This window comes from Panthera onca, chromosome B3 (assembly GCF_046562875.1).
Source record: "Panthera onca isolate mPanOnc1 chromosome B3, mPanOnc1 haplotype 2, whole genome shotgun sequence".
Taxonomy (NCBI): Eukaryota; Metazoa; Chordata; class Mammalia; order Carnivora; family Felidae; genus Panthera; species Panthera onca.
The window spans coordinates 29,788,552-29,910,447 of record NC_138344.1 but is presented as its reverse complement, the minus strand read 5'-3'; the positions used below and the strand labels follow the sequence as shown (position 1 = coordinate 29,910,447).

Here is a 121,896-nt window from a genome sequence, read left to right as displayed (position 1 = left end):
TTGGGAGCTTGGAAAGAACAGGATTGGAGGTTGGTGACAAGGTGGTCTCGGGAGAATGTGAGTGGATCTCTCAGAATTGACCCAGAAGCAGAGACTGCTTGTGTCCCATGTTGACGCTCTCCAAAATGTGCCCACTGTGAAGGAAGTTCTCAATGATCAGGTGGACAAGATTCCTACCCAGTGGATGAGTAGATATCTATCAGCTTCTTCCCTCAGCTACCCCCGGGCCCACTCAAAAGTGGTTTTGGAGGCAGGAACAGAGACCACCTATCCAAGTAAGGAGTTGACAACCTCTCCAAAGCTGAAGCAGCCACTGCCACTAACAAGACTCTAATTTCCAGTAGTGGAGGCCAATTCCACAAATCCAATGTATTGCAGTAGAGATGACCTGTCAGCATTTGATAGCAAGTTGGTTACACTGGACTCCTTCCATCAGAGAAGGCCCATGGTTTGTCCTCATTGGGATAAATATTTGTATTGGAGTTAAATATGCATTTCCTCTCCTTCATGCTTCTGTCAGGACCACCATTAGTGCACTTAATAAATGCCATCAGAACAACCCACTCAATACTGTTTCTGCCCAAGGAACTCACTTTACAGTAAAAACAGAAGTGAAGCAATGGGCTGATGGACATGGGATTCATGGGGCTTACCACACCCCAGGAGAGTTGGACTGATAGAAAATAGAATGGGCTGTTGAAGATCAGTTAGAGCATCTTGGTAGACAACCTCTTGCGAGTTTGGGATATTGTCCTCCAAGACATGGTATGTGGGCTCAACCAGCAACAAATTTATAGTGATAAAATTTTCGTATTTGTCACTATTGAACCAAATAACCCCCCTTTCAAAAAAAATTTTTGTTCTTATATCTGCTCTATATCTGCTGGTTTAGAGGTTTTGATACCCAAGGGAGGAAAGCTTCAATCTGGGGACATATAGGAAGTTAATAGTGCCAACCAGCCAGTATGGGCTCTCTATGCCACTGGATGAACAGGCCCAAAGGGAGGTCATGGTGTTGGCTGGAATGATTGATTAAGATCTGTGCTGTACAATTTACGGCCAATGTGGCCATTATAAATTAATTTAAATTAAGCAAAATGAGAAATTCCGTTCCTCAGTCACAATAGCCACACGTTGGCTGGTCAGTATCTACACATGGCTATTGGCTACCATATTGGGCTATAGCATATAGCTATTGTCTACAGAATTAGGCAGAGCAGATGTGGAACATTTCTATCACTGCAGAAAGTTGCATTAGACAGTGCCGATTTAGACTATCAAAGGGTAATAGGGAGGTTATTACAACAAGACCTGAAGAAATGAGGTTGACTCTCGGGGAACCCTCTGCTTTACCTGCTAGTACTGGTATGAGTGGTGGTCAAAATGGAAGAAAATCTACACAAACATATTATTTATTATTTACTTATTAATTTTTTAAGAGAGAGAGCATGGGGGAGAGGGGCAGAGAGAGAGAATCTTAAGCAGGCTCCATAGTTAGTGAGCCCAACACGGGGCTCCATCCCATGACTCTGGGATGAAATCAAGAGTTGGGCGCTCAACTGACTGGTGCCACCCAGGTGCCCCACAACAAACAAATTTAGGCAGGACCACCAGGTCTCAGACCCCTCAAGAATAATGGTCCAGGCAACCTTACCAGATAAAGAACCCCTGCCAACTGAGGTGTTGGCTGAAGGCAAAGTCAACCTAGAGTAAATGGTAGAGGAGGGAGGTCACACCTTAGCCAAGGCATAGAGCCCCATATTCCCTACCCGCAGTTTCTTCCTTGCTCAGCCATGTGTATATTCATATATTTTAATGAATTTATCTTATATTTCCCTTTAATCCACTATTGTATATATTGTTTGCAGAATATTGGGACAGGATTGGGACAGAATTAGAGAAGGAATGGACCTTACCCCAGAAATCTTGGACTTGGAGTTGTATAGAGTAACAATAAAAGAATGAAAACATCGTCAGTTTGGCAGGCTGGAACTTTGGTGGTGGTGGGGGGGGGGGGCACTATAAGCATGAAAAGCAGGCAGAACTGTAATAGGACTTTATTGGTTATTTTGGCTGCTCCGAGTTTGACTCTCCCAATAACCTTCCCATGTTAGTTTAAGTAGAGCTGGTTTCTGTTGTTTGCAAACAGAACTTCTGACTGGTACAGAAGGATAAATATTGGCAAGGAATTGACCACAAGGCTATTTGCAGATGACGTGCTTGTCTTCCTAGAAATTCCTGGAGAATCAATAGGGAAAAAAAATAGAAAACATTAAACAATTAATGTGGTGACCAGATATAAAATTGCTTTCCTGTTTATCAGCCTTCTTCTGCAAGGAAATTTAATTTTTAAAATCCCATTTCAAAAAACATAAAATAAAACCCCATTTTCCATGTAAAATAAAACTAGACCCACAAGGGCCTTGAATGCCAGACTCTTTTGTCTTGATGGTGCTGAAGAGCAAAAGAGAAGGTGTGAGATCATCTAGACCCATCAGAAAGCTGAACAGGGGAGTGTGCAGGAGGGTGAGGGCTCCGGAGACTTATTCCCCCTGGGACATGCCCGTGGCTGCTGCCCGCTGGGCCCAGGAGGGGCGCTGCGGCTTGAGAGCAGTGACAGAGGTAGTGAATGCTGTGCTGGTGGGGCGTGCAAGGGCTCACCCACGGGAGGGCAGGAGGGACAGGAGTTCTGGTGTGGTCTCCAGGGTGTGAGTCAGTGCCGCTCCTCGGGCCACAGCAGATCCACCTTTTGTGGGCCCTTAGGCTTGTGTACATTGGAGGACTTCTGTAAGGAAAATAATAAAAATTATAAATATAAAATCAGGTATGAACATGAATAATTACTGGGAATAAGAAACCAAAACAACCAACAAAACAATGTATAAGAAAAGCTGACATAGTACAAATATGACAAAATCCCCCCAAATAACACAGAATTCCCCCAAAAGTTTCTTTTGGCTTCACGACTTATTGATAAAGTTGGAAATTTTCAGGATTGTTGCCAAATTGGGGGAAACCTCTATCAAATATCTTTGATAAGTGAGCTGTAAGATTGCAGGGGGAGGACCAGTCTTAAATATTTGGAATTGATGGCTCATTAACCAGAGCAATTCAGATGCATTCTTAAATTGCTGCTACATTGTTTTTAGCTACATAATTGTGTAAGAAAATTACTCTTGCGCTATGTACGCTGTAGTTATTGACGAGTATGTGTAGGAGTTTTGTCACTGGAACACTTGTTTCTCTGGGCCGTCTTGTTCTGTTGGGGATTTCATGTGCCATTTCATCTGGAAATACCAGACCACATCAGGACAAGATGCATCAGTTACACTGAGATGTGATTCCATATAATGAGATGCATAAAACATACAACTTCACCCAGAAGTACTTGCTACTTGTAGGACTCCTGCAGTACACAAGCCCTACTAACGATGGAATTCTGACATTCTTTGAGAGGAGAGAATTTCCGTTTTGACTGGGCATCCATGAGAAATGAGTCCTATGTTCTGATGGTGGAAGCATTTTTTACCGACCAGCTCTGGTTCTGTACATTTCAAACCTTGTTTCTCCTCCACAACCTGCCAGTACTGGGTGCTGACACATTCATATTTCATATAAATTCATATTTCACTATGACCTCTGGTCTGCACCCTTTTGTCATGATAATGGGTGAGTTGGCATGGTGGGTATTGCTGGGTAGGAGTATTATTGCCAAACGGCTAGCAATAATTTAGCTATACATCAGAGTGATTGTAAAGTACATAACTATATCCCACTAAACCAAATCTTCAATTCAACTTCCCCTTGGTCAGGTCCCAAAGATGTCCACAGCTATCCAACACCATCCAACATGGTGGAAATATGACATGGGAGTTACAGTGGAAGAGGCAGTGATCTTAATGGAAACATTTCACTTCTGTAAGTTTTACAGAAACATTGTGACCATGTAAATGCATCGCTAAGATCCTTCACAGGGCTTTGGAGAAGATCTGTGTGAGTTTAATTGACATCACAGTATACCCACCTTTGGCTTTCGCTTTCAAACCAGGGGTTGGGGAACCAGGGAATAGTCCCATTAATCATTCCTCTCACTGAAAATCACAACACAGTCCACACCACATACCTCATGCTCACCCTCTCATCTATTCTCACTACAACCTATGAGGCAGGAAATAGCATTCCCGGGCCACAGGTGAAAAAGGGAGGCCCAGAAAGGAAGGACTCTTGGCCAGGGTCACACAATCAACAAGCAATACAGCCCAGCTCTTGTGTCCAGTCCAGGGCGCAGTGCCTACACAAGGCCTACACTGTCACATTTGCACCCACAGTCATCCTGACAGAGAGACAAGGAAGGTGTTATGCTTCTATTTTATAGAGGCAGTAGCTATTATAATTACCTCTCATACCTGCACCCACAGGACGGTTGACAAGCCACTTGTACATCCATGAGTTTATTTAACTGTAACAGCAATCTGCAGGGAGTGCTATCCTCTTTTCTGATAGAGGAAACTGAGGTTCATGGAGGTCATGTGACCTAATTAAAGTCCAACAGCAAGGCACTCCAAGGAGGCACTCCAAACCAGGTCTCCTCACTCTTGGTTCAATGCTCTTTTCACTGCACTTTGCTTTCTTCCCCATTAGAGATCAAAGGAACCCCAGAGTATCATCTAGTCCCATTCCCTTTTGCCACAAATGAGAAACTAAAGCCCAGAGAAGGGAAAGGACTTGCCCAGGTAACACAGATTCTTAACCTAACTGTCAAGTCTGTGTCTCTGCCTCATTTCTCCAGGAGACTTCATCTGCTCCCCCATGTCTAGGGGACCACAATGCTGGCTGGATCTTTGCCCTGACCTCTGACTGACCCATCCAGAAACAGCATATACTAAGTAAGCCTATCACTGTCTTACTGCCCAAACCCCTCTTTTTGGAAATAGTCTCTAACCACAGCTCCCACTGAAGAGGGAGGGGTATCTTAGTCAGCCCTGTTTGTGCTGCGTAGCCCTGCTCCATGGCCACAGCTCATTGGATGATACCTATGAGGGAGGCCAATCCTATATGAGCAAGGCTAGACTTAGGCACTCTGGTGCAGGGCCAGAGTAGGTGGGCAGTCTGAGCACTGGAAGGAGCCCAGACAGACTCAAATTCGGAGCCGCTTGGCGGAAAGGCAGAAGCACAGAAAAGAGACTAGGGGACCCCAGAAAGAGCCTCCACTCTGTTCCTTTACCAATCCCATGATTCCTAGCAGTAACTTCCAGGTTATTTTTCTCACACTCCCCACATTGAATGGGTTCCCATGAGTGGTTTTTTGTACCATGCAACTTAGACACTATAGAATTAATTTATTTTTATTTTTTAACTAGTCTAATGGGTGGTACAATCATATGGTTCACAAATCTAAACAAAAAGGATACATTTGGAAGTCTCACTCCCACCCCTGTTTCCAAACTCTATTCCTTAGTCCCCAGAAGGGACTTTTCCCACTTTTATTTATTTCTGGTGTATCTTTCTCAGCATTTCTTTATGCAATTATATGCAAATGTGAATATATATATTCTTACTACCTTCCCCTTCCCATGCTTAAACAAAAGTAGCATACTGGTGATTTGGGACTTTCTGTGGTTCCATACAAATTTTAGGATTGTTTGTTCTAGCTCTGTGAAAAATAATGGTGATATTTTGATAGGGATTGCATTAAATGTATGGATTGCTTTAGGTAGTGCAGACATTTTAACAATATTTGTTCTTCTAATGCATGAGCATGGAATGTCCTTCCATTTCTTTGTGTCTTCTTCAATTTCTCTCATCAATGTTTTATAGTTTTCAGAGTACAGGTCTTTCATTTCCTTCATTAAGTTTATTCCTAAGTATCTTATTCCTTTTTTATACAACTGTAAATGGGATTGATTCTTTAAATTCTCTTTCTACTGTTTCATTACTGGTGTATAGATATGGAACAATTTCTGTATATTGATTTTGAATCCTGCAACTTTACTGAATTCATGTATCAATTCTGGTAGCTTTTTTGTGGAGTCTTTCTTTTTCTATATAGAGTATCATATCATCTGCAAATAGTGAAAGTTTTGACTTGTTCCTTGCCAATTTGGATGCCTTTTATTTCTTTGTGTTTGATTGCTGAGGCTAGGACTTCCAGTATTATGTTACATAAAAGTGGCAAAAGTGGTAAGACATTCCTGTCTTATTCCTGAGAGAGGAAAAGCTCTCAGTTGTTCCCCATTGAAGATGACATTAGCTGTGGGTTTTTCAGATATGGCCTTTATCATGTTGAGGCACGTTCCCTCTAAACCTACTTTGTTGAAGGTTTTTATCATGAATGGATGATATACTTTGTCACATGCTTTTTCTTCATCTATTGAGAGGATTATATGGTTTTTATCCTTTCTTTTATTAATTTAGAGTACCACATTGATTGATTTGCAAATATTGAACCACCCTTGCAACCCAGGAATAAATTCCACTTAATTGTGGTGAATGATTTTTTAATGTTTTCTTGGATTTGGATTGCCATTATTTTATTGAGAATTTTTGTATCCATGTTCATCAGGGATATTGGCCTGTAGTTCCCTTTTTTAGTTGAGTCTTTATCTGTCTTGGTGTCAGGGTAATGCTGGCCTCATGGAATGAATTTGCAAGTTTTCCTTCATTTTCTACTTTGTGGAATAGTTCGAGAAGAATAGGTATTAACTCTTCTTTAAATGTTTGGTAGAATTCACCTGTGAAGCTATCCTGCCCTGGACTTCTGTTTGTTGGGAGATTTTTGATTACTGAACCAGTTTCTTTGCTGGTTATCAGTCTGACCCCGAATAGTCAAAGCAACCTTGAAAAAGAAAAGCAGGGCGCCTGGGTGATCTGACTTCAGCTCAGGTCATGATCTCATAGTTCATGAGTTTGAGTTCTACATCAGGTGAGCCTGAGCCCCGTTTTAGGTTAGCATGAGCCCCACTTTGGTTAAAACACAAGCCCTGGGTGAGCCCCATTTCTCTCTCTCTCTCTCTCTCTCTCTCTCTCTCTCTGCCCCTCGTGGGATTCTTTTTCTCTTTGTCTGCCCCTTGCTCACTTGTTCTCTCTCTCTCTCTCTCTCTCTCTCTCTCTCAAAAAAGAAAAAAAAAGAAAAGCTGGAGACATCACATTTCGGAACTTCACATTATATTACAAAGCTGCAGTGATCAAAACAGTACAGTACTGGCACAAAAATAGACACATAGATCAATAGAACAGAATAGAAACCCCAGAAATGAACCCACAACTATCTGGTCAATCTTTGACAAAGCAGGAAAGAATATCCAATGGAAAAAAGACAACAAGTGGTCTCTCCAACAAATGGTGCTGGGAAAACTGGACAGCAACATGCAAAAGAATGAATCTGGACCACTTTCTTATGCCATACACAAACATAAATTCAAAATGGATTAAAGACCTAAATGTGAGATGGGAAATTATAAAAATCCTAGAGGAGAATACAAGCAGTAATTTCTTTGACATTGGCCGTGGCAACTTATTTCTAGATATGTCTCCTCAGGCAAGGGAAACAAAAGCAAAAATAAACTATTGGGTCTTCATCAAAATAAAAAGCAGCTGCACAACAAAGGAAACAATAAAATGAAAAGGCAACCTATGGAATGGGAGAAGATATTTGCAAAATGATGCATCTTTACATATTTAGTATGCAAAATATATAAAGAACTTACAAAACTCAACACCCAAAAAACCAAAAATGGGCAGAAGACATGAACAGACATTTTCCCAAAGAAGACATCCAGATGGCCAACAGACACATGAAAAGATGCTCAACAACATTCATCATCAGGGAAATACAAATCAAAACTACAATGAGATATCACCTCACACCTGTCAGAATGGCTAAAATCAACAATACAAGAAACAACAGGTGTTGGCAAGGATGTGGAGAAAGGGGAACCCTCTTGTACTGTTGGTGGCAATGTAAACTGGTGCAGCCACTCTGGCGAACAGTATGGAGGCTCCTCAAAAAGTTAAAAATAGAACCACCCTATGACCCAGCAATTGCACTACTAGGTATTCACCCAAAGAATACAAAAACACTAATCAAAAGGGATACATGCACCCCAGTATTTATAGCAGCATTATCTACAATGGACAAATTAGGGAAACAACCCAAATGTCCACTGACTGATGAATGGACAAAGAAGATGTGGTATTTATATATAATGGAATATTACTCAGACATAAAAAAGAATGAAATCTTGCCATTTGCAATGATGTGGATGGAGCCAGACAGTATTATACAAAGCAAAATAAATCAGTCAGAGAAGGACAAATGCCATATGACTTCACTCATGTGAAATTTAAGAAACAAAACAAATGAGCAAAGAGGAAAAAAAGAGAGAGAGAGAGACAGGCAAACCAAGAAAGTGGCTCTTAACTATAGAGAACAAACTGATGGTTATCAGAGGAGAGCTGATAAGCTCAAGGAGAGCACTTGTGATGAGCACTTGATGTTGTATGAAAGTGATGAATCACTATATTGTACCCTTGAAACTAATATTACACTGTATGTTAACTAACTGGAATTTAAATAAAAACTTAAAGACATTTTAAAAAAAAGTAGCAGCGGCACCTGGGTGGCTCAGTTGGTTAAGTGTCCAACTATTGGTTTCAGCTCAGATCATGATCTCACTGTCCATTAGTTTGAGCCCCACATTGGGCTCTGCACTGACAGTGCAGAGCCTGCTTGGGATTCTCTCTCCTCCCTCTCCCTCTGCCTCACTCTTTTCTCTGCCCTTCTCTCTCTCTCTCTCTCTCTCTCTCTCTCTCAAAATAAGTAAATAAACTTTTAAAATAAGTAGCACACTATATACATTGCTCTGTATCTTCCTATTTTCATGAACAGTCCTGGAAATCATTCCATGCCATAAAGTGATGCAATTTTCTTTACAATCAAAGTCCATGGTTCATGTTTGGTGCAGTTCCCCACCCCCCCATCCCCTGCCGAGGCCTGTCATTTCATGTAAAACAAAAGAGAGGCAATATCAGGAAATATTCCCGGTCTCTCAGCTGGTGGGGAGAATGGCAGAGGTGAGGCTTTGAGGGGTGCCTGGGTGGCTCAGTCGAAGCATCCGACTTCAGCTCAGGTCATGATCTCCTGCTTTGTGAGTTCAAACTGGGTCAGGCTTTGTGCTGACAGCTCAGAGCCTGGAACCTGCTTCAGAGTCTATTGTCTCCCTCTCTCTTCCCCTCCCCTGCTTGCTCTCTCTCTCTTTCTCTCTCTCTCAAAAGTAAATAAAAATTAAAAGAAGAAGAAGAAGAAGAAGAAGAAGAAGAAGAAGAAGAAGAAGAAGAAGAAGGAGGAGGAGGAGGAGGAGGAGGAGGAGGAAGAGGAGGAGAAGGGGAATGAGAAGAAGAACAAGTGAGGCTTTGACCAGTGTCTGCCGGAGACTGAGGCGCCCGACCTAGGGATCTAGGGCTTGGCCATGGCAGGGATAAAAGCCCATCATCATCTTACCACAAGACTTGCTGGCCTCTGCCCCTCTTCAGCTTCCTCTGGTTTCTTCCCTGTGGAGTTTAGAAATAGGTCTCTCAACTACTTCAGACCATTCTCCCCATATTTCTCTTGCACAGAACTGCTCCACCCACTGAGTCGGTGACTGTAGAAACCGGAAAGCTGCTAAGGCCTCCCTTGCACGTCCCCCCTCTCCACCTGTCTCGGCACTGCTACGCTCACCTCTGCCCCTGGAGGGTCCTCCCTCCCCCATGGCAGCAAGGACTGCGGGCCCAGAACAGGCAGCTTCCCTTGCCCTCTGCCTTGTATCCATGGCCTTGGGGAGGCTGTGTTTGACTCCCCCGCCTGAGCTCCCCTGCCTTTACCCTCTGCCTCCCTCGGGCTTCCCTGGCCCCTGGCCCCTGCTTCTCCACACCCCTTATTCCTGCCCTCTGCCTAGTGCCCCACCGGAGGCACTGGGGCTGCCCTGGGTGCCTGCCTCAGAATCACTCTTCCCATTTACTCTTTCTCCTTCTCCCCCACTTCTTTATTCCATTCTTCTGCAAATTGCTTTTGAAATTCTATTCCTGCTCCAATACTCACTTCCACTGAAATGCCTTTCTTGACTTTCCAGCCTGCTCCAACACCCCACCAACAATTTACTGCTGGTCACCTCCTCTTGTAGTGAACTGTAGTGCATTTGTCTTTCATTCTTCTCTCTCCTTGCCATCTCTCTCTCTCTCTCTCTTTTTTTTTTTTTTTTTTTTGCTTTTGGCTTTGGTAGGGCCATTGCACCAAGTTGGTGTCAAGTGCGTCTCTATACCTGAAAGGAGTGATTATTTTATTTTATTTTATTTTATTTTATTTTATTTTATATGTTTATTTATTTTTGAAAAGAGAGAGATAAAGCAGGTGAGGGGCAGAGAGAGAAGGGGACAGAGGAGCTGAAGTAGGCTTCTATGCTGACAGCAGAGAGCCTAATGTGGGGCTCAAACTCACGAACTGGGAGTTCACGACCTGAGCTCAAGTTGGACACTTAACCAACTGAGCCACCAGGTGCCCCAGGAGTGATTATTTTATATGACTGCACATGCACTGTCGTCCCCAGCAGGGCCTGAGAGCCCCTGCTCCAGCTACTCCTTCAGTTGGGAAAACTCCCTGAACTCTAGGGGGACACGCAGAAGAATAGGACGTCCTTGCTGCCCTGCAGGATCCCCCAGTGTGTTGTAGAAGACAAGTCCTGTGTAAGGATAACTGGGGACTACAGGTTGTATTTGTGGTGGAACTTCATCCCCTTTAGTAGTTGTTAAGCATTTTTTGAGCATCTATTATGTGTCAGGCATCGTGCTGTTACTTCACTTATGTTGCCTCATTTCATTTTAACAACCACTGCAAGTTTGGTATTGTTAACTTCACTGTACAGATGAGAAAACTGAAGTGAGAAACTTGAGTAACTTACATGAGGTGACATAGGAGGTTCAGAGTCAGGATTTGATTCCAGGATAGTTTGACCCCAACGCTAGGTTCCTTCACTGGCTAGAGCAGCCCTCTCTCAGCTCTGATAGCAAAAAGGAGCAGCTTTCACGCTGGTTCCTTACCTTGTCTCTTTTCTACCCTCAGTGTAACAGGCTGGGGACAGAGCTGGCCCCGGAGGATGGAAGAGGACAATTGGCCTGCACGGGGCTGGAGGGTGGGAAGCAGTGCTTGTCTGTTTGTGTGCACACATGCACAAGGACACAGCTAGTAGGGACAGTAGATCTTACGGGAGTAAATGAGGCTATCCTTGCCTTTTAATGCACTAGCATCTTCACTTGTGTGGAAGCCTTAATACCACCAGAATCACAACTGATAGGAACCCCTAGTTCAAAAAGAGCTACACCCTTCGATCAACAAACCATTACTGAGGTCTTCCCATAAGTGGGGCATGGAATAAAGAGATGCATGAGAAACAGACCTTTCTCCTAAGAGCTCATAACACTGTCCATCACCATGTGGCAAGTAGCTTGACAGAAGAATGCCTGGGGGCTGGGGGGCTGTCAGAGCACAGGGAAGAGGATTTCACTCAGCTTGAGGAGGTAGGTCAGGAATCCTTCTTGGAGGTGATGCCTGAGCTGAATTTTAAAGGATGAGCAGTCTTTCAAGTAAAGGCAGGTGAGAGAGGGCATGCCAGCCCATGTGTGTAATGTGTCCAAAGGCTGGGAGAGGAGAGGGGGCAAGGCAGTTTTGGAGAACAGTAAATAGTTGAGTATGACCAGAGCCTCCGCCAGGGGCTTTGTTACAAAGGGTCATTTGCCAAGGTAGGAGTTTGGTCCCTGTTCAGTAGATAAAGAGAATTAATAAAATCCTTTAAGTGAGGGTAAGGCATGGTCAGAGTTGCATTTTAGAGAGATCATTCCAGGAGCTGTCTTATTCTAAATGGTGCCTGGAGAGCAGCCCCTATTATAGCCTCCAGTACTTCTTGCACAAACACACACAAAAAAACACAAAAATGCAAAACAATTCTGAAAATCAAAACTGACAGATAATCAATTACGAGATTCTGAAAGACAAAACAATTGCTTGTCCATGCTTCAACTAGGAAACAAAGCAATCCACTGACATACATAAAGATAGAAATACACTTAATTCTCTTTGTCATCCAGAGACCCCAAATATTTAACAACTAGAAAATTGCACAACTGCCCTTTTGCTGTCATGGGCTGCTTTTTTGAGGTAGCCAGTGCAGTGTTCTCAACTTCCTGTCCTTTTTCTTCTTTTGTAAAGATTGTATTTTGAAGTAATTGCTACACCTAACATGGGGCTTGAACTCACAACCCTAAGATCAATAGGGAGGAAGAAGTTAGAAAAATAAAACAGAGGGCACTTGAGTGGCTCAGTTGGTTGAGTGTCCGACTTCGGCTCAGGTCATGATCTCACGGTTTGTGAGTTCGAGTCCCACATCAGGCTCTGTGATGACAGCTCGGAGCCTGGAGCCTGCCTCAGATTCTGTCTCCTTCTCTCTCTGCCCCTCCCCACTTGTGCTCTATCTCTCTGTCTCTCAAAAATAAATACATGTAAAACAATTTTTTTTTGAAAAATAAGAAAACTAAGCCCAAGTAAAGTAGAAGAAAGGAAATAATAACAAAAATGAGTCAAATAGGAAGGCAATTAATTTATTAATTAAATTTAGCAATGTTGCTGGATCCATCCTCTGTATACCAAAATCAGTAGTACTTCTAACCACCTACAGTTAGTGAAATTCAACAATGAGACCATTTCCAGTAACATTAAAAAAGCAACAAATTTATAGGAACACATCTAGTGAAAGGTGTACAAGACCACATACTATATTACTGAGAAAAATCAAAGAAAACCGAAATCAAGGGAGGAGGGGATGTACCATGTTCATAGATTAAAGGACTAAGAACATTCATACCAGCACCATTCTAAATACCCTAAACTAGAAACAACCCAAATGGTCCTCAACAATAGAATGCACAAATTCAGCATGATGTAATCCTACAACTGAATACATTCAGCAATGAGAATGAACAAACTTCTGCTGCATGCAGCAACCCAGATGAATTCCATAAACATCATGTGGAACGGTACACATTTATTTCATTTATAAAAAGTTCAAAAACAGACAAAATGACTCTATGGTGTTAGAAGTCTGGATAGCAGGAGATAAAGACAAAGGAGGGGCTAGGAGAGATTTCTGATGTTAGTCATCTGTTTCCTGACCTCGTGGTGGCTTCACAAGGGTGTATGGCACAAGCCATACATTTATGGTTTGTGCACTTTTCTGAATATGTTTCAATTCAAAAACTCAATAAAAAAAGAATATTCAGGAAATGGAAAATTGTAATATAAAGGACTTACAAGGTTTCTCAAATCTATAATCCAGATGAATTCTGTGTCATATGTGGATACTGCAGCTCAGCAAAAGAGCTGAGCACTTTATAGTTATTCATTTATTTAGCCCTCTCTGATTAAATAGTGTTCTATGAAATAGGCAATACTCTTATCATCCACCTACCCACTCTCAATTTGAAGATAGTTGCAAAAGTCTGGAAAAAAAAAATTAGTGAATATCATTTCTCATTTTCCAGGTGAGAAAACAGGCCCAGAGAGTTTAAAAAAAATTTTTTTAACACTTATTCATTTTTGAGATTGAGAGAGACAGAGCATGGGTAGGGAGGGGCAGAGAGAGTGGGAGATACAGAATCAGAAGCAGGCTTCTGATGCTGAGCTCGAACTCATGGACCGTGAGATCATTTCCTGAGCCAAAGTCAGAAGCCCAACCAACTGAGCCACCCAGGCACCCCAGGCCCAGAGAGGTTAAAGTAACTTCCGCAAAGTCAAAAGATAACTAAGGAGTAAGAACCAAGAGTCAAACCTTGGCAGTTTAGTCCCAGGACTCATGCCCTATGCCACTCTGCAGAGTCAGCTTGTCAGCTGTTTCTCTTCCATTCCACTCCTTCCCCAGTTCCTGGAACAGTGTTTCTCAAGCTACGTAATTCATTCCACAGTCCATGTGGTGTCTTTGCCCATGTTTGATGACACTAAAAACAATAGCGCTTCCTATTGTATTGCAGCACTTGCCAATAATGGACAAACTTTTTAAGAGCTTGGAACCCTGTGCCAGGAAAATCACTGAACAAAAAGTCTTCTGTATTTTTGTCACTAGAAGCAGAGTTGGGAAGGGCACATAATACACATGTTCACTGCCAAGAAACTTGCATAATGATTTTCTGCATCTTTAAAGCCCTGAATCCATTAAGGCTTTTTAACTGGTATTTACCACACAAAGGGCAGATATTATCCATATCCATCCCCAAGCTCCTCTTCATGCCATCTTTTATCTAGAACTGTTAAAATTGCTCAGTTAACTATGCATAAACATGTGGAATAATCAGTATTCTCAGCTATGTAAAAATGCAGAAAAAATTTTTAGGAAATATACCAATTATGAACAGTAGTTATCTTTGGGTTGTAGCTTTTTGCGTTGGTTTTTATTTTTTATTTTTTGGTATCCTCAAATTTTCTACAATGATTATATGTCACCTTTTAAATAATACAATTTTTAAAATCAGCTCAGAGTACATAAATTTTTATATAATCATGTAATCATAATTATGTCAAAATGTGTATATAGTAAAAGACTGGAAGAATTGTTAATAATAATTTTTTCTGGATGTAGGGCAATGAGTTTTTTTCTCATTCTACTTTTTAGAACTTTCCAATTTTTCTGTAACAATCATATCAGTCAAGATTCTTGATTGCAGGGGTGCCTGGGTGGCTCAGTCAGTTAAATGTCAGACTTCGGCTCAGGTCATGATCTCACTGCTCGTGAGTTTGAGCCCCATGTCAGGCTCTGTGCCTGCTTCAGATTCTGTTTCTGTCTCTTAGCCCCTCCCCTGCTCATGCTCTGTCTCTCTCTTTCTCAAATATAAATAAAAAATGAACATTTAAAAAAAGATAAAAAAGATAAAAAAAGATTCTTGATTATCAAGAGTGGAAATTGAGTCCAGCTACCTTAAGCAGAAAAGGCTTTATTATAAGATCATAAGGTGTTTCTCACTATCTTTTGGAAGCAAAGGAAGGCTTAGTAGGACAGAACCCAACCAAGGTCAAACCAAGGTCAACGATTTGGTTAGGAGACTGTCACTGGAACTGCTACCCAGGCACTCGTAGCCATCGCTGCTGCTGGACTCCCGATGCCTGCATTGCTATAACAAATATACTAACTGTCCCTCTATCTTTGTGTCACTCTTTCATGGTCCAGATTTCTGGGCAGGATCCCCTGATTCACTAACAACAATCATGTGCCCATGTTCTAGCTGCCTGAGCTCAGGGAGGACTGTCTGGCTCTTGACTGGGCTTCCCACAAGGTTCATACAATGGGGATCCTTCCAAATAGACAGGGAGTTCAAATGTGGGATAGCTCAAAAAAAAAGACAAATGTCTACTACACTCAGATATTGTTACTATTATTATTATTGTTTTTTGCAATGTCTCAAATCAGGCTTCAGAGCTGGTCTAATAAAGACACCAATCACCATAAGTAGGCATTGCTTTTATAATGGGAATAATAATTTTTTTTTTTTTATAAAACACAAACACTTTGTGTCTGTCACACAACATGGATCAGAGTGCATTTTACTTTACACAGTGTGGATTAAAAAACGGGGTTTTATTGGGAGAAGTTATAAGCCAAGGATCAGTGAAAAAAGGGCACGAGGACTCCATCTTCCCCTTGTTCCCCAGACAGGTGTGCCATGGTCAAGTGCCGCAGGACACAGACTGGGTCTGTGTTTCTGGGAATGGACCTCACACCCTTATTTGCTCCTTTTTTTCTAAGTACAACTTTGCCAGTGAAGGTAAAATCAGATTGCCTGAGCACTGGGCAGGAGGAATTTATAGAGTGCCAGGAGTTACCCGAGAAGGCTACTTTTCTAGAAAGGAGAAGTCTCCCGGTGAGTGGAAGGAGTCAGCAAGGGATAGTATGGGTATTGACACCCAGGTCTTGGCCTGGATGGGACGATGGGTGTGCTGTTCATTGAGCGAAACAACACAAGCAGAAGAGGGATAGGGTAGGCTTGGGGGAAATGATGAGTTTGGTTTGGGACGTGTTGAGTCTGGAGTACGTATCAGTCACTCCTGGACAAGGTCAGGGTTCCCATTATACACCCCCCACAGCAGCCTGCACCTCTCTTTTGTATTGCTAATCCTGAATGCACTTTAATCAATAACTGCAGAATTAGTATTGAATCTTTATTCCAGATCATGAGTTCCCAGAGGTCTTGGCTCAGGTCTAACCACTTCACTGTTATATCCCCAGCACCTGGCATTCGGTCAGGCACAGAGTAGGTAACCAATACATATGTGTTGAGTGAATTAATGAATCTCTGTGGAGACCTAGAGCAGGCAGTGGGATATGTGGATAGGAAACTGAAAGACCTGGGATGAAGATCTAGATTCAGAAGAGTTCCACACTTAGATAACTGAATCCAAGGCACTGGGTAAGCTGGGTTACCCACTGAGCCCAGGTGCATTGAGAAAACCAAAGAGCCTAAGCCAGAACCCTGGGAAACACCATCATACCAGGGAGGCAAGGAGGGGAGCAGCCAGAGGTAGGTAGAGAACTAAGAGAGAGGGTGGTGTTCCAGAAGCTAAGGCAGAAGAGAGTTTTCAGCATGGTGGAGTGAATGGAGTCAAATGCTGTCAGTTAGGAGTTCTTGTAAAATGAAAAACACCAGTACTTGTGAAGTTCTTGTGTGCCAGGCACTGTTCTAACAGCTCTCAATGTATTAACTCCCTTAATTTTCAAGACCACCAAGTGAGATGGGTGTTATCATTATTGTTCCCTCCCTAAAATGAGGATACTGAGGCACAGAGAGGCCACCCACCTAGGAAGTGGGAGGGCTGTATTCTGAACCTAGGTTATCTGTTTCCCAGGTCTGTGCTCTTCACCATTATATCTGCTGCCTCAGAGAAGAGGTAGCCGGTGGGTCACAAGTAACATCAGGGGGAACAAATTTCAGCGGGGCTGTGGGGTGAAGCTACATGGCAATGAGAAAAACGGTGAGTTGGAAGCAAGAGAGTCAAGACCAGAAGTCCAGCCCTTCGCTACAAAGAGTGGTCCAGCTACACTGACCCCACCTGGGAGTCCATGAGACATGCAGAACCTTGAGCCGCAGCCAGCTCTTCTGAATCAGGCTTTGCAGTTTAACAAGCTTCTTGGGTGATTCATGTGCCTGGTGAAGTCTAGTTGGACTAGATGATCTTTCAGGAACTTAGGCTGTGAAGAGAGAGAGACAGAAGAACACAGTGTTCAGTGAAAGGTTTTTTTAGGTTGGAGAGCCTTGAGCAGGTTTATAGACTGAGACCAGTAGTTTGCAACTCCTGTAACATCCTAGAAGCATCTGGGTGCTATTAAAAAATACTAGTTTCCTAAGGCCTACCCTCAGAAAGTCTGTGGCCCAGGTGATTCTAATGAATCTACATGGCCTACCCAAGGGGAAGGCACAAGTAAGGAAGGACAGGATGGAGGTGGAGACGCCAGGGAATAAAAAAATGGATGAAGGTCTCCTCAGGGAAATGGGAAGGGATGGGGTAAGGATGAAGAAATGCAAAGATGTTTTGTGGAAGGAGGGAAAGCAGTAACAATAAAGCAGAGAGAAATGTGTAGAGGGTGGGGACCCGCAGGCCTGAGAGCCATGATTGGTTGATTCTTTAAATGCTAACTAGGACATGCATGGTGTGAGAAGAGGGTACTTTAAGTCAGATGGTGTTACTGGCCTGCTCAGGGCCTTGCAGTATGTTTCCATCACACATGGCTTACTAGGCCCTTGGTGACTTCATTCTCTGCTCTCCACTGACCTCCAGCACACCAACCTCTTCAGTATTCCTTTTCCCACTGACCATGTTCCTGCCTCAGGGCCTTTGCACTTGCTACTCCCACCTATGGGCTGTTGTTCCTCCAGATACTCACATGGCCTGTTCCCTTACTTCAGTCCGGTCTCCTCCAATGCCCTCTTCTCAGAGAAGACTTCCCACATCACTCTCTATTCCCTTTCTCTGAATTGTTTTCTGTTACTGCCCAACATCAGGTCATAAAGCTACTTGCCTATTTGTTTAGGTCTGCCTTCTCTACCAGAACACAAATTCCATTGTCTTGTTCACTGTGGAAAACCCACCACCTAGAACAGTGAGGCACAGAGGTGTGCTTGTAAAAAGTTTGATGAATGAATAAATGACAGGTGCTGCTTGGTGCAAATAAATAGGATACTGAAATGAACAGGTATTGTTGAGAGTGCCTGGGGAAGGTGACTAGGTAGGGAGATTGAGGAAGAATAAGATGAGTAAGGACAAGTAAACAGGCAACTTAAAGGCCTGATCGAGGAGGAAGCAAAGGGTTGTAGCAGCAAGAAAGACTATGGTTTCTGCACTACACCAGCAACTCTGTGTTGGTCTGGGAAAGTCTGTTAATCTTCTAAACCTCAATCTCCCCATCAGTAAAATGAGGTTGATGACCATAGTACCCTCCACGTAAGTGTATGATGGGGGTTAAGTGAGCTAGTAGTTCTGGGTGGCTCAGTTGATTAAGCATCGGATTTAGGCTCAGGTCAGGATTTCATGGTTGGTGGGTTCGAGCCCTGCATCTGGCTCAGTGTTAGTAGTGCAGAGCCTGCTTCGGATTCTCTCTCACTCTCTCTCTCTCTCTCTCTCTGTCCCTCTTCTACTCGCACTCTTTCTCTCTCAAGAGATAAATAAACTTTTTAAAAAAATGTAAAGAAACTATAAGCTCTCAATACGTGCTAATTACTGTGATCAATCCCAGATCGTGGGAAGAGTGTGAAATGTTGTCACCTAAAAAAAAGTTTCTGTAATCATTCCAAGTGTTGACCCAAAATGTCCCATCCTGATATAGCCTTGACTTGTTACCTTGCCACCACCCACCATCCACACAAACATGTCTCTGCTTTGCCAAAGCCATCAGCAGCCTTTTCTCCTTTCTTTTTCTTCTTTTTTAAGTGTTTATTTATTTTTGACAGAGACAGAGCGCGAGCAGGGGAGAAACAGAGAGAGAGGGAGACACAGAATCCGAAGCAGGCTCCAGGCTCTGAGCTGTCAGCACAGAGCCCGACATGGGGCTTGAACCAACAAACCACGAGATCATGACCTGAGCCGCAGTTGGACCCTTAACCTATTTGAGTCACCCAGGCGCCCCGCCTTTTCTCCTTTCTGATGACTCTTCTGAGAACTACCCTATCGCCTGGCACAATAAGTTCTCCATAAATTGTTGGAGTTCACTACAATTCTCCCAAACAGTGCTGCTTAAGTGTTATCTTGTCAGGAAAACCTTGATGTGAATATGTGGCTCTGGCCTTTTTAAGGAAGATGGGCTACGTACAAAGACAGCATTCCACGGGCTCGGAATCATCTATAAGTCTGGCATAGTAAACATACCTCAATAGGACGGGAGTGGGTTTGTTCCTCTGGAACTTCCCTGATATGCCTTAGGCGTCCAAGGGCGGCCAGAGGCCAAGAGCTGGCGTGGAACCGTCGACTCCTTTAAAAGGCGTGGCCTCGCTGTAGCCGCCGCGGGAGTGATTGGCTCAAACTGCCGGGGGCGGGACTCGGTTGCCAGGGAGCGGCGCGGGGAGCTCGGGGAGCTCGGGGATCTGCGGAGGCTGCGCGAAGAAGCGAGGTGCTTGCTGGGGCCGGGGCTGCGCGACGGCACTGGGGGCTGCGGTGAGCGCCGCGCAGGCCGTGCAGTTCCCAGCGGAGAGGCGCCGCCGCCATTGCCGCCTCGCTCGGTGAGCGCATCCCGCTCGCCGAGCAGGGCCCCAGCGGGGCGCCGGTACCATGGGCCAGTGCGGCATCACCTCCTCCAAGACCGTGCTGGTGTTTCTTAACCTCATCTTCTGGGTGAGCGGGGTCGCCGGGCGGGAAGGGCGAGGGGCCGGCGGCGCGGGTGAGGGGAGGCCTCGTCTGAGGCGCCCCAGGGCCCGGCGGCGACGGGGCCCTGCGGCGAGGCCCCTCGCGGGCTGGGACGGAGGCCCCGGGCGTAGAGGGCGGTGAAGGGAAGCCCTCGGGCGGCCTTCGCGGTTGAGCTTCTTGAGTCCCCGACCGGCTGGCTCCGCGCAGTGAGGCTGGGCCGACCCCCCCCCCCCCCACCTCCCCCCCTCCGGCCCTTCCCCTGGAACAGCCTGCTCGTCCGAGAGCTCTCAATGAAGATTCTTTCAGGACACCAGGCTTGAAATAGGATATTCCCCAAAGGGTCAGGCTCCTCTTTCTTTGTCAGGGCCCGGAGCCCCCGCAGCTCCAGTGGCAGTCCTGAAGCGTGTGAGCAAACGGTGCAGCGACGCGGGGACGCTAGCGGCACAGGGCTGAGGGATTTTGACTTCCAGTTCTTTGTGTATCTAGAACTTGTTATTTGGTTACCAGCCCAGAAAACTGAAAGGTTTCAATTTATTAAGCCAAATAATTCTTTGCCCAGGAAAATCATTATATTTGTTTGGTCATTGGGCGTGAGTAACCTGAGATTATAAACCTTGGTGAAATAGGATTCGGATGTCAAAAGATTTTGAAAGCGATGAGTTCACTTTCAATAAAAGGTGGCTTGTGAATTTTTTTGGACACGCCCCCGAAGAAAGGAGTGTTTATAACCACTTAGTTCATCTTAGTTCGGTTTCTTATCTCACCAGGGACTTGTAATAACCGGTGTTGTTCCTATCATTCTCCACCCTCTAGTCCATCTGGACCTTGCACCCGGATGAATAGTAAGCATTTCCCTTACATCGTTTTAAGAAACAAAATCCAGCCCGAAATCTTCAGCAGTAGAATAAGGTTCAGCCTCCTCTTGGTGTTGCAGCTGAAGTCCTCAGTCACCTTTCCTTCCTCATGACTGGCCAGGTTCTTGCTGTCCAGTCCCCAGACATTCCTTGAGTGTTCATACTTACTTTGCTTTTGTGTGTCCCCATTCAACTGCTCCTTCTCACGCACACCTAATTTGGAAGGAATCCTTGCCTCCTTACCACCGCGCCCCGCCCCCCCCCCCAACAAAGGATGAAGCGTTTCATATCCCAACCCCTGTAGCATAAAAGGATAATTCTATGTAATAAGGCATTTACTACACACTTACTGCCATAGAGTCTTTTAGGGTATTTCTGGTGTGATGGAAAGAGTCCCAATAATACCTGTTCAAAATCACACATGTGACATTGGGATTTCTATGATCTTTTCTAATTAGAACAGTATTTCTCATACTTTAGTTTGAGTTACCAGCCTTTTTAAAAGGTAAAAGAATATTTCAGTGATCCTCAAATGAGAAACACTCAATTAGATAATAAGGTACTTAGGTAGAGACTTGGCTTTGTATCCTTTACAGTTTCTTGGGATTTTTGTGGGCATAGCTATTTGACTTTGAAGAGTAAACTATCAAATGAATTCTATGCTATTCAGTCTCAGGGACTGGAATCATTAATGTAACAAAATATTAAACATATAGGAGCCATTTTCTTTAATTAATTTTTCATTTACTGTAAAATATCAGTTAATTCTAAGTGCTCATGAATCTTTGGAAATTGTGTATCTACTACTGGTACCTCTGTGGAGAAAGGTCATACCGAACTTCACTTGTGCTTGTCATAGTGGGTTATTGCCAAGACTAAAATCATACTGTGTAGTAAAAATACCCTTTTTCTAGGTTAGTAGGATAGTAAAGCTTTTGTGAGCAGTAATAAGTTAAACAGATATGCAGGGTCAGGGGTGGGAAATGTGGCTTAGAGCAGGATTAGTGGAACATAACTAATGAGGAAACAGTATTAGACATGTCTCCCACCTAACAGTTTAGGGACAAACTGTTGGAATCTGATGATGCTAGTAATGATAACTAAGATTTCAGTATTTATACCCAGGTAGTGTGCTGAGCACTTTACAGTCTGTGTCCTCACAGCAACCCTATCTGGCAGTAAATATTCTTATGCATATTTTACAGATGCAGACTTTATGGTTTACTGAGGCGAAGTTGCACACCCAAGGTGTGGCAGAGCCTGTGTTCAATCCCAGGTTGTCTTATTATCTAGAGCCTGTGATGTTAGAGCAAAATGTGATTTTAAAAGATTTGGAAAGGGGAAGGAACTCCTTAGCCAAGTTAAAGTCACTTTCTCTAAACCATACTAATTTTAACCTTGGTTAGAGCCAGTTCTTTCATGTAAACTACACTGACTTGTCAGTTTAAAAAATTAGGTCATTATGAGGAAGTACATAAAACAGATGTTAACTGGTTCTTCCTGAGAATGTAATGCATTCTTCAGTTCTAATAAGTGTATTCTTATATAATGGCCCCTCCCTCCTTTTAATGCCGCATACGTGGAAGAATAAACATTCCCTGCATAGAGCATATCAAAAGTTTATCTAGGTTCCCTGGAGCAACTTTGTGAAGACTATATTAGCTGTGTTGCACTAGTTCCTCACTATCAGATGGTAATGGCTGCTTGTGATAATGGCTGACTGGATTAATTGCTTTGGCAAGATCTTTATACCTTTTAATATCTTGATATCCTGTTTTAGTTGGCAGTTTGTTCAATGAGCTGTGGAAATAGATATGTACCTGAAATACTTAGCCTTGGCACTACATGACCTGCCAGTCAAAATTGTTAATGTGGACTTGACCTGGATTCTTTTGGATGGTGTGGTCTAAGAATATTAACTGTGAAAAGGCACAAACGGTCATTTCTAAAGTCCTAAAGGTTGCCTTATTGGAACTAGAGAGTTCCTTACCAAATTCCAGAATGTTAAGGCTTGAAAGATAATTTGGGACAAGTGAAATCACATGTACAACTTGAATCTCTACTTTTTGGAGTGGCATAGCTTTAAATGTAAGTTTATTAGTGCTAGACCATGATAATTTATGGAAGACAGGGGTGTTTGAGGTACATTACTAAATTTTGAAGACTGTTGGAATAGTCATTAGCCTCTTCTATTAACTGCACCCTTGTACCAAGATCAGAAAGGATTCTTAATTTGGTGGGTCATTTGCTGTGACCCAGAGGCCTCATCTAAAACTTTAAATCAGTACTTTTTAATTTTCAGGTTTTATTCTCGTAAGTTAATTGAGTACTCAGTCAAGTTCCATATTACACAAATTGCCTTTACTTTTTCTACCCTATAAGAAAAAACCAACTGGCTAGTATTTATTTTGCTGATGTGTCTTAGGTATTATATTGACTGCAAGAGAAAACTTTGTCCATGCTTATAGAATTTATAATGTGGCATATCTATTTAGACTTTTGTTTTTCATCCATATGAGAGGTGATAGTAACACTAAAATACCTATGGGGGTAGGAAATACTACATGAAAGTCAGATAACTTTTTAAGTGTCTTTAGAAAGAACTCCAGAATGTGGCACCTTCACTAATCATCGTTCACTTATATGAAGTACCGTATACATACAAATCATATTTGAAAGCCACATATAACCTTTAATATTTATCTTTAAAAAAATCTTTTCATACCACACTTCTATCTGAATATATGTAGTTAAAGAAAATTGCTTTGTTAAACAAATACAGCACAAATACTTGAGCACCTAGTTTATGCTTCTATTATTGATAAACCAATGGAAAAGACAGGGAAGGTCTTGTTCTTACAGAACTGACTTTCTAGTGGAGCAAGCAAAAGTAAGCAAGAAAAATATCAGATAGTGTTGCATTATGCAGACAGTTAAAACAAGGTCATATCATAGAGTGAGTGAATGAATGGCTGCCTTAGGTTGGCAAAGAAGGCTTCTCCAAAGATGTGAACTCTGGAATACAAGGAGGCACCGATTTGGGCATGATTTGGAGAAGATGAGGGCATTCAATACAGGGAATAGCCTGTAGACCTTGTGGCAAAAATATACTTGGTATCTTCAGATTACCAAAAGAAGCTTCAACTATAGTTTTCATGCTTTTGTTTAAAAAAAAATAGAGGCAACGGGGCACCTGGGTGGCTCAGTCGGTTAAGTGGCCGACTTCGCTCAGGTCATGATCTCACAGTCAGTGAGTTTGAGCCCCGAGTCAGGCTCTGTGCTGACAGCTCAGAGCCTGGAGCCTGTTTCCGATTCTGTGTCTCTCTCTCTCTCTCTCTCTGACCCTCCCCCGTTCATGCTCTGTCTCTCTCTGTCTCAAAAATAAATAAACGTTAAAAAAAATTAAAAAAAAAAAAATAGAGGCACCTGGGTGGCTCATTTGGTTAAGCATCTGACTTTGGCTCAGATCATGATCTCTCAATTCATGGGTTCGAGCCCCGAGTTGGGCTCTGTGCTGACAGCTCAGAGCCTGGAGCCTGCTTTGGATTCTGTGTCTCCCTCTTTTTCTGCCCCTCCCCTACTCGTGCTCTGTCTCTGTCTCTCTGTCTCTCTCTCTTTCAAAAATAAACATTTAAAGGGTGCCTGGGTGGCTCAGTCAGTAGAGCATCCAGCTTTGGCCCAGGGCATGAACTCGTGGTTTGTGAATTCAAGCCCCACGTTGGGCTCTGTGCTGACAGCTCAGCGCCTGGAGCCTGCTTCAGATTCTGTGTCTCCCGCTCTCTCTGTTCCTCCCCTGTTTGCTCTCTCTCAAAAATGAATATTTAAAAAAATGTATTTTTAAAAAATTTTTTTAAACATTTATTTATTTTTGAGAGAGAGATAGAGGCAGAGCATGAGCAGGGGAGGAATGGAGAGAGAGGGAGACACAGAATCCAAAGCAGCCTCCAGGCTCTGAGCTGTCAGCACAGAGCCTGATGCCGGGCTCAAACTCATGAACCACGAGATCATGACCTGAGCCGAAATCGAGTTGGACGCTTAACTGACTGAGCCACCCAGGCGCCCCAAAATAATTAAAAAAAATAAACATTTAAAAAATAATAATAAATTAAGAAAAATAAAAAAAAATGTATAATGAAATATTTCAAGGAACACTTCCTGTCAGAAATCTCCTTATACATATTTTGTGTTTTCCAGCACATCTTACACGTTTGAGTTAGGAATGTGATTCTTTTAAACTGGAACTTTCATCAGACATCCCGGAATTTGCTTCTCTGTTTCCTGTATTTCTGTCATCATGAATGACTGCTCTAACAAAGACTATGTCATTGGAACACACCTTCAGCTAACAGATTTTTTTCCCCATAATTGTTTTTAGTTCACTATAGAAGAAAAGCTGACTTTGTCAGTAAGCAAGTCATGGTACATAATAGATCTGTTTCTTACCTTGTCTTTGGCAGTTATGAAATTGAATGTTTCCAGTTATATTATTTCATTTTCAGTCATCTGTCCACTGATCAAGTGCCTTGTGACTCTGAGTAATCATTGACTGAAAGAACTCAGCATTGGGAACTTGGAATCAGCCAGGTGACCATATGCAGGAAAGCTCTCTTTAGTTGGATACTTATTTGCTTTTTAGAATATTTATCATGCATTGAAATATTTTCATGAATTTTATTCCATAAGACCCAGTTCGGGTTGGGATTTTTGCAGAAAATTTATTCCATAAAATTTATACTTGCACCAGACAGGTATACCGTAAGAATCATTCATTCACAAATGCTTGTTGAATATCTGTGCTTTACTTCACTCATAAATGCTTGTTGAATGTCTATACTTTACTTGTTTCTGAGAAATATAAAAGGCAAAAAAGGCATAGTCCCTATTCTGTAACAGCCCATGGGGAGAGGGAGCAGACAGGCAAAATCATCTAATACTTTATTGAATTTAATTTCTAGGCGCACTTTCCCCGTCTCCCCCTCAGATAACTCATGGATAGTCTCAAGTCTTTCTTTATTTCTTCTCCTTCCCCAGCTTAATAGTTTGGTAGAATTGGTAGAGGAGAAAAATTACTTGTGTTTATATATTTGTTTTTAATTTTCTAAAGGCGGTTTGTAGTAAATGCCAGCATATTGTATCTTACATTGTTGCTGCTGCTGATTAAGATGGACAAACTATAAAGTTTATGCATCCCAGGCTCCTATAGTAATAACTGACACTTTTTATAGTCAGAGGAGGTTATGGGGACAGAAGGTCTTAGGAAAAAAGTGCATGTTTAAATTCCATGCTTCTCAGATGACCCTTAGAGCCCTATAATCTGAAAACAGCGTTTCCATGCTGTTAAAATAATTTGGTTTTGGCAATTGGTTGATCTCCAATTACATTGCCACCCAAACTTTTGGGTCTTTTTAACTGGTAGGTATAATTGGATTAAGTGAATAACTTTGTTAAACTAGATAAACAGTGACATAAAAAACTGAATACAGAAAAAGTAAAAATAAGGCAGAATTGAGGAACATGACCTCTGGAATATCATCAAAGTTATAGCGGCATAAAAGGATTAAAATATTTTTTCTTTAAGAATAAATGACAGGGCTCTAGTAGCTCAGTAGGTTAAGCATCTGACTCTTGATTTTGGCTCAAGTTATGATCTCATGGTTCATGAGTTTGAGTCCCACATCTGGGGGACTCAAGTGCGGAGCTTGCTTGGGATTCTTGCTCTTCCTCTCTGCCCTCTCCTGCTCTCTCTCCCTCTCCTCTGTCTCCCTCTCCTTCTCTCAAAAAATAAATAAACTAAAAAAAAAAAATTTTTTTTTAAATAATAGTGACAGTGACATAGATAATGATGACAGGAGTGGCTTATTGCCAAAACTTTGCGACCCTAAGTAGGAATATTTTCTTTTTTTTACTTGGTCTCCTTGAAAGGTGATATTTATGGGGCGAAAAAAGAATAATGTGTTAGATAATCAGAAAACATCTGAAAATGAGTCAAAGCCAGGAGACCAGAGAAAAGTGATAAACAGGGGAGATTGGCAGAAGTGCCTAAAGTATTTGGGGTTGAAGAGATTCGTGTTTAATGTTGGTGGAATTCATTTGTGAGGGAACAACAGTCTCAATTTCAGATATAATTTTAAATATTTTACTTTTTTTATTATAAATAATATATTTGCTTTTTAAAGAAGACCCTAAAAAGTATTTTAAAACAAACTAACATCACCATAATTTCACATGCAGAGACAAACAATATTTTAGTGTGTTTTTTAAATGTCTGTATGTGATACATGTTTTCCCCCCTACCACAACACAAGTATATTATTAAATTATGCTTTAACAAAATATGTAAAGGCTATAATGCCAAGTATGCCTCTAGATGCCAGGGTTTTTTCTTTTTCTTTTGTTTTTGCTATAATTTTGTTACAGTATTATAACATTTTGATGAACATTTACCTTCTTCCATACAAATCTTTGTTTCTATCTGACTTATTTTCTTCAGGATAGGTTCCTAGAAGTGGAATTAAGTGGTATGAAAGCAGGGTGCCTGGTGGCTCAGTCAGTTAAGCGTCTGACTTTGGTTCAGGTCATTATCTCAGGGTTTGTGAGTTCAAGCCCTGCATTGGGCACCGTGCTGTTAGTGCTTGGGATTCTGTGTCTCTGCCCCTCTCCCACCCACTGGTTCTCTCTCTCTCTCTCTCTGTCTCTCTAAATAAAACCTTTAGAAAAAAAAAAAAAATAGGTATGAAAGCATAAATACTGAGGTTGGTATGTGTTGCCAGATTGCTTTCTAAAAAGATTATTCTGTATTAATTTTTACTCCAGTTCTTTTCTCTGTACCCTCACACTTCTTTGAATACTGCTTGGCTTAGGGCACCTGAGTGGCTCAGTTGGTTAAGCATCTGACTTGAGCATGGGTCGTGATCCCACAGTTTGTGAGTTTGGGCCCCACATAGGGCTCTCTGCTGTAGGTGCGAAGCCCACTTCTGGTCCTCTGTCTGTCTGTCTGTCTCTCTCTGCCCCTCCCTCACTTGTGCATTCATTAAAAAATTACGTTTGTGGGGCGCCTGGGTGGCGCAGTCGGTTAAGCGTCCGACTTCAGCCAGGTCACGATCTCGCGGTCCGTGAGTTTGAGCCCCACGTCAGGCTCTGGGCTGATGGCTCGGAGCCTGGAGCCTGTTTCCGATTCTGTGTCTCCCTCTCTCTCTGCCCCTCCCCCGTTCATGCTCTGTCTCTCTCTGTCCCAAAAATAAATAAAAAACGTTGAAAAAAAATTAAAAAAAAAAAAATTACGTTTGAATACTGCTTGGCTTTATTATTGACCAGTTTGTTAGACAATGATGTAATTATTTTCATAGCTTCAGAAAGTCTTGGTAAGAGTAGATGTAATTTCTGAAACAGGATTTGAAATCTTTGGAGTAGTCTTTTTTTTCTTGAAAGTTGATAAGAAAGTAAACGACATATACAGGCATTGGAGTTAGTAAAGGAGTAATTGTGTTTAATGCTATGAAGTATTTTATCAGAGTAAGAGTTGAAACAAAACATGTCTGGACTAGAGAATATTATGGTATGTAGAATGTTAAAAGATTTAAGGTGATTTTAAGACACTTGTAATGGCACAAAACTGGAGTTTGGGGAAGCTTTCAGAAATACCCTGTGCAGAATTACCAGTAGATTCCTTGCAAGAGAGAAGTATGGTACATAAAAATTAGTATGACTGTACAGGAAACTGAATTAAATGTTAAAAGATGTACATAAGATGGATTTCTGCTGGTATTTTCACCCTCTGCTTCTTTTTTGAAATCTGTTCTCTTACAAAGTCTGGAGAACACAGTGGTTTACCCCTTTCCTTTTCTTGACTGTTTTCTCCCAACATTCCAATCACTTTTACTTTAACAGTTGATTCTTTGAGGCAAAAATTAGTCTGAAGGAGGAGTTGACGAAGACAGACAAGAACTTGTCAGACATTGTGATTTTAACTGAGAGATCTCACATGGTCCCTCATCTTTACACCATCTTGATTCCTGCCACTTCTAGACATGAATCCATGACTTACAGCACTATAAGAAAATCACTTCTATTCTTCTTTGCTTTATCCTCCCCCAAATGTTCTATGGGATGCTTTCACCTTCACGCTTCTGAACTTCCATACAGGTACACTTTTCACAGCAGAGCTGTTATCTCCTAGCTTGTAACAAGTCTGTTTGGTTTTTAATAGTGCCCACATTCCAGTGTCAAGCTTCCCTGTGGTTGATGTGCCTCCTTTTGTTTCATATTCCTTCTTCCTTAGGAAATTAAAGAATTTTGTAGTTTTGTGTATTTCAGCATTTCATCAGCTGTTTCTTTCACAGAGGATTTGAAAAGTACAAAAAAAAAAAAAAAAAAAAAAAACCCAAAACAACTATAAACTATAGACAACTATAGTTTATGTAGTGTCTAAACTATAGAAAAAACAATCTTGTATAAGAATGAAATTTTTTTACTTTAGAAGATATTTTACATTTGTGTGTATGTAGTGGAAGGGTTAAAGGATAAAATGAATACCATATTTTTGGAACCCCCCAAAATTTTATAGCAAGATAGCTTTATTTTTTAGAGGAACAGCTTGGTGTGGAAAAACACTGGCTCTCCTAAAATTTTAAAATTCTGTGACTTAATTTAGGGCATCCGTTTTTTAAAAGGTAAAAAATTATTCTTTTGGTAGTTTCAACCCTCAGCCTTTTCTTTAAATTTCCCTTCACTTCTTTGTAAAAAGGATGAATATTTTTAGTATACTGTCCTGGCACAAATCCTCCTTATAAGCTCAGATTTTTTTCAGCGGTGACTAAAGCAGTGCAGTGCAGTTGCTTCCAAGTTCTACATTTCATCTCCTTTTCTATTGTACCTCCTCCCCCTCTGCAGCTGCTTTGCTGGCAAAGTCCTGATCCTTTGATAGATCCCAATCCCATCCTGACCCTTCAAAAGCAGGATTTAACCCAGCTCACCTTTTAACCTTTCTAATAGCCATAACTCCTATATTAAACATGTGTGACAACAAAGTCCCTATGCATACTAGTTCAGAATTATTTATTGCTTCCCCTCCATTTACCATACAACTCTACCTATGTCTTTCATACTGATGGTTAGATGTCATTAAAGAAGTTTCTTATTGTTGTTTTTAGGTCTTCATCTATTGTTAGGACACCTACCCTATATTTTTAAAGAAACTTGTCATTTCATAAGTTTATTTTTGCTTTGAATTTTCTCCATTTTATTTTTTTAAGTTTTATTTTTGAGAGAGTGAAAGAGTGTGAGTGGGGGAGGGACAGAGGGAGAGAGAGAATCTCAAGCAGCTCCACGTTCAGTGTAAGCCTGACACAGGGCTCAATCTCATGATTGCAAGATCATGACCTGAGCTGAAATCAGAAGTTGCACACTTAAACTAACTGAGCCACCCGGGCACCCCTCATAAAGTTGTTTATTATGCAACTTAAGATATAGACCCTATACAGATGTCATTAAAAGAAAATTTTGAAGTTGTCTTCTATTTAGGAAATAAGCCTGTGTTTCCAAGTCATGTGATTTATATACTCTCATATCAGCAATCAGCACAGTTTCTGCTCTGGTGTGTAACTAGTAAGTTGTTTCCCACTATGTGTTCAAAATAGAGTTCTGTTATGTTCTCAGCTCTGCTGTGTGAATTGGATGTTGACTGGTTTGCAGCTTGGGAAAAGATACTGCTCTCAAGTCTATTGGGAAAAAAAACAGGCAGCCTTACAAATGGCATCTCCTGCTAGCCTTCCATTGCATTTGTTACATGTCTGGTTGTATCTGCTGTTGGTTTGTTTTTCTGCTTCCTCAGAGTGTCACTTGCAGTTGAGTGCTTCAGTCTGGGTGAAAGGTAGCAGCACAGGAAGCATTTCCCTTGGCCCATTCCCAGGCAGCACCAAGTGTGAGTCTCTTCAGGTGGAAAACTCATCATTTTGTATTTAAAATGCAAGTATTTCAGTGTCTGTGCTTCAGATTAATTGCTGAGTATATGTATTTTCCAGTTTTATCTTGTTTTCACTCATATTTCTGTAGACTAAAATTTCATTTATTGGAAGCTCAAAATGGAGTTTTTTTTTTTTACTTATTTTTTACTTTTTAAGTTTTATTTATTTTGAGATGAAGGAAGGGAAAGAGAGAGAGAGCATGCACACAAGCAGGGCAGGGGCAAAGAGAGAGGGGGAGAAGGAGAATCCTAAGCAGGTCAGTGTGGAACCCAATGTGGGGCTTGAACTCAGGAACCTTTGAGATCATGACCTGAGCCAAAATCAAGAGTAGCTTAATTGACTGAGCCACCCAGGAGCCCCATTGTGTTTATTTTAATTAAGCCTTTTAAGAAATAAATATTGCCTTTTAGTGTAAGAAAAGCTAAGAACCCAAAGGATGGAAAGATGACTAGTGAAGACAAACTGCACACAATTTGATTAATTTGTATTTAGGATTTCTTCTAAATCAGTTGAACACTGAAAGTATTTAGCAAAGTATGTGTATACATACATGTGTGTGTTTCTATATTGCAGATATATAGTTTCTTTATACCAAAGAAAAAGTAGTATTTGGTAAGAATGTTCAGTAGTCCATGTACTTCTGTCATTAGTTAAGCTACTTTTCTTCTTTTCCCTTTCCTATACCTGCCTTCATCCCATAATAATATACCCCCAGATTAAGTATGTCAGTGAACTCTGAGAACTTTTGAACAGGCATGGTTGCTCTAAGTGCAGCATTTATAAACTAATCTATTCCAGATGTGATGGCCATCAGGAATTTAGTAAAATAGATTAAGTTGCCAAATCATGTTTGAATAGTGAACTGAACACTATACATATTAGACTGAAGAGAAAAAAAAAACACCAAAGCTAATGATAAAAATGGGGCAGGGGTGTGATTTCAAGGGAAAGGATGAGATGAATTGTACTCAATAAATGTTGACTGATTGTGCCAAACACCGTTTTAGGTGCTGGGTGGTGTTACAGGGCTAAAAGACAGGTGAGCAAAGTTTGTGCCCTAAAGGTATACTGAGACCTGTAGTTATAATAAGGGGGTGTGTGTGTGTGTGTGTGTGTGTGTGTGTGTGTGTGTGTGTGTGTGTATGTGTGTGTGCGTGCGCGCGTGCGCCTGCGTGCATGCGCTGAGATAAATGTAGTTGCAACAGTTGTAACAAATGCTGTTAGAGCCATGTAGGGGGTGAGTGGATAAAGGGCACCTAATCCAGCCTGAAAAACTGAAAAGGTCAAGAATTTGCATTTTAATGGGGACAAGGAGTTCTCAGGCAGATGTGGAGAGGGCATTCCAAAGAGAGCCGCATAGAGGTACAGAAGTGAGAATATGTGGTACATTTGGGTACAACTTTTCTCTCAGGGTGTTTGAAAGGTAATGGAATCTGAGGTGAGTAGCAAGGAAGAGCAGCTTTGTTCATCAGGGGCTTTATTTTATTTGCCTCATCCTGATTTTAAACAAGCTAATGTCTTGATCTGGTTTGCCCAAGCTAAATGGGTCCCCTAGACATAAATAAACTCTCTCATGTGAGAGAGTTCATGATATTTCTAGTATCATTGTAGAAGGCTATTTTCTAGTTTGGAGGTTAATGATTTATATGTTAATTTTTTTTTTTAAGTTTATTTCTTTGAGGGGGGCGGAGAGGCAGAGAGAGGGAGAGAGAATCCCAAGCAGGCTCCACGCTCAGTGCAGAGTCCAACGTGAGGCTCAGACTCACAAAACAGTGAGATCATGACCTGAGCCAAAACCAAGAGTCGGATGCCTAACTGATTGAGCCACCAGGCACCCCTATGTGTTAAATTTTAAAAAGGATAGTGAAATAATTCTTTTGTTGTGAAAGTCTCAAAGTGCTCTACAAATAGTAGCTCGTTACGCCAAATATTTTAACACTTAGCCTCACACTGCATTTGATCATTCCCATATAAGCAAGTGGCATTAGGCATTGAGCAGGTACACAATGATAGCAAAATGGACAACAATAGAGAGGAGAATGCATGTAAAACTCTGCAATTGGAGAATGGTATCTGGAGCAGAGCTGAAATAAGGCATATCTCTGTTCCATGACTTTCTACATTCACTTTCCCTTTAGGTGCTCTAAAACCTTACTATTCAAAGTGTAGTCCAAGAACCAGCAGCATCACCTGGGAACTTGGAAATGCAGAGTCCCATGCCCAGCCCCAGCCCTACTGAATCAGAGTCTGCAGTTTAATAAGATCCTTAGGTGATTCCTGTTCATCTTAGAGTTTGAGAAGCACCATTCTAAAGAACAAATCTAAGGGTTTGCAAAGTTCTTGAGTTGTTTCACAGTCTTGACTTGGGACAGTAAGCATTTTGAAAATGGATATCAAGGTTACTAGCAATTATTATATTTTATTTTTCCCAGTGGGTGGATAGAGGTTAGAAATGCAGATTCTGGAGTCAGATTGCCTGGGTTCAAATCCTGGCTCTGCCACTTCTGCATAATTTCTTCATTCGTTGAGGGCAACTACAATGAGCAAAGGGGTATCCCACCACCCCGCTGATCTGTGGTGGAGGTTTAGTTGAGTTACAAATAAGCCTTTGTTGTGTGTTTGGGGGTAATTTTTGTCAGTATTATTTATTGTATTCATGATTTCTTGGTCTTAACTGAGCCATCAATTATTGAAAAGAAGGTAGTGTTTGGGAAACTTTTCAACTTTAGTAAAGAAATGTTCTTACTAATGAATAATAGACCTTTTGGCTTCACTGTAAAAAGGTGTATAAGTAGATTTAAAAGTGATGGCAAATCTCATTAAATTATAACCTACTAAGAAATAGTAGGAACATTTTACTATCAGAGCTTAGAGACTTTTACCAGTGCTCTGATCTTGTTTTCTACAGGGGGCAGCTGGCATTTTATGCTATGTGGGAGCCTATGTCTTTATCACTTACGATGACTATGACCACTTCTTTGAAGATGTGTACACTCTCATCCCTGCTGTAGTGATCATAGCTGTAGGAGCCCTGCTTTTTATCATTGGGCTAATTGGCTGCTGTGCCACAATCCGAGAAAGCCGCTGCGGACTTGCCACAGTAAGTTAGCACTTTATTGACTGCATGTGTCATCATAATATGTGGGAATATTTCATTTGTGTTACTGGCTTGAATTGAACATAAAATTCCATAGACTCTTTGGCTCTTATAATTGGAACAGAATTAGCACTTGTCTTCTAGCAGTTACCTCTGGTAACTGTTTTTTATCAGTTTTTTAAATTTGTATTTAATTTTTGACAATGTTTTCTTCCTTACAGTTTGTCATCATCCTCCTCTTGGTTTTTGTCACAGAAGTTGTTGTAGTGGTTTTGGGATACGTTTACAGAGCAAAGGTATGTTGTCTACTCTAGTTCATGTTTTAAAAGGCAGTTTAAGTGTTTCGGGTGAAATAGAACAAACTCATTTTATCAAAGTAAACATTTTCTTATGCCTTAACTCCAGTTTAGTCACTGCTTTAAAAACCTAAAGTTGGGGCACCTGGGTGACTCAGTCAGTTAAGTGTCTAACTCTTGATTTATGCTCAGGTCATCATCTCACAATTTGTGGGATCAAGCCCTGTGTTGGGATTCTCTCTCCTGCTCTCTCTACCCCTCCCCCTCTCACTCTCTCACTCCAAATAAATAAATAAACTTAAAAAAAATCTAAAGTTAATTAGAAATTGCACAGAGAGAAGGCCCTGGGTGACTCAGTCACTTGAGCATCTGACTTCAGCGCAGTCATGATCTCACAGTTTGTGAGTTCGAGTCCCACATCAGATTGGCTGCTGTCAGCACAGAGCCCGCTTCAGCTCTTTTGTCCACATCTCCTTTATCTGCCCCTCCCTCAGAAATAAATAAACATTAAAAAAAAGAAAGAAAGAAATTGCATACAGAACAGATTGGTGGTTGCCAGATGTGGGGGCTTTGGCGAAATGGGTGAAGGGAGTCAAAAGGTATAAACTTCCAGTTATAAAGTAAGTCAGTCATGGGGATGTAATGTACAGCATGGCAACTAAGTTAATAATACTGTAATGCATATATGAAAGTTGATAAGGGAGTAACTTTTAAAAGTTCTCTCATCACGATAAAAATTTTTTATAATTATGTATGGTAAAGGAGTTAATTAGACTTATTGTGATCATTTTGCCATATAAAAAGATTGAATCATGCTGAAACTAATGTTAGATGTCAATTATACCTCAATTTAAAAAAAAGAAAAGAAAAAATACATGTAGTGAACACACAAGTCCAGTTTCCTGGCTTAATAAAGAGTACATACTAGAGAACTGAGCTTTTGTTTTATGTTTAAGAATACTGCAACGTTTCAGGCTCTTTTTTCTGAATAGTTCTTTCCATTGAAGTTACCTATATAGGTGTCAAAAGGTTGTGTTTAATGTGGATTCTGATCTCAGGAAGTCTCCTGTAAGCTTACTTGATTATTTATTTCAGTTTTAAAGTATTTTTCTGCTACAGTAATTTTTTTCTACAATGTATCCTGTGCTGTGTCAGTTGGGGTCTTGTGAGAAGCATATGCAAAGATGGAATTCAGTATGCGTGGATTCTGTTAGAGGAAAGGTCTGTGAGAGAACATGGGGAAGGAACCAGGTCTGACTGAGAACTGTTAGGCCTGATGCAAGTGTAATCCCAAGTACTTGTTAGTGTAATTGTGTGGTTAATTAAATATTGATGAAGTCTAAGAAAATGAGTACATGAAAAAAAGAAAATTGAATAATTTGAAGAGACTTGGTAAAAACAAGTCACTACAACTTTTTTTTTCAGTTTCATTACTTAGAGAGAGTGTGTGTAGTGGGAGAGGGGCAGAGAAAGAGGGACAGAATCCCCAGGAGGCTCTGTGCTGTCAGTGCCGAGTCAGACTCGAGCTCTGTCTCACAAACTGTTAGATTGTGACCTGAGCCAGAATCAAGAGTCGGACGCTTAACCAACTGGGCCACCCAGGCACCTCAATCACTAAAACATTTTTGATCAAATCAGCTATGAGTACAATTACTGTAAAAGTTTAGGGGAAATTTATTAATAATTAGTAGAATTCGACACTTTGATTGTGTTGCAATGTCTCTGCAGTGTAAAGAAACCCAAACTGGAAGTCGCTGTCAATGTACTAAGGATGTGATTTGTGCAGAACAAATGATAAAGAGCTCTAATCAGTGGATCCTATGCAAAGAAAAGACAGGCTTGCATTTTAAGATTGGTGTGAAATACACATTTCTGTGCTTTAAGCTAAATGAAAATGTTCATTTTTTTAAAGTTTTATTTATTTATTTTTGAGGGAGAAACAGAGAGGGCACAAGCAGGGGAGGAGCAGAGAGGGAGGGAGAGAAAGAATCCTAAGCAGTCTCTGCACTGTCAGCACAGAGCCTGACGCGAGTCTCGAAGTCACAACTGTGAGATCATGACCTGAGCTGAAATCAAGAGTTGGACACTTAATTGACTGAACCACCCAGGTGCCCCGAAAATGTGTACTTTTTCTAAAAGACTGTGATTTTCTAAAAGCCTGTACTTTTTCTAAAAGCCTCAGTTAACCAACCAACTACTCCTGACCATGCATGGGAGGCTTCTCCATTTGTTAACTACAGTACAACTGCATTTACCACTAATTTTTACATGTAGGATAATAATGAAAACAACAACAACAATATGTTCCTGGGATGGAGAGAGTATGTGAAAGTCAGTTTAGGGTCATGGTTAGGTCCTTTCATTCCACAAATATTCGAGAGGAATGGTTTTAGAACCTTGTCAAAATCATAGATGGCCTACTTGGATTTCACATCTATATTTGACAAACATATGTATATGGGTACCCATATATATACATACACCCAGTTAACCTTTGAACAACACGGGTTTTATATGTATAAATTAATGAATTATATGACATAAATTTCTGGACTCAGGGTAGAGATCAGCCAAAGGGTTTTCTTACTATTTCATATAGTCTCTACCCAAGACATGCTAGGGAATATTCAGCTATCATCTATATTACATTTCAGCTCTCTGTTGAAGGAAGGATTCATTTTAAAATTTGATTCATCCAGGCCTACCTCTAACCCCAGACTATTACATTTGATTGATTTGTTCATACAGAATTTCCAGCTAATCCTTAACTGAACTTTATAGGCATACCCTAGTGACTGTTCCACATGAGGGAGATGTTGTAGCCCTTTGTAAAATCCTTCTGGAACTTAAATTAGAGGCTGTTGTAATATCTGATCATAATTCACTTTCCTCATTTGAGGCAGGATAATAGAAACATTAAATCAACAAGCAAGTAATAACTTTTGGACAAGATAGTTTTCTGTTTCCCCCTTATTGAATTCTGTTACAGTGTATCTTTTAAAGATCTAGCCTGGGGACTCCAAACTTCTTAAGGGCAAGGCAGTCATCTTTGACTGTCCAGCAGTGGCAAGACACCTGGCATAATAAATGTTAATGAATTTATGGATCTGTTGAATGAAAAAAAAATTACAGGTCAAGACTTCTAATCTTATTTAATATAGCAAAGTGTTCTATTATTCTAACTTGTAAGTATTTAACTTTCTTTAAATTACCTCAGAATGAGAAGTTTGTTCAGATTTCCTCAGCCCATAAATTCCTGGTATGGAAAGGGGGAAATACACATTTTCTGATTTCTTTTTTAGAGCGAAATTGAGGACTTCATTTTCCATTGCCACTTTAAAAAAAAAAAAAAAAAAAAGCCTTTGTTCTGGACATAGAAAAAGGTGATTATGAGTTGAGATCCTACCTTCTGTGCTCATCCTGATGAATGAGGGTCCTGCCAACTTGAACACCGAGGCAGCTGTTGCCAGCCATTCCCGTCTGGCCCCTCTTTCCTCTTTCTTAGTCATTTCCTTTTCTTTTGCCTTTCTATTTGCCTGCTTTTCCTTTCCACCTAAGTACCATTTAAGGCTAAACAGGCTGCCTTAAAGTAATTAATTGGGGTATAACTTTAGGGCTATGATAAAGACGTAATAGAGGTGCTGGCTTGGTTTCGGCTCAGGTCATGGTCTCATGGTTTGGGAGTTCAAGTCCTGTGTTGGACTCTCCTGGGATTCTCTCTCTTTCTCTCTCTCTCAAAAATAAATAAACTTAAGAAAAAAAAGAGAAGTATTGTTACTGTAATTTATAATTTTAAATCAAAGGCATAATATGCCAATCTAATTTTCAAACCATTGATACATAAGGTACCAGGTAACTGTGCCCCAAAAAAGAATGTATTGGGTTTGCCCCTACTGGTTATCACCTTGTAGTTAAATCACATAACTGGTATAATTACTAAGTAGGTCTAATCATCTTAGAAGGGTAAGGAGAATCTGGTACAAACACATTTTACTAAATGGTACTTTTCTTGCCATTTAGTGGTTGACAGAAATAAGTTATGAAGTTTATTTCCTGTCGCCTAATTCATATAACATCAAACTGCACCTTTTTCATAAAATGCTACTTGTAAGGACTGATTTTTTTCACCTGCTGATTACTTTTGTGTATTTGGCTAAATCGAAACATTGAATAAATAAAATGGAAAGTATGTTGGTATTTGTTCCAAAAGTATCTTGTGGGAGGTCTTTATTTTTAATCTACTTTTGGAAAGGAAAATGAGTAAATCCAACCCACTGAAAGCTTATTTGAAAAGAAAAGCAGTTCATTTATAATTTAGGACATCTGTCTCAGGGTTCAGCTGCTTTCTCTCTCTTGAATAGATTGTTAATCTGCTGTCTTGCACACAGTCTTCTCTTTGAATGCTTATAGTGTGTGATGTAATGTGTCTGCATTTTTACCTGAATCTCTGTGGAGACAAGGAGAAAAATTTTTTTCTTAAAAGAAATTCACAAAGATATCTGACAACTCTGCATACATGTCAGTTAGGTTTCTTAGCTGGAGCCTTGACAAATGTTAATTTTACCAGTATTTTTAAGGGACCGAATTCTTTGTTTTGATTCAGGTGGAAAATGAGGTTGACCGCAGCATTCAGAAAGTGTATAAGACCTACAATGGAACGAACCCTGATGCCGCTAGCCGGGCTATTGATTATGTTCAGAGACAGGTGAGCTCTCTTCAGGTGAATTCGATTTTGAGGGCCAGTCACTGTTGGGTCAACCTTAAACTCAGCTATTACTGTGTAAATTAAACATGTATTTTTGTAGCCATGGATAGCTTCATGGTGTGTCTGATATTTTCACCTTCACTCTTGAAAAGTTTTTTCCACTGTCACCTAGTGACTTTTTACCAAAAAAGTAATTAGTCAGAAAGGTGATAACGGAAGAGAGGTATGTGTCACAGGAAAGATGGGATCCTCAAGGGACTTCAAGGAGGTAAGAGGTCTTCATATACCTTTAGAAAGCAAGACCAGAAAAGATAATAGACAAAACTGTTAAAAAAAATTATGGATAATTGGAAATGTGTGAAGGTAGAGAGACTGGTATAGTAGATCCTTATATCCATAAACCTACCTCAAAATTTTCAATTTTTTGTTAATCTTTTTTTTCCTTTTTTTTTTTTTTTTTTTTTTGTTTTTTTTTTTAATTTTTTTTCAACGTTTTTTATTTATTTTTGGGACAGAGAGAGACAGAGCATGAACGGGGGAGGGTCAGAGAGAGAGGGAGACACAGAATCGGAAACAGGCTCCAGGCTCCGAGCCATCAACTCAGAGCCTGACGCGGGGCTCGAACTCACGGACCGCGAGATCGTGACCTGGCTGAAGTCGGACGCTTAACCGACTGCGCCACCCAGGCGCCCCAATCTTTTTTCATCTTTTACCCCACATATCTTTTGCTAGATTATCTTAAAGCAAATCCCAGACATTTCGGAGAAAATATTTGAAATATATTATCATTGGAAATAATATTTAACATGTAAGATATGAAGATTTTTCTTAGCTATAAATTAGCCCTTGTGGGTAATATGCTTTTCATGTAGAATTTCTGAAGTTACTAGTCATGTGGCTAATTAAAATTTAACATCCAGTTCTTTAGTCATCCTAGCCACGTTGTAAGTGCTCAGTAACCTCAGGTGCTTAGTGGCTACTATGTTGAACAAGCAGACACCGAACATTCTTATCATTGCAGAAAGTTTTATTGAACTTAACTGGTCTAGAGTAGCTTAAAGCTCTGCAGTGCACAGAATTTTAAAGTTCAACACAGATCTGTGTGTCTTGGGAGGACTAATATTTCTGTTCTCTTTCCCACTAGCTGCACTGTTGTGGAATTCACAACTATTCAGACTGGGAAAATACAGACTGGTTCAAAGAAACCAAAAACCAGAGTGTCCCTCTTAGCTGCTGCAGAGAGACCGCCAGCAGCTGTAATGGCAGTCTGGCCCACCCCTCCGACCTCTATGCCGAGGTAAGTTTGGCTTCTTGGCCAAGACTTGAATCTAGCTTGGTAACCTGGTTGTCTCTGTGAACTATCTTTACCTAGAACTTCTTTTCTACACTCTTTTGTTTGTCTTTATGCTGTTTTATGTTACTGTAAATTATTTTTAAAAACATTGTCTTTCCTTCTTTGGGTTTCTGTTATTCCATTTCTGCCACTGAGTAGTGATATGTGACCTTATAGCTTTCACTTTAAAAAAAGACTTTTATTGAGGATGACTTTGTGTGTTTCAGGGATGTGAAGCTCTAGTTGTGAAGAAGCTACAAGAAATCATGATGCATGTTATCTGGGCAGCACTGGCATTTGCAGCTATTCAGGTAAGCACAGGGGTTGTTATCAGAATGTGCTCATTCTCTGATGTCAACCATGAATGGTTTTAATCATTAAGTGCATTTAATCCTTGTGTATATAGATAACTTGGAAGTCATTGAGGTACTGGCCGTCAGTTTCCAACGTCTTCCATTTCCTGTGTCTAGTCCTAGACCCATAATGGTTCCAAGAAACCAGAGATCTGGATGCAGGGACTAGGTTTGAGGAGACTTTGCTTTACTTTCTTGACTTGACTAGTGAGTGGCCTGTTCAAAAATACATACTGTCGCCCGGGGCACCTGGGTGGCTCAGTCGGTTAAGTGTCCGACTTCAGCTCAGGTCATGATCTCACGGTCCGTGGGTTCGAGCCCCGCGTCGGGCTCTGGGTTGATGGCTCAGAGCCTGGAGCCTGCTTCGGATTCTGTGTCTCCCTCTCCGTCTGCCCCTCCCCGTTCATGCTCTGTCTCTCTCTGTCTCAAAAATAAAAACGTTAAAAAAAAATTAAAAATACATACTGTTGCCCTAATGTATTCTTGGGAGGTATTTTAATAGAACTTCACAGAATTTTTAAAAATTGTACTGCTTTATTTCACTATGGAAATGGAAAGCTTCATTTCAATCTTTTTGTACTGTTTCTTCTTCTGGTTCTTATTTTTCTGTCCTCAGGGTTTTATATGTCCATATATGTACATCAGGAACTCCTACTACAACACTAGACTCTTATGCTGATAGGAGCAATTGAGTTGCTTTACAGAAAAGACGAAGTAAAAATGAGGTTCTAACCTCTTCTGTATTTCTGGGCTTAGTTTTATCAGACTAATAGCCATCAAGGAGTCTGTGACATCACTTGGCACATCCAAAAGTATACCATATCATTGTTGGTAGCTGAGAGAACTTGTCTTCCCAACTTCTACCAGTGAAAACAATCTTTTTCCCACCTAATAATGGCGTATGCATAGGAGCTGGTAATTGTTTAATTACCTCTCACTTTATCTACTCCTTCCTCCCTCCCTCACCAAAATATCCCTTCCACCCACATCCTTAGCCCTCACCTGAAAACAAATAAAGATAGCTATTTTTCTGCTCTGTACAACTACCTACGTTGCTAGTTTCATATACAATGTATCTTAGGGATTCTGTTAGAGGAACATCTTAGAGGAATCTTACAACTGAGAATAACCAACTGTTTAAAATGATTGAGAATCCGGGGCACCTGGGTGGCTGAGTCAGTCTGACTTTGTCTCAGAGCATGATCTCACAGTTCGTGGGTTCGAGCCCCACATGTGCTGACAGCTCAGAGCCTGGAGCCTGCTTCAGATTCTGTCTCCATCTCTCTCTGCCCCTCCCCTGCTCATGCACTGTTTCTCTCTCAAATATAAATAAATATTTTTTAAAAATTAAAATGATTGAGAATCCTTTGTGTCAGATCTAGTTCTCAGAGTGTTCTTTGGTTGTTTTTGAAATATGCTTCAGGCCTAGAATCTATTTTAAGAAAGTGTAGTTATCTTTTAATTGTTAGATAAAACCAACGTAATTGCTAGTTTAAAGGTAAGTTGCTTAGATTGCCTGCTGTCTGTGTATTTGAAGAAAAGCTAGTGTATTTAATGAGAAATGCGTTAAAGGTGATTGTTTACTTTGCTGGTACTCAAACAGCTTTGAAATGATTCATTTAAAAGCCTAGCTCTTTATTTGCTATGGTCTCTGCCCTTCTAAGCATTTACTTTGTGGCTCAGCATAGCAGTAATATGTTGATCAGCAGGGATGATATTTTGATTGTCCAAACATATTCATTTAGCTAAAAATAATGAAACATGAAGGAAGTCTCTTCCCAAGTGAAATCCTGGTCTGTGCATTCTTAATTATCTTATTTGTGTTAATAAATCAGCACATACTAGCATGCAGCAAAAAAAAGCTTTGAAACTGTAAGGTGCTTGTGGTCATGAAATATACAGCATGTATAAGGAAGACTGATGCACATCATTACTTTAGCTTCATCCCTCATTTTGTTAAGCTTATTAACCAGGCAGATATTTTTTCATTAAATATTTTTCATTGGGGGCTAATAAATATTTTAGCTAGTCTTTTAATTTTTAAGTATGCCTTCTTCTATTCATTTTATACTTAAATTACCCTTATTTAAGTAATGGCTGATAAAGATTTGATGTGTTCAGTTCAGCAAAACTAAGTCAAGGATTCAGAGCTTTCACAGATTCAAATGCTAATGGTTTAAAAATTTTTAAACTTTGGTTTTAAGGGAAAAAACATACATTAGAAATAACGAAAGAATTTTCCCTAATATGTTTTCTTTTTTTAAAGAGTACCTATAAACCTATAAAGAGTACCTAAACATTTGATACTCAAAATCTGATGTAGATTGGTGCCCTGGGTTTGGAAAACCAGAGCAAAGGTAAAAACAATCCAAAGTGTACTTTTATGCTCATCCTGATAGAGTTAGAGCTAAAAGCACACTTGGAGAGTCTCCAGTCCCTGTTTCCTTCGTAATTGCATTATGTTTTTAATTTCTTTTTTAACATTTATTTATTTTTGAGAGACAGAATATGAGCTGGTGGCAGGGGAGTGGGGGGGTGGCAGAGACAGAGGGAGACACAGAATCCGAAGCAGGCTCCAGGCCCGAGCTGTCAGCACAGAGCCTGATGTGGGTCTTGAACTCACAAGCTGCGAGATCATGACCTGAGCCGAAGTCAGACACTTAACCAACTGAGCCACCCAGGCACCTCTCCTTTGTTTTAAAGGCCATGAAAATGAGGGGGAGCAAGGATAGTATGACTAATGACCATCACTGAAGCTTGAACCCTGGCCCATTGTACTCTGCCTCGAATTAGAAAGTGAAGAATTAAGGTTTTCAAAAGATTAAATTCCTCAATTCTGTTATGCAACCTAACAGTTAATTGACACTTCAGCTTAATAAAATACACAATGTAATAACATTGAAATATCATTAGCACTTTCCTTCAGGTTCTAAAGTGAGAAAGCTAAGAGCTATCATAGGAAATATAGTTCTAAATAATGTTAGGAGTACCTGGCTGGCTCAGTCAGAAAGCATGCAATTCTTGATCTTGGGGTTGTGATTTCGAGCCCCATGTTGGGTGAGGGATTACTTTCTTTTTCTTATTTTTTTTGAGAGGAAGGGGCAGAGGGAGAGAAAGATTCTGAAGCAGGCTCCATGCCCACTGGGGTAAACCCCATGACTCTGAGATTACTTAAGTAAATAAAACTTTGAAAAATAATGTTAAAGATCGAAAGATGCTTTTTGGTAGTATTGTATCAAAACTGTTGGAAGCATTGTTTCCTTTGAATTTGAGAGTACTTTGTGGTACCGTTAAGTACCATGTTCTGTTGAATGAAGTACTGCATTCTGTTGAAGTTCTAAGGCGTAAAAGTGAATTTAAGAAGAAATGTTTTCATGAACCTGATTTACCAATAAAAGCCTGTAGTTCACGTGTTGGCCATCAGTAGGCCCCGTGGACCAGTCTAGCCCACTACCTCTTTTTGTGTTAGCCACACTCATTTATGCATTATCTGTGACTGCTTTTGTATTATAGTGGCAGGGTTGCATGGTTGTGACAGAGACCCAGTTTTGTCTCTTGGTTTACAAAGCCTAAAATATTCATTATATTGCCCTTTCAGAAAACATGTGCTAGGGGTGCCTGAGTGGTTCAGTCGGTTAAGCGTCTGACTTCGGCTCATGTCATGATCTCACAGTTCGTGAGTTGGAGTCCCGCATTGGGCTCTGGGCTGACAGCTCAGAGCCTGGAGCCCGCTTCAGGTTCTGTGTCTCCTGTCTGCCCCTCCGCTGCTTGCACTCTGTCTCTCGCATTGTCTCAAAAGTAAATAAACATTAAAAAAATTTTTTTTTAATAAAAAAAAAAAACAAAACAGAAAACATGTGCTAACTCTTGCTCTAGTCTAGTTAAATGATCTAGGTTTGAATAGGACCAAAATGATAAAAACAAAAAAACAAAAAACAGGGGCACCGGGGTGGCTCAGTCAGTTAAACGTCTGACTTTGGCTCAGGTCATGATCTCATGCTTTGTGGGTTTGACCCCTGCATTGGGCTCTGTACTGACAGCTCAGAGCCTGGAGTCTGCTTCAGATTCTGTCTGTCTCTCTCTCTCTCTCTCTCTGCCCCTCCCCTGCTCATACTCTGTCTCTCTCTCAATAAATAAACATTAAAAAAATAATTAAAAAAAAAAAAAACCCTGAAAAATACTAGTTAGTTGTTAAACAGGATTTTTTAATGTCGGAGAAAGATTTTTAGGATTTTGCTGCACTTCTTATTTTGTTAGCCTTTTTTTTTTTTTTTTTTAAGTTTTTATTTTTAAGTAATCTCCCCTGGACCCAATGTGGGGTGCCAACCCACAATCCTGAGATCAAGAGTCACACACTCAACCAATGAGCCAGTCAGGTGTCCCTTTATTTTGTTGTCTTTTTAATCAGCAAGCTATTTCACTTCGTTGAGTGTCACCAGCCTCTTAAATTAACAATTAATCAATTAGGAATTTTATATTTAAAAGATCTGGTCATAATAATAGACAAAAATCTATGTTTTGATTTGACGATATCAAGTATTTGCTAGGGTAAGGCTTTCTGCAAAGTAAATATGGGAAAAATGGGAATTGTCTGTCTTTGGAGTCTTACAAAGTTGGCATGTCCTCAAGATGGATCACCAAGAGCAAACTTTCACAGAGAACTGTTTCCCAAAGCCATGTTGGTTTTTTCTGGTCTATATTGCCAAGTGTGAAGGAGGTTGAGACTGCTATTTCCTCCTGCTGCTTCTTGACTGTCAGTTACTCATTAATGTGAGTTAAAAACATAAGTGAATAACACTTCACATTGGGCCCCCACATAGGTAAAATCTAGTGGGCTGATTCTGATACACTCTTAAATATTTCAAGTAACTCTTCTTTAAGGCTTGGGAAGCTAATTCTTGAGTGGCTAGGTTTTGTTTTGGTTTAGAGGAAATGAAATCTTGTTAACTTTCTGAAAGTTTTGAAAGTTTTACCCATTTGATAGAATTTTTTTCAGATTATTTAAATTTAGTAAAATGTAGGTCTCCCTCTCAGTTTTACCTTAGTTCTTGAGACCCATTCTCCCCATCCCTCATCAAGTGTTAACCACTGATACCAGTTTTCTGTATATCTTCCCAGAAGTAGTTGTGGTTAGACAGCACATAAATATTTTTTATGCAAATAGAAGCTTATGGTATACAGTTTTCTACCTTGCTGTTTTATAAAATTGTTATAATTGTATGTTCACATGTATTTTTTTTAAGGAAACTAGCCCCATTGTGGGGCTCAAACTCATGACCCCGAGATCAGGAGTCGCATGCTCCACCAACTGAGCCAACCAGGCACCCCTATACATGCGCATTTTTAAGAAGTAATACAGACAAATCTTTGTATGCCTTGCCCAGTCCCCCCCGCCCCTGGGGTAATATTTTGCAAAACTGTAGTATATCACAACGAAGGTATGGGCACTGATACAATTCACCAATTTTATTCAGATTTTTCATTTCTACCTGTGTATGTTCAGTTCTGTACAGTTTTATGACCTGGTGGGTTTACTGAACAGTTCTAACACCATAGGGATTCTTCCTGGTACCTGTTTATAACTAACTGCACCCACCTCCATCCTGTGCCTCCTCCCCCCATACCTTGGGCAACCATTAATCTGTTCTCCATTTCTAAAATTTTGTCTTTTCAAAATATATGAATGGAACCATATGGTATGTAACCTTTGGTTCCTTTTTTTTTTTTTTTTTTAAGTTTATTTATTTTAGAGGGGGGTGGGAGAAACACAAGTGGGAGAGAGAGGGAGACATAGAATATAAAGCAGGCTCCAGACTCTGAGCTGTCAGTACAGAGCCCAATGCAGGGCTTGAACCCATGGAACCAGGAGATCATGACCAGAGCTGAAGTCAGATGCTTAACCTACTGAGCCACTCAGGCACCCCTATAAGTGACTTTTTGATACAGAGTTCCACATTTTTCTCAGAAAAGGGTGTTTCCAGTGTGCAGTTCCAAAACCTTATATAACAAACAATACCTATTTTCCCATAATGTCCCCTACATAGTATATTCTAGAACATTTTAATCCTTGGCAGTTTTTTTAATTACCACTTGCCTCTGTATTTAGCAGTTATTTTTTGCAGTTGCTTGGTATTATATTTAGACTAAGTGCAGATTAGTTCTCATGGCTTGAATGTTGCAGGGCAAATTTTTATTGCAAGAAATAACTCTAAAGCTAAAATATTTCCAAGTCTATTGTTGGAAAATTTTAATCAGTGAAATTTCAGTATAGCAGAGCTTTGGAAGTGGGCCTGTAGCACTTAGTGATGAGGTTTGGAATATAAGAAGTTAATGTGTAGAGTTTAATGTTCATAAACAGACTCATTCCCAAGCATGAGTAGGGTTTTATCAAGTTTATTTAATTGTTTTAAAATCAGGTCAAGTTGACTTAATTGAAATAAAACTCAGGAACAGAAATGATACTTATTTCAGATCCCATTTGAGAGTGCTGACTCCTTCACTAGAAGTTAACCAACTGAAAGGAATGTGAGGGAAGTGGGTTGGGAAGAGAGATTTTTTTCCAGAAAATCAGTAATTTCTGAGCTTAGCGTTTTTATTGCTTAATTTAACATTGCCTGGGAACATAATTCTGTTTGATTTTATAACTATTTTGAGGATGTACAGTAAGTAGAAATGTATTTCTTTAGGAATTAGATACTAAACATGTCTAGACTGGCTATAGATATTTACTCAATTTTCAACAATATCCACTTTTAAAATGTCTTCAAGGTGTTTTGTGCTATTACTGCACTCAGCAAATATTGATGTAATGAAACTGATGGATTTAAGCAGCAAATATATATCTTGAATGGGTAGAATGTGAGCTAATTGAGGCTGGAAATTGGAATGTGTGACTTTATACCATGGGGATTCAGATTGAGGACATCGTTATTCTCTGTATATGTATCTCATTAGCAATCTTCCACTTCAAACATTCAGAGCCTGTTTATAGATCTGGTACATTTTGTTGAAATTGATTGACCCCATATGTACAGAAAGCCCTGCCTTTTAAAATCAAATAACTGAAACCATTATGAAAAGTTAGAACAGCAAATTAAGTTACTCTCATTTAGCTCTTTGGTTACTATTTATATTTTGTAAGAAGCCAGGTCAAAAATTCTAGAATCATTTTCTCTTTAATCCAGTTTAATCCTCTTGCTTATTCAAAATAACATGGCATGACTTTATTACAATTCCAGCTTGCTGCCACAGAGGGATTAGGGCTTATTAAAATAAAATCATGAAGGAAGAGTGACCTTTAAAAAGTAATATGTATGTAATACCACAGAGCCAAATCTGGATTTCAAAAATAGTAAATAATTATGAAAGAAACAAAAACCTTCAGACCAATTGATTGGTTTCCACCATAAGGCTTTTGGGCTGTTCATGCGTGTAGTGAATTTTGTGGTTGTTAATAAAACTTATGTCCCCAAATCCAGATGTCTGAAAAGACCACCAGTAAATTTCCTAAATTCACAAAGTCTTGGTCATTCTACTCCCTAGACCTTTGCTATCAGATACAGAATGTTTCCATCATTGCAGAAAGTTATTTTTTTTTAGAGCACTGCTATTGATCAAGAGTGGGAATGGCAGGAGAGCCTTCCATTTCTCCTCTTCGTGTATTGTTCTTAGGTGTTCTTAGGCAGGGAAACTAAAAGTTGGTATTTAAACAGCTCCTAAAAAGATAATATAGTCATTAGAAATTGCCTCTATTACTGTTGTTATTGCTTTTTTGATGATTTGAGATCACTGAACTTTGAAACAGCTCCATTGCCAACAAAGAAATTACACACTTGCTATGAGAGGGTCTTCAGCCTTCTTTTTTCTCTGTTGTTTTCTTCCCACAGCTGCTGGGCATGCTGTGTGCATGCATCGTATTGTGCAGAAGGAGTAGAGATCCTGCTTATGAGCTCCTCATCACCGGTGGAACCTATGCATAGTAGAAAAATGCAAGCCTGAGCTTTTTAGTCTTGTTGTTCTGATTTGGAAGGTGAATTGAGCCAGGTCTACTGCGTTGGCCTCTGAGTTCATTTAGTTAAAGCACACAGGTGTTGGACAAAGCAGCTTGGCTCTTCATGTACCCACCTACTTCCCTACCCACCTATGACTTTCTTTTCCCTTATTCTGACTCTCCATGTCCCTAAGTTTTTAAGTATGGCAGTATATGTTCTAATTCAGAACCATTTGCAGGTTGCATAGTGTGGGAGAATTAAAGGAGGGCTTGGACCTACTTCTGTTACCTCCATGCAGTAATGGGGCTGCTACCGGAGTGTCCCGGGGCCCTTTCAGTCTTCACAATGGAGAACTCTTGGCCAAAGGTTTTTGGGGGGAGGGGGAGGAAACCAGCTGTGGTTAAAGTTAACACCAGATGGTGCCCCTCATCAGTGTCCTTTTAAAAAACATATACTGTAGTCCAATAAGATAGCAACTGTATAAAATTGCTAAAATAGATTTTAGAATCATACAGTGTGTCTCTTGGTTCATCTTCAAAATCAGACTGATCTTTGAAACTAGCAGTTTTTAATCAAAGCTGGCTTTATAGGAGGAGTATAATATATGCACTACTGTTTTAAAGCAATTAGTGTGAGTGTGTGTGCGTTTTTGTATGACTGAGCCCATTCATCATAAGTCTAAACTCATTAGGATTAATGTACCCATGTAGACTAGCAAAATAGTATGTAGATGTGATCTCAGTTGTAAATAGAAGGATCTAATTCAATAAACTCTGTATCACCCCTCAACATGTACTTTTTAATTATTTGGGGATACTTCAGTTCCCAAGCAGCAGTGTAACGTTTTAAATGTTGGTGCATGTCTACATGATTTGCGTGTGTTTTAATTAGATCAGTTGCCAAATTCTAAAGGCCTTGGGATCCAAAAAGCCAGAGATGCTTTTCACTCTAGTATATCCTACAAATACGAACACCTAACCGTGTGCATGACACTGGGCATACGGTGATGATGCTCTCCTTGTCTTGGAGGAATGTGGAGTCCTATTATAGGACTATATACAGAAGCAGTTAATTTCCATACAATGCAATGATTATAGTAACAAAAAAATGGGAGCCCAAAGGAGGTACCCAGAGAGGTCAGAGGCAACTTCCTGGAGGAGAGGCCTGAGCCCAGAGTTTGGATAGGCTTTGTGAGAGAAAGTACACAGGAATGCAAGATGGGTTGGAGTGTGCAGGGAGCTTCAAGTAGCTTGTTGTACCTGGAGCTTAAAATAACAGGGCTGGGAAAAGTTGAAGTGGCAAAGCCCAAGTCCTCTAGGGTCTCCCACGACATCCTGTAGAGGTTCAATGTTACTTGAAAATGAGGCAGCTGTGTGTGTGCCTGTTGTGGATGTCCGTGACTGCAGTAGGGAGGATGATTGAAGGGGCGTGAGGTAGGTGTAATGGCTCAGGACAGAGCAAGAGCGTGGGGTAGGTTATCGTTGGTGGAGGTGGGGAGAGGGATGGTGGAATTCCATCACTGATTGCATATGGGATAGAGAAAAGGGAGAGGAAGGAAGGAGTCTAGGTTGAGGCCCATGTTTCTGGCTCAGTCAACTGAGGAAACAGAATTAGTAACAGAGCTAGGAAGCAAGTAAGGACCGTATCTATGGGCATGAGTTCACATTCGGTTTTGGATCTATCAATTTGGGGAAAATCATGCAGGTCTGTCCTGCCTGAAAATGGAGGCGTTGAGAAGAGTAAAAACAAACTCCTGTTCACAGAGTGGAAGTTAACTAAAACATTCATGGTTTTTGAGAACTACAGGAGGTTTGCTGTGTTCCTCTGACTCATCCCATCTCTTGTCCCTACAGGTTGCACAGTAGGCAGGAATGTTTTGCTTGTCCTCATGACCTTTCACTACTGCCTTCTCCCCCTAGCCGTCTCTTTTCTTCTCCCTTCCGGTTTTCGATATGTACCATTCTTTGGCTGTCCCGTCACAGGTTGGAGCTGGGGTGAGCAATATCTGGACCAACGTTGGCTGTCCTCAGCAATTTCTGCACAGCAGAACTGAACCTCTAGAGTAGGCAGTTGCTTTGGGGAAAATGTACCAATTGTTAGCCTGTTCCTTTAACTTGCCCAGGAGGCTAATTCCACACAGTCTCCTTTACTCGTTCCTCTCTGCTTGCCTGGTGAAAGCGCAGCTTCTTCCCTTTAATGGTGGACTGGGAGTTTGTAGTACCTGAGACTCTGTTCCCCAATGCTTATTCTTCAGAGGGCAAAAGAGCCATTTTTTATGTCTGGATTTAATGGATGAGCTCTCAGGCTGTGTCGCTGTCCCACCGTTGTCTGCACATTGGAATCACCTAAAAGAACTTTGGGAATTACAGACCCCTGGATCCCAGAACCTGGGTAGCGTCCAGAGCATGAAGGCTTAGGGCCACTGCTGTATCCTATTGCCTTTTTTAAAGTTACTTTTATTTGGAAATAATTTCAAACTTAGAGAAAAATTACAAGAATAGAAGACCCAAATATCCTTCATGTAGATTCATCTATTAATATTTTGCCCTGTTTGATCTGTCATTTGTGTTTTTGCATGTGCTGTCTCTGTAAGTACCTCATGGCCCTTAGCTCTAATACTTTGGTGGGTATTTCCTAAGAATAAGGATATTCTAATTCAGCACATTAAACACTGATACAGTACTTTAACCTACCATTCGTGTTTCATTTGACCTCATAATGTCCTTTACACCATATCTCCTCCAGTTCTGGATCCAGTCAAGGACCAGGTATCATTTGTCCTGTCTCTTTGATCTCCTTTAATCTGGAGCATTGCCATAACTTTGTCACTTATGACACTGACATTTTGGAAGAATACAGTCCCTTCCTTTAAGTGCTGCTGCTCGTTTGGGGTTTGTCAGATGTTTCTTCTTGATTAGACTAGGTTTTGCATTCCAGGTGGCTGGAGCACCACCCATGTCATGTGTCCTCTCAGGGTGTAACAATCAGGAGCACACAATGCCATCTGCCCCACAGTGGTGATGTGGTGATGTTAATTTTGATCACCTGGCACCTGGTGTATCCTTCAGGGTGCAGTGAGGGGAATATGAAAACAGGAAACAATATAAACAGTTGCTAACAGTGGTAAAGATTGGTTAGCTACTAAAAGCGGTTTTTAAAAAAAGCTCTAAAGCAGCTTAGTAGGAAACCGCTCCCACACCCAGGGTCAAGGGAAGAGAGGACAAGGAAGGAACTGAGAAAGTCAGAGGAGGGCCCTGCAGGTCTGAGGGTTGGACCTGACAGGAGTGCAGTGCCTGCCCTGTGCTGCAGGATAAACTCCCTAGTGGTGCCCACCACTGAGCCAGGAGAGCCAAGAGCCACCATGGAGAATGCCGCTGAGATCCAGGCCAGACTGAAACACAAAGTCTCCTCCAGCTGGCAAAAGAGAAATGTCCTCACTTCTATATGGCGAGGAAGGGCGAGTTTGGCACACATTAGTTAAGGTGGTTTTTGTTCTCTCAATGGTATAGTTACTGTTTTCTCCCAACTCAGGCCATCTCTGGAGACCATACAGTAAGACTGTTTAAAAATCCTGCTTCTCACCAAACTTCCCCTAGGTTTAGCAAATATTGCTGATTCTGGCCTGATTTGATCTTCTCTATGATGATTGTTGTTTTAGATTTCATCTTTACTATGATGGTTGTGAAACACTTTTTCCATTCTGGCACTCCTTCCATGTTTACCAGTCTGTCCTCCCTGCCTTCTCCCCCAGTTTGTTTATGTATGTATGTATGTATGTATGTATGTATGTATGTCCCACACACACACACACACACACACACACACACACACACACACATTTAAATTCATTATGGACTGATCAAGTCCCATTTTTTTCCCCAGTGATCTATAATTCATTATTGTCCTTTTTTGCTTTTGGTTTTCAAATAGTTTCAGATTTGGCCAGTGGGAGCCCCTTCAAGTTGCTTTTTGTGTCCTGACATTTTTTGTTGAACGTTTTTGTAATTTCTGACTTAACAAGATGTCCCAGGCTTATCTTGTACCCCTGGTGCCCTGAAATCAGTTTCTCTGAGGATCCCTGGTCCCTGACACTAGCTGTGTGCATTACTACAGGGGTGTCTTTGCCGCTCATCCTATCAGAGCTTGTCTTAATCCCTTTTAAAAATTGTTCATAATTCTTTTTTAACAAAAGTAATAGTGCTTTAAAAAATGTAAACCATACAACTATTTTAAAAAAGTACCCACAGGCAAAGTTTAGGGATGGTGTGTATCCTTCCAGACTATTTACATTTACAAAAAACTAGATTTGGTGATGGGGTTTAGTTTTGCTTTCTGCTAATATACGAATTCTGTTCTACAAGGTCTTTTTTTCTTCTTCACAGCATAGTGTGTACTCTGTACCAGAATGTAGAATTCTGTCATTTTTGTTTGTCAGCTGCATGGGTATATTAATATCATGCTTAACCAGTGTGCAGTAGATGGACATTCGGATTGACTCCAGCCTTGCTGCAGTGCAGACTTCTGTACACATGCTATTAAGCATTTAACTTTTTTTTAATTTTTAAAAAATTTTTATTGAGTTAAATGCACATAGCATAAAATTAACAATTTTAAAGTGCATGGTTCAGCATTTAGTGCATTCAGCGTTGCACAACCACCTCTCTAGTTCCAGCGCGTTTTCACCACCCCATGTTGTGCATTTTTACGTGGATGCAAGAATGGAGTAATGGATTTACTCTGGACAAAAAGGCACATTAAAAGCTTTTCATGGTTATGTCCAGCTGCCCTCCAGAAAAGCTATTCTAATTTATATTCCCACTAGAGTATGAAAGTGTGCATTTTCCTATACCCTTATTGACATTTTGTGTATTAGCATTTATTTTTCTTCCACTCCAATAAATAAGAATATGTATTCTTTTACTATTAAGATGTTTTAGCCATTTGTATCTGTTGGATTTCCAGTTTCTGTCATCTGCCTAATTTGATAGGGTTTTGGTAGTGGATTTTTTCCCCTTACATATCTTAACAGGGTTAAGTTTACTTAGGAAACTTTTCTATGAAATTCAGTGTCTACTGCTGTGAGTGGGATAATCTTCCTGATACATTTTCTAACTGGTTATTGTTGGTGTGAGGGAGCACCTCCACCTTAGATACATTGATCTTGTATCCAACACAGGTTGGGGGGCAGTTCTTGAAAATAATTTGCACATTCTGGGTGGCTCTTTGTTACAGTGTGTCTGAGGTCTCCTGAGGGTGTTAGTGACCTTGCAAAAATAAGCTAAGTGTTCCTACTAAATACCTTTTTGGACAGTGCTGTGTACATTCCTATTCCTGGGGAAATGGACTTACACACAAGTCCTTCTGAGTGTATTCACTGAAAGAAAAATAGACATGGAAATAATAGGATAGAAAAGAAATGTGTTTATCTTTGCATCCCCAGCACCTGGCACTTAGTGGGCACTGAATGTCTAAAATAAGTTACTATGGTGCCATAAGAATAGGATTTCCATTTTATTTTATTTTTTTAAAGCTGAAAAACCCATTAGCCAGAAGGGTCCTCATCGCTGGCTGCATATTAGAATCACCAGGAGAATGTTTAAAATACTTATGCTCAAATTCGGCTGACTGAGAATTGGTTTCAGTCTATCTAAGGTGGGACCAAAGCATCAGCATTTTTGAAAGTCTTATTAGGTAAACTCCACTGAGAAGCCAGGGTTGAGAACCACTGCTAGTCCAGCATATAAACTCTACAAGTGGAGTTCAAGATGAAATAGGCACTCCCTTCCTCCTCCTTTTGGCCCCTAAGTGGGGCTTTGCTGGACACAGTTGGAAAGCCACATCCCTGGGGTCCTGAGAATCCTGTGAGGATGTTAAGGGTGGTGTGCCCACTTGCTGGTGGCAGCTTTGTTCTGGGCCTGTGCTACTGCCTCACACGCCAGGATGGGAAATAGGCAGACATCTTGGTTCACCAGACTGAGGCAGATGTGGCTGGGCCTGGGAATAGCTATGGGAAGGTGTTTGGCATTAGGTGTTGGAGTTCAGTGATGGCATGCATCTAGTTTGGCCAAAAAGCAGACCGCTTCTTCTTTACTCCTTGTCTCCTTTGGGAAGGACTTACTGACATAACCACAGCCCTCCAAAGGGCATGCTGAGTGAGGATGATTATGCCAAGATTCAGAGGACTTTTTGTTCAAAATGGTCATCTCTTGCTTTTAATTAGTACTTATATCTAATTTGAACTTATATGAGGATAGCCGGTACACAAGAGGCTGATTATACCCATCTTACTGATGATGAAGATGAGGTCCAGAGAAATTGTGACTTGCCTAAAACCACACAAGGAAGCACGAGCCTGGCTTTGGACCCTGATGTTCTGACTTCAGAGGCTGTCATCCATCAGGAAGCAGGCTGCCAGCTCCCTCTTTATGTGGTGCCATCTCTTCTGCTGGGAAGGCTGTCCGTCCACACAGTTGTTTCATGGCAGCTGAGGTTCTGACCTGCCTGGTGCATGGAGAATGGAGAAAGCTGCAGAGGCCATGACTCTGACTTAGATTCATTTGTGGGTTTTTTCCCTGGTATAAATTGTGACCTATGAGTTGCTTTCAGCTCCATTCTCTGGCTGCCTGAACAACTAGAGCACAGGCTCTGTTATCTAACACTCATTACCCATCGCCCTCTGGGGCCATAGACACTGCAGCACCTGTCAGAAATGATGATAAATATCTAGGCCAAAGGTTTTTTTAAAAATCTCTGTAGTCGAATGGAATGCTCAGTCAAGATGACAAGGTATTTTCAAGGAACAAATAAAGCACGGATACCTAACTTTCTCTTTTTCTTCCCTCTTGGCTGCCCATACATGACTGACGCCGGTGGTCAGTCTCCTTGGCTGTCCTGCCTCTTCCGGGCCCTTGCTCAGGCTTTGTCCCTGCCGCTGACCCCCCATCCATGTCCTTCTCAGCCTCGGGAGGACCCGTCTGCCCTCAAGGCCTGGCTCAGTTCAGAAGTCGCTCCTTTCCTCCTTCCTTTCCAGTCCTCCCACTTCTGTCTCTTAGCCTGTAAGTTACCAAGTCCTGTTGATCTGCTTTCCCTGGCCTTCCTGAATTGCTCTTCAGCCCCTTTGCCACTTCCCAGACGAGCCACCATCACTTCCATGTTGGACAGTCTGCACCTAGCATCTGGGGCCTACTCTCACTTGCTTGCTTTCTACCTTATATCAGAGGAGTTACAGCATCTGTGCACCCCTTCTGGAGTGAGTGAGCAATTTGCACCCCTGAACACCCCTCCACTCCCAATTATTAAATACAGGGCCAGTCACAGAAGTCATCAGGAGGCCTTGATCAAATTCCTTCCGAGGCGCCTGGCAGGTCCCACACCTGGCAGTCGCAGGCAGGCATTTCCATAGGGCTTTATTCACTGACCTCTCTCCTTCAGGGGAGTAGAAGACCAAGATTACACACAAGATTATGTTTTCCTTTCCAAACATCCCTATTTATGAACGTCAGATGTGTCAGGGTGTTTGGTCAGTTCCCTTGTAGAATGTGCTTTATAAGGGACAGTGACATTTCCAGGAAGATTTAAGCCTTAGTCTGATTTTTTTCAAAAGCCCAAAGCCTTTCTCTCATCCCATCTGCCACATTGAAGCAGAGATGGGTGGTATCCAGCAGAGGGCTAGCTGGAGCCCTGCTTCCGGGAGGCCTGCCCTGCACGGGGGCTGCCTCATGCCTTTCCACCTTGCCTGGCCCCAGCATGAGTAACGGGTAGAAAACAACCGTTTCATTGCTTGATGGACTTTTGTGGTGCCCACACCCAAGACAGGTGAGAGGCTGCACCCCAGAGGTACTACCCCTCCCAAGAGAACAGAGCCCATCCCCTCCACTACCAGGTGCCAAGTGTACTTAGTCACCCCTACTTTCTTGCTCACGTGATAAAGATGAGGCACAGAGCTGGAAATCTGCGTAGCCATGGAGGGCAGCCCCCTTTTCTCAGTGCCCTCCTTACCCTCTGCCTAGGGCAGAGCTTGGTCAGATGCCTCATTTTTGCCACCGTAGCACCTGACATTTGCCCGGGCATATGGGCCTTCATAGATGCTGCCTGTCACCAGGGATGTTGATGCCGACTGGGGTACCCAGTGGTGGCAGGCAGGGCATGGTGCAGGAGGTCAGATTAGATTCTCCCAGAGTATCTTCTAGTTCTAAATCCTGGGGGATTCCAGTGCTGACCCTCACTCCCTTCTCCATCACACACATGAGCCCTCTCCGGCCCATTGTGGGCTACCAGAGGCAGGCAGAAGCAGAAAGGAGCCCTCTTTTTTCTCTGGGAACAGCCTTTCTGTTTCCTTGGCTTCTCTTGGGTCACCTATTCCCAGAAGTCTCATGACTGCTCTGAACCTCAGGACATTTCCTGTACTGTCATTAACTTTCTGGGCTGTTTGGTCCCCTTGACTGGGTCGTGAGCTCCTTGAGTAAAGCAAGACTGAGGTTTACTCCTCTTGCTCGTATGGGGCGGGCCATACAAGTTTATGAATAAGTGAAGTAACGGTCCTAGAGAAAGCTGCCTTCAGGGGATAGTGACCCTCCTCGGCAGTATCTCTCAAGGTGTGCCCAGTGCAGAAGAACGCTGTGTCCCCTGCCACCCCCTTTGGTCGCGCCTGTTGTGCTGGCAGTGTTGGGGTCCCCACAGTTGAGTGGGGGAGTGCCAGGAATGAGGAGCCACTGGTTCCCACGGGCTCTCTCCCCAGCACCCACTCCCAACATCTTTGGCAATGATGGCACCTACTGTGGCCAGAGCAGGGCTTTGGCAGGCCTTGGCCAGCAGTGGAAGTTGTGTTTCTGGGGGCCTGAGAGCCCGGCAACCTCAGGGCCCAGGGCCAGCCTGCGTGGGCTCTGGAGCCCCTACCTGGGTGGGACATGCCATGTTTGATGGAGCGGCACAGGCAGTCGTGCCTTCCCTGAGCCTCAGCTGGGTCTGGAAGATAGGGTCGCTTGCACCCACAAGGCTCCAAGCCTGTTGACTCTGCACTCTGGTCCCTTTACCTCCAGTGGACCCATCACCTATTTCCTCCCCAGACTGAGCTTGGCTCATCCCCAGAATGTTCCAGGCATTCCCACCTCCATCCTGTGCTCACACGTTTACCCCACCCTGATGCTCTTTTCTCTGTGCCCTGTCTGCTACTGCCCTTCTGAGACTCCTTTCCAGTCCCTCTGCCCCCAGAAAGTATGGTCCCCCATCCCAGGTCTCTTGAGCTCATGCTCATCGCCATCCCCCATCCCGACCCCTACAGCCTTCTCCCATTGGCCTGTGTGTGAATGTGTCTCCCTGGCAGCGTGGGAGTTCCCAGACTGGGGCCAGGGCTCTTCTCCCTCCCCAGCAGACTTTGCGACAGGACTGGCCCGGGCCTTAGTGATAACACTGGAAGTAAGTGAGCTCTGCTCCCCTGGACTTCTCCATTCACTCCTTTCCCTCATCTTGGACGATGTACTTGGACACAGGGGCAGGAGAAAGAGTGAAAGGGACCCCCACAGACTGAGAAAAAATGCACTCCTTTATTCCCTGTGGGAGAGACTGCTCAGGGAGCCTCCAGCATCCGTCCTGGGGTGTAGGCTTGGTCTTAGGGCCCCAGCAAGGCTGGGGCAGCAGTGAGGACTCTGCTGGCCCCAGGGCAGGGCAGGTCCAGGTGGGGGCTGCTGCCCCTTCCTCAGAGCTTCTCCAGGTAGGAACCAGGGACGAAGCCACGCTGCCCATTCCGTTCCACTGTCCACCAACCGTCCTCCCCTTCCAGGATGACTTCCAGGATGTCTCCCGCAGAGATATTCAACTCGTCGGAATTCTGGGCAAGAGAATGAAAGTGCATTGGGCTGGAGCGGCCCTTTCAGGGGGGCTCTGGTGGGCACCCCCACCCCAGGCAGTAAATGGGAACTTGTCTCCCCGGTGGGCCAGGTCTTCAGAGCCGTACCTGGCCTCCTGGAGCCACAAGACGAGGCTGCTCTGGCTGGGGCAGCCTCCAGAGACATGTAGCGTGTGGAGTGTCTTGTGGGACTCGGCCTCCTGCCCTCCTTGGTTTGTTATTTTTAGGCCTTCCTCACCCTGGGGCTTCTTCCCCCACTTTCCCCCCTGCTGCCCACTTTCCCAGCTCTGCTTACACAGTCAGGTGTGTTCGTCACGCTCCGAGCCTTCTCAGGCGCACCGCACACAGCCTCCCCACTGCTGCTGAGCCAGCCCCTGTCATGCAAGCACACTCCCATTCTCCTGGCCTGTCCCCCCTCTGACCGAAAACCAGGCTTTGGGAGTCTGCACAACCCAGGGCACAGCCTGCCTGCCCCGAGGGGATTCTTGGCTTCCCTCTGTGTGGACTGAGGGGGGCTCTACAACACCCACCAAAGCAGGGAGCAGATTGGACTCTCAAGGATCTCAGAGCACCCGTCCTATGGCCTCTCGACCCATCCTTTCCCCATGGACCTCAGAAGACCAACCCGAGGTCTCGTTCTTGGCACCTGTGGCCCCAGTCTGAGGGCACAGAGTCTGACCCTTGGTCCATCTCCTGCAGGTTGCCCCAGGTGCTGTCAGCGTGCCTGCACATGCACACCCAGGCACACAGTGTCCGTGAATGCCTGGACACCGCGTGTGTGTGAGAACAGTTTCGGGCACAGGCCCTCGTACCCGTTCCACATTTGCTAGGCAGATACACAGCCACTGCCAAGTGCTGGGTGCTATTCTAGGGGCACATGCCCCAGCTCACTCCACACTCTGGCCTGCCTGTGCCTGCCTGAGGAGAGGGGGTGAGGGCCTCACCTGGGCCGTGTAGTCGTAGAGCACCCTGTAGCCCTGTGCTGGCACGCTTGGGGGGCCCGGCGCCTCCTGCACCGTGATGGCAGAGTAGACAACCTCACTCCGTTCAGGGGTTGGGGTCAGGGTCTCTGTGGAGGCGGAGAGCAAGGTGAGGCTTGGAGCCTACCCCTTTCAAAGGCAGTGATCCCGGAGGCCCCCCTGGCACGGAGCTTCTCCTGACTTGGCTCAGCCTCCCCCCAAAAGCAGAGAACCCGTCTGTGCCACAAAGGAGTCCTCTCCTTTCCCCTGGGCTCAGTTGCTTGGGGGCCCCCACATCACTCCCAGTAACCTGCAGAGGCTGCCAATGATGTGGTCTTGGGACTTCCGTGTAGCAGCCCGGAGAACCTGGGGGCAAGAAGCAAAGCAGGTAGGGAGGGAGAGGGATTCAGCAAAGCCCCAGGGCTGGGGCCATCTGGCCTCTAGGCACAGAGTGACATGAGAGCCCATCAGGCCTGAGGGTGGTCCTTCCCCTGCCTCACCCTTCTAAGCCTCCTCAGCCTGCTTTTTGCAGGCCCTCCTCACTGCATTCCCAAGGCCCTGAGCCCCCAGACCTCTGCTCCATCCTCCTTCTAACCCCCACAGGTGAAGGGGCTGCCCTCTAGAGTTCAGCCCGCTTGGGCCTTGCTGGGACCTTCACCTGCCTGGGCCCAGTCAGACCTCCTCCCTGCGCTCCACCATGACCTGGCCAGCCCAGCCATTCCCTGACCATGGGAAGTAGGGACTCCAATGTACATAGCACTAGGAAACAGTGCCAGGCTAATTCACCCCTTCCCTTGTGCCTGGCTCATGCCTGGACTGAGCGGCAGCCATGAAGGTTTGCTGCATAAAAAGACCAGAGCCAGCAAGAGGCAGACCCTGGGGGCATTGGGGAGACAGACGTGGGTACCCACAAAGCAGGCAGTGCTGAGGGCTGTGTAAGTAGAGGCTGATGCTATTCCTAGCCTCTGGAAAGGCTTCCAGGTGGGGTTGAGTCCTGAAAGACAGCTTTATTTAAGTTTATTCATTTATTTTGAGAGAGAGAAAGAAAGAGCAAATGGGGGAGGGGAGGGGAGAGAATCCCAGGCATGACCTGAGCTGACATCGGATGCTTAACTGACTGAGCCACCTAGGTGCCCCCTGAAAGAAAGCTTTAACGGACAGAAATGGTGCAAGGCATAGCCTGTGAGTGATTGTGAGGTGCAGGGGGGCTGCCCAGGATACATGCCCAGGATAGAAACACATGGACATGGGTGTGTGGACCTGGTCTGATGATGATACGGGCTGTGCAGGTTCAGCACCAATGACAGAGTCCTGCCCCTACCCAGAGTCAGGGTAAAAGTCGGCAGGGTTGTGGCTGGGAGGAGCAGAGCTCATGGAGGCTGCTGCCCATTTCCCCAGCTTTGTCTATACCTGTGACACTTTACTCACTTCCCGGCCACTGGCCCACCCCTCCTCAGCTGTACGTGGCTTCTAGCTCTCCCCTGCTTTGGCTCCTGCCCATCCCCTCCAGTAGCCAGGCCTCCTCCACCTGGTGGGACCGCTCTCTCATCAAGGCACCCGTGTCAGTCCTTTCTTGACGCTGTCCCAGGTGAGCTTTTCCATCAGGTGTTTAAATGACCATCTGTGCTGAGACCCAGGTCCTTCCTAGGGTTGCAGGGAGGCCTGAGTCCCCCAAGACTACACTAAGACTGTGAGGGTGTGACTGCCCTCCCTTGGGGCCTTTGCTTTCTCACGGTTCCTGGAGGGGCATGCTGTGCCCCCGCTCTGAGCACAGGTGGTCACTCCCTGTCTCCAGAGGTGTCCCACAGGGGAGGCTTCAGGAGTTCCCGAAGCCTCAGAGATAAGCTGTCCTCAGGGAGCTGAGAGGTCCATCAACCCCATCCTCATCCTTACCTACCTCCTGAAGGCAGGGCCTTCTCTGCACGAGGCTGGATGGAGAGAGGGCATCACAGGGGCCTCGGGGTGGGAGTGGGGCACAGGCACCACATGAAACCCACAGATGCAGACTCCTCCCACACACACACACAGGGCACGTGGCCCCCTCAGGAACTTGGGTGCTCTCAATGAGCTGTCACCATTGTCACCCAAGGCCTGAACCGAGAGGGTCTTTGGATTCTGAGTCTGACCCCAATGACTTCTGGGCTCTGGACCTGGAGAAGGGACTTGTGCAGGTGACACAGTAATGCATGGCACTAGGATCCTCTGCGGCCAGGCCAGGGAAGGGGCCCTGAAAGGCCTGGGGAATTCTCCCAGAGAACTGTCTATAAGGTCTGCTCTTGTGTCCTGATCCTGCACGAGCAGGAGTGTTACTGCCGCAGCATGACAGTCCAGGGTACCAATCCAGGCTAGCAGCAGGGTCCAAGGGACAAGGAAGCCAGCCTGGGGCCTCCCTGGAGCTCTGAGCGCAGTCACCGGCAAGTAAATGGGGTGTGATTATTTGCTTAATGTCTGGGTCCCTTTGGACTGAAGGTGTCATGAGTCCAAAATGAGGCTGTCCTGTCCCCAAAGAATGCCCAACACCTAAACCCAGCACTAGGCCAGCTGTAGGTGCTCAGTAAATACACGTGGAAGAAACACTTGGAGGAGGAGGGGCCGGACCCACTTCCTGGCACTTCCTCAGCCCCATCTGGCACCTCACCTCTTTATCACGCCGCACGATGGTTGTACGCCAGGGCTGCCGGATGAGGGCGCGACCTCCCGATCGTAATAGTTCTGGTAGGGCACCGGAGCTGTGGGCAGCAAGCCTGTGAGGCCCAGGGTGACCGAGGGCAGGGCAGGCGGGACCTGCACCACCTGATACCCGACTTGTCCCCATCCAGAGACCCAGATGGGGGCCCCACTTACCCACTCTGGCCCTAGCCTGCCTCGGTGCTTAGAGAGGGGGCCTCTCTCACTTTGACGAGACACACCCCACTGTGGGCACCACTGAGATCAAATATTCTGGGCTCATGATTTAGTGGAACCAAACCGGCTGTAAGAAGGCTCCCGCCTCCATTTCCCCTTCTGAGAGTTGTGTTCTTAAGCACTGTGCCATCTCTGCCTCAGAGGAGGCAGCAGGCCAGGGCCCTGACCAGGGGGCTGCCCCATCCCTGACCCCTCCTTGGGGTCTGGCCCAGGCTCCTTCACCCAGAAGGGAGCTGTGAGCCTTGTTCTGGCAGTTGAGGCTCAGAGAACTGGGGCCAGGCCTCTTAGGGACAGATGGGCCTGGCCCCAGAGGCTGTCTACCTGCAGGCCGGGCCTCACCCGGGGGCTCAGTGCCTGTGCTCTTGGCCTGGATGAAGCCATCGATGTCGGCTTCCACGCTGCAGCCTTCTAGCGTCACCCGCACCTCCTCGTAGAGCTGGCAGTGGGCAAGAGCAGAGGCTGAGGGATCAGGCCTCACCTTGGGGACTACCCTCTTCAAAGCCCTGCTCCTCAGTGGGTGTGAACTCTGGCCAGGGGCCTCCACCCCACCAGCCTCCTCACGGGCCCTGTGCGCACAGCTCAGTGCCTGTATTTGGGGGCCTTGGCGTGGAACTGAGAGGTCAGAACCCTGGCTGACAGCTTCTTCTACTTCCTGAACACCTATTGTGCACAAGGTCCTATGCAAGGGAGTTATCTCACTCCTGTCCTCTGAAGAAGACACCACTTTCCCCATTTTATAAATGAGGAAACTCAGAAAGGGGGAGTGATTTGCCCAAGGTTGCAGAGCAAGAATTCAGTGTAGCCAGGCTTTGCATTAATGGGAGGATCCAAAGCCCCCATTCCTTCCTCTGCCACAAGGAGACCACCAGTCCGTGGTCCAGGCAGAAGGGTTCAGGCAAGTAACAGCAGTGGGCATCAGGGAGTCTGGGCTGCCTCAAGAGAGCTCATGGCTCTCAGGCTCCACTAACAGAGGTCAGAGCCCCTCGTGTGGAAGTGGGGGCCCCTCTCTGCTGGGGGAACCCACCCCAACACTCCTGGCATGTAGAGTTCAGTAAGGGGAACCAGGACACCCCAGGGAGTTGGGGGGCAGAGGAGGGACTGGACCTTGGCTCTTACAAGCACCAGGCCTGGAGTAGAGCAGCCCAGTGTCCTCCAGCCTCTCTGCAAACCTCTGAGGGGCAGTGTCAGAAGGCAGAAGCTCCCTTCTGACCCCAACAGGGAGCAGGCGCTCTGTGGCCTTGAGAGCAGAGCCAAGGACCTGGGAGCAGGGGTGAGCAAAGAGGCAGATGCCAGGGTAACCACAACAACAGTCTTCCAGGCAAGGAGACCAGGGCCTTGTACTGAGTCCCCTGTCCTTTGGGGCCCCAGGGGCAGAGGCTAAGCCCTGAGCTGTTTGTTGATGGACTCGGACCTGGGCATGCTGTTGCCTGGAGTCTGCCCTATCTGCACACCTCCACCCCCAGCTCACTCTCTGCCCCGCCCTGTCCTTAGTCCCCCACCTCATCGTCCTTGACACACTGCAAGGAGAGCTGGTTACAGTGCACCCACAGGGCATTGCGAAGGATGGTCAATCGATCAAACTCTTGCAGCTGGAAAGCCTGCGAGGTGGAGATGGGATGGAGGTGAGAAGTGAGGAGGGGCTCGCAGGGTCAGGCCAGACTGGGCCCCACTCAGCTACCATGGCACTGAGTAGCCACACGCCCCCCCTGCTGAAAGCCAAGTCCAAAGGAAATGCCCTTCTTGGAGGATCCCCACCCCCACCTTTGTGCCAGCCCCTGAGGCTTCTGGTTCCTGCCCTCACCCTTCCTCCAGTCTCCATCACATGCTAGAAAAAAAGCCCTTGGGCATTGTTGTGAGAGGAGCACTGGACCCGGAGTCCTAAGGCCTATCTCCCAGGTCTTGTCCACCAGCAGGACCCAGTGAAGCTATGGCCTTTTTCTGAGCCTGAGGGCCAGCTTCAGCAAAAAGGGGTGAAGGATGCCTGCCTCCCCATCAGGGCATAAAGCCAGATGGGGAGCTCCCTGGGACAGGGGCCCAGCACAGGGCCTGGGGAGAGAGCAGATGGGTGAATGAATAAAAGAATGAGGTCTTCCTCCCACTACTGCCTCACTTTCCCCCATGAAGCAGCTGGAGGGATGGACAACCTTCTCATTTTGCAGCAGGAGAAGCAGGCCTCATGCCCACAGTCACTCACCTCACAAGTGGTCCGGTGCTCCTGCTCCCACTCACCCCGCACCTTCTCCAACTGCTCGATGTTCTGCCTGTACACTCGCTCTGGAAGCACAGGTGGTCCTCAGGGAGGTCAAGGCCTAGACACCCACCCCCAACCTCCACCCCTTTGCTCCCGCAGTGCCCCTGCACAAAGTGCCCTCCTGCCCCAAGTCCTCGGAGTCCCTCCTCCTGCCTCAGAGAGACCTGCCCTGGCTTCTGGTGCCTCATCCAAAAGCCTGTCAGGACCACTTACTCTGGTACTGCTCTTTTTGGAGGTGACTCTTAGCTCCCTGCTGTGCTCTGAGCTGCCCAGGGCTGCAGTAGAGCCCACACCTCAAGATCAGAGTCCAAACCTTTTGCCACCCCCAGGTCCTACCCTCTCACAATTTCTAGATGGGAAACTGAGGCTTGGAAAGGGCAGCATTGAAGGGGGGGTGGGGTAGAGCAGGGGAGCTGTTGAGTTGGAACCCAGCAGGCTGGGTTCCATGACCTCCGTTCCCAGAAATCTGAGGGACACCCATCTGCCAGCCAAGTCAGCAGCTGGGTTCTGGGAGAAGCAGAGAAAAAGGGAGAACATTTTCAGGGGGCAATAGGGGTGAGCTCTCTGCCCTAGGAGGTGTACCAACAGAGATGAAGCGTGTTGGGAAGGTTCTGGCATCAGATGAAGGATAGAGGAGACAGAAACCCAGAGAAGGCTGTGTGTGTGTGTGTGTGTGTGTGTGTGTGTGTAAGAGAGAGATGATGAACAGGTCTGTCTCCCATGATGGTGGTTGTGAAAGTCCTGGACTCTGGAGCCAGATAGACTGGGTTGAAATGCATTCACCACCACTTCTTGGCTGTGTGGCCTTGGGTAAGTACTTAACCTCTCTGTGTCTCAGTTTACTCATTTGCTTAAAAAAAGGATTCAACAGTGTGGCCAAGCCACTCAGCCAGCTGTGCTGAGGGCTAACCTCACCCACCAGCACACCTGCAGCAGCTGCAGCCAAGCCTCTCAGCTGGCCATGCTGGTGGCCAGTCCTGCCCATCAGTAAGCCTGCAGCAGTCACAGCCAAGTCACAATAGGAGGATATATGCAGCCCACACAGGGGATACCTCTAGAGTCCTGGTTCTAGTGACCAGGAAGGATTGTCCTATTGGGACCCACAAGACATACATAGCTGACCTACCTAACACATAGAAACAAGCACAGTCAGACAAAATGGAGAGATAGAGGAATATGTTTCAAATGAAAGAACAAGACAAAACCTCAGAAAAAGAACTAAATGAAATAAAGATAAGCAGTCTACATGTTAAAGAGTTCAAAGTAATAGTCATAAAAATGCTCACCACACTTGAGAGAAGAGTGGATAAACTCAGAACTTAAAGAGATAGAAGATATTAAAAAAAGAACCAAACAGAGCTGAAGAATGTAATAACTAAATGAAAAACACACTAGAGGCAATCCACAGCAGATTAGGGGATGCAAAAGTACAGATAAGGTTGTAGAAAATATCCAAGTGGAACATCAAAAAAAATAAGTTTTTATTTTTATTTATTTTTAATTTTTTTATGTTTATTCATTTTTGAGAGACAGAGACAGAGCACGAGTGGGGGAGGGGCAGAGAGGGAAGGAGACATAGAATGTGAAGCAGGCTCCAGGCTCTGAGCTGTCAGCACGGAGCGCGACACGGGGCTTGAACTCATGAACCGTGAGATCATGACCTGAGCCTAAGTCGGACACTTAACCAACTGAACCACCCAGACACCCCAAGAAAATAACTTTTTAAATGAGGATAGGTTATGGGGCATCTGGGTGGCTCGGTCAGTTGAGCGTCTGACTGATTTTGGCTCAGGTCATGATCTCACAGTTCATGAGATCAAGCCCCACATCAGGCTCTGTGCTGACAGCAAGGAGCCTGCTTGGGATTCTCTCTCTCCCTCTCTCTCTGTCTTTCCCTTGTTTGTGCTCTGTCTCTCTCTCTCTCTCAAAATAAATAAATGAGCCAAAAAAATTTTTAAATGAGGATAGGTTAGGGGACATCTGGAACATCAGGTGTCCTAAATTTGCATTTTAGGGGTCCCAGAAGGAAAAGAGAGAAGGAAGCAGAAAACTTATTTGAAGAAATAATAGCTGAAAACAACCCTACCACGGGGAAGGAAACAGACATCCAGGTCCAGGAAGCACAGAGAGCCTCAAACAAGACAAACCCAAGGAGGCCCACACCAAAACACATAATCATTACGATGTCAAAAATTAAAGCTAGAGAATCTTAAAAGCAGCAGGAGAAAAACAACTAGTTATATATACACGAAAAACCACAAAGTTATCAGCTGACTTTTTAGCAGAAATTTTGCAGGCTAGAAGGGAGTGATAAAATGCTGACAGAAAAACAAAAACAAAACAAAACCCTAAAACCAAGAATACTCTACCTGACAAGCAGTATAATCAATTAAATCTACAAAAATTGGTCAAGAAATATACAAAATAAAAAAGATGTAAAATATGACATCATACATATGAAATGTAGGGGGAGGGAGTAAAAATGTAGTGCTTTTAGAACGTGTTGGAACTTAAGTGACCATCAATGTAAAATAAATTACTCTATTCATAGAATGTTATACATGAACCTCATAATAATCATAAACCCAAACCTATAATATAAACAAAAAGAGAAAAGAACCCAGTCATCAAACCACAAGGGAAGACAGCAAAACTACAAAAACATCCAGGAAACAGTTAACAAAATGCCAATAAATGCATGCCTGTCAATAATTACTTTAAATATAAATGGACTAAATGCTCCAGTCAAAAGACACAGGGTGACTGAATGGATAAAAAAACAAGACCCAGCTATATGCTGCCTAGAAGAGATTCATTTCATACTTAAAGACACACACAGGTTGAAAGTGAAAGGATAGAAAAAGATTCCATGCAAATGGAAGCAAAAACAAAATAAACAAAACACAACTGGGGTAGAAATACTCCTATAAGGCAAAATAGACTTTTAAAAAAGATGGTAACAAGAGACAAAGAAGGGCATTATACAATGATAAAGGGATCAGTCCAACAAGAGGATGTAACAATTGTAAATAGCCACACACCCAATGCAGAGACACCTAAATATAAAAAGCAAATAATAACAAACACAAAGGGAGGACACCTGATATTACTTTACACCTGATATTACTGATATTACACCCACTTACATCATGGGTAAATCATCCAGACAGAAAATCAATAAGGAAATGATGGCTTTGAATGATACTTTAGGCCAGATGAACTTAGATATGTGCAGAAGATTCCATCCCAAACCAGCAGAATACACATTCTTTTCAAGTGCACATGGAACATTCTCCAGGATAGACAGATCACATGTTAGGCCACAAAACAAGTCTTAGTAAATTTAAGAATATTGAAATACTACCAAGCATCTTTTCTGATCACAACAGTATGAAACTTGAAACCAATTACAAGGAAAAAATACAAACACATAGAGGCTAAACAACCAATGGGTCAATGAAGAATTCAAAAAGGAAATTAAAAAAATACCTGGAGATGAATAAAAATGGAAACAACATTTCAGAATCTTTGAGGGATGGCAGAAGCAATTCTAAGAGGGCAATTTATACCAATACAGGCCTACCTCAAGAAATAAGAAAAACCTCAAATAAACAATTTAATCTTACATCTAAAGGAACTAGAAAAAGAACAAACAAAGCCAAAAGTTAGTTGAAGGAAGGAAATAATAAAGATGAGAGTGAAAATAAATGAAATAGAGACTTAAAAAAATCAGAAAAGTCAATAAAACTAAGAGCTGTTACTTTGAAAAGATAAACAAAATTCATAAACCTTTATCCAGACTCATCAACAAAAAAAGAAAGAGAACTCAAAAAATAAAATCAGAAATGAATGAGGAGAAGTTACAACCGACACCAGAGAAATACAAAGGATTGTAAGAGACTACTAGAAAAAAACAGATGCAGAAAAGCCATTTGAAAAAACTCAACATCCAGTCATGATAAAAACTCTCAAAAAGTGGGTTTAGAGGGAACATACTTCACCATAATAACCCACAGCTAACACCACAGTCAATGGTAAAAAGTTGAAAGCTTTTCCTCTAAGATCAGGAACACAACAAGGATGCCCATTTTTATTCAGCATAATATTGGAAGTCCTAGCCACAGCAATGAGAAAGGAAAAAGAAATACCCAAAATGATATGGAAGCAGTAAAACTGTCACTGTTTGCAGATGACATGATACTATACATAGAAAACCCTAAAGCTTTCACCAAAAACTATTAGAACTAGTAAATGAACATAGTAAAGTTGCAGAATACAAAATTAATACACAGAAATCTGTTGTGCCTCCATATACCAATAATGAAGTAGTGGAAAGAGAAATTAAGAAAATAATCCCATTTATAATTGCACCGAAAAGAATAAAGTACCTAAAAATAAATTTAATCAAGGAAATGAGAGACCTGTACTCTGAAAACTAAGGCATTAATGAAAGAAATTAAAGACAACACAAATAAATAAATGGAAAGATATTCCATGTTCACGGATTATAAGAATTAATATTATTAAAATGTCACACTACCCAAAGAAATCTACAGATTCAATACAAACCCTATCAAAACACCAACATTTTTCACAGAACCAGAACAAATCCTAAAATTTGTATGGAACCACAAAAGACCCCAAACAGCCAAAGCAATCTTGAGAAAAAAGAACAAAGCTGGAGGTATCACAATCCCAGACTTCAAACTATACCACAAAGCTATAGTAATCAAAACAGTATGGGACTGACACATAAACAGATCCATAGGTCAATGGAACAGAATAGAGAGCCCAGAAATTAACTCATGTGTATATGGTCAATTAATCTATGACAAAGGAGGTAAGAATATACAATGGGGAAAAGACAGTCTCTTCAATAAATGGCATTGGGAAAACTAGACAGCTACATGCAAAAGAATGAAACTGGACTACTTCCTTATACCATACAAAAAAATAAACTCAAAATGTGTTAAAGGCCTAAATGTAAGACCTGAAACTATAAAAGTCCTGAAAGAAAACATAGGCAATAAACTCTTGGATGTCAGCCTTAAGAGTACTTTTCTGGATCTGCTTCTTCAGGCAAGGGAAACAAAAGCGAAAATAAACAATTGGAACTACATCAAACTAAAAGCTTTTGCACAGCTAAAGGAAACGATCAACAGAATGAAAAGACAACCAAATGAATGGGAGAAGATAAGGGGGTAATACCCAAAATACATAAAGGACTCATACAACTCAACGTAAAAAAAAAAATCTGATTTAAAAATAGGCAGAGGCCTGAATAGACATTTTTCCAAAAATGACATACAGATGACGAAAAGACACTTGAAAAGATGCACAAATCATTAATCATCAGGGAAATGCAAATCAAAACCACAATGATATATCATCCCATACCACTCAGAATGGCTAGTAGCAAAAACAAAAAAACAAAAAAACAAAAAAACAACAAGAAATAACAAGTGTTGGCAAGGATGCAGATAAAGGGAACCTACTTGCACTGTTGGTGGGAAGGCAAACTGGTGCAGCCACTCTGGAAAATAGTATGGAGCTGCCTCAAAAATTAAAAATGGAAATACCAATTCAGTAATTCTACCTCTGGGTATTTACCTGAAGAAACTGAAAACACGAATTTAAAAAGATATATGCATCCCTGTGTTTACTGCAACATTATTTACAAGAGTCAAGATGTGGAAGCAAACCAAGTGTCCATTGATAGATGAATGGATAAAGATGTACAATGGAATATTACTCAGCCATAAAAAGGAATGAAATCTTGCCACTCATGACAACACGGATGAACTTAGAGGGTTATGATGCCAAGTGAAATAAGTCAGACGGAGAAAAACAGATGCCATATGATTTCACTTTATGTGTGGAACTTAAAAAAACAAACAGCAACAACAAAAAACAGATATAGAGTCATAAAAATAGAGAACTGGTGGTTGCCAGAGGGCAGGGGGTTGGGGGATGCAAAATAGGCAAAGGGGATTAAGAGGTGTAAACTTCCATTCATAAAAGAAATAAGTCACAGGGATGAAAAGTACAGCAGAGAGAAAAGAGTCAATAATAGTGTAATGACACTGGTGACAGACAGTAACACTTATCATGGTGAGCACTGCACAATGTTTATAATTGTTGATTCTATGTTGTACACCTGAAATTGATATGATATTGTAGGTCAACTATACTTCAATTGAAAATCTAAAAATTTAAAAGAGATGTAATTAGAGGTGCCTGGGTGGCTCAGTCAGCTAAGTGTCTGACTTCGGCTCAGGTCATGATCTCATGGTTTGTGAGTTCGAGACCCATGTTGGGCTCTGCGCTGACAGCTCAGAGCCTAGAGCCTGCTTCAGATTCTGTGTCCTCCTCTCTCTCTGCCCCTCCCCTGCTCACACTCTGTCTCTCTCTGTCAAAAATAACGTAAATAAATAACAAATAAATAAATAAATAAATGGGGGACGATTATAGCAGCCATCTCATAGGACTGCTGTGTTGTGCAGACTGGTTGAAACATGCAAAGTACCAAGAACAGTCTTGGCAAAAGGAAGAACACCAATGTTTTTATTTTACTTGCATGATCGTGTGAGACTGGTAAGCATATGACTCTGTACAGTCCTGCATGAGTGTGTGTCCCCGGGGTGAGGAAAGTGTGGGGTGGGGCAAGGGACAGGCCTATCTGGTCTGCCATCCCAGGGCAGAGGAAATGGGCCAGGCCGCGTACCTGCCTCCGTGGCTGAGTCCTTGCACTGCTTGGCTTTGTTCTGGCTCTGAGGAGACAGAGGAAAAGCAGTGCTGAGCTGGCCCCAGCGCTCGGGCTCCCAGCCTTCCTGGGGGGCTCTGAGGTGCTTCTTTCCCACCCTTCCTGAGCCGCCCAGGGGGACACTTAGGAGCCAACTGTGGGCAAGTTCTACCATTTACTCCAGCCTCACCCCACAAAGGACCACAATCAAAAAGCGTCCAATTAAAAAAATAAAAATAAATGCGTAACCCGTGCAGATACATGTGAAAACTGGATATGAAGATCAGAGGGAGAAATATGGACTGGGGCCAGGTCCCACGGCCCTGGCCACCTCTGAACCCACCAGCTGGGACGTGGGCCCTGCCCTTACCTTGTTGCCCCTAATTCACCCACAGTTCTCTGCCCTTTGTGGGCCTCAGCTTTCCTGTCTGTGCAATGAGCGAAATATGTTCTTGGGCCCTGGTGCCTCTGATGCCTCACCCTGGCCCAGGGGCCAAAAAAGTCAAGATCTTGGGCTCTGGATGACCTGGGTGTGTATCCTTTCTTTATTCCTTCTTGGATCTGAGACCTTGGACAAGCCACCCACTGTCTCTGGGCCTCGGTTTCCTCTCTGTGGCATGGGTCTCCTGAGCCTGTCTCCAAGGGTTATGTGAGAGTTAGCTGGCCCTGTCTATGTCCTGAGATTCCAGGAAACCCATTCCACAGATGGGAAGATGGTAGTTCAGAGAGGAGTAAACAGATGTTCCAGATGTGGACCTTTCTCGGGGTGTCTGTGGCATGCCCTCTTTCCCTCCCTGCCCTGCTCCAGCCCTGGGTGACACCACATGGCCTCAGTGGCCCCACGCACCTTCTCCACTTGCTTCTGGTGGCCATTGGTGCTAATGCGCTCAAAGGCCTGCTCGGCGTCATCGGCGTCCCGGCACTTCTGCTCATATGTCTTCTTGGACTGCGGGTGTGGAGAAGCATGACTGGGTGGGGGGGGGGGGTGCGGGGGGCACCCAGAGTGAGGCTCCCTGAACCCAGCCTCCCTTCTCCCTGTCGGGGACTGTGGGTGGAGTGGGGGCCTCCTAACCAGGGACAGGGATCTGGGGGGCCAGAATAGAGATGGAGAAAGGAGTTTTATTTCCAGGCCCTGTCCAGTCTCTTTAGAGACATGGTCACATCAAACCACTAGCAGGTCCCTGAAAATACCATGCATCTGCATGATGCTGGCCTCTGCATATGCTGTCTCCTCTTGCCGAACCTTTTTTCTCCTTTTCACTCAGTGTCCTAGGGGACACAGCTCAGAGGTCCTTTCTCCCTCCACCCCCAAAGTCCCTAGCTAACAGTATGGGTCATCCCGTGGGCCACTTCTGGGACTGACCACCAGCCCATCAGTCAGGAGCCCCCCAAGGGCAGGGCCTGGGTCCATCCACATGAGTCCTTGGCTCCCAGCTCAGCCCCAAACACCCAACAGGCAATGGTGTGTGTTGTTGGGCAGGGGTTGAGGCAAGCCCAGCCCAGAGCTCCTGAGGTCCACATTGTGAGTCCTCCACCCCTCCAGGCCAAAGACCCTCACACTCACATCCATAGCCTTCTTGTAGAGAGACAGCTTGCTCTTCTGGACACGGTCCATGACGGCCTCATACTGCAGGGGACACAAGGCTCTGAGCAGGGGGCTGCGGCCTCAGGATGCTCCCCTAGGCCAAGAGGACGGGGTGTCCCTGGGATGAGACACAGCATCCCCTCCTGGCTCTGAAGGGAGCAGTGACAAGATGCCACAGAAAACTAGAGCCCGGGGCAGGTTGTGCCCATTGTGTCTCTTTGCTGCAGACTCCAACCAGGACTTGGTCTCTGTCCCGGGAATACTTGCCCTGCGCGCACACACACACACACACACAGTCCTTCACTCACAGTCTCTGTACCTCCTCATGCTGGTCATACACTGTGTACACACCAGCACACATAGGCACACAAAGTTCCACATGACACACAGAAGTACACACTCACAGGCTCCCATTGCTCCCACCGCTCACGCTCGCACACACAGGCCTTCATGTGCACACTCACAGAGCACCCACAGACACCATCCAAAAGCACACACAAGCCACTCTCCATGTCCCTGTGCACAGCCATAGGCCTGTTCACACAGGTGAACATACACATGCCAAACTTTTGCCACTCGTGGGCACACAGGGCCACTGCACCCCTATCTCACCTCCCAGGTTCCTCGTTATGGTAGAGAGAATAGAACTCAGCATGGGCAGCCTCAGCAGGGAGCCTCAGGCTTGCTGCCCAGTCACCAAGGTGTGGGCACACATAGACACTGACACACGTGTACATGCTCACAAGTGAGGACACACGCATGCAGGCTCCCCCCTGCTCCCTCTCACACACGCATGTACATATGCACACAAGTCCAGGCTATCTCCCCTACATACTACATCCCAGTTCTCCACTTGTGGGGGCTCTGGCCACCCTGGGGAAGGTGTCTCTCTGTCTGGAACAGCTTTTGCAGACATTACAGCCCCTCTGGCCACAGAAAAACTAAAAATAGCCAGCCTGGGGCCAGTCTCAGCAGGTGCCCTGCACACATGAGGCAAGTCCCAGCTCAGAGTGTTCACCTGCTTCAGCCCCTTGATGCAGAGCTAGCTTTTGGGGCTGGCTTGGGAGACCAACTGTCCACTCAGGGTCCCAAGTTTAGAATCCTAAAAGCCTGAGACCCTGGGTGGCTGGCTGGGCAGAGAGTACAGTCATGCTCTATTTCTGTGGCCAGAGCCACTTCTCAGAGCCTGTCAAAGAAGACTGAAGGAGCCCTGCTTGTGGGCTGGGTCCCCAAAACTTGGGAGATGCACATACGTGTCCCAACCTGTGAGAGGGAAACTGAGGCACAATGAGGAGAAGAGCTTGCCTAGGACTCCCAGGCCTAGCCTGGCCTTAGCTACGAGCTGGCAAGCCCTCCCCTTCACAGCTTCATTTTGTGGGCCTTCCCATTTTTCAATTCTTCGGAGAGTTTGCAAAGATCCTTCATCTCCAAGCAAGAAGTGTTTCTGTGTGCTGCTGGCCTGTCCCATCCTGTCCAGGTGCCACCCTCATCACTAAGGCCTTGTGAGGCTGAGCACGTGTCCCCAGCTGACTTCCCAGCAGCCATGGGCTCAGCCAGTCAGAGAGTCTCCAGCCTCGGAGGAGACCCTGGGACAGAGAGGTCACCGAGCCTACTCTCCACCCCACCTCTGCAGCTTCCCTGACAAATAGCCTCCAGACTCTGCTTACATATCTCCCTTCATGGGGACCTTACTTCCTTTCCATGTAGTCCCTCCATCTGGGAGCAGCTATGCGCTACCCATGGAGGAGAAGTACCTTTGGATGCCGACGTCAGCGTGACACCCCCCACCCCCCATCTCCATGCAGGATCTGTGGCCCCTCTCAGCCAGGCAGCCCTACAGAGTGGCTACAGTGACTAACCACCAAGTCTGCCTTTGTCCTAGACAAACAGCCTTGACCCTTCAGCTCAGGACCAGTTTCTGGTGACTCAGGCTGCCTCCTTTAGATACCCCCAAACTCTCACGGAGCTAATCAAAAAGACCAATGCCTTTCCCTCTTCCTGGCATGAGAAGCTCAGGAGAAGACCTCCAGTGGGGCTCTCAGGCCTGCATGCTGGGCCCTCATTCCAGTGGCCCGTCTCTGCCCACATGCATCCCCTCTGCCTTCAAGTCACCCTCATCCCCAAGCCTGGAGTGCTGTCCTCCACCGTTCATTGGCTTCATCTCCAAGGTCCATCACCCAACTTCACAGAGATGATGACCACCTCCCACTCGGGGCCCACCCCCAACACCCGCCTCACCTTCTTCCTCTGCTCCTTCTGCCTCTCACGGAACTCCTCGAGGCTTCTCAGCTCCTCACGCAGGGCCAGGGCCAGCTGGATGTGGGAGCTGCCCACATTCTCCATTTCTGGGGGCAGAGCATGGAGGCGTGGAGCCCCGGCCTCCCACATACTCACTCCTGCCTGGACTAGCCCAGCCTCAGCCCCATACCCCCAAATCCTCTGCCAGCCTCAGAGTGCTGTGTGCAGCCTGAGCACCCCACCCCTGCCAGGATCTAACTACCTCCCTCTATGGGGACAGGGGTGTTCCCAGAAGGTCCTGTCACCCTGCAGCCTGGGGTTGAGGACAGTCGGGACTTACGCTGCTTTAGGGAGTCAAAGGAGGCCCTCAGGGAGCTGTAAGACAGAAAGGCCAGGATCAGAAGGAGGGCACAACAGATCCTAAAGCCCCCACTGGCCCCAGGGACGTTATGTTTGGTAGGATGGCCCTAGATTGCTCACACACACTGACCTAGGCGCAAGGGACCCTCTGGTCAGACCCAGTGACCATCCACTCAGCCCCTTCTGGAAGATGGAGCTTCTCTTTGGAAATGATAAAGCCTTCAAACCTTTCCACTGTGCCAGAATGTTCCTGGCTTCTGCATGTTTTCAAGGCCCTCCCTCCTTCAGTGGGGCCCCTCCCCCACGAGGTCCTCACCTGCCTTCAGGATGAGCTGAAGTAGGAAAGAGCAGCATTCAGACCTGGCTTTAGGCAAGTGGCCTGAAGGATGTTTTGGAAGAAGCTGGATGGGGAAGGCAAGCAGGACAGGGATACCAGAGGAGAGAAATGTGGGGTCTTAGGGCAGTATGAGCAGCACATACAGGTGAGGACAGAGAGAGGCTGTCCCTGTCCCTGGCTGGGGTGGCTGAGCAGACAGTGGTGACATTTCTGAGAGGGGACCCAGGAGCGAGTACATGACCCATGAGCAGTGTACAATAGGGTGCATTAAGCTTGGAGCTCCTGAGAGAACCTCTCAGGAGGAGTCAGGAGGCAGCAAGGTGGCCGTTCTAGAGTAGAGACATGGCATTGTCCACTGCAGGGGGGATGCCAGGGAGGGCAGGAAGGGGAGAGGCTAGCCCGGGCATGGGGGGCGGTGGGGAACATCCAAGGATAGGGCTGCCAGACAGAACAAATGAAAACAGGGGCGCCTGGGTATCTCAGTCGGTTAAACGTCTGACTTCGGCTCAGGTCATGATCTCGTGGTTTGTGAGTTTGAGCCTGTGTCGGGCTCTGTGCTGACAGCTTGGAGCCTGGAGCCTGGAGCCTGCTTGGGATTCTGTGTCTCCTTCTCTCTCTGCCCCTTCCCCACTTATGCTCTGTCTCTATCAAAAATAAATAAATGTTAAGAAGACCAAATGAAAATACAGGATGTCCAGTTAAATTTGAATTTCAGATAAACAGCAAATACTTCTTGAGTAGAAGTATCCCCATGTAATAGTTGGAGGATACTTACATTTAAAAAGTATTTATTGTTTATCTGAAATTTGAATTTAACTGGGCGTCCTGTATTTTATCCAGCAGCCCTGCCAGGGCCACAAATGGAGCTGGTGCCTGAGCAAAGGTGTCGGAGCCCACCCAGGACACAGTCCCGTCTGCTGGTAGGTAATGGGGCACCATGAGGCAAACCTTTCCTTGGGTCAGAAACAGGACTGGCAGGGGAGAATGCCTCTCTGCAGGTCATTGGATCTCAGGGATAAGGGCCTCTCAGTGGGGTGAGTTCCCCATCCTGGTAGAGAAAGAAGGAGACTCGAAATCCCAGCCTCAGAAAGCAGCAGGGCCTCGGCAGGGGCTCCCTGCTCTGTGCTCCCACATGCATTAGAAGCAGACCCTGGAGCCAGACAGCCTCGGTTCAGTCCAGGCTACTCACTCTGTGGGACCTCGGGCGAGTTACTTACTCTCTCTGTGTCTCAGTTTCCCCTTTTGTAAAATGAGGATAATAGCACAAACGTGATGTTTGTGAGGAATAAATGAATTAATATGTATAAAGTACCTTGTCGGGACCCAGTTGCTGTTGTGCAACCCTCCCCTGAGCCCACATTTGCACACCCCTGTCCTGAACTTGACCTGAGCTGGCCTCTAAACTACCCCACATAAGAGCTTACCAGTTTCCCCACTTATCAGGAACCTCCCCAGTTTTGCTTTCAGGTAGGGGTTCTCTTGAGGTAGCGCCATAGGCTGGGCTCCCTTCTCACCTCCCCAAACCCCAAAGCAGGAGGGGCAGCCTGTGTTCACCAGCAGGTGTGTGGGCATGGGCCCATGGGTGCCAAGTCTCCAAGTGCGCAGAGAGACGGTATGCAGGCATTGCAGACTGGACTTAAGGCGGTACTTGTCTGCTCTCTCAGGGGTAAATATCTCCGCCTGAGTTAACTCTGTCCCTTAACCAAGGATGCAAAGTAAGCTGTAGCTCCTTCTGCACCTGGAGGCTCGGTCAGTCGAGGCAGAACGAGAAACTGGGGCCAGAGTGTGGCCAGGCTTGCTGTGGTCACACAGAGGCAGCAGCGAGTCACCCAGGCTCTGGCCACATCCTCTGCCGCTCTCTACCCAGCCAGCCCTGTGCTCCCCTCCCTGCCTCTCTGCCAAGTGGCACGCACGCCCCCTGGTGGCCATATGGCCTCATGACGCCCGCCCGCGACAGCCCTGAACTCTGGCCCTACTGCCAGGGTCCCGCAGTCTTTGCAAGGCAGGCTTTCCAGGGGACTCCCTCCTCTCATTGGACAGTTAGGGAAACTGAGGCCAATGAGGATCAGCAACCTGGTAGAAGTCACGGGGATCCAGGCCTACAAGAGAACTGTGTGGGGTCTGTCTGGTCAATGCCAGGCCCCTTGCCCTAAACTAAGTGGGTCTCAAAGGGTGGTCTGAAGACCAGCCACATGACCATCAGCTGGAAGCGCGTTGGAAATACGGATTCTTGGGCTCCACCTTAGTCCTCGTGAAGCAGAAACTCCGGGGTGGAGCCCAGCACCCTGTTTTCACAAGCCTCCGGGTGCTGATGATATACATTCAAATGTGAGAATGGCTGGCCTAAATTATTTAATCCTCACAGCTCTGCCAGGGAGGGTCTCATCCTTATCCGCATTTTACAGGTGAGAAAAACAAGCATCAGCGAGGTGAAGAAAGTGATCCACGGCCACACAACAGGTAAGATGGCAAGGCCAGCCCTCTGCTTCTCACCAGAGGAAGGAGGGGTGACTGCCAGGGTGACCCCACCTGCCCTGGGGATGAAGGGTCAGGACTCTTCTCTGACTGAATTGATGCCTTGCCGGCGGCTACACCTCCAACCCCTCTGCTTACCCACACACTCATGTCCTGCCTCAGTCTCTCTATTCACGGTGAGAGCCTCTCCAGACTCAGTGGGGCCCCTCCCCCACCACCAGCCCTCACCCACACCACCTTCAGGCCCCAACTACTTCACGACCACATCTCCTGCCAGAACTCAGGGCCTGAACACCCACAGCCTGGTCTTCACCTCTTTTTAGATCTCACAGCTCACAGACACCTCAAGTGCAGTGTCCAAAACTGGACTCAGCTCCCCACAAAACTCTGTTCTCAGCAAGGTTCCCCTCTCAGCAAAGGCATCGCCCTCTACCTGGCTGTACACACCAGAGACCAGGAGTCATCCTTGTCTCTACCTTCTCCCTCCCCCTGCACTATCTTCCTTCTCACCTCCTAAATCTCTTATCCATCCACCTCACTGCCACCACGCTGGCCCCTGCCTCATCAGCTCCATGCCTCCAGTTTCACCTATTAGACCTGTTTTCTGGGCTACCTGGTCACCTGGCCACCCACCAGTTCCTTCTATTCGCCATGTTCATTCTTGCCTCAGGGCATTTGCACGTGCTGATTCCTTATGTGCAACATCTTTGCAGGTCTTCTTCTTCTGTCTCTTCTGGGCATTTGTCCCTGTTGTCACCTTGGGGTGATGCATTGAGTATCTGTCCCTGCACTGACCTGTCAGCCCACTAAACAGGGGCAAGGGCTGGTTCTCCTCCCCACCTTGTCCCCAGGCTTGTAGTCCAGGGCAACAAATTCAATATTTGATAAATACCAAGTCCTTTCTCAATCCCAAACCTACCCTGACCCACCCTCCTTGGCCCATGGCCCTGGGGTGACGGTAAGGAGTCACAACCTCCTGGGACAGCTGGTCCTTCTCCCTACACCCCTCCCTGCCCCCCAGAATGGATTCTGGGAGCCCCTGAGTCCATAGCACTGCCACGTGGACATTCTCCGTTCCCACCCAGCACAGTCCTGATGGTGACAGAGTCCATTCTCGTCTTGGGCTCCTGTTTGTCTGCCAGCTTGCTGCCCCTTGGGGCTGCACGGATGAGGCCACCCTCATTCTACCTGGGACAGTGGGGTAGGGTTGCAGGCCATGAGCCCTCCATGTTCCCTACCTGCTCACCTCTGGGCTGTGGTCCTTCCCGCCCAGCCCCACGCATTCCTGGTGCTGGGGATTTTCCGGCCACTACAGCTCCACTCACACAGGGCCCAGGACACCACCTCTCTTTCTTGGCCCCAGACTTTCAAGAAGGTAGCCTCTGTTCTATGGGGGAGGGGATACTTCACTGTTCTTGGGACCAGAGGCAGCCCACTGTGGGTTAGCCACAATTCTCCCTTGGAGAACAGCCTTCATTTCTGATCTTGTGAAGGACTTGGGGAGCATTTGAAGTTTTCCTCTGCTCCATGAGACCCAGAAAAGATGGCATCTTGTAGCTTGCCTCCCTCTTGCCACTAGGACCTCCTAGAGTTTCTCTTCTATTGTGTCTCTCTCTCGCACGGTAAGGGCGGGGCCCCATGCAGGCCTCTATCCTGTGTTATCTGCCACCAATGTCCTCATGTGTGACTCATCCCGTTGTCCTTTTTTGACTTGGCTGTCAGGACACAGAGCCTGAAATGCCATGCTCAAACACGGTCTAAATTGCCAGTGTAAACATGTCCTTCCATATCCTCCCCACCACCTCATGCCCCTGCCTAGACATGTCTACCCCTGCCCACCTACTGGCCAGGAGGCTCCTGCCTCCCAGCTTACAGGAGCAGACTCTTCTCACCTCTGTGCTGGAGGCTGGGCCTCACTGAGCTGGTGTCAGAGGACCCCTGATGGGAACAGGGCCTGCCTCTCTCCCTCTAACACCAACAGCATGTCTTCATTTTCTGAGCTCAGAAAAGAGATCATGAAAAAAAACCAAAAAACAAAACCGCTTCTGACAGGAAAAGCACAGCATTTTAGGCAGTGGCCAAACAGTGAGGCGGGGACTCAAATTCACGGCCTTTGAGGAGCTATCCTGGCCTGCAGTAGCTGCCTAGGGGCTCACAGGAAGTTGGCCGCAGCCCTTTCAGCCTTGATTTCCTTCCATTTCCAGAATGCCTGCCCTCTGCAGCTGCTGGGAGCATGTGGCACCCCAGCACCCCACCCGAGGCAAGATGAGGACTGGACAGGGAAGAAATGAGAGCAACCAGCAGAGCAAAGGCCTAGAGGCTGGAAGGGAGAGTCCAAGCGAACTTTCTGCAGAGAAGGACATGGAGTTTAAGCTTGGATAAGCTTGGATAATGGATATCAATGGATAAGCCCTTCACTCATTGAACGAGGTCTTTAAAATGCATTGAGAGGGCTTGTGGGGATCCCTTAGTTTGGGGACTGGGTCTCATATGTGTGTTCTCCATTGCCCCTGCCCAGGAGGTGTTTGCTGAGTCCGTGTGTGAAGGAGGTGAATGTTAGAAATTATTTAACGATGGGGGGAACCTCCCTTTAACGTATATGGCTGAGTCTCCAGGCCTGAGAGAGGTTTCTGGCCAGGCTGAGGTCAGAGGATAATGCAGAAATGCTGCATCTTCTGGCAGCAGAGGTCAGGGAGGCTGGCCCACTCTGCTGTCTTTGCTCTCACTGGGCTTCCTCTGGGGTCACTTAACCCTCCAGCTTTTGTTCTCCCCACTTGCTCCTGCCCAGTCTGTGCACCCCCCAGCCCTCTACTTGCCCTCCATAGAGCTAAGAATGAGCATCTCACGGGACCCAGGGGGGTTGGCCGTGGGGAGGCTGGGAGCTCCACCCTACCAGGGGATGGGCCCTAGAGGATGAGCCGCCAGCCCCATGCTGAATAGCCGGCCATTCCCAGGTGCAAACCTCAAACACAGCCCCCACAAGTCTCCATGAAAACAAGGAGGTGACCCATGTTGTCATGGCCACCCTTCACTCTCCCCACAAAGAGCCCTCCAGGTTGGTAGGAGACAGGATGACCTGGTCTAATCCAAGACTCTAACAGTCACACAAAGCTGAGTGTCTGGGAGGACCTCCTAGAGGAGGTAGGGCATGAGAAGGCCCTAAAGGGAGGCTCTAATGCAAAGGATTGGGAAGGTTTCACTCAGTGTGTTCGAGTCTGGCTTCAGGGTGGTAGGACCATTTATTTTACATTATTTTTAAATTCTTGAATCCTCCTAACTCAGCATAGGGCATGACACATAGTAGGTGCTCCATAAATGCTTGCTGAATAAATGGATGGATGATGGATGCTTGGCCCCCAGTTAAAGAAAGGAATGACTGAAGAGTCTCACTAATCCTAGTACATGCCACATGGCTCAATAGCAACACTTATTGAGCACCTAGTATGTGCAGTCAGCTGAGCTGGGACCTGCATAGGGCATGACTCTGAGGGAGGCAGCAGGTGAACTGAGATGGGTTCAGCTCCTGCCCTGTCACTCACTGGCTCTGAATGTGTCCTGACCTTGTCCACCTTTAGCAAGGTCTCTGACATCTCCCCTCTGTCTCCGTCTCTCCCAGGAGGTGCCCTCCCCAGTCCACCCTGTTCTGACCATCCGAGCCTAATGGTGAGCTTGGGGCCCTGCTGGCTCTCCCCCACCACCCCCGCCTGCTCTGGGAGCATGTGCACAGGGATGTGGGTTTTATTTCTGCCTTTCCTGCTGCTGGGCAGACTGACCCATGGAGCCTGGTGTTTCTGGCCTAGGCTCCAGCTCCTCCTTGGTGGGCAGCAAGGCAGACCTTGACTCTACCCCTTGCTCTGGGCTGGGGCTCTACCACTGATGCTCCCACCTTAGATGAAGGCTGACCCTCCAGTGATACTGACTTCTAGCTTTCTGGGCCAGGGAGGGGCTGGGCCTCAAAGGAAATGGTCTAGACCACCAAGTCAGGCTTCTCAGCCCTAAACTAAATAGGGTGAGCCCAACTTATCTGACCTACACAGGGGCCGGTAAGACCATAAAGAACCCCACTGTTTATTGAGCATTGCCATGGCCTGGTACTTTCTGCTTGACATCGTGACTCCAGAGCAGCTCCTGGGGGCGACTCCCCTTTCACAGCCCAGCCCAGGAGTCAGCGAGGTGTAGTGACCACCCCACTGCCACACAGTATATGGAGCAGGGCAGACCTAGCCCCACTTGGCCTCTTACAGCCATGCAAGGGATCAGGACCACCTAGAGCATTACCCTGGCCACTTCTTAATCCTACAATGGAGCAAGATACTGTGTACCTCCTGCATTTCCCGCAGTCCACCTGGCTCCCCTTCCATTTTGTTCTCTTTTTCAGTGGCTTCTCCTTCTCTGTTTAAGTCCCCAGTGACTCACAGGCTTCTGAGTATGAGTGTGCCCTACAGCCTGGTCTCCTGTCATGGCCCTGCCCGGAACACCCTCTCTATCCAACCCCCAGAAGAGGTGACCTTTCCCATCTGGCTTGGGTGGCCAGGAAGCAGAAAGGGATGCCTCCTGGGTCGTACTCCCTCAGCTCCCCTTCCCCAGGGAAGACAAAGAAGGGTTACATCAGACTTTCATTCATTCCTTACCATGCCCTGAGCCCTCCTCTGCACCCAGCCTGCATCTAACCCCAGCCCTGCCCTGTTTATCGGTAAACAGCCCACTGGAGTGGGCAAATGAGAACTAAACTCAACTTGCCCACCGTCACATAGCTCACAAAGGCCAGGTGGGGACTAGACCTCATGCATTCTTACTTCTAGGGCTGTGTTCGTGCTTTCTGGTCCAATGCACAAACCTTTGGGCATTGAGGATTAATCTCCCCTGGCTCACACCACTTTTAAACCTTCCTCCAGCTCTTCCTGTGTTTTCTCTGGCTCCAGTTTGGAAGCAGAAACCAGCCATGGTCCCACATATCTTTAGAAGACCCAGAAAGTGTTGTATGTTCAAGGCTCAAAATGAGGGAACCTGGGTTCGTTCCAAGTTTTGGAGCTGACAGCCTTTCGGGTCACTCCCCTTGTGCAGAGCCAGATACTCATAGGCTTGACCTCCAAGGGGTTGCTATGGCAGCTGCAGACCCCATAGGTGGGGCTCCTGGGTAGGAGGTGCTCACCCAGGGGGAGACTCCACACCTTCACAAGGCAGCCACAAGACTTACTGTTAGAAGCAGTCACAAGACTTACTGTTAGAAAGTCCTTCAGGGGCTCTCAAATCATCCTGCTCTCTCTACTGCCTCCCTATCCCCCAGTCTGCACACTGGGACCCAGGCCTCGGGGCTGGAGAAGACCCCTGCTTCACAGCAGAACTACTCCTATTGTCTCCCCTTTGGGCCGGGCCTGAGCCAAGCCCCTGGACTCTATTAATCCTTTGATGAAGGTTGTATTGTTATTCTGCTCACTGTTGAGGAAATGGAGGCACAGAGAGTGTCAGTGGCCAGCCTGAGATCCCACAGCTGTTGGATGATGAGATGCCTCTGGAACCCAGATGTATCCCCTCCCGCCACTGTCTCTGGCCACACCTGTCCCCTTGAAGCCCAGGCTAAGCCAAGGCCACGGTGGGGCTTGAGCAACCAGTGGAGGGCCCATCACCTGGCCCTCAGGGCTCTCAGGACTTGGGTGGAGGCTGTCCAGGTGCCGCTGGCTGTGCTACAAACCCCTGAGGACAGTCTCTGCCCCCTGCCCAGAGTCTTCTCGGCACTGAGACAGCAGGGTGTTCTCCCCTACACAGAACCTGACCTCACCCAGAATGCCCTGTAAGCCAAGAGACTTGTCCTCCAGGCATCTCCGACTTGGAGCCATCCAGACCCTTCCAGGTCCTCCCAGGTCCACCCCAAGCCAGGAAGTCCTAAACCCCATCCAAGGGCCCAGAAGTGCCTGGACAAGGAGCAGAGAGCCCAGGGCACGGGGCCTCTTACTTGATCTCTGTCTGGCCGCCTGCCTTCCGGGCGATCTGCACCAGCTCCTTCCCATACCTCTCCTCTGCTTGGGCCCTGCAAGAACAAAGTGTGGTCACTGTCCCTTTACTTCTGCTGGCTGCGGCTCCCTTAGATATCTAAGTGGTGGAAGCTGAGGGTCCACTCACTCAGCCTCTTGGGGCAGGCTGAGCCTGCAGGCCCCTCCTTGACAAAGTTTGGCTCCCAGCCCTCCTTCCAAATACATGTTGGGCCAAATACCCGCACATCTGAGGGGACACCAGATCATTCGCTCGTGAGGGGAGGCCCTGGCTGGGAAAACCAGGAGAGTCACACTTCCAACAGCAGGGTGGCCGGGCTGTCTGTTCCCACAGAGCCAGGAGGACAGCCCACGCTCTGCCGGCCCTCGCCCAGTGGCTGGCTCACCTCTGCCTCAGCAGCTCCTCCACGTCCTTGCACATCTTCCTGCCGTCGAGCAGCCGCTGCAGCAGCACCTCATAGCCTGTGTGGGCCGTGAAGTCCCTGCACTGGAACACGAGACAGAGGGACGCGTGAGTGCCGCTGTGTGGGTTGGGAGGGGCACTGAGCTCGAGGTCCTGGCAAGGACTCCGCTGACATCCAGGAAAAGTCTGTGTCCAGCGTCTGGGGCCTGCCCTGCCTGTCTGCCTCCATTCTCCCATTCAAAGACGAGCTCTTGGGCTTCAGGATGTGGTTTCGCACCACGGGGCCCCTGTCTGTGGGGGTGCCAGGTGTGTGAGCCCTACGCACCATGGCGCTCACAGTCTGGGACACATCAGCTTCACACAAGATGGCCGTGGGGAGGGCCGGCTCCAAGGCCTGGTAATGACAGCCCCGTAGGGTGCCCAGCAGGGCTCGTTTCCGTCACATTCCCAATAACCCTATTATCTTGGTTGTCCAAGTGAGAACACTGAGGCGCGGATGGGTACGGTGCCCATAGTGACACAGCTTGGCAGTGGTAGGCCTGGCGTTGGACCCAGGCTGTCAGGCTGGAGTCTATGCTCACCACCTCTGCACCGCACAGCCTCTGCGAAAAACTGCACCAATCATGTCTCCATCAACAACTGTGTGCCAGATGCCATGCCAGGCTCTGTGTGGGCTCCCGTAACCGTCTTGTACCCACCTGGCAAGGTGGGCATCGAGAGTGACTTGCATCAGGATGCAGGCACATCCTAACACACCCAGGACACCTGACACATGCTTAGCACCTTAGGGCCAGCCCTGAAACAGGACAGTGGGGAGAGGGGCATTTGGGAGAGTTCTCCTGGATACGACTGCCCCTCTGCTGCCTGGCACTTTCTCAGCCTGTCCCAGGGCTCCTGACCAATCTGATTCTCCTTTCTCACCCCTGGAATGCATTCTGAGCTGCTGGTGCTGGACTTAGTCCTCATAGTCAAGAACTATAAGAGTCGGTCTAGGGAGTGGGTCTTGGGGCCAGGCTGCACACGTGGCTGATTGGCAGAGGAGGGAGATTGATCCTAAGAGAAAGTAGTGAAACATTACGCTGAGAGCAGGGGCTTCTGTGTGTGTTTCTTACCTGAGCCTGGCCCCCACATCCAGTCTTGGGGAAGGACCACCCCCCAAGATGCTTGGCCAGGCAACTGTAAATTGAGGCAATCCCTGAGATTCAGCACCTAGTCTGTCTTCTTTTCCATCCCCATGGACCCCCAAAAGCCTCAGAGACTGGAGAAAGGGTCCCTGCTCTCCTGAGTGCACACATCATAGCCCCATGTCAGACCTCAGCAAATCAGTGGGGCTTTCCCAAGGCCACACCTTGGGGGAGGTAAGTCTAGCCCATCTTAGAGTCAAGAGCTGATGGTGCACCTTTCCCTGCCCCATGTCTTTCCTCAAATGCTGTGTATGGGCATGTAGAGAAAGTCAGGAGAGGAGTCTAAATCAAGGAGAGCTTCCCCCAGGAAGAGGCATTTGAGCCAGGTTCTGGGAGAGAAGGTGCTGTTCTTCCAAGTCTAAGTAGAATAGACATGGTAGAAAGGGCAGAAATTCCACAAATTGTCCCAACAGGCCCTGTGCCAGGCCCAGCCACCCTCAGCAAACTCAGAATCGTGGAATCTCCAGGCCTATAGCTCACCTACGACCCCAAACTTATTCCCTCCTCCATAAGCATCCCTAGAAATCCCTGAGGCCCAGACTCAGCTGCTGATTGGATCTCAAGCAGTGTGCCTGGGCTCTGGCTGGCTATTTGGGGCCCCAGGGGAAGGAAGTTGTCCCCCTAACTAACCCCTGCCAGCCTGTCCTGGATCAGGCATCAGCCCCCAGGCTGGTGTGGTTGAGCCAGGCTTTCATTTCTGTGGTTTTTGTGAGTGGCCACTTGCCCACTAACTGGTCAGCAGACCCTGGTTTCCCACCTCTCAGCCTCTGCTCTCCCTCCAAATGCCCCTGGCAGAAGGCTATGACAGCTGGGGAGGAAAAGGAATCTGGAGCCTCAGCCTCCTTCCTTCTCCCCACGAGGGAGGCATTCTGAGCTGGACACCACCATTCAGGACTGAATTCCACAGACCACCAAACTGGGAAGCATCTTGTCCAGTGCCCCCCAGTCCCAGGGAAACTGAGGGCCAGAGAAGGGAAGGACCTACCTCAGGAAACACAGGCAGAGGCAGGACAAGAATGTGGACTTGCAGGGGCCCTGTCACTCTCCATGAAGCCTCTGGGAGAGAGGGCAGAGCTGGCAGACTCTGTACCCTGCCCCACACCCCACCACAGCAGGTTGCTCTGTTCTTCCCTCCTAGGCCCCCGCCCGACCCCAACTCTCCAGGGAAGCCCCTCCGTCCTTACTGAGACTCCCAGAGTGGAAAGAAGCAAAACCAAACCTACACTGGCCATTCTGTAGGATGCAGAAGGTAGCAAGGCCCTTCAGGCTGGGTTCCCAGGAGCTCAAGTCCCCAGAGCGCTGTAGGCTCAAGAATCTTGTCTAGCCTTTGCTCAGAGCCACAGTGGTGCTAGCAGTGGCTGTGGCCAAGTGAGCCACTGTCGCAAGTGACTAGATTGTTCCGAGGAAGTGCTTGGTTCCCCCAGGGCTGCTCCTTCTCAGCACCGCTCCCCTTCCCCCAGCCTGCATCCTCCTCCTTAGCCCCTACTCCACCACCTCCTCCGGGGAGTGGGTTCTGACTCATTATTCAGAGCTGGGCAGAGTCCTGCTCAGGCTGCTGTTGAGGAAACGAATGAACCAATCATTCAGTTAGATAATCAATCAGTCCTGCAAGTTCACAGGCCCGGGCCCAGCCACACAGTCACCCCTGCCAGGGCCCACCCTGGCCTTCCTTCCCAGCACCCACCCAGTTCCACCCTGTGAGTACCAAGGGCTCCATGTCAGCCCCGCTCCTGTGCCGGCTGACATTTCCACAATGCAGAAGCCACCAGGCAGGGCCATTCACCTCCTTCCATCTACTCACAGCCTCTGTTGCCTGAAATCCACCCATGGCCTTGATCGTGGTGAAGTCTACCGGCCACACAGTGCACTGTGAACATCACAGGGGTTTTCTCATTGAAAACGCCACACACCCAGGGTGGTTAGGACGGTAAGGAAGATGCCTCAAGGGGGGAGGTGACTACCCAAGATCACCCAAATGGTAAAGGTCAGAATCTGGAATATGAATCTAGGTCGGCCTGTCCCCAAGCCCACATACCTACACCAGTCATTCAATAGATAGTCCAGCACTGTTTTTCATGTTGAAACATCAAAAACTAGTTTTAAAAAATAACTTTGGAAAATGATTACTGAAATTCTTTCCAGCTTAAATCAAAGCTGTATTTTGGGCTATCATTCAGTTACCATGGATTCACAGAGACCAGGTCTGTGCCCAGGCTAGGTCAGAGAAACTCTTCCCTGGAGAAGGGCCACACGGGCTCTGCAGATGTGCACACTAAGAACCAGCAAGCGGCCAGAAGCCATGCCCCATCCCCACCAAGTGGCACCTACAGCAAGCCACTCTGGGGTATGACGCCAGGTGGTGAGAAGGGTCCCCTCCTTTGGGAGGCCTGCACAAGCCAGATGTGGGGACTTGCCATCACACTTGTGTGGCTACTCTGGGCCTCCCTTTCCCCACAGAGGAGCCAGATCAGGGCTGAAAGATGTCTCCCAAGGCTCTAAAAGGAATGCTCAGGAAAGCTCTGAGCAAGTGGAATCATATCTGTGCCTCAGCCTCAAGGCAGTGTGGGGAAGGCCTGGGTGCTCTGTTCTACCTGGGGACAGCCCATCTGCTTCCTTCTCTAGGTGGGTCTAGGTGACAGCCATTGTCCAGGCCTGAGCTCTGCCATGCTCCCACTTGGGTGGATAGAAAAACAGCCTTTGTACCCACCATGACTTCACCCTTTTCCTACCCACATCGCCTTTTTCTTTTCTGAATGTTTTATTTATTTTTGAGAGAGAGAGAAAGAGAGTGGGTGAGGGGCAGAGAGAGGTGGGGCAAAGGATCTGAAGCTGGCTCTACTGTCAGCAGAGAGCCCAATGCGGGGCTCGAACTCACGAACCGTGAGATCATGACATGAGCCTAAGTCAGACGCTTAACCGATTAAGCCACCCAGGTGCCCCTACCCATAGCACTCTTGGTGGTTGCAGGGGCTAGGCCACAGAGACCAGGGCCTGAGCATGCCATTTCCCCTTTGTGGGACTTGGTTTCCTCATGAAGGAAGTGGGAAGAGACCAACCTCTCCCCTCTAGGGCACAGCCCCATCAGGCAGACCTACACAGTCAGGGAAGGTGCCCGGGCCTGGTCTGAGAGACTGTACAGACATCAGCAGACTAGCTGTCAGTTCACACCTCTGGTCCAGTAAAATGGGCCCAACAGATCCCACCACTTATGGTTGATCTGAGAAGCCAATGAAATAATATGCAAAGGTGAGAATGGTGAACAGAGATCAGAGCATGCCCTAAGTAGGGTATGAGGCTAAGGATTATTACCCACATTTTACAGGTGAGGAAAATGGAACCCAGGGAGTTCACCTAACTTGCCCAGAGCCTGCAGGACACAGCCCGGATTTGAACCCAGCTCTCCCAGGGCAAGATCTTGGCTCTTACCTTCTCAATCTCTTGCCTCTCTGCAGTTCCCCAAGCTCAGCAGCTGCTCCGCAAGTTGTAGCTCCCCAGGCCCTGTCCTGTCCCTGCCTGCCAGCCTGGTGCCACCCCCAACAGACAGCAGGGTGAGAGGGTTGGCCTGTCCAGGAATTAGCACTGATATTTTTCTGGGGACCAAGTGGAGGGTGTGGAAGGTAGCTGGGAAGAGCCATCTTGTGACTTTCTGCCCATGAGACCTTGCTGACAGGGAGGAAGGAGCCACCGCAAAGGGCTGTGTGGAGGGGACTGCTGGGTGCAACTAAGAGGAGTCAGAAGTGGACAGGTGCAGGCAGCAGAACAGGGGGAGACTCGGTGGGGGAATGGGGACACCGAGGAACCAGCCGAAGTACCCAGGAGACCAAGAGCTGGCCTGCGGGAATCTGCCACCTGCTGGGCCATTGCCAGCTACCACCTTTCACCCCTTTAGAGTCACTGAGCCCACACCTCACCACAGCTGCGGAGACACCAGAAGTAGCCAGCAGTGGGTATGGGTAGAACACAGCAAATGAAGAAACGAACCCCGTTCTTCCCCATCGTAGGCTCCCAATGTGGAGTGTTCAACTGAGCAAGACAGTGAACTTGTGACATGAGATAGAGCTGGAGTGAGTTATACTGAGACTAGAAAAGGACTAGAAAAGCTCTAACACATGCCCAGGCATGGGGAAGGGAAAGCTAACAGTGGCTTTAGAAGGTGGAAGAAAGAAAAGTTAAGTGGCCAGCTTGCACCTTACTGGGCTCAAAAAACATTTTGCAAAATGTTAACCATTCTTGTTGAAAATGTTTCTAATGTCTGTCATGCTCTTGGGTTGATGGGCTCTTCATTCTTTATTTTTATCCTTTTTTAAAAAAGAAATATCTGGGGCACCTGGGTGGCTCAGTCGGTTAAGCGACCGACTTCAGCTCAGGTCATGATCTCACAATTCGTGAGTTCAAGCCCCACGTCAGGCTCTTTGCTGACAGCTCGGAGCCTGGAGCCTGCTTCAGGTTCTATGTCTCCCTCTCTCTCTGCTCCTCCTCTGCTTGTGCTCTGTCTCTCAATAATAAATAAACATTAAAAAAAATTTTTTTTAAATAAAAAGAAATATTTATTTTTGGAAGAGCGCGAGTGGGGGAGGGGCAGAGAGAGGGGTACAGAAGATCTGAAGGGGGTTCTGCCCTGATAGGCTGACAGCAGAGAGCCCAATGCAGGGCTCAGATTCAGGAACCACGATATCATGACCTGAGCCAAAGACATATGCTCTATCAACTGAGCCACCCAGGTGCTCCAACCATTAAAAAAAAATGTTTTTTTTTTTTAATGTTTACTTATTTTTGAGAGACAGAGAGAGACAGAGCGTAAGCTGGGGAGGGGCAGAGACAGAGGGAGACACAGAATCCAAAACAGGCTGCAGGCTCTAAGCTGTCATCACAGAGCACCACACAGGGCTCAAACCCCCGAACAATATGATCATGACCTGAGCCAAAGAGGCTTAACCGACTGAACCACTCAGACACCCCTGCCACTGACTTTTGTGGAAAACCACCTTTTATCAGCGGGAGAGGAGACGGAACAGGAGACTAGTCTCACTCTTCTCACCCCAGAAGCCCCAGACAGTGGCCTGAGCAGGCATCAGGGGCAGCACGGTGCCAGCCGCACTGTCCTATCCTCTCGCACACTACTTTCACTGAAGGGACCTCTGCAGCCAGTGTGCCTCCTATGGCCAGTTTACCGGCCACAGTTTACTGTTGCCAGTCTTCTGTGGACTGAGAAACCAAAGCCTAAAGACAGGAAACCTGACGTGAGCACTGAACTCTCCAGAAGGCAGCTCCATGAAGGCAGAAAGTGGGTCTGTTCTCTTGCTGGGTCCCAGAGCCCAGAATCTGCACAGCAAATACATTGGACAAGGGCTAAATAAATGTCTTAGGGAGGCCCTCAAGAGGCTGTGGCTTTAAGACTGCTGGCTCCTGAGGTTCCCCATGGAGGGGACCAGATCACTGGCTTGCATTTCAATGATTCATTACCCAGCACCTTTATATAAACCAGACAGACCCATCCCCTCTACTTCTTAAAGCAGTATTATCATCCCCATTGTACAGATAAGGAAACTGAGACTCAGGGAGGATCAGTCAATGAATAGTAGCCAGGGTCTTTCCACTGCCCCACAGCTACTTCCTCACAGTGGGGCTAATCTCCACCATTCTTAGTTAGCAAATTGAGGAAGGCAAAGGGCCAAAAGCTCAGGTATGGCTTGGATGGATGGATGGATGGTTGGATGGATGACCAGAGACTTCAGTAAGCAAGCTAGTTGCGTACCTGTTGTAAAGCAGGTGGCAGGTGGGTAAAGACAGGGTCCCAAGCCAAGGCCCTTGGGGAATTGGTGAGGAACACTGTCACCTGCAGACCTTTGTGGGGCTATCAGGAATAGAAGGAGTGTCTGTGGCTGGTGTCCCCAGAGGCCCAAGCCAGGACTCATGGAGATAGAGAGAGGGAGGCCGACTCCAGATCAGCACAAGGGCTTCCCAAAAGCCGAAGTGATCCCAAATATGGCTACACAGGGTGAGCTGCTTCACCAGGTGGAGAGCACCCTGTCACAGGGGTCTGTAAGCAGGTTAGGGATTCTGCAGAGAGGTCTCAGCTGGGTCTAAGTGTCCCTGGCCCAAGGATTGGGGGGTCCATGCATAAGCAGATAAATGTGGGGTGATTTATAGTTTTTCTAAGATGGCCCAGGGTAGGTGTCAGAGGGAGAGATTCAAGAAGGTAAAGGTGGACTTTTATTTTTAAAAGAACAAAAGCACGTTGAATGTGGTTAGATGAGCTACACTGAGATCAGCTAGGCTGACAGGAGCTTGAGATTAGACATGAGTTTCCAGAGGCATATGGGTGGATCAGCTGATTAAGCATCTCTAGACCTTGGTTTAGATCACGATCTTACGGTTTATGGGTTCAAGCCCCGCATCGGGCTCTGTGTTAACAGTGAAGAGCCTGCTTGGGATTCTCTCTCTCCCTTTCAAAATAAATAAACTTAAATAAATAAATTTAAAAAAAAGAAATGAGTTTCCAGAGGACTCCACTTCTCCACTGAGCCCAGTCTGACCGCCTCCCCGGGGCCTTCAGGGGCCTTCACCCAAGCAGCCAAGCAGTAGAGCTGCCTGGTTGGCAGGGGCCCTGAGATGTCTGGGCCCCTCAGCCTATGGCCAGCAGTCACCCTGAGCCTTCCAGGGGCCCTGTCAGAGCCCTGCGAACTTTCAGAGCTTCTCAGGGATCCCACATAACCAGGTATGGGGGGCAACACTAGCACCAGAAGAGGACTACCATGTATGCGGGTGGGGAGACGGTGGGGGGTGGGGGGGGGGGCATAGGGAAACACTTATCTTAGTAATACTGACCACAGGGTGCTGTTGTTTGAGGAAAGCAAGAATGAGAGAGGTTATGTAACTTGTCCAGGCACAATCAGCAATTGTGTGGGCGGGCCTGGCTTTCAACCAAAGTCTGTCTGGTTTGAAAGCTTTGTTCTTTTAAATAAGCCTCCTCAGATTATCAGGAAGGAAAGGTCTTGGCTACCACACTCCCCTCCCCAAGTCTGTGAAGTCCTGCCCACTTCCCTTATGCATTCTCAAGTCTTAAAGGAGTAGCTCGACCCCCACTTCTTCCTACTGCTTTGTGAAACCAAAACGTGTGGAAAGATTAGAAAAGGGAAGGGACAGGGAGTGAACACAAGTCCAGGCAGAAGCCTGCGGGTGGGAATGGGCCCCTGAGGTTTAGAAGACTGGAAGTCTAACGCACAGAGCTCTAAGTGGTCACGGTGAGATCTGAGTGAGGCTGGAGCAGGTGTCTGAAGAGGTAGCCTAAGGCCAGCTGGAGGAGAGACTCATGAGCAGGTGTGGGACCTTCCCAGGAGGTAAAGGGAAGCTTCGCCAGGTTCTGAGTTCAGGGGATGGGAGCTGGGTGGGATGCAGACAGGTAGAGGTCAGTGCTCTAAATCCATTATCACCTCTAATCCTCAGCACCCCCTGGAATGTCAGGCCTGTGCTATTCTTATTGCCCCCTGTTACAGATGAGCACCTGAGGCTCAGCAAATGGATGATTGCTCAGGTCACACAGTCCCTCTGCACTGGCCCCACCAAGCTGGTGGGGCAGTGGGGACTCCCTAGATCTAGCACTGGGTGGAGTAGAAAGCAGATGCCAGTGGCCGAGGGTGAGGGAAGCAGTGGGATGCAGAGGATAGTTAATGGAGAAGAGGAGAGAACTGAGCCACCCCAGACATTGAGCCCTGGAGGAGACTGACCCCTTCAGCAAGGAGAGGCACCGTCCATTCCCTGTCCATAGCCAGCCACACAGGGCCTCTTGCCACATAGTTTGTGGGTGACCAGCCAGAGACTAGAGGCCAGCACTGATGGTCCACCTACTTACCCTGCACATCCCGTTCCCCTAGTTTCACCCCTCCTACACACCTACACCTGCCAGGGGATACCCTACAGAACACCACCCCAGGAGGAAGCCCAGGCAGTGGGATGTGGGCAGAGCTCAGGCATTGGGTTCTCGTCCTGGCCAGTTCCATGAAACAGGCAGTGCAACTTTGGGCAAGTCACTTAACATCCTGAGCACAGAGCCCCTCCTGTGTAAAATGAATGTGAACATATTGCCCACCTCTGGGCTCTAGGACTAAATGAAATAATACATGGAGGAGCCCAGCAATGGGCACCCTGACACTTAATGAGCTCCTGGAAAATGGTGGCCATGGTGATGAGTACATATGAAGTCAAAGAAAGGAAATAAAAAAGGAAAGCTAGGTGTGAATCTTAGCTGTGATACTTATTTGGACTGGTTGCCTCTAATCTCTCAGACTCAATTGTTTTTATTTGTAAAGTGGGATGAACACTTGCACTTTGTGCCCTCACAGGGCTGATGCAGGGTGTCTTTCTTTGTGGCCGTGAATTGCTCCTCCTTTGGGCTTGAGACTTGCTCAAGATACAGAGATGAAGCCCTGGAGCTGCAGAGGAGCCCCGTTCCCATCCCTACGCCTTTTCCTGAAGGCAGGGACAGACCGCTGCAGCCTCTGAAGAAGGCCCTGTGGCCTCCTCTGCCAGCCTTGTCAGGTTCTGGATCTCAGAGCTGACCCTGGGTTCTGGGTGCTAGCTGGGCTCCTGCACCTGCAGGGGGTCTGCACGTGAAGCTCCTTGCCTTTGCAAGGCCATTAACAAGCATGTTGCCACAAAAATCAATTTAATACAGACAAAGAGTCAGGCTCAGAGAGTGGAGGGACTCACCAGGGCCACCCTGTAAATGTAGTAGAATCAAAGCAGGGCATTAGCTTCTAAAGGCAGTGTAAGAGACAAAGATGGCACCTTCTACAGTAATTTAAATCGTATGGTACTGTCATAAGGATAGGCATATAGACCAATGGAATAGAATAGAAAGCCCAGAAATAAGCACATATATGATTTTCCACAAAGACATCAAGGTCATTCAATGTGGAAAGGAGTCTTTTCAACAAATGGTGCTGGGGAAAGTGATATCCACATGCAAAAGAATGAAGTTGGACCCAGTCTTTACACTGTATACAAAAATTAACTCTAAATTTATCCATGGCCTAAATGTAAGAGCTAAAACTGTAAAACCCTGAAAAGAAAACATAGGAGAAAAGCCTCAAAACACTGGACTTAGCAATGATTTCTTGGATTTGACACCAAAACCACAGATAACAAAAGAAAAAATAGATAAATTAGATTTCATGAAAATTAAAAACTTATGCATCAAAAGACAACATCAAGAGAGTAAAAAGATAATGCCCAGATTGAGAGAAAATATTTGCAAATTATATATATGATAAGGGATTAATATCCAGAATATATAAAGACTTCTTACAACTCAGAAAACACTAACAAAAGAGAGAGAGTATGAGCAGGGGAGGGGCAGAGAGAGAGAGTTGAGAGCTGTCCACACAGAGCTGAGGACACAGGGCTTGATCGCAGGAACCATGAGATCACAACCTGAGCCAAAATCAAGACTCGGACGCTTCACCGACTGAGCCACCCAGGCACCCCAAGAAATGAAATTCTGATGTCTGTTGAAACACAGATAAACCTTAAAGACATGCTAAGTGAAATAAGCCAGACACAAAAGGTCAAATATTGTATGATTCTACTTATATGAGGTTCCTAGGGTAGGCAAATTCATAGAAAGAAAGTAAGAGACGAGGGAAGGGAGATGAAGAGTTACTGTTTAATGAGTCCAGAGTTTCTGCTTGGGATGATGAAAAGTTCTGGAAATAGGTAGTAGTAATGGTCGTGCAACATTATAAATATATTAATGCTGCTGCATTGCATGTTTAAAAATGGTTAAAGTGTTGGGGCGCCTGGGTGGCTCAGTTGGTGAAGCATCCGACTTCAGCTCAGGTCATGATCTCACGGTCTGTGAGTTCGAGCCCCATGTGGGGCTCTGTGCTGACAGCTCGGAGCCTGGAGCCTGCTTCCGATTCTGTGTCTCCCTCTCTCTCTGTCCCTCCCCCACTCATGCTCTGTCTCTCTCTCTCTCTCTCTCAAAAATAAATAAACATTAAAAAAATTTTTAAATGGTTAAAGTGTTAAGTTTTATGTTATGTATATTTACCACAATAAAAAAACATAATCGTAGATTATAAGGTTAAAAAGCAAAACGAAACAAACCTCTACCCTCTATTCATTCACAAGTGAGTCAAATGAGGTCACCTAAGTGGTAAAAGCCAGCTGTATGCTGGTTATCAGCAATGGCAATGCATCCAGCATCACAATTATCCACGCCAACGGTTCTCAACCCTGGCTGCACTTTGGAAACACTCAAGAACTTAGGAAAATACTGATGCCCAGCCTCCCACCCTGAAATTCTTATGTAATTGACCTTGGGTGTGGCCTGGGCATTGGGATGTTTGAGAACAACAGTCCTACAAGGTTTGGCTCCCTGTCACATTTTCGATATTATCTCCAAGTACTACCCATCTCGGTCATTTGGCCTCAGTCACACAGGTCTCCTTGTCCCTTGAATATGTCAAGCACTGTCCTGCCTCAGCCCGTCATCCCCTCTTTCCTTCCCAGTATGGCTCAGCTTCTGTTTTCCCATGTCCACTCCTGGGAAACCCTGAGTCCCATCTGGCCACCCCATCCCTGCCTTGGCTGTGGTCTCTGGAGCTCCAGCAGGCACTTCCTGTTGCCCAATAGTGGGTGCTGTCAACACCAGCGGAAGGGGCTGTCATTCCCCCACGTTCTCCTCACCCACTGCTCAGAGTGCCAGGTCTTAGCGAACCACCGCACCTCCCAGTAACCCCCAAGGGCTCTCTGACCTAAGCCTGAGAAGGTAGCAGCCAGGTCTAGACCAGCAACCCCAAAGTCCACCTCGGTGGTATCCCCAGTCCCACATCCCCTCTGAGATTTCTGCCTGCAAAACAGGCATAAGAATACCAAGTTCACAGAGCTATTGTTGGAAGGAAATGCATCTTGTCATTTGAAGCCATGGGAATGACTCTCTGATGGCAGAATTTAATGTGTAATGGTGAACAGAGTTGGGGAGGCATTCTGGGAGTAGGAGGATGCACATACGTGGCTCACCCTGTAGTGTACATGCAATCCTAAGTCTGGGTCCCTTAGAACCTGTTTCTGGTCTGCTAACTCCCCATAGTGAACAGCAGAAGGTGGTCCCCTTAGTGCTGCCCTTAGCCTCCTCATCTTTAAAGCCTCTGTCTTAGATGAGCATCACTCTGACATCCCACATGAGGAATCTGAAGTTCAGAGAAGGGAAATGATTCTCCCCGGCCCAGCAAGTGAAGGTGGAGGCTAGGAGAGGCATTAAAGAAGGCCTGGAGGGAGGAGCTGTTGGAGTGAGTCCAGGGAAGAGCCCCAGCACGGGCAAGCCCCCAGGGCACAGGGTGCTACTCTCTCTTGCTGGAAGTCCAGGCAGTTTCAGTTTCCACACCAAGTTCCCTTCATTGTGTGGTTTGCGGCATCAGCTAGACTCTGGGTGAGGAGGGAGGGCATCCCGCCCACAGCCTGCAGCTCCTTTTCATGATAGGAAACATCCGCTGCTGGAGAGGGTGCAGGGAGGTAGAAGAAAGCGTCTCTGTCACCTCTTAAGGCCGGTCAGGACCTTTCACAATCTCCAGTCACTTTCCTACCAGTCGCCCTGCATGAGCCTGTGGGCCAGAAAACTGCCTTCCAAACCCATTGTGCCCACTCCCCACTTCCACACCTTCGTCCATGCCATTCCTTCCCCTGGGCTGCCATCTGCCAGCCTGCCTTCTCCCAAATCCTTGCCTGCCCTCCATAGTCCAAGCAAGGCCCTCCCGCTCCATTCTGGGGGGCTACCCCCGTGGTGTGTAGTACACAAATCCCAGGAACTGGAGTGCAGGGGGTCATTGAGAAGCAGACCTTGTTTTCCACCAAGAATAAAATTGAGGGTGACCAAGGCTGCTGTGGCCAGTAGATCCTCCAGGTGACCTCTGCCAGCCTCACAAATGCACAGCAAGCATAACCAGAGACCTCTGCCTCCTTCTCACACCATCAAACAGCTGGCCATGTCCTGGGAAATAGGCACAGATGAACCAAGTTCTTGGGCCCCAGGGGGACGATGTACCACAAAGTGCACACAGAGTATGTGCAAGAGGTAATGCTATCAAACCACAAATTTCACTTAAAATCTCAGGCTTGAAAACAGCAGTTGCTTAGTTTTGTTTTCAAGTATTTTCCTTTTAATGACATACATAATCTGTGTTCACTTACAGAAAATTAGAGGGGAAATGGAGAGAAAAATAACCCTACTTCCAAAATGACCGAAATCAATGTCAACATATAGAGTCAACATATACAATGTCATGTATCCTATAAGAATTATAACTGAACCAAGAAGAAACTAGTCAATCTCCTTGAATTCAGAGGCAGAATATGATGGTGTCCAATAGACCTGGGAGGGAGTCCCTGCTCTGCCCTGGACATGTGGCCATGGAGTAGGCCCGCCCATGCCTCCATTCAGGAGATAGGAGGACATTGACAGAGAGAGTCTGTCCTCACTCCTTCAGACGGCCATGGCCAAGGACACACTGGGAAGGCATTTGGTAGCAGCAAAGGCAGGACAGCTAGGGCCTCCCTCTCCTACCTCCTGCACTGTCTACAAGCCCCTGATGCTTGGGAGGACCCCTTCCCCAGCCACTGGCCTCCTTGGCCTTCAAGGCCATAGGGGCCTGCCCTGCTGCAAATTCTTGAACAAAGTCTGAGCAGGCTTCAGTTCGTGGCAGAGCCCCTCCAGGCCTGGCCCTCCCAGCCCCTTCCAGGCCACTCCGGTCCCTCCTTCCTGCATAAAAAGGCTCCTGCCCAGCTAGAGATGCGGCCCCACTATCTCACTCAGGAATGTCTCTTCTCCTGGGAATCCACCCAAGAAAATAATCCTCAAGTGAAAAATTTTGATACACAAAGATCTACCCAATGCATCACTGTCTAGAGTAATGAATAATAGGCAGCAGCAACCTACATGTCCAACAATAGGGATTGGATAAATGAATCATACATCTACCAAATCCACAAGCTGGACTGTGTAGCCATTAACAATGGTGTTTTGAAACGAGGAAATCACACCCACACCCACACATGTTCAAAATGGAATTATGATGAAAAGAGGCAGGAGCGTCCACAACAATGTGAGTATACTTAACCCTACTGAACTGTACACTTAAATGTTAAAATGATAAATTTCATGTTAAGTATACTTTACCACAATTAAAAATAAAGTTTAAAGTGAAAAGGGGTGCCTGGACCGCTCAGTTGGTTGAGCGTCTGACTCTTGATTTCAGCTCAGGTCATGATCTTGCCGTTCGTGGGATTGAGCCCCACACCCAGCTCAGCGCTGAAAGTGTGAAACTGGCTTGGGAGTCTCTCTCTCTCTCTGTCTCTCTGTCTGTCTCTCTCTCTCAAAAATAAATAAATAAACATTACAAAAATTAAAATGCAAGGAAAAAAGATACAGGAGAATACAAAATTGTGTACACAATGTGCTTGCACCTATGTCAAATAATGTTAGGGAAGCAGAGCAAAATATTACCAGTTGTCTTTGTGTGATGAGACTAAGGGTGCTTTTCTCCTGGCTTTCTCTATTTTCCTACTTTCTTCTTAGGATCTTATATTTATTGATTTTATTTCTTTAGAAGGTATGTACATAGCTTTAAGGGCTCAGAACAGAGTAGGTATCCAATGAGCATCAGCCTCTCCTGATTTTCTGTGAGGCCCCAAGACAGTGGTTGGCAGGTCCTGGGGTGGGGGACAGGCCAAAGTGGGGCCTCTATCCTAAATGGGGAACCTCAGAGTCTCAGAACTGGGAAGGGGAAGAGGCAACAGCAGCTGAGCCGACACAAGAGGGGAGGGATGGGCCCATCCTCAGCCCCTGTGTATCCCTGGTGAGTCATTCCCCCACCCGGAAAGTGGTGCCTTCCTCTGTGCTCTGTCTGTTGGGGAGCTCAGCCCCTCCCAGGATGACACAGAGGTTTCCAGATGATGCTAGAGCCTAGCCTCAAAGGGGAGAGATGTGACTACAAGTCAGAGGGAAAAGTTCAGGCTTGCTCCCTCTGTCCTCTTTGGTGGTCCATCTTACCCCTTAGGGGTGAGATGTCACTGTAATATATGTGGCCCATCCTCCTCAAGCCCTTACGTTTCATTTTAACAACACCAAAAGGGATAGGATGTGGATCTCAATAAAACCTGGTTCAAAACTAGATTTTCCTTCTTAAAACAATACTCAGTGGCTTCTTCGCAAAGCCTGGGAGGGAGCCAGAGGGTGGGATGGGAAGGTACAGCTCAGAGCAGGGCACCCCGTGCCTGGCCCAGTTATTAGGGAACCTCAGTGTTCAGTGTTGGACAGTAACTTCCTTGAAGGCCAGTCTCACTCACCTGATTGGATGTGGGGGTGAGGGTAGGTAGGGATCCAGCTTAGACCACCTAGCAGAGAATACTGCTCAACAAATATTTGTAGAATAGAACTCAAAAGAAATGAAGGAGAAAATGGGTTCAGGAAGGCAGTGGAACCATGTTCATGCATTCATTCTACAAACATAGACTGAACACTGTCCCTCGCTTGCCAGCCCTGTGTTGAGAATTTAGACAGATGTTTTCTGCAATAGAGTTTGGCTGCCTGCTGGGAGCCGAGACACTGGCAAGGAGACACTGGGAGGTGAGGGGCAGGACCTTGCCTTTTTTGGGTTTCTGTGCCCGTCTGACTCACTGCTGGGCAGGTTATATGAGATCTAAACCCTTCTCAGATCAGGCACCTGATATTCTTACCCTCAACTTCGTCTCACTGACAAGCCCCACTCTGAGGCCCAGCCACTAACTTCCTGCAAAGCTGCGATGCTTTTTATCATTTGTATGTGTAACAGAAATTAAATTATCCCTTCCTTCCCCCTGTGGCTAGTCCACCCCTGCCTCACTCCATAGTGGCCTGCATCTGAATGTTTTGCCACAGAAAATAGCAGGCTATAAATAAATACTGGGTAGTCACATTGATAAATTAGAAATACAGGCCTGTTGAGAAACAGAACTGGCCTGCTCCCACACTGAATGTTCCCATCACTTCTGAGCCATTATGTCGGCTTTTTATAATTTTTTGGTCTCCCACCTTGCTATCAGCTATCAGCTATCTGTCAAGCTGTCTTTAACAGTTCATATCACTCATCAATGTATATCATGTTCCATGTAGACCCCCTCTAACTGATACATCTATAAATTAAAAGCTTGGGGCCCCTGGGTGGCTCAGTTAGTTAAGCCTCCGACTTCGGCTCAGGTCATGATCTCGCAGTTTGTGAGTTTGAGCCCCGCGTCGGGCTCTGTGCTGACAGCTCAGAGCCTGGAGCCTGCTTTGGGTTCTGTGTCCCCCTCTCTCTGCCCCTTCTCTGCTCGTGCTCTGTCTCTCCTTCTCTCTCAAAAATAAATAAACATTAAAAAAAATTTTTTAATTAAAAGCTTGTTAAAATTATGGGTAAAATTAGAGTTCTTAAGCCCTAAGTAAAAATTATGGGGCATCTCATATGATTAAAGTATATGAGCTTTAATATAAGCTCTTAGCTCCTCAGAAACCGCTTGTGTTTCTCTTACTCTGAGCTAGTGCCAGGAATGGGGCTACATACCACCTGTGTTCTGGATGGTTGAGACTGCCGAATAACTGCAGTGCTATGGTGTTAGACATGATCCTTCTAGTTCATGGGCTTCCTTCCACTATTTAAGACTACTCATTTTGAACTGCTAAGCTATGGAATGTCTTGCCTTGGGCTGGGGTAGGGGGAAAGATGGGGGAGGGGCAGGTTGGGCTCTGTCCCTAGTATTTCTACAGCAGTAAGATCACTGTCTTTTGTTTTACAGATTTGTCTGTAAACTGAGCTTCAAAATACTTCTATAAACCTCGTCTGATCTTCTTACTTCTCTGGGAGGTAGGAAAAACAGACATTCTCCCTCCAATTTGCTGATGTGGCCCAAAGACCCAGTGATCTACTGTGTTGATAGAGGGTGTTGAAGCACCTTGGGTGAGAGCCCAGACACTGGAGCTAGCCTGTCAGGGTTTAATCCCCACTGTGTGACCTTGGGCAAGCTATTTAAGCTCTGTGCCTCAACTTCCTCCTCTGAATAATAGAGATAACAATAGCATCTACTTCATCAGTTTAAGTAGATGAATAGATCAACAGTCCTGAGAACAGTGCCTGGCACTTCTTTAGTACAAGTAAGTGTCATTTGTCCTCATGGGCTGAGCTGAGCATCAGGGAGAGGGGTTAGAATTCAGAGCCCTGGGGTCAGTGATGATGACCATGACCTCCTGGTGTGTTTGCCAGGCTCAGGGTGAGAGGCTCCCACTGGGCACTTCTCTCTGCTCTGGCCTTGCCTAGGCTATACCCTCACTCCAGTCCAGGGAGCCAGCAGGGGAGGAGAGGAGGCACTGGAGGTCTTGAAGCCTGCGATGGCTCAGAGGTGGGGCAGGCACAAAGCATGGCTGGATGTCCCTTAGAAAGCCACCACAGCCGCAGCTCCTTTATTGCTGCTGCTGCTGTCCCTGCCACACCTTACCCACTCTTATGCCATCCCCCACTGCCCAGATCCTGCCATGGGGGCTGCTCCTTGCCAGAGCTCTGCCCTCAGGAAGGTGGGGCCAGGGGCCCTGGGGTGGGACAGACGTCCTAGAGGTGAAACGATCAGGGTCTCCTGGTCTGCCCTGGGCTACAGAGCACCCTGGATTTCCAGGCCCTACCTCTTTCTCCCACTTTTCACTCTAAGTCACAGCAGAGGCGATGACTCACTGCCCCACCCCCTACTGCAGCCAGCACCCCTTCGAGAGGACCCAGTTGCCAGCCTGGTACTTGGGCTGGGCTGAGCCAGGTCTGCCTCCATTGTTTTCTCTGGACTGAGCCCACCTCTTCTTTGTAGAGATGGGGAAACAGAGACCCAGAGAGGAACGGAACGGGTACCCTCCCCAGGTGGCCCTCTGCCCACTGTGTGGTCAGGGCAGGCGAGAAGCAGGCCACTCATATGTTGGCCACAAGCCCCAAGCAGAGCACGGCCCGGAACGGAAGGAAGGCCTGGCTTGTTAACTGTCATCCTCCTAGCCACAGGCCCCAGGAAAGGGCCCAGGGAGGGCCAGGATATTGTCTAAGGCTGAGACGGCTGAGTGAAGGACCAGGGAGTCCTCTGTGTGGTTGAAGGGAGGCACCCTCAGGACAGCCTCATTCCCCAGCTCTAACCAGAGAGGTCTCCGCTTTTTCCCATGAGCTGCTGGGGACAGCCAGAGCTTGAGAAGCAGAGGAAAGATAGAGGCAGGGCTGCTAAAAAGCTGAGGGGATCTGGGGTCCAAAGTGGGCTTGCAGGCTGTGTGGCCCATGCCAAGCCATTTCACCTCCACAAGCCTATTGCGTGCCATCATTTCATGGGGGAAAGGATTTGAAATATGCTTGCACTGAATTTAAGAAAGTTAGCAAGGAATTGCCCAGCTGTGCTGCCTCCTTAAAGGACCCCTAAAGTCTGCAAAGAAGAGAGGTTATATCAGGAAAAAAGAACTGTCATTTGATTACATTAGATCACCTTTTTAAATCCTCCCATTCAGTTGAGATGCTTATTAATATTTATCTGGACTGTATAGCTGGAGAAAATGAGGCTCAGAGAAATAAGATAGCTTGTCCAGTCTCTAAGTAGCAGGGCCAAGATCCCAATTCAAGTTTGTCTGGTCCCCAAACCCATGACCACCCCCCCTCCCTCCTTCACCTCACATGGCCTCCTCAAGCCCCTATCCATATATTAGATTTTCCTTTTTTAAAAAATATTTTTAGGGGTACCTAGGTGGCTCAGTCAGTTAAGTGTCCAACTTCGGCTCAGGTCATGATATCGCAGTTCGTGAGTTTGAGCCCTACGTCAGGCTCTGTGCTGACAGCTCAGAGCCTGGAGCCTGCTTTGGATTCTGTGTCTCCCTCTCTCTTCCCCTCCCCTGCTTGTGCTCTGTCTCTCTCTCTCTCTCTCTCAAAAATAAATAAACATTAAAACAATTTTTTTTAATTTTTTAAAAGTTTATTTATTTTGAGAAAGAGAGCGTAAGTAGGGGAGGGGCAGAGGGAGGGAGAGAGAGAGAGAGAGAGAGAGAGAGAGAGAGAGAGAATCCCAAGCAGACTCTGCACTGTCAGCTCAGAGCCTGAGGCGGGGTTCAAACTCATGATCCCCAAGATCATGACCTGAGCCGAAGTCATACGCTTAACCGACTGAGCCACCCAGGCACCCCTAGATTCTCCTAAAAAGATCCTGCAGTGGGGAGATGGTCTCTCAGAGAAATCAGGCCTGGGTGTTTAGAGGATATCCCTCCCCCACCTCACTGTGGAGAAGTTTGCAGAGAAATCAGCACCCCAGGCCAAGGACCCCCTTCATCTTCCAACTCAGAAGGGACAGAAGCCCGGGTCACCTCCACAATAATTAAGACCAAAACATCAACCGCTATATTTATGAGCAAACCTTCCTGGAGCCACACCCCCACCGGCTGCCGAGGGGGAAATTTCAGTGGAGCCAGCCTCCCCAGAGCCCATTCCACTTGTTCAATGCCCCAGCTGTCTTCACTCACCCAAAAGGCATCTCTGAACTGAAGCTGGGGCATCATCTTCAGGCAACTGCCACGGCAAAGCTTGCTCTCCTGCCACAGACAGGGCTGAACGAGGGCCAGGAGCCAGGCGCACCGTCCCAGTCCCGACAGGGCTGGCCCAGGCCCCCCCTCTCTGGCCGGCACCGTTTGCAGCGGCTCAGAAGGCAGCCGCAAGCCAGAGAGGAGCTGCCGGAGGGAGGAAAAGGGCTCAACCTGTTTTGTTTGGGGCTAGAATCAGCAGCAAAATGAGGAAGGAGCAGTACCCTTCCAGGGATGGGAGGGCGGGCCCTGGTGTCCGGCAGGCCCCTTGCCAACCCTGTGGTGATGGAGACACAGTCCAGGCTGCAGGACTGAGAGCAGGGATGCCAGCCGCAGTAGCCAGCAGGAGAGGCAGGCTGGTGCACAGGCCAGGCGGGAAGGCAGCCTGGGGCCTGCGCAGGAAGGTTTGTGCAACCTCCCCCCCCCCCCCCACCCCGCCCGGGGCAGGCACCGGGCCCTCGCCCACAGGAAGTGGAGCCGCGGTGCTCCCTGGTGCAGCCCCGCCTGACACCTGCCACTCTACTGCCCGCCTCCACTTGCCCCCTTCCAAAGCCCTAGCTGGGCCATTCTCAGAGCCCATAAACTTAGGGAGCCTGAAGCCCACCGAAGGTGTGGGTGAGGATGGGGCAGGAACCCCAGTGCTGTCGCCCACCATCCCAGCCCCATGGCCAAGCCAGGTGCAGAGATGCTAGATCTCTACTCCCCAGCAGCAAACCATACTGGAGGGCTCACCCAGGTCCAGGACATCACTATCACTCATCAAACCCTGGCTGCCTAGTGCCTCAGTCCACAGTCTGCCCTCAAGGAGCTCGCAGCCTGGGGGCAGACAGCCCTGTGCTATTGTTGGGTGGGGGTGGGGGGCAGGGGGGTGGGGGGAGTGGAAGACAGAGATGGAGTGACTAGGTAACTAGCAAGGGAAAACAGCCTGAGGTCTCATAAGCACTGCCCACCCCCCCACCCCACCCCCCCACCCCCCCCCACCCCCCCCCACCCCCCCCCCCCCCCCCCCCGCCAAGTCTCCAGATTACACACTCTCTGGGGCAGGAAACCTCCCTCAGGAAATGGAGTCTTCAGGCTGAAGAACGTGGTTGAACTGAGAGACAGGATTATGAAGGCATAGTGTGGGAGTCTGAAAACCCAGGCTGAGGCGCCCATTTTTGTTTTGCCTGGCCCCTACACTTTAGTGGTCGAGGGACCTTAATCGACCCTCTAACTCTCTGAGTCTCAGTTTCCCTATCTGCCACCACCACCCCGTCCCCCAACTTTGGAAAGGAGACAGTGTTGAGAACATTACTGGGATTTCCAGTTTGGCTGGGCAGGTGCTGGGGGCACTGTCTGGTACCACCTTGGAAAGAGCCCTGGGCTGCAGCCCCGAACACAGCCCCAAAGAGCCAGGGCCTGAATGCTCAGCAGAAAATGCCGGCAGGGGAGCCTGAGCCCAGGCTGGGTAGGCAAGAAGGGATGAGTCAGCCTTGTCTACAAATCACCACCCTCACCAATGCCTCCTTTACCACCGACTGAGGTGATAAGACAGATGAAAGCTGGTGTGCAAGACAGCTAAGCTCCCAAGTGCCAGTTCTGTGTGCCCAGACTTAGAGATGGGGCACACCCATACTTATGAAATAGCCGCCCAGGAGAGAATACTTCAGGGAGAATTGTAGAGCAGTGGGGCTGCCCCTGGGAGTCCCCTACCTCCAGAACCCTTAGGTTTGAGCCACTAAACATCTTCAGCATTGAAGGCACCAAGCCAGGTTTTCTGTTGCTTGCAGCTGATGACAGCTAATGGTGTAAATATCACCTTGAACTTTGAATGCTGAGGCTGCACCTTATCCTAACGGCAGCTGATAGCACTGACTCAGCCTCCCTGGCCTGTTTTTCCATCTATCAATTGGGGTGATGCCTCTAGTTCTGGAGGCAGACTAGAAACCCTATGGTAACAGGAGGTTACCATTGGCAGAAAACTTCACAGCCAGGTTCCTTCCCCTGACTCTCCAGGGGTTCCTCCCATCACCCTCAACAAATTTCTGTTCCTAACAGGCCTTTTCCCTCGCCCCAGAGGTACCCTTCTCGCTGCTACACTTTTCCCCTCTGTTCTCCAGCCTTCCTCCTGGCATGACTTCCTTGACCTACCTTACCTGGGCAAGTCCCCCCAAGGTCCACCTCAAGGACCCCAAAAATAAAGAATTCCTATCCTGACTGCTCTGGTCTAGCCAGGGCAGCCTCGGAAAGATTTGCTGTGCTGGTCATGGGCCAGAGCAATTGTGGAAGGAAGTAATGGGAGGCATCCAAAGAGGCTCTAAAGTTCTCCACTGCAAAGAGGTCTTTCTCCTCCCCTCACACCGCCCCACCTTTCACAGCTTCCGAGGCTGGGCCACCAGGGCAGCCAACTGGGCTTCAGAACACTTGCCAAGTACTGGGGACACCATTAAGCTTTCTACACACACTGTCTCACCTAGTCCTCACCCCATCCTGTGGGGTGCATGCTATCATTGCCCCCACTTCCCAGTGGAACAAACTAGGGATTAAAGTTTATGTGACTCACCCAAGGCCTCACAGCCAAGTGAACAGAGTGCTGGGCTGCACACTCAGGTCTGTCTGATGCCAAAGCCCAGGCTCTTGACCTCCGCGGTATCTTTTGCCAACAGATCTCTCTTTTAATTTAATTTAATTAAAAAAATTTTTTTGATGTTTATTTATTTTTGAGAGAAGGAGAGAGAGAGACAGAGCATGAGAAGTGGAAGGGCAGAGAGAGAGGGAGACACAGAACCCAAAGCAGGCTCCAGGCTCTGAGCTGTCAGCACAGAGTCCGACGTGGGGCTTGAACCCACAAACCGCCAGATCATGACCTGAGCTGAAGTCGGACACTTAAATGACTGAGCCACCCAGGCGTCCCAACAGCCCTCTCTTAACAATGGGTTTCAGCCTTCCTTTCTCCAGTTCTGCCTCCAGACCCTCTCACCGCAATCCCGAGCTGGAAATACTGAGCCTCAGGAGGCTGTTGGGGCTGGTGGTGCTATTGGGTGAGAGTCCAGTGCTGGCACATGGTCTTCACTGTGTTATTTGCATCCATTGAGGATGTCTTGGTTGCAAGAAACATAAAACCAAAGGGTTTATTATGGAGGAAGTGTGTTATCTCCCACATGAGGGGTCTGGAGGCAGCGTGGCCTCCAGGTGGGGTACTTTAGGGCTTCAGCTCAGTTTCTTTGTGGTTCTCCTCCATTTGCTTTCTTCCCCCATGGGTTGCAGCAGCTCTGGCCTACAGCTCCAGACAAAGCCACATCTAGGGGAAGAAACAGGCTACCTCCCCTTGCATCTCATTTTCTTCAAAGTCCTCTCTATCCCCATCCTCCCAGGAGACCTCCCCTCATGTCTTGTGGCCAGAAGTGAGACACATGTTTGTACTTCACCACTGGGGGGGGGATCCCTTGGGGTGTCATAGGTGTTGGGAGCCAACCGCTGTTACTACCACAGCCTTCTCTAACCCAGGTCCACAAACACTGCTGGACGCCAACCCCTGCCAGGACTTGCTAGAACTGGGGCCCAGAGAGGAGGCAGACCTGGTCTCTGCCTGGAGGAGCCCACAGACAGATTCTAGAAGAACTTTCCCGATGAGAAGTGGTTTGGGGTAGGAGTGGGGGGTGGGTGAAACCAGAAGAGGGTGTTGTTATATCCCTAAAGGAGAGAGAGAGAGAGAGATGAGGCCTGGAAAAGGCAGCAGGGATGGGGAAGATGGACCGTGGACGATCCAGGAGGTAGAGAAGCAAGACAGAGACATCTGAGTGCCCCTCAGAAAGGGAACTATTTTCGGGCCTCCCTCATTCACTAGCCCCCTAGAGAGGTGAATCCAGTCCTGAAAATCATAGCTTTTTAATCACTGTTCCAGCTGCTTCAAAACTCAACTTGCCTTGAGGTCTGGGCAGCTATGCCTCAGGCCAGGCTATGGCTCCTCTTTTAAGGGGGATCCCCCTGCGCAGGCAACGTCCCATCCTGTTTTGCATGGCATTTGAACACATCTGCTTGAAGAATTCAAGTTGTAGTAGGCCCAAGGATTGAGAATAAAATGGAAAATAGGTTACAACATCGATTGCCACAGCCAGCCACTGGGCAAGGCTCAGCTCCCGAAGCTACTTCATTTATCCTAGCCAAATAAACAACAAGATCAATAATACTAGCCTCCATTAAGGGAATATCAGTACCTACAGGCCTGCATGTATTTTACATGCTTTATCTCATTGATTGCTTTCTACCAGGATGAGCTATATCCTTTGCGGGGTCAATGCAAAATGAAAATGTAAGGCCTCTTACTAAAAAGGCAAAGACAAAAATTGCCATTAAAGGTACCAAAATGTAAAGTTTCTCCCTTAGCCATGTTCTCTCACTCTCAGTTTTGCGGTGCTTTATTTGTTATTTAATGTGCTTCTGCGCAAACCCTGTCGGCTTTTGGGCTTCCTGTCCAGCCAACCATGGCACTGTCTTCCCTGGCTGGGGACAGGGAAGTCTAGCCAGTCGTCTCCCTTTCCTCTGTAGATAGCAGTCCCGAAAGGTATTGCAAACTCCCGCCAAAACACACTTTTCACCTGCATCAGGAATGGGAGAACGACTCACCCCTGAGTCACCTGCTGAATGTGCCATGGTGCTGTCCACCCAGGGCAGTGACTGTCACCGACATGCCTCATCCTGAGGTGCCACCAGACAACCCCGAGCCTCCCCACATATGCACCCAGATCCCTTCTGGGGGCACAGAGTGGCAGTGGTTGCTAGGAAGGACTGGGGAGGAGAGAGCTGAGAACCTGTGCAGGGGAGGTAGCAGGAGTCAGGACCACATAGGAGCCAGGGCTCCCCACCCTTCACCGTCTCAGACTTCGCTTACAAAACACAAATTCAAAAGATAATATTATTAAGAATTTCAAATGGCAACTGCAGGGTTTTAAGCCCCGAGTGCAGGGTCCTTCTGATCAATAGTGCCCTGCACAACAGCACTAGTAGCTCATCCCTGAAGCCAAATCTGTTCACTACTGTCTGTTCTCCACACAGCAGAATGATATTTTCAGACCCAAATTTGATCATGTACCATCCCTTCGTCACCTTGCTATGACTTCCCATTGTCCTAAGAACAATGGTCATTGCTCTCACATAGCTTACAGACCCTGTGTGATCCAGCCCCAGCCTACCTTTCAACCTCATCTCATATAGGAAGAGTCTGAAGCAAGAGCTTGGACCCTCCTGGAGAGGGGAAGGGCTATAAAGAAGGAGGGTCTCAAAGCTGCTCGGTGACATCGGGAAACCAGAGGGCCTTTACCATAAATTTCACTTGGAAATGGCATTGCCTGTGGTCCAAGGGACATTTATTTTGTTCCTTTCATTGCTGACATGCTGTCTTGATAACATCTGCCATTCTCTAGGCAGGCCAAGCAACATGTGTATCTCCTTCCTTCCTGGAGGAGCAGAGTGCACTGCCATAATGTTGGCCATGGCTGTCAGGTGCCCAAGTTCAGGTGCTGAACTGGAATGTTCCCACTGCCATGCACTGTTCTGGGATGCCTGCAGAGTACCTCTGGGCAGCCAGAGGCTGGGCCACTAGGCTGGGGCTCCCACTCTCAACCCCACCTAGCTTGCCCTGGAATGGGACAAACCCCACTGCAGTGCACCCATCAGCATTTACTGATCTTCCTTCTGGGGACATGAAAACAAGGCATGGCTCCTGCTAGTCTGGTGGGGGAGGCAACCCAGGTGGGGAAATGTGCTGAGTGGCAGGACAGCAGTGTAGCAGTGAGAGAGAGACTCTGCTGGGAGGTCCTCCCAGAGGAGGGGATCTGGAGCCTGATTAAGGAGAAGGAACTCACTGGTGAGATCAGGCAGGAAGGGAATTCCAGAAAAACTGCCAAAGCTTGTTGGGTGTCTCACTGCATCAGGCCCTGTGCTATGCACTTCACGTACTTTAGGTCTCACCTAATCCAGCAGATACAGAAATTGAGGCTCAGAGAGGTCGGACAATTGTCAGAGTCCCATCCTAACCAGGATCTTTCCTTCCTAGAGGGTAGGGCTGGAGGTGAGAGGCTGGGCCAGGGTCTGGGGCAAAAGCCTGGTGGGAGGGGAAAGAAAGGAAGTCCCCAGCTGAGGAGGAAGTAAAGAGACCTGGGGCCAGGCTGGGTGGGGGTGGGGCTCCTAGATCTTATGTCTGAACCTGGAGATCTCCTTCTCTCAGAACCTTGATGGTTCCTGAGGATGTGGCCCTCAGCCCTCAGGATGTGATATAGTTTGTTTTTCAGTTTGTACCAGGAAAGCAGTTGCAAATAATAGTAAGTCTTCTTCCCACTCAGACAGCTCTTCTGAGATGACAAGGAGCTTTCAGATTTACTAATTAGCAGCCACAAAAGTGTGACTCTGAGTTTCCATGCACTGTCAATCTTCAGAAGCTGGGGTGCTGCTCAGGATCCTTGAAAGATGTCAAAGAGGTACAAAGTGGCCAGTGGGCAGCCTGCAGAGTAACTGAACAGAGGACCAGCAGACATGGAGAAGGAGCTCCTTCAGTGAGGGCCAAGAATCCCCACCACCAGCTCACTAGTCAGAGGACAGAGGCCTGCAAAGACCATCTGGAGGTTCTCAAATAGTGGGAGGAGTGTCTACCAGAAGCTCTGTGTGACTTCGTAAAACAGTGTAAGGCCGGGCTCCAACTTAGACCTACTGACTGGGTGGGGGCCAGGGAATCTGCAAAGTTTATAGGTTTCATAAGTGAGTCAGACATACACCCTTGGATCAGAACACCTGCTATTGCCTTACTGCTTCATTTTACAGATGGGGAGACTGAGGCCCAGCAGAAAAGAAGACTGACCTGACTCTAACAGGGAAGGCAGGATGTAACCACCTCCCACCCACTCCACCCCTTGCCCCGCCCTCATCCTTTCCAGCCTGTTTGTGTTTTCTATTGCGCAGCTGTCTCGAATTAGGAGCTTTAAAACAGCTTCTCAGCATTGTCTCCTCAATTGGGTTGGTTTTAATTTAGTCAGAAAATGACTTGTTCACAGGAAAGCCAAGCTTGATTCTGGCCTTGTTGGTGTTTTATGTATCACCGAGAACCTGGGATTCAGGGGCAGAAGACCTTGACTTCACTTTGGCCTGCAGGAAATTCATGAAGTTCACATAGGAGGAGGGGACCATGGATGCAGGCAAAGGAATGGCACGTGCCAAGGTGTGGAGGCAGGAAAGTCTCTGGCACATCCAGGGAGGGGGCCGAGAGCCCTAGACTTGGAGTCAGAACAGCAGTGTTTGCAACTTGTTCCAACCTCACCGTGCCAAGACTCGGTTTCTTCATCTGAAAAGCAGGGAATTATCCTATGTATTTAACAGGATTGCTTTAAAGCTTAAATAAGGAGTTTCTCATGTGCCTAGCCCAGAGTCTGAGAACATGAAAAGGTGCCTGGCCCTGAGCCCATGCACAGCAGGCTTCCAACCCACAGTGGTGATGCACCCTTAGACCTGGCATTGTTGCTGCCCACAGCCCTGTGCCCTCAGGCTTGGTGGGAGAAGCCTCACTCTCAGGACTTAAACAGCAGAACCAAGCTGAGGAGTGACTGGTAGCTTGAGCAGTATGGGGAACTCGACAACAGACTCTCATTGGACCATGAGACTCCCTACTCTTGGGTGCAGGTACCCATCTGCCTAGTTCCTTCCCAAGCCTGGCCCTCAGCAGCACCCTCCTCTGGGTTATCTGTAGGAAGCATGTTTTCTCATTTTGTAAAATACATGTACATTTTTATTCTGGTATAACTTTAAATTTAGAGAAAAGTGTACAAAGAACTCGTCTCCTTTACCCAGTTTACCAGATTAATTTTTACCCCAAGTGCTTTACTATTGTTTCTTTCTCTATTTTTATATATGCTTATTAATTTCTTTTTTTTTTTTTTTGCTTATTTCTTATGTTAGCATGGCATCCCTTCACCCCTAAATTCTTATACCATAGAGACATGGTATCCCTTCACCCCTAATTTCTTCAGTGTATATTTCCTAAAAACAAAAACATTCTCTTACATAACCACAGGACAATTTTTATTTCTAAATGTTCATTTATTTTTGAGAGAGAGACAGTAAGGGAAGAGCAGTGAGAGGGAGACAGAGGATCTGTGCTGAGAGTGCAGAGCCTGGAGCAGGCCTTGAACTCACGAACTGTAATGTATGTTTTTTCTCCTGGTCTCCTTCAATCTATGACAGTTCCTGCCAGTGATTCTATAGAATGTCTTTCTATTTGGATTTGTGTCTAGTCCCTTCCTCATGATGAGATCCAGATCATGCATTTTTGGCAGTAATTCCAGATAAATGATTCTGTGTCCTTCTGGGTGCATCACATCAGGAGGCATGTGATGTCAACTTGTCCCATCAAGGGGATGTTAGCTTTGGTCATTTGACTGAGGTGGTGTCCACCAGTTTTCTTCACCATAAAGTTGCTCTTTTCCCCTTTGTGATTAATCAATAGCTCACAGGAAAATTCTTTGAGACTATGTAAATATGTGTATCCTGTTCCTCATCCCAACCTCACCCATTTGTTTTGGCTTCCAATGATGATTTTCTAACTCCGTCATTGCAAATGTGTCTGTTGGTATCCTACTAAAAGGAGAGAGCCCCCTTTACCTCATTTATTTATTCATTTACTTATAATAATGAGAACTCAGTAACTTCTATTTCATCCAATGGGTTATAATCTGTTACTATTATTTATTTTGATGCTCAAACTGTCGCAGACTTGGCCAGTGGGAGCCCCTCTAGAGTGGTTTCTGTTTCCTTCAGATATGGCTCTGTTGCCTTTTGAGCACTTTCTTAACTTCTTGCACAAGATATTCCAGGCTCATCTGGTACGTTACCTGCCCCAAGCTCTGCAGTCAACCTTTCTCCAAGGATCCCTGTTTCCTTTCAATGGTGAGTCCAAAGCTTTTGCTCTTAACTAAATGCTCTTTATCCCTTGTCTCCCAGAAATGGTTGGAGTAGACTTTGAGGAGAGAGTCCAGGTTTTGCATGAGCAGGAGAGCCAAGAAGTTTTAGGCCATTGCTTCTTCTACTGAACCCTAGGAGTGCCTGTTGTCTGGTGGAGCCTAGAGAAGCATGAGTTCTTTTATTATTATTATTATCACTATTAATAACAACAAACATTTCCATTGTGACACTCACTGAGTCCCCACTCCGTGGCAGCCTAGAAGGAGGCAGGGCCAGCCATAAAGGCATTACATGCCAGGCTGAAGATTTGAGACTTCAAGCTAAGGACACTAAAGGGCTATTGAAGGTCTTGGAGCCAGAGGGTCCTCCTATCTCCTCCTTTCCCTCGAAGACTCAAGGCTCAGGTCATGTCTCTTTCTAGGATTGCCTGTTTTCTTCCTGACATCAAGGCCTCGGGGCCAGATCACACAGAAATGGGAAAAGGAGAGAGATAATGTTTAACTGAAGAATAATCTGACACCCTCTCCCAGCAGAAAGCATATTACCAGACCCAGGAGCAAGCATAGAAGGAGGAGAGGGAAGTGGTGAGATATGACAAGCCGGACATTTCAAAACTGCCAGGCCAGAAAATCAGGAACCAGTGTGCTCAGAGGATCTGACTCTCCTGATAGGGGACTCCATTGGTACAAATACAACGATTTCTCATTTAATTTTCTTTTCTCTATCTAATCTTTTTAAGCATGTGGACAAGGCACAGGTTTGATCCTCTAAAATTTCTCTTCCAACAGGACTGCCACGTACAAGGTGGTTCCTTGACCAAGGTGTCACAAACATGAAGATACACTACTCAGATTCCTCTTCAAGGCGGGACCTGCTGCCCAGATGCAGGGAGAGTAGTTAGCAGATAGTCTCCAGCTGTCACTTCCTTCATAGCCTTTCTCGGCTGCAGAGTGAACCAGTGCCTGGCAAGGGCGGGGTTCTTGTCTAGGGTCACACAGTGAGCTAATCATAGAAGTGCCGGGCAGCTTGTCAGAGCCCTTTGATGCCCAACTCCTGCCTTGGGCCAGCCTCTGCTGACCTGGTACCTGGATTCACCTTACGTCCTGGTATTAAACCAGCCCTTCGCTTTGGACCTCAGCCCCTCGGTCTTGACTTTTCCTGTGGGCCCCTCAAGCCCTGTTCCTCCACCCCAACACTTCCTTCTCCTTCCCAGATCTCCTTCTCAATCAGCCAGGAGATCACTTCCTCCCTCTGTTCTGCCCTCCGAACCCTTTGTTCACTTTCTCTGGCTTTGGCCTTTGCCTTCTGCCCTGCTGTCTGCAGGGTTCCTGGGGGCCTTGGCTTATTCAATGGAAGGGCACATATGCCTCAGTTGGTGGAGACTGGAGCCAAGGCCTCACCTGGCAGCATCAGCTTACAGAAGGCATGAATTCACTCCAGTCCCAGTCGGGAAGTGTCACACTGTAGCCGTAAGCAATTAGTGTGTTCCTACCGTGTGCCAGGTGCTGAGTTCTATGCTTTATACTCACTTCACAAAACTGCCTAAGGACAGTATCATCACTCCTGTCATACTGTCCTCAGGAAGGAGAACTGATGTCGCCAGGGTTATGAGACCCCCAAGTCTGTTTGATTCAAACCCCACCCCACTCTATCTTTCTATTATAATCCTGTAAATACCTCCAAACAGACCCAAGGACTGACAATGCCACCACCACTGCAGGGTACACTAGGAAAACCACTTCAGAAAGTCATTTGGTGGTAAATATCAAGGGATTGTTGACGATCTTAACATGTTGATGTCCTGTCAGGAATCCTGTGCCTGGAAATCTACCCCAAGGAAATACCAAGAAACATAGGAAACAACTTGTACACAAAGATGTTCGTAACAGTATTATTTATTATAGGAAAACAGGAACCCTGAAAACAACCTAAATGTCCAAGCCTAATTACATTATGGCATTGCTCTACTCAAAATATACTGCAGCCACTGAAAGTATTTACAAAAGTTTAATGATAACATGGGGGAAATATTTATGACATAATGCCAATAAAAACAGCAGGTCTTAAAACTATGTGTACCGCTCGGTCTTGACCATGAAAACATGCTATGCAATTAAAATAAGAAAAAAGGAAGTGCAAGTCTTCAGCAGCTCCACTTCCTCAGTGTACCCCGCCTGGTGGGGCACAACCCCAACAGCAGTTTCCACTCTGATGGTGTTTCCCTGCTTTGCCTCTCTCCCTATAGGGCTGTGGGCATCTCAGGTGGGGGGCAACTAGGTCTTAGTCCTGTCTGATTTTGTTTAAGTATATTTATTTATTTTGAGAGAAAGAGGCAGAAAGAGGGAGGGAGAGAGAGAATTCTGAGCCGGCAGTGCAGAGCCCAATGCAGGGCTTGAACCCACGAACTGCGAGATCATGACCTGAGCTGAAATCAAGAGTCAGACACTTAACTGACTGAGCCACCTCGGTGCCCCTTCAGTCCTGTCTGATTGAGAGGCAGCCGGGACAGAGTCTCTTTCTGAGTGGATGCTCCATCCACACTGTGGAACGAGAGAGCAAATGAAGGAACAGAAGGGGTGGGAATGTTGGCCCAGGTCCCAGGCCACTCACCTCCTTGGGATCAAGCAGTCCAGGATAGGGAAGAGAGAGTGTCCCCATCACCCTGGGCCAGGGGAAGGGAGCTGATGCCTAAGCTGCCGCCCAGAACGGGCACCATATATGCATCATTACCTCGAGTGCTCACAGCTCTAAAATGTTAGAATTGCAAGCCCCTGTTAACATTTACAGAAACTAAGACTCGGTTGTAACTTGCTCCAGCTCTTAGTAAGTGGCAGAGATGGGATTCAGATTTCTCTATCTGCAAAACCCACACCACTGTTATGCCAAGAATTCGTGATCCCCAAATACCACCAGGGAGCCGAGTCCGATGTAAAAGCAAAAGAGCCTTTATTCGAGCTAGCTCGAGCTCAATCCCCTACCTGCACCGACGCAGCGGTGAGATACCGAGGAGAGAGAGCGAGTTTCAAAAGGACAAAGGTTTTATTGGGGCCTAGGGGCAGTTGGTGAGGTAATGGCTATGGCCTCAGCCGATTGGCTGGGGAAGGGTCCTGGGGAAGGGTCCGAGTCCTGTTAGGCAGGTGAGGGGGTGGTTACTCAAGGGGAGGAGGTGTGGTCAAGGTGAAGGACACAGAACAAGATGGAGTCGGCCGGCGTAGGCCCGCCCTTTCAACCACGACTGTAAAAGTGACCTTGGGCAAGTCCCTTCTCCTGTATGAGCCCTGGGCTTCCCCTCTGGACAGCGAGGTGCTGACTCAGAGGGCTCAGCTCTGCCTCCCCACCATCACAGATAGCCTGTGATGATAAAATACTCTGATTCAACCCCAACCCCACCTAAGTCCCTTGGGGACTTAGGACTGCAATCCATCCAAGTGAAGGTATCTCTACCAACCCCTTTCAGGCAGCTTCGGTCTGGGGTCTGGGTCTGCCCCTTACCAGACACTGGGAGAAACCCCAGGAGCATAGGAGCATCTCATCCACACCTCAGATAGACACCTGTGTGGCAGGTTGCTGGCCATTTCCCCCTGCCTTATTCTCCCTGGGCTGACATCTGAGGGGCATGGAAGGTCCTAGGCCAGCTTTGCTCAGCTCAGCTCTTATGGCCAAGTAGCTCTAAGAAACACTCATCCCCCTCCACCCCCAACACACACATCCTGATTGCAGGGGAAACCTGCAATAATAACAGCCTGCACCTGCACAGAATCTCCCACCCACCTTAACCCAATAAAGTGGCCAGGACAAGGATGGTAGTTTCATTTTACAGCTAGAGATCTAAAGGCCCAGGGAAAGACAGTAGCTCTCCACAGCCACACAGTTTGTAAGTGGCAAAGCTGGGATTAAGCTCTAGACTCTCAAACCAGTGTTTAGCGCTTTCCAATCAGAGCCTGCATTTGTCCTATTTATGTGACACACATTTATTGTTTATTAATCCCTGCCACAGGCAGGATGCTGCGGGGCCGTGAAATGGGCAATACACAGCCTCTGCTGCTGAAGGTTTACAGTTGCATGGAGCAGGAGAGGAAGGATAAGGTCTCACATGGGTGGTTAGTTGGTGGGTTACTGAGATCACAATACAAGGATGAGGTGTCAGAGCAGAGAGCACACAGTGAGGTGCCTGAAATACCTGCTGAATGAAAGGCTGCCTGAGCGAGTTGTTTTATTAACTAGATGGGGAGAGGAGAGCAGGATGGAGAAGGAGCCTGAGGTGTGGCAGCAGGAATGAGCACACACAGCCTGACACATGGACAGGATACACATCTGAAAGGAAGGAGAAATAAAGCTAAAAAGTTCAGTAGGACCACATTCTTGAACCACTTTAAATGCCAGGCCAGGAAGTTTCAAAGATCCTTTGTAGATAAAGGTCGTAGTTATAATACATGTTTTCAGACCAGTAGTTTGGCAGCAAAACAGTGAATAATCAGGAAAACAACGGCAGCACTGGTAGATAGGTGTGAGGGGTAAAGCTGCAGGCAGAGAGGCAGGTGAGGGTTCTAGAAAGGCATGAAGGGGCGGGGCCAGGCCAGGCTGGCACAGAGGAAAAGGGAAGCATGGACATGGGTGAAGAGTGCATGGGCTTGGCTTCTGACAGTGCTCCCAAAAGCTGGGGCACCCTGCTGGCCACCTCAGCCTCACCCCATCCCAAGGGTTAGGCCTGATTCACATAAGGAGGGTAAGAAGGCATCCAGCGGCAGGTCTCATCAGCTCTGCTGCTAGTCCTTTTCCTACCTGGATGAAACACAGTAACACAATGATGTGCCTGGCTTGGTGCCTGGCACACAGTGGGCACTCAGCCCACAGCGGTAACCCTAGACCCTGAGCTGCACCTTCCAGACCCCTTAAATGCCACTTTGTCCGGATGTGGGACTGCCCTGCCTCAGCTTGACAGAGCTGGAGTTAGGGCCCCGGATGCCAGACCAAGCTGCCTGTGGCCCTGATGCTAGGAGCCACCTGACTCCATGTGTGCCCCTGCCCCCACCTCGTTAGCACTGCCTGTTGGACCACACCATCCTAGGCTGCAGTGGTAGACAAGGGGAGGGAGATGTGAAGATAAACCTGGGTGTGAATTCAACTCTGCCCCTGACTAGCTGCCAGTTCTTGGCAAGTTACTTAACTTCCCTGGGCATCATCTATAGAAAGCGGCCAACAATACTCATGTAACAGGATGTTAAATGGGGCTTTCAGTTATCTGAGAGTTTGGTCTGATGCCCAAAGGTGAGGAGGAAAAAAGACATTAGGAAACTACCCGCATTGACAGGATCTGCCAAAAGGGGGCTCCATATAGGTCCTGCACTATTGCCCATCATCACCTCCAGCTTTATGTAGAGTTTGGGACAGAGAGGAGACTGGTGAAGGAGGATGATTCCAAAGAGAGTTTTGGGGAATGCTGATGTATCTCTTCCTTTCCCCTCTGTAGATTCAGAGAATCAAAAATGGCCTTAGAGCTTGATCATTACACCTCTCTCCCCCATTTCCATTTTCTTTCTCTCCCTCTCCATTACCCAACTCTGCTTTCCTGGGAGTGGGCTCTGTTCTCACTCAGCCTCTTCCCATGTGGCTGCCCCTGGCTGTTTAAGGCTGACATCCTCGTTTATCATCCTCAAAAAGGGATACGCTTCTTGTCCAATGCTCCAGCCAAAGTCCCTGCCTAACTCTCCTTTGCCATGTTTGGGTCATGTACCCATCTCTGAACCAATCACTGTGGCCAGGGTAGGATGAGGGTTCCCGATTGGCCAGATCTGTGTTACATGTCCACTCCAGGAGCCTATGCAGATCAAGAGTAAGGGAGGGAACTTGCTATACAAGAGGAGGGAACAGGAGGCTAGGCCAGGTGAAATGTCCCATAATTCACTGCTTCAGCCATAGGAGAAAAACACAGCATCTCCTTTCCGGATGGCCATATTTGATGTAGCTCTCCCCCCACACCCCGTTATTCTCTATCTCAGCACCCTCCCAGTTTCTCTTATTGTTCTTATTGCAATTTATAACTATGTATTTTACTTAACACACTGCCCTGACACGTAAGAGATGCTTAAAGAATAGTTGTGGAATCAATGAGTAAATGTTACCCTTACAGTGACTGCCCTTGCTCTAGACAGCAGCCATACTTAATAGGGTATGCCACCCACCCCTACCCTAGGCTGCGGCAGAGGGCATTCACACCCCATGGCCTCCTACTCACCTCTCCACTCTGACAGGCCCACCCCCAATCTCACTGGCCTTGCCCCAGCGTGGGTGTCCTTAACCTGCATTCGTGCCCATAAGATAAGGGTCCAGAAGGCAAAGAAAAGTATCTCTCCTCCACTGTTTACTGTGTGGTGGTGTCTATTATACTTGTTGTTGCTTATGTCTTCCTGAGATAAAGCATTCAGGGAGCCTACCAGGGAAGGTCACTGCTCTCCTGCTAGGGAGGAGAGGACGCAAGAAATGGAACTGCAGCACTAGCCAGTGGTGAGGTGAGGGCTCAGCCTATCTTGGTCACTTTGGGAAGGTTCTGGACGAATAGGAGGAGCTCCTGAAACAATGGTGAAAGATGGTTCTGTTGGAGCACAGTGGAAGAGAACCAAGCTATACCCCAAAGGACTTACCTTGGTTTGGATTCTGCCTGGGCCAATTTCCCTTGATTCTCCCCAAGGCTTTATCTGAGTAGTCTTTACCATCCCCAGAGGCCCCACCAAGCTCTCCCTTGGTACCTGCCCTTGGTTATGGCTCAGACCCTCAGATGTTGGAGAAACAGCGCCCTCTAAAGGTCAGAGGGGTGGGGCCATGGAAATCAGCAAGAGGTCCTCTAAGGTTCCATCTTTGGGCTTCAAGAACTTCATGCCAGAGTCAAAAATTTCTGAATTGTATTTAGTTCAAGAACCTTGAACTTCCTAAGGTGGCTCAGGCCAACAGTAAATGAAGATGCTCCCCACAGGCCTGCCTGGCCACGTGCATAGGCGCCACCTGATCCCAAGTGCACCCGCTCAAGTCTTCTGCCTGCCCTGTCCTGCTCCCAAATCTCTTCAGCTTTGGGGCAAGAGGTGGCTGTTTCCCTACCCTGAGCTATGCTCAGTATTCAGGACTTGTAAGCAATATTCGAGCAAATTCTTCAGAGATGTTGGGCCTCTCAACTGGATCCCAGAATGACTACAGAGGAGGGAAGACTGGCTGCTGCTCAACTCCAACTTACATACCCCAAATCTTATAGTTCGAAGAGTTAATCCTGGCACTACCTCTCTACAGAGAGGCATTGTGGCTGTTCAGACTTTCAGAATGTCTCTTCCAGGCACAGGGAAAGGGTTTTGGCATTTGCTGCACTAACATGTTTCCAGACTAAAGCCTCTGTCTTCGTCCTATGACCCAGAAGTTCTGTTCCTGTGCCCGTCCGTGTTGGGGGAGGGAGCAGGCTGAGAGTCCATCGGCAGGGGAGTGGATTAGTAAAACGTGGCCATGGCTGATGCACTATAGGCAACATGGATGCATCATAAAATTGAAGTGCTTCTTTTAAAAACCAGGAAATCAGAGGTGCCTGGGTGGCTCAGTCAGTTAAGCATCTGACATCAGTTCGGCTCATGATCTCACGGTTCGTGAGTTTGAGCCCATGTTAGGCTCTGAGCTGTCAGCACAGAGCCTGGCACCTGCTTTGGATTCTGTGTCTCCCTCTCTCTCTGCCCCTCCCCTGCTTGTCCTCACTTTCTCTCTCTCAAAGATAAATAAATGTTAAAAAAATTTTTTAAGTAAGAAATCAACTGAGATTTTATAATGTGATTCCATTTCTATGCATTAATAATACAGGCATAGGTGCATACTTATTTTTAGCATACTTATTTTATTGTGCTATTGCCTCTGGTGTTAATAAAAGGAACATGACTATCTTGTATCAGTGTGTAAAATATTTCCATGACTTCGCTTATTCTTAGGATACTAGGGAAATGTATTTTCACCCAAAATTTGAGCACAAACTTCATAGACCAGCATGATTGTATAACATCTCCCTTGTGTTAAAAAAAAAATTTGTTTTAATTTGCAACTTTCACATTTGTCACATGTGAAAAATTTTTCACATTTTACACAACAGTTGAAAGCTATTTCAGTAATTACGGTAATTTAGTACTATTCAGTACTATTCAATAAGTCAGTATTATTTTAACAATAAAATTTGAAAATTTACCAATTGACAGAAATAATATACATAAGTGGAAATGTACATATGTGAGTTAATCACAATATATTTTTGCTCCCCAAATTATTTTTAAGCCACAAGTGTGGAATAACATGCTTATTCTATATTTGGATAAAGTCCTGGTAATGTAGTAATGCTTATAATTTTCCACTTACATTTAAGAAAAATACATAATTTTCCAAGTTAAAAAATAGATATTCACACACATCATGTGCAAGAATACATGCAAATAAAAAGGCATCTAGCAAATCAGAATGCTTATCTGTGGGATAAGTGGGAAGGGTGAAGGAAGGAAACTAAGAAATAAAAGGGAATTCATTAATTCAAAATCAAGGAGGGAGTCTCACTGAGGGTGATAAATGGGCCAAGAAGGCTGAGTAACTCAACCTACTTCTGAC

General features: G+C 46.5%; 2 protein-coding genes and 1 long non-coding RNA gene across 5 annotated transcripts; 1 reads left to right on the top strand and 2 right to left on the bottom strand.

Annotated features, from left to right (window-relative positions):
- Positions 1-1,484: 1,484 nt before the first annotated feature.
- On the bottom strand, positions 1,485-19,545 carry LOC144616722 (uncharacterized). Of its 2 annotated transcripts, none has more exons than XR_013556376.2 (4): positions 19,430-19,545; positions 17,115-17,258; positions 2,662-2,785; positions 1,485-2,238 (listed from the first exon to the last, which is right to left on the bottom strand). It is a non-coding gene; the product is annotated as an uncharacterized LOC144616722 (long non-coding RNA). The 2 variants fall into 2 exon arrangements; XR_013556375.2 differs by having other exon boundaries at positions 1,487-2,238; positions 17,120-17,258; positions 19,430-19,544.
- A 120-nt stretch (positions 19,546-19,665) lies between these two features.
- On the top strand, positions 19,666-49,283 carry TSPAN3 (tetraspanin 3). The gene is made up of 7 exons (XM_060617961.2): positions 19,666-19,891; positions 33,628-33,819; positions 34,038-34,112; positions 38,716-38,817; positions 39,962-40,114; positions 40,378-40,461; positions 48,390-49,283. Exons 1-7 carry the CDS (start codon positions 19,829-19,831, stop codon positions 48,480-48,482), a joined length of 762 nt encoding a protein of 253 aa, XP_060473944.1. The 5' UTR covers positions 19,666-19,828; the 3' UTR covers positions 48,483-49,283.
- Positions 49,284-58,017: 8,734 nt separating this feature from the next.
- On the bottom strand, positions 58,018-104,761 carry PSTPIP1 (proline-serine-threonine phosphatase interacting protein 1). 2 transcript variants are annotated; one of them, XM_078448914.2, is made up of 15 exons: positions 104,299-104,761; positions 84,566-84,666; positions 84,143-84,217; positions 75,358-75,392; positions 75,018-75,124; positions 72,759-72,821; positions 72,042-72,140; positions 71,177-71,222; positions 64,396-64,475; positions 63,701-63,799; positions 62,541-62,637; positions 61,936-62,026; positions 59,608-59,663; positions 59,283-59,407; positions 58,018-58,320 (listed from the first exon to the last, which is right to left on the bottom strand). In XM_078448914.2, the coding sequence occupies exons 1-15, from the start codon at positions 104,332-104,334 to the stop codon at positions 58,189-58,191; spliced, it is 1,242 nt and encodes a 413-aa protein (XP_078305040.1). In that variant the 5' UTR covers positions 104,335-104,761; the 3' UTR covers positions 58,018-58,188. The 2 variants fall into 2 exon arrangements, with proteins under 2 accessions (XP_078305040.1, XP_078305041.1); XM_078448915.2 differs by lacking the exon at positions 84,143-84,217.
- Positions 104,762-121,896: the final 17,135 nt, after the last annotated feature.

What these genes read in the sequence shown, in the direction of transcription:
- PSTPIP1 (XM_078448914.2), bottom strand. Translation starts at nt 104,334, where the DNA reads ATGATGCCCCAGCTTCAGTTCAGAGATGCCTTTTGG. An exon ending in AGTTCAGAGATGCCTTTTGG is followed by an intron (nt 84,667 to 104,298) that starts GTGAGTGAAGAC and finishes CTCGTGTTCCAG; the next exon opens with TGCAGGGACTTCACGGCCCA. An exon ending in AGTGTGTCAAGGACGATGAG is followed by an intron (nt 62,638 to 63,700) that starts GTGGGGGACTAA and finishes GCCCACTGCCAG; the next exon opens with CTCTACGAGGAGGTGCGGGT.
- TSPAN3 (XM_060617961.2), top strand. Translation starts at nt 19,829, where the DNA reads ATGGGCCAGTGCGGCATCACCTCCTCCAAGACCGTGCTGGTGTTTCTT. An exon ending in GCCGCTGCGGACTTGCCACA is followed by an intron (nt 33,820 to 34,037) that starts GTAAGTTAGCAC and finishes TCTTCCTTACAG; the next exon opens with TTTGTCATCATCCTCCTCTT. An exon ending in TTGATTATGTTCAGAGACAG is followed by an intron (nt 38,818 to 39,961) that starts GTGAGCTCTCTT and finishes CTTTCCCACTAG; the next exon opens with CTGCACTGTTGTGGAATTCA.